The sequence below is a fragment of the Trachurus trachurus genome (assembly GCF_905171665.1).
Source record: "Trachurus trachurus genome assembly, chromosome: 14".
NCBI lineage: Eukaryota > Metazoa > Chordata > Actinopteri > Carangiformes > Carangidae > Trachurus > Trachurus trachurus.
Window position 1 is genome coordinate 15,086,441 of NC_139903.1, and position 143,552 is coordinate 15,229,992.

General features: G+C 41.0%; 9 protein-coding genes across 13 annotated transcripts in view; 6 read left to right on the forward strand and 3 right to left on the reverse strand.

Annotated features, from left to right (window-relative positions):
- Positions 1–173, reverse strand: part of LOC310996704 (transmembrane protein 47-like) — a 6,497-nt gene extending 6,324 nt beyond the window's left edge. The window contains exon 1 of the mRNA XM_083986158.1: positions 1–173. This exon is cut by the window's left edge and continues 146 nt beyond it. Within this exon, the coding sequence (XP_083842284.1) occupies positions 1–71 (71 nt within the window). The 5' untranslated portion in view covers positions 72–173.
- Positions 174–13,514: 13,341 nt separating this feature from the next.
- On the forward strand, positions 13,515–34,156 carry LOC310996705 (neuronal migration protein doublecortin-like; the record flags this gene model as incomplete). Its single annotated transcript, XM_083986159.1, has 6 exons — positions 13,515–13,893; positions 16,704–17,044; positions 26,457–26,559; positions 29,932–30,018; positions 33,884–33,981; positions 34,100–34,156. The coding sequence occupies exons 1-6, from the start codon at positions 13,530–13,532 to the stop codon at positions 34,154–34,156; spliced, it is 1,050 nt and encodes a 349-aa protein (XP_083842285.1). The 5' UTR covers positions 13,515–13,529.
- A 7,209-nt stretch (positions 34,157–41,365) lies between these two features.
- Positions 41,366–53,557, forward strand: LOC310996728 (calpain-5-like). Its single transcript, XM_083986184.1, has 13 exons — positions 41,366–41,489; positions 43,256–43,444; positions 43,608–43,739; positions 44,999–45,207; positions 46,282–46,474; positions 46,565–46,755; positions 49,136–49,213; positions 49,309–49,504; positions 49,596–49,718; positions 51,647–51,849; positions 52,378–52,499; positions 52,586–52,722; positions 53,227–53,557. The coding sequence occupies exons 2-13, from the start codon at positions 43,280–43,282 to the stop codon at positions 53,407–53,409; spliced, it is 1,932 nt and encodes a 643-aa protein (XP_083842310.1). The 5' UTR covers positions 41,366–41,489; positions 43,256–43,279; the 3' UTR covers positions 53,410–53,557.
- A 460-nt stretch (positions 53,558–54,017) lies between these two features.
- On the reverse strand, positions 54,018–92,800 carry LOC310997568 (serine/threonine-protein kinase PAK 3). 3 transcript variants are annotated; one of them, XM_083987309.1, is made up of 18 exons: positions 92,755–92,778; positions 92,564–92,655; positions 81,655–81,977; positions 68,976–69,169; positions 68,757–68,857; positions 67,380–67,533; positions 67,253–67,290; positions 64,003–64,065; positions 62,358–62,513; positions 62,091–62,265; positions 61,394–61,457; positions 60,111–60,159; positions 59,902–60,014; positions 58,930–59,047; positions 58,627–58,726; positions 58,307–58,503; positions 58,079–58,216; positions 54,018–57,668 (listed from the first exon to the last, which is right to left on the reverse strand). In XM_083987309.1, exons 4-18 carry the CDS (start codon positions 69,145–69,147, stop codon positions 57,579–57,581), a joined length of 1,728 nt encoding a protein of 575 aa, XP_083843435.1. In that variant the 5' UTR covers positions 69,148–69,169; positions 81,655–81,977; positions 92,564–92,655; positions 92,755–92,778; the 3' UTR covers positions 54,018–57,578. The 3 variants fall into 3 exon arrangements, with proteins under 3 accessions (XP_083843435.1, XP_083843436.1, XP_083843437.1); XM_083987310.1 differs by lacking the exon at positions 81,655–81,977 and having other exon boundaries at positions 92,755–92,800; XM_083987311.1 differs by lacking the exon at positions 64,003–64,065.
- Positions 92,801–95,167: 2,367 nt separating this feature from the next.
- Positions 95,168–105,374, forward strand: mepcea (methylphosphate capping enzyme a). Of its 3 annotated transcripts, none has more exons than XM_083987272.1 (5): positions 95,168–95,401; positions 96,712–98,625; positions 100,670–100,888; positions 100,981–101,104; positions 101,185–105,374. In XM_083987272.1, exons 2-5 carry the CDS (start codon positions 96,760–96,762, stop codon positions 101,217–101,219), a joined length of 2,244 nt encoding a protein of 747 aa, XP_083843398.1. In that variant the 5' UTR covers positions 95,168–95,401; positions 96,712–96,759; the 3' UTR covers positions 101,220–105,374. The 3 variants fall into 3 exon arrangements, with proteins under 3 accessions (XP_083843398.1, XP_083843397.1, XP_083843396.1); XM_083987271.1 differs by lacking the exon at positions 95,168–95,401 and adding an exon at positions 95,420–95,619; XM_083987270.1 differs by lacking the exon at positions 95,168–95,401 and adding an exon at positions 95,721–95,817.
- A 5,141-nt stretch (positions 105,375–110,515) lies between these two features.
- On the forward strand, positions 110,516–114,959 carry spag7 (sperm associated antigen 7). Its single transcript, XM_083986373.1, has 7 exons — positions 110,516–110,648; positions 111,790–111,857; positions 111,963–112,051; positions 112,144–112,228; positions 112,360–112,449; positions 113,483–113,636; positions 113,738–114,959. The coding sequence occupies exons 1-7, from the start codon at positions 110,564–110,566 to the stop codon at positions 113,851–113,853; spliced, it is 687 nt and encodes a 228-aa protein (XP_083842499.1). The 5' UTR covers positions 110,516–110,563; the 3' UTR covers positions 113,854–114,959.
- A 645-nt stretch (positions 114,960–115,604) lies between these two features.
- Positions 115,605–121,954, forward strand: chrdl2 (chordin-like 2). Its single transcript, XM_083986321.1, has 11 exons — positions 115,605–115,723; positions 116,173–116,285; positions 116,438–116,531; positions 116,647–116,792; positions 118,351–118,444; positions 118,879–118,940; positions 119,580–119,748; positions 119,871–120,059; positions 120,137–120,310; positions 120,699–120,791; positions 120,888–121,954. The coding sequence occupies exons 1-11, from the start codon at positions 115,657–115,659 to the stop codon at positions 121,019–121,021; spliced, it is 1,335 nt and encodes a 444-aa protein (XP_083842447.1). The 5' UTR covers positions 115,605–115,656; the 3' UTR covers positions 121,022–121,954.
- A 7,844-nt stretch (positions 121,955–129,798) lies between these two features.
- xrra1 (X-ray radiation resistance associated 1) lies at positions 129,799–135,845 on the reverse strand (the record flags this gene model as incomplete). The annotated part of the gene is made up of 16 exons (XM_083987051.1): positions 129,799–129,992; positions 130,075–130,180; positions 130,322–130,437; positions 130,560–130,719; positions 131,034–131,152; positions 131,256–131,349; positions 131,421–131,486; positions 131,615–131,667; positions 131,794–131,897; positions 132,233–132,337; positions 133,342–133,472; positions 133,969–134,066; positions 134,160–134,232; positions 134,318–134,389; positions 134,480–134,631; positions 135,752–135,845. The coding sequence occupies 16 exons, from the start codon at positions 135,843–135,845 to the stop codon at positions 129,799–129,801; spliced, it is 1,737 nt and encodes a 578-aa protein (XP_083843177.1).
- A 745-nt stretch (positions 135,846–136,590) lies between these two features.
- On the forward strand, positions 136,591–139,222 carry LOC310996729 (sialidase-3-like). The gene is made up of 3 exons (XM_083986185.1): positions 136,591–136,709; positions 136,883–137,122; positions 137,231–139,222. Exons 2-3 carry the CDS (start codon positions 136,898–136,900, stop codon positions 138,236–138,238), a joined length of 1,233 nt encoding a protein of 410 aa, XP_083842311.1. The 5' UTR covers positions 136,591–136,709; positions 136,883–136,897; the 3' UTR covers positions 138,239–139,222.
- The last annotated feature ends 4,330 nt before the right edge of the window (positions 139,223–143,552 follow it).

The window sequence follows — 143,552 nt, forward strand, 5'->3', positions numbered from 1 at the left end:
AGCGCGAGGAAGACGCACAGCAGCGCGATCAGCTTGAAGGGTCGGAACACGTACACCTCGTTCACAGACATGTCGTCGCTCAGAGGGAAACACCGCTGCAGGTCAGTCACCGTGAGATCAGCTCGCTGGAGGTCCGTGTGCGTCTTCTCCCACCATAGCCTTCTCTGCTTTTGTGTGTGTGTCCAGCTGGAAAAGTTTAACGGGGGACATCCGGTTAGGGTGGCTTTTCAAAATAATTATCGTGCACGGAAGAAGAAATTATGTCATTTGTTTACTTTTTAATTTACGATGTGGTTCCAATTTTCCAACATTATTAACTAAACCATATTATTTCATATTAGAATAAAAAACATTCTTTAGATTTTATATCATATTGGAAATATATTATTCTTTTGCGATTGTTATAGCCCAATAATGAACTATTATAGCCTTTATTGAATCTGTGTCCTTTATTCCCTAATTTCTAAATTTCTCTCGAAACAATCAATAAATTCTATCTATCTATCTATCGATCTTGTAATTGTATCTTTAATAGTTTAGTTTCCCTATCTTACAGCACAAACTCAAAATAGAAATAAATGTAAGACCAACAAACCAATTAATAAAAGGGGTGATAATAGCAAGAATAAAAATCAATAAATATTGATTCTTTAAACCCAGTCCCAAATTGTTTTTATTTGTTGGCTCTGATTTCAGAGCGACATAAAGAAGCTTACCTTCCTTCAGTGACTGATAAAAAAAAGCCTCTGGGTTCATCCTCACTTCATACAACAACAATGTTGCAAAACTGTTCAACCACGCCCCATAGCACCACAGTAGATATACTGTGGTGCTTTTATTTTGAAAGCCAAGTTAGGAAACACCTCTTTGAAACTATGTTTCTGTTTATAAAGGGTCAGAAAGTTAAATCAGTCCTCTCCCAAGTCCTCTGTCTCTCTCTCTCTCTCTCTCTCTCTCTCTCTCTCTCTCTCTCTCTCTGTCTATCACACACACAGTATAGCCCATTTTAGCCTATCGAGTTGGACAGGAGCAACAAGAAAATCCCATCTATGTATGCATTTAAAGTATCACAGAATATTAATTAATATGCTAAGAATTTTATAAAGATAAACACCTATTAGCTAATCATAAAATTACACCATGTATATTTTGCAATATTTGCTAAACAAATATATATTGTCAATATTAATATTGTTTGTGCTTTCAAATGAGGGAAATGATTCCTAATAAAAAAAAATGATGCACATAGCCTCTGCCAAAAACTACAGGGAAACAAAATAAATGTGCAAATACTGACTTCCACCATCTCAGGTAGAACTATAATGCAGTGCGGAATTAAAGGGCCAGTACATGTTTTGACATAAGATGGTAGTGTTACAGTAATGATTGGAGGAGTGGAGAGCTGCACATTGTGAACTATTGTAATGTGGTGATGATCCAGCAGATGGCAGCCATGCAACACTGTGGTCACTAATGTCCATAAAACCACATTATTTCCACCATCACTACTTATTCTCTTCATTACACCATGATTTGTGTAATTATCAGTAGTAGATGTGATTCACAGCAGGATCAGTAGCGGTATGTTCATATGAACAAACTGACCACAAAAGACATGAGAAATCCAGTGCTTGGTGAAAATTGATGTGACATTGTAACAGTGGGGCTCTTGGTCTTTTCTGTTAATCCTGTTCTGGCTTCTTCACACAGCCGGTGTGTAGGCCGAGCCCACTGATATTTTTACCTACTTTGGGAAATAACCCTTTCATCCATGCTCAAACACATGTTGGGTTTAATATCTCCTGTAAACAGCCACAGAAATTCATACACTTTATAAATCCCTTAAATGAAATGACAAGTATGAAATTAGACTAGATCTGACTACAATGTGGCCTGATGCTCCTGGGGGTTTTCTCTCAGTCCATTTGTCTCGTGAAATATTTCCATCTTCTGGTGAACCAAATAACTGCAAGAGCGAATATAGATAATCAGATGGATGTGGGACAATCCAAGAGGCCTTACTGAACCACTTCTGTTCACTCTCCATGTGTTTGACGATGCTTAATCATCAGCCTCTGTGTTTCTTTATTTAATTTTATTTCTTTATTTAATTTTGCCAGTCCATATGAACCACTTTAATGTTAAACCATGATCACTCTTCTCAGGCCATACAGTAGGGGTCACCATTCACGCTACACCTTCAGTTGTTTGCACATGACCTACCCACATGTCTTTAGTATTAAACTGACTTCTCAACATCATGCACATTTTTAAAGTTAGAAAAAATGTAAAAAATAGAAATAAATGTGTTTGAAAATGACACAAGACAGAAATTAGAGACTAAGACTAAATGTGCTCATTGTGCATACAAGTAAAAACAAACATCACATCTTAGTTGAGCCGTCAGACCCTGTCCTTCACACTTTTTTGGTTGAATGACTTACTGACCTGCGGCCATGCATCTGCCTCACAACAATTATAGCATAATGACGATAGAGACAACTAATTAATGTGTTTTTAGAATTTTTAGAATATCTGTTTTCGCTTTCCTTTGTTAAAGAAAAGAAACCACCATAAACCCCACCAGAAGTTACATTGCAGATGTAAAGAAATAATCTATAAGGGCCGAGTTCTTGATTTTTAAAATTATTATTGTGGTGACAAACACTGACGGTGTCACTGTCTGCTGCATTAAAGCAACTAGAAGAGACGGGATCGGAACATAGAAACTGGTTTATATGAAAACATAAATGACTGTTGCTGAAGTGATTCAGTAAATATTCGAGCACAGCATTTGGTCTCCAAATAAATCTTCTCCGTGCAAAGTACAAACAAAACTGATTGGAGTAGTTTGAATTACACCTCTGCTGCTTTCTTGCCCAGTTTGGTTTAATTCTACCCCTATCATTTGGTGCCTAGATTAGGGGTTTTCAGCGTATCTGACATAATGAGAGTTTCAGACTAATGCCACCCTTCTCAGTCCTAATGGTACCACCAAGCTGCCAGCAGGGTATCTGAGTAGGGGGGATCTAGTATTAGGGGTATCCATGGACAGAGCACTGCTCATTTCCTTTAAATGCCCCTCCTCCCCGACAGAGCACGCAGAGCGCTCTGTCATCCTCCTCCAAAAGCCCCTCATTAGAAAATCTGCCGAGCAGACAAAGCTACTTGAGATGGCACAATGGTGACTCCCCACATGGTGATTTAAAAGAGCATAAAGGAAATCCAGGTCATGTTTTACTTTTTTGGATCCTCTCTCCCTTATTCCAACTTATCCACTGAGCCATCCACCTACAGACCCGATTTACTTCATCCACCATGTTTTAGATACTCAGGTAGCCTAATGTTATTCAGTCTCCCACATACCAACACAGACTCTAACACGCCAGATGGTTAATACCTTTTCCTCATGATAGAGATAAAGCAAATAAAGCAAGGGAACAAAGATGCAAGGAGAATGGGATTATGGGAAAATTGAGGAAGGAGTAAAGCATTTAAAAAAAGTAAACACACATCATGATGACACACGTGTGATTCAGCCGATGTTTAATTAATAATTATGAAGGTTACTTAGTGTCTCTGAGGATGAAAAAAGATTCCTCACAAACTACACATCACATGACGTCACCCTCTGTTGCTCATCGTAGTCTTCCCAGGGAGGCTGCAGCTGATTAGGCTCAGAATAAGCCTCTCAAGGTTTTTCCGGCTATGAATAAGCTTCCATGGTAACTGATGAGGTCTTGTTTAATGATGCTGCCATTACTACAGAGGTCTGCCCTGCTCATCGTTCTCTTTTTACTGCAACGCCACCATCACACCATCATGAGTCATGCTGTAGGCAGACTGGGTGTAGCCTAAGTAATTAAAACAGTTTCACACGTTAAAACCCTCATGGATCAGAAATATTAACCCACACAGTCTCATTCATCCATTTATTCTTTAATACTGTTGAGGAATGTTACTAAGGGAACTAAGACAGAAAGAAAAAGGATATAATTTTTTATCTAATGTACAAATCTGAGTTTCAATTTCTTTGATTGCTACCTCCTTTACTTTCTTCTTGGAGTAAAACCAGGCAAAAGTCCACAGCCTTGTTTCTTTGTTGAAATAGAAGTGAATTGAGCTGAATGTTAGCATCAGCATGCTAACATGTTACAAAGAAAACACTAAAATTGATGTTTAGCAGGTGTAATGTGTATGCTAACATTTGCTAATTACTAAACATAAAGCACAACACAGAACGGTGATATAAAGAAGCAGCAGTGGAAAGTAACAAAACAGTTACCTTTGCATAATATTTACATTTTTGAGGTAGGCTACTTGTAGCCTACTTTACTTAGGTATATTTTCTGGTAGCCTGTTTTCCAACCTTTCATTGTGGGACATGTTGTAGGCTACTTGCAGAGTCAGAAAATACAATAGGCTATCAACAAAAAATCACAACTCCATGTGTTATGGTAAGAAAGACAAGCTCCTCCAGTTGCTGCAACATAAAAGTGATGTGCACTAGGCTACATAAATAATTACAGTGTATAATACTCTGCTATGACTTCTGGGGAGCATACATCAGTCCGACTGCCCAAAAATCCGACGGCTCATTTCTCCGACTACCCATTCTACAGTGTTAAGGTTAGGTTTAGGGTAAGGTTAAGGGTTAGGGCTACTTAAGTCGGAGAAGTGGGAGGTCGGACTAATGGACGCAAAAATAAAGAAATGTATGGTCGGAGAAATGGGTAGTCGGACAGACATCATGCGCCCATGACTTCTAACATTTGCCTTTTTCTTACTGCTGTGAGATCACATACATTCATCTTGAGATGGGCATTAATGCGTGTACAACATGTCATTGCAATCCATGAGACAGTTCACTATGAAGCAGACATGCAGACATGAGTGTGGCACTGCAAAATATGCAGGATTATAGGGAGTTGTTCAGGACCAAAGTGGGGACTAGACTGACAGTTAATCAGTCCATCTCAGCCATGATGGTGACATTGCTCTTGAGATGTCATCGCAACTGACCCATAACTTTCAAAACGTACTGTGTGAAAGCAGTTGTCACTGGGACGTGTTTGTTTTTTTGACATGCTACACACTAACAAGTCATCCACATTTTAATCCACTCGTTTCTAAACCAACAAATTAATCCATTCATTCATGGACTAACACACATGTTTTGGCTGTCTCCCCCGTAGTGGCCCATTAAGAGTCGCGCCAACAGACACACTGAGCTATTCATCCTCTCTGGACAGAGTCGCTAGTGTAGCTCATCACTGCCCCTCCCTCCATCATCACACTGATGCTGCTGTCTCCTGAACATCACAGCCATCAGGGCAGCATGGGGTTTGCTCCGACTCACCTTGAACCCTCCACCTGTTCAAATGTTATTTTCTCCTCTTCAGTGAGTATTTCTTTGTGTCCTACCAAGTCACTTCCATCTTACGAGTGCACCAGAGCAGCTGGTTTGAAGTGCCTTGCTCAAGGTCATGTTGACAGTTAGTGTTGAGGGAGGCGACAGCACGTCTCCTTCACTTCCTGCCCTCAGATTCACCAGCTTGCCAGGGGATTTAAACTGATGGCTTTCCAGTTTCAAGTCTGGACCCCCAGACTACTGCTGCTGCTGCTGCTGCTGCAGTGACTCTACAAAATGCTTAGTAAGTGGGTTAAGAGAGCAACAGTGATGAATGCTTCCTCAGTGCATCATCTGAGTCTCATAATCTTGTACAAAAATTGGAAGAGACAGAAGAGCAATTAGGATAATGAAGACATGTAAAATTCTGCGTTTGGTGCTTCCGTTTCATTTTATGCACTTAATTAATGTGTCAATACAACACAGAGCAAAAACCTTTGTTTTGATCCCACAATGATTACCTCAATCCCACTAACACATCCTAAAGATGCGGGGCCTCATTCATGTTAAGTTCACTAAATTATACGACGACAGATTTATTTATGAGACTCCAGTGCTTGTGTTCTCCATACAAAGCTCAGCTTGGCTTCACGGTCGCTCTGCAGTCCCACTGTGTTCCTGGATGTCCACCTGTCTCTCAGCGCCTCGACCACTTCGGGCCTGTCTGCCAGCTTGTGGACATCTGTTTACTTCCTCCTCCATCAGTCGTCATGGCTGCAAAACCCCCCCCTCTGCTACTGCCACCAGACCCCTCCCCGCCCCTCGCCGGCCGGCCTTCTCCACCCCTCTCTCGTGTTTCCCCCAGACACCAGCTGTGAACCACTTATGCTTATCCTGCAGTCCACCTAGTGCTGTCATATGGACAGCCAGCACAGCACTCTTTCTGAAACTGTCACTGTACTCGCTGTGTGGACCGGTTTGTTGATCCAGAGACATAAATACACTCACCGAAACTGGGTATTTTTACATTTACATAAAACAAATCAGGAGTGGATTTACATATGATTGAATGACATATTGAATATATGATATCATTATATGTTTTAAATTGATGACACAACAGGGGTAAAAAGAGATGTGGTACATTATTTATCTATTTGCCTGTTGCCTTGGAAACTCTGGCTGTCCTGACTTGAACCCATGCTATACAGTTTATATATGAGTTTTAAAATAAGAAGATTGAGAAATGTTAGTCAACAGCAACAGCAACAAGGACAATAGTGACTAATCTTGCTCACTAAACATTTACAGTAAATGACAGAGTTTAAATAGCTTGAAATGTTCTGTTATTATGGGGCTTTTTATTTGACGGTAATGATGCGTGAAAATGTGTTAAGGTCGTGTCAGTTTGTTCATCTTGAATGATTTCAGCAGAGTGGGACTTCTATTTACTGGAATACTTAAAACCTTACCTTACCTTACCTTCATATCATTTAAAGATACAAGGCAGAAAACCTGTGTGTATGTGTGCAGGCCTGGACTGGTTGCACCCATACGGACTTATATTACATTTTAGCCACATGATACAGTGCACTATGTTTTGTTTTATTTTGTGTTACCGAGAAATCTCCATTTCCACTCATTTTGTAGGCAAAACCTTGGTGAAACACGAGAAGGCCAAAAGGCAGAAGATATCAAATGTATTCAGTGTGATACACTTCCTCCTGAAAGTGCATGTCACATTACTCTTGGTTGGTTTAACTGTCTGTGAAACTGAACAATACATTATATGATATGAAGAGGCCTTTTTCCCTTCATCATATCCTAAGCCGAGCTGAGACACTCGTTTCATAGCTGAAAAAGTAATTATTGTATGTGACCAGATTTGGAAAGTCACTGACTACATGTTCACTTTTTGGCACGAAGCACGATGTGACACAGCACCCAACCGGGAGCCAAGTATCCAAATCTGCTCCTCCTCATCCCATATGCCCCCCTCACCCCTCCATCTCCTCCCACCCGAGTAACTGCCTCCTGTACTGACACTTTCTTCCCCCCTCCCCTCCGTCAGACTGCAGGCTGGGGACAGCAGCCCTTGGGGAGCTCACTGAGGGAGGTGTGGAGCAGCCAGTGATCAGAGTGAATTAGAGTTATGCTTGACATGCAAAGGAGAGGCTCCAGTATGTGACAACAGCTGAGTTTTTAAAGTGAGGCTTTTCTGCCTGAGGGGAGAGGAATAGACGACAAAGAGAGTGCAGCCCGCTGTGAAAAGAGTCAACTCCTTTTGTTGGCTCTTAAAAAACAGAGACCTGTTACCCATTGGCCCTCCCATCTAAACCTACTTATTGATGCATGCAGAGGCAAACTGGAGCAATTAATCAATCAACTTGTTTGCCAAAGTATAAATCATGTATTTTCTTAATTATTCATCTTCTTAAAATTAATTTCCCCCCTCAATCTCATATTTTCATTCTGTTATATATTTTGTAGAAGACTCATAAAGTCAGATTTAGTATACTTTCTTGCTATAGCTGCCTGATTAACATGGTCTACTGTAACATGGTTTTAATCTGATTCTCAATATGCAAGATCTCATTTGTGTAAAAAATGGTTTTTAACTTTCTGGCCACAAGATGCACTGAGAGATGAGGATGTTTGGGATAACTGGTTGTAAGTTGAGTTGTGTCGATGTGTATGAAGAAAGTATCCCAGAGCCAGTATCAGCAGAACTTCGACTTTAGAGGCATTAAAATCTGTGTCATCTGAAATTATCATTTCATTTTGCATTTTGAGACTGTGAGGAATAAATATTTTATATCAGAGTAGACTCGTGAAGTTAACTTTTTTTTAATACTGTATCTCACACAGTATACCTTATTCAGAGAAATGAATCAGTATCACAGACACTATCATCTTGTCTTTATCCTACAGTCAGTCCTGTTCAAGTAGTAGAAAGATTTAAATCTAAACCTAATGCAACCTTATACATGTGTGCTGCTGTGGCCCAGTTTTGAGGCCCGGTGGTCATTTCTGTCCAAGGAATTTGTTCATTTGTTTGGGGATGTTTGGGCTGATGTTACGTTTGTGTTTCTTTTGGCAGATTTCAGCCTGGTGGGAGGATCATGTGACACCTCTGAAGCTCTACATCTCACCTTTCCCCTATGTATGACGCAGCCCGCAGCAGGCCTGACAGAGCTTTCAGTGAAATCGATACAGCACTACAATAACTATAGCACACAGGCTTTTTCTTTTTCTCAAATCGCCTACAGAGTTGAGAAAAGTTTACATCCCTTTCTTGTAATTTGATATGACATCACTGTGGAGCAGTGACCAATGTTGGCTTTATACTGAGATGTTTTGGTTTCCTCAGCCCCTGCTTGTGTAAGACCTTTGAAATGACAAACTGCCTTATAAGTTCATGCAGAATCAACCACAGACATTTGTTCCCTCTGGGGCTGCAAATGTTAAAATTACTAGACCGAGTGCAACAACTTGCAATCGGCAGTATTTTCAGACTGCACTGTGATGTTCTGTCAAATGCAACAGTAAGAAAGCAAATTAAATGTGTCTCAGAGTATATAAGTGTACATGGGTGCTTGACAATGACACACTCCCCTTTTAGTGGAGGCAGAAAGGGAAGTCAAACACAAGCACTGAGGTTTTTAAAGCTTTAATCTTGGACCAACAAAGAGCTCCAACAGACCAAAAGCATCAAACTGTGGTTTGTCTCAAAGGGACACACTCGTGATGATTTGGACTTGGTTGACTGCATGAACACACACACAAACGGACAGGAAACCACAGCCTTGTAGGGTGATAAAAGAATTCAATAAGGATCTGAAATCAGACATATCAAGGAGTAAATGTACTTTCACCCCCTGAAAGAAAGTAGAAGTGCTTCACACAGTGGTGTCATGAGATCTCTCAAAGGCTCTTTCATCTCTCATCCATGACTGTAAATAATATCCTCATTTGATTCATGTCAGCTTTCATCATCTATCTACCTTTTGGTGAGACTGACTCCACCCCGGCAGCCACACTGACTGACCGGTACCTCCACTCTTCCCACTGTGGGCGGGTCCGCTCGTTGGCTTTAGGACCCAGTGGCTCCTCCAGTGAGGCAGGCAGCGGCTCGGCTCTCAGACTGAGGCAGACAGACAAAGGCGAGGGGGAGAGACGGCGTGCTTCTATCCTGCAGCATCGACTCACACACTCACATCCACTCCCCACACACATACACACTCACTCACGCACACACTCCCTTCACTCCGCAAGCAGCGACGCAGGTGAGTCCGCTACCGGCTGGGATTACACAGACTTTACTGATCACAAGGAATCATTAAATAGTAATGTATTTTTTTTTTACTCGGAGTGGGCAAGTCAGAGAATAGATGAGTGGAGAAAAGGATTTTTTTAAAGGGTTTTTCAGATTGTGCGTTTGAGCAGGTGGATTGAGAGAAGGTGTGCGCACAGCCCCGGCTCCCCCTCCACTCCCTCTTTTCTTTTTCCACCTGAAGAAAAACTTGCGTTTTAAGCCGCTGCTGTGCCATGTGGCCACACTCATCCACCATAAATGAGAAGTGTAGTGTCATGATGAAACTTTTTTTCCCCCTTTTGTGACTGTGTTGATTTAACTAACCAAGATTCAGCGTGTGATAGATGGATATTGTGCGTGGATCTGTTCAGATGAAGAAGACTGGAGAGTGTTAATGTGGTGCTGGTTTGTCAGGAGTGTGTAGTCATCGGGGTGTTGTGTGGGTGGCTCAGTCAGGAGCTCGGAACCAGCCAAAATATCAATGATACCACACAATGTTATACTGCAGTGCTGCTTCATGTTTGGGGGAGTGCATGCTGCTGCTGCTGCTGCTGCTGGCGATTTTCTTTCAGCTATTAATGAAAAAGTCTGCAGTGTATCAATCAACCATTTAGAGAGATAATCATTATGTAGAGTGTGTCATGTCATATAGCTTAATGCTTTTAAATCTGCCATGTTACTTGGGCCATGAGGGAAAATCCTCATTGAGCAGATATTACTTTATGGACTGGTGGTGGAGAATAAGCCGGCTGCTCCTCCAACAAGCAGCAGCAGCAGCAGCAGGAGCAGCAGCAGTGCCGGTGATGTCACTCTGAAGGCAGGCACCCTGTAGGAGACAATGGACTGTCCTAGTTGATGCTCCACTGGGGAAGGGTCACAGTGAGCTCTGCCCATTAGTGCAGCAGATGGGCCTGAAACCTGGCCTTTGTCAGCTGAGGAGCACCCATTCTGCAGGAGTCCCACCCTTGTTAGTTAGTGTGGCTGTCACAGCAGCAGCAGCAGCAGCACAGCCATGGGTTAGCTGAGGATCGGAGGGCCCCAGCACATGGATGGGTGGCGGCAGCATGTTTTCTCCTCTGTTTTAAAGGCCTATCAGTCTGATCATTGTGCAGCAGGTTACAGTATATGCATGAGTAACATAATATTGTTTTTTGTTTTTTTTTTATATAGAGGAGGATGAAGGAAATTTAGTGAGCAAAAGACAGCATTTCATTCTCTGGTTCGCATGCATGAAACTAAATGGTGAAAGAAGCATGAGAGGTTATTGACTGACTTTTTAATATGTTCATTGGAAGTAGGAGTGAGTACATGCTGCACATCAATATCACAGTGTAATATTAACGTGATGTTTGAAGCATTGATCCATTGATCTTACTGATTAGTCTGATTATTTCCTGACCAATGGGCTTGGCAATAGAATACTGTAGAACAAAAATTATGTATGTTGTTGTCTTCAACTGTTGAGTTTTGTCTCGGCAACAGACCTACTGTAAACCTACAGAGATTCAAGTTTCTGATTTTAAAAAAAGAGACAAAGATAAGACAAAATCCTCCAGACTTGATACCGTCATGATGCAGCTCCACTGATGACTGACAATAAGTGACTAAAAGCTTGGTAGAAAATTGTTATGGCAAAAATTTGTGAGTGAGAGAAGTTTTCTGACCTGAAACATCAAACTAATGCTGTGTAAAACAAGTCGTTAAAGCTTCCCATGTGACACTGTGTGTGTGTTGTTAATAAGCCATTTAGGGTTGGGTTGAGTTCAAGAGCTGTGACCTTCCAGTCGGTGTAGTCGAGTCCCGTAGTAGGCTAATCAAGTCCCAGAAGAGAAACAACTGACATGTGTCACATCTTTGCCTTATTCTGACATTTTTTTTCAGCTTTGAATACATTTGTAGAGACCAGTCTTGTTTTAAAGACACTGCATGATGAAGGAGATTTATGTCATCAGAGCAGGGCTTTAAACTGGGCACGGATAAGTCGCTCTTTTATGTGGGCATACTGTATGTGGGTGTTTTGTCATGGGTGTGTAACAGTTGGGTTCAATGAGTTTTTGTGTCCCTTTTTTTCAAGGACTGAGTTGTAGTCATCAGGTGGGGGGGTGGGGGGTGGCAGGAAAAGATCTGTCTTCAAATGGGAAAGCTGCTCCAGCCTTATGCCAGTCCATCTCATAGCATAAGTGGTTTATTGTTTAATGGCTGAGCAGGTGCATCATCTGCATAATTCAGCGGACAAAAAAAGACACGGGGTCAACCTTTTGACTCAAGTGATGAAAGACACAATTCAAATCCAATCCCACTGTAAAACATAGGCTACATGTCAGTAAATATTCACTCGTATCACTTACTCTAAACTCCCTCACTGTAACACTGTCTCCACTTAAATATTGAACACTACTCTGAGAATCCATTATTCTTAACGTTGGACATGTGCTACAGCCATGTTTGAGATTTTACACTCTAAAAATTACAATGTTTTAACAAGTTGTATTGGATGCGGACGTTAATTTTGCATCAAACCCGTACATTTCACATACATCATATGCCACTCAATGACACAGCAGTTTGTGAGCTACCTTTTAACCAAGCGATTTTAAATTTTAAACTTGCATTACTTATAAATTTATGAACATATTTATATTGAAATAACATCCTTCATGTGAGCTGTGAATGACGATCTATAGCACATTCCACTTTGCACTGAGATCTTATATGTTTGATCACTCTGTCTGGACACAATAGCAGCACAACTATTATCTCTTCTTCCGTGTGGTTTTGGGGCCTAATTGATTTTGAACATTCGAAACAGCAACCAACAAGTTACCAAACCTATGATCAAAGGATTGTTTCACAAATAGTGCCTTTGAACTTTATTAGCGGTCATGAGAGAGTCGGTGATTCATCTGGGCAAGTGAGACAACTGTTCACAGGTGTATGTGGGTGGATGACATAAGAAGAGACGGAAATGTATCATATGTGCTATATGGCTCACACAGCGGTTTAGTCAAAGCCAGTGAGACAATGCATTATCTTGCTTTTTATTCATGAATTGTATTTTTTGCTCTCCAGTCTTGTGAATCCAACTTATTTATTCATAGGCTATGTCCTGGGTAACAAATTTAACCCTTTTAACATATTAGCAGGATATGACTATACAGTACTTTTTATATTATATTCTTTCATCCCCCTCACATGACTGTGAATAATCTCCACCTTTTAATTCATGCAAGTTTTTTCTGCCCATACCCTGTCACCACTGTGGATGAGTCAACTATAAGACCCAGTGTTGACTCCAGTGACAAAATAGCAGAGGTGGGAATGTGGAGTCATCAAGTCATCTCCATGCCATGGATTTGTTCTGCTCAGTCACTGAACCAGGTGCATTCACTAATTAGCTTACCTTCCTGGCTGAAACCAGCTGATTGGACTCAGCTGGTTTAGTGCATGAGCAGAACAAATACATGGCATGGAGATGATGACTCCACAATTCCCACCTCTGCAAAATAGTAGTCTCAGTCATTGCCTGTGATGTCTATGCTGATGAAACCATTACCGTTGTGTCAAATTTTGGTTACCTGTATTTCAAGTTAAAACCACAGAGGTTTGGTGTCTCCTCTGCTTTTGATATGAAAATAAATGTCTGTTTTGTACTTGCGGTTAAAGGTAATAGTGGTGAGTGATTAAAGTCATCAGGGATGTAGAAAAGGGCACAAGAAAGTCAGAAAATAAAAAATTGCTATGTTGCACTGTACTATTTTACGTAATGACACATTATATACATTCTTCTCCCTCTTTCCCCTAGATTCTTCGGAGCTGGTCACCACCACCGCACATTTGTCACAACCATCACAACTCTCAGTCATCATGGAGCTAGACTTTGGACATTTTGACGAGCGAGACAAGTCATCCCGTGCCCAGCGGGGTGGGCGCATGAACGGACTCCCCAGCCCCACCCACAGCGCCCACTGCAGCTTCTACCGGACACGCACCCTGCAGGCCCTTACCAGTGAGAAGAAAGCCAAAAAGGTGCGCTTCTACCGCAACGGAGACCGCTACTTCAAGGGCATCGTGTACGCTGTGGCCAACGACCGGTTTCGCACCTTCGACTCCCTGCTGGCTGACCTCACGCGCTCGCTGTCTGACCACATCAACTTGCCACAGGGTGTACGCTTCATCTTCACTATCGATGGCACCCAGAAGATTTCAACCATGGATGAGCTAGAGGAAGGTAAGCAGCAGCACCCTCTGGACTCTTGGTATATATGTGTGTTAATGCATCTCCTTCCTGGGATGCTGCATCATTTAGATCAGTTTCTTTGTTCCCAAGCAGAGCAGCAGTAGTGAGATCAAACTGAGACTTTATAGGGCACTATGTTAGTCAGCTTCTGTACTGAGAAGATTTGGAAAATTTGACATTTCCCATTTACTGAGATTATAGGTTTTATCTCTTTGGTCTACACTCCTTTAATCTCTCATATTAATTTGTCCCTGCAGTGATCAGGCTTTAAATTACCTATGTTGAATGATTTGGTGAAACTGGATGTGTTTGTTGCCTTGGTATGCATGTTTGCTTCTATGTTTTTCACTACTTGCTGTGAAACGAATTGCCCCTAGGGGATAATAAAGACTCTTGAACCTTGAACCTATGATGTAGCAATTTCTAATCTGAGGGGTTTTGTTTGGGCCAGTTGAGCACACATGCTTCACTTTTATCAACTATTGGCATCTTACAAGTTATTTTAAAAATGATCTTTTTTCTTTAATATAAAGTTGACAGTGTTTGAAAAAGAAAACAGGTTGGTTTCATGGCTCTATGCCATGCTGCTCGTTTTAAATTGTATGTCACGGTTCAGTTCTTAAAGTTTCTCAGTCTACAAAGCTGAAGACAGGTCCTGTACTTTGGTTTTAATGAGGCTCAGTGGTCTCAGTTTGAGGATGTTTAACTCAGACTCAGCATGCTTCATACTGAGCTGTAAAGTCCGCTCTCTGCGGCTCAGCATGGGATGAAGAGTTCAATAACAGACGGCATTAGGATCTAATTCTTTAAAGAAACCTCCAGTCACAATCAGGGTGGGAGTTTTTATGAGTTTCTACTGTTCAGTGTCTCCGTTAGTGTCTGTGGTGACAATGGATGGAAATGAGAAAATATTCATAAGGTAGGGGGGAAAAGTACTGATTCAGCAGTCAAGGTATTTTACATCATAACATATTTCGTGCTATCACGGCTTGGGAAAGCTGATCATGAGCAGCTGCCATCGTGGCTGTCTGCGTCTGCTATACTCTACATTTGGCATCGGAGAGTTGATCAGAACAAGTGCAGATTTGTGTGTTTGCAGATTCTTGTTGTGCAAGTTGCCAAAGACGATTTGAAAAACTCTCCGGCGATTGAACGAAGGCTTTTCTTAGCACCCGACCGGCTTATCCTTGCATTGGTCTGAAGTTGTTGTGTAGTAGTTGTGAATATTTCTGGTGAATCCTTTATCATTTTGAACAATTATATGTAGATGTTTCTCAGGATTAATTTCATGCCCTAATAAATCAGCTAAACTGTAAATCCTGATGCACTCACCAGGGAACTGACTGTAAAGAAGTGATGGGCGGAGTCAGTTTGGGGGCAGAGTTGGAAGATGAACCGCAGCTTAATTTGTCCAAAATGAGGTGATCGTCTCTGCTACTTGAGCTGCTTAGGAGAGATAGGAGTGTGTGCTGTGCTGTGCTGTGCTGTGTGTGGGGCGGGTGCATGCAGGAAAGAAGGGGGCTGCACTGTAAGCACTGTTGGTGGTGGGGGGCATTTCATTGTGCTTCCTCTTGTGGGCTATAATTAATTGCTCAATCTCTTCTGCACAGTGTAATCCTGTTTTGTGTCTTTGTCTTTTCTGTAATTTCTCCACATTTGGCCTAATTGTTGCCTTCTGGATTCCCCTTATGCTAATATCGCTCTTTCTCTTTCTATCTCCTTCTCCCTGCTGCCTTTTGTCTTTACTTTAGCTCCTCTCCCTGTCTGAGCTAAAGCACAAACTGCTGTAAAAACTGGGAATCGATAAATGACAATGAAAATGGAGGATTATCTAGAGTTGGGTGATGGACAGGCAACATTAGGAAAATACATTTGAGACTGTGCAGTATTTTTTGTAAAATAATGTTTAGTGCTCACATGACTGGAGTCCTCTTTTAATGTCCAGTGAAGAAGTTGGTCAGGTTTCATCTGGGAGGATGGAGGTGGTTGTTGTAATGTCAGACTCATTGAGCCGAGGGATACACGCTTTAGACTCAAAACAGAATACATTTTTAAAGTGTTATTACTGTCAGTGTGTGCTATTAAACACAGGTATTGTTGGGACTGATCTCTGCTGTGGCCTCATGGGAGATCCTTGAAGGGTTGGCTTCTTATTTTTTCCTTCAACACCAGTAACTGTACTTGATAATTCATGTTCACACTGTATACTTCAGGTTTCATCTGTTTCATCATGGATCCATTAGATGAATTTAATTCCCTGGAAATGTGTCAGTGTTTCATATGAGACTACTTAAATGCTTAGATTTTGAGTATATAGATATTCCTATTGATCCCAGTATTATCTATCCAACCAGTTTAAGTTTTGAGGCCGGTGCATCCGACCCAGAACAAGCTGGATGAATGACATTTAGTTTGTAGTGCTCAAAGGATCATAAACAACATTTGAGAGAGAAAATCCTTGAGTGCAACGTATCTTTCCAGAATCTAATTACTCAGAGCATCAAAAAACCATGAACCATTTTTTCAGAGCTTTGTCAGCCAACAAAACTGACACCGTCTACAGTTTGTAGGCTACTAAATGGTTTTTAGATATTTGATCAATTCAGAGATGAAATCTGAGAGGGGGAAGTCTAGCGGTAACTTCTCCCACTGGTGTTCACATCTCACAGTTTGGCTTCCTTCCTGCAGGTTCAGATGTTTCACAGTGGACACCTCTGGGACTCTTAGGTGTCAGAGCTGAATAGCCGAATGTGTTACGACACACTAACCCATTTTTTTTTTTCCTTTTTTGCCCCTCACAGGGGAAAGCTACGTTTGTGCATCAGAGAACTTCTACAAGAAGGTCGACTACACAAAGAATGTCAACCCCAACTGGTCCGTGAATGTAAAAGCCTCAGCGAGCCAGAAGAACATGCAGTCCTTCGGTGCCAAGGCCGGGTTCGAGTCCAGAGATACCAAGGACTTTGTTCGACCCAAACTTGTAACCGTGATGCGCAGTGGTGTGAAGCCACGTAAAGCCGTGCGCGTCCTGCTCAACAAGAAAACGGCGCACTCCTTCGAGCAGGTCCTCACTGACATCACAGAGGCCATTAAACTGGAAAGCGGCGTGGTCAAGAGGATCTACACGCTTGACGGCAAGCAGGTAAGCCTGACTTTCAGCCGCTGACCTGAGCAACATCATACTCTTGGGTAAAAGACATGGGATCATAGCTGCAAACCTTTCTTAACTGGGTCATAATATGCATATGAAAAACTGTAACCATCTAAAAATTTAAATGAACCAAGCTGCTGGTGGATTTTACGCTGAACGCAGTGTTGCCTTCTGTTGTAGGATTAACAGGAATAAAGCCGGTACAGTATATCATTCAAACAAAGCTACCTGATAGTAAAATTTGTGGTGTGGCTTGAAGGTAGTTTGTCATTCATGTGCTACTTCCACCCACACCCAGGCAGGTAACATTTGGATTAAAGGAAAGTAGGAAACCAAATTATTTGTTTGCAAAAAAAAAAACAGCTGCTAGAGGACAGGACATTATTGTCTTGTCCAACCCTCCATGACACAGCAGGTGCATGCGAACCTTCAACATCCATGAGAACAACCTGTGTACACAGTGGCCTTCATTGTCTTCAGTCTTTATTCTGACTTTCAGTCTGACATAACGTATTCTCCTGTCTTGTGGTCCAGGTCATCTGTACCCAGCCCACTGGCCTTTTGTTGAGTGTTTAGTTTTTAGGCCACTGCCATTTTTGTGTCCATCTGTGATTGAAAAGCTCAAAAGTCCTGGGAAGTTCAGTCTTCCACCCTCTATGGACAAAGGGCCAAGCCCTGTATTGTTGGGTTTGATCATTTTGTCCCTTTTGTTACAGTACTTGGGATGTGGCCTGCTGGTATTTTAGTAAAACACTAAGAATAGGGGTTTTGAAACCCTTCGTGTTTCACCCTTCACACACATCAAAACCATTGTCAGCTTCACTTAATTTACTCGGGTAACTTGCAATCTATGACCTAAGAACACATCTGAAGTTGAGGTTTTGACAGAGGCATCAGCTTCTCGTCATCAATGTGTGATGATACTCTAGTTGTTGAGGTTTGAGACACAGACATGTCTGGTTCCCTGTAACAGAAACCCAAGAATAAAGTGTCCTGAGCAACCTTGACTGCTGTCTGGTGCTCAGTTGTAGGATCCTTTGGCTGTTGTAGGTCAAACAGAAATCAGGGCACGGGAAGCCCCATGAGAAGACCCTGCAGAGAAATGTTTCCAGTGGCTGGCTGTGGGCAGTGAATGACCTCAAAGCCCTGTTGTTGCATGAGATTAAAGATGATATGATTGATGCATACAGTAAGAATTGCATTTTGACCTTATTATCACACTGTATTTTACAGAGAATCTAAATCCTAAGGATGCATTTACTTTTATGGCTAATTTAATCTGCCCTAGTTGGCTAGATACAGTAGCAGACAGTGATACCTAATTCGCTTACCTGCCAAATTCAATTAGCACAATAGCCCATGTTTATACTGCCAACATAATTTCATATCTTTCACTCGGACTCTGATTTCTGTCCAGTTTTGGGGTAAATGGCCTCCAGTCAGTCTGGGCACACTTTCCTCCCAAGAAAATGCTTTCACATGTGTTGCTTTTAACACAGTTAAGAGCAGATTGGAAAGACTATGTTAGGCGGTTGTCTTGGCAACAGTTACAAAAAAGCTGTGCCTCAGTTCCACATTGCTGTTATCGCCTAATAAAACAGCCTACACTGATTTCTAGTATAGGCCTTTTCTCCAGTGCAGATAAGCAGAATATACTGTATATTTTACAGAAGTAATATGTTGAATGTAATTGGGATGCAAACATCAGACAGAACAAAGGCAGGAGGACGGTGGAAGCTAATCAAATAATCAGTATGAGCAGCACAACATGCTTCAACTTTGGCTAAAAGTCACTCCCAGGGGAAGACCATTGTTTTCTCTACACACGGGCTCAGCTAAAAGGACGTGATGTTTTATTCATGTTTGAGCTTTAGTGCAGAAATCTCGAGGAACAACCGCAGCCACCATGCAGCGTCACCACCTGGAAGGTTGTGCACAGGTCCGTTAGATGAACTGTCTGTTATCTCCGTTGTATCGCTGTGTGTGTGCCAATTTATAAAGTTGTAAAGAAAAGGAGCGGGCACGGTCCAATAAACAAGTCTGGATACGGGTGCAGTAGGAAGTGACCTTTTGACTACAAAGAATTCAGCAGCCATGATAAAGATATGTCTTACAGGTGAATTCAAATATGGATTTAATTATCTGAAGATAAATTAGAAACCCACACCTGTAATCTGTTGTGTAGGTCAAATACATGGTTTTTTTTCAGGACTATTGTGAACTGCAGTGCGGATGAGGAGTGTGTGTGGATATGCGTGTGGACATCTGTTCCTCAGTTCCCCTCTTTGATTCGGTTAAACATTCACTAATCCTTGTGCGGGGACCTTTTTTTTCTTGTATTATTCATTACAGATGGACAGAGGATCGAGCCCTGCTGAGCTCCTTTAGGTGTTGTTCCTCTTTTTTCCTCCTGTATTAATAAGGCCCAGCTCACATATGTCTTGGAGGAGGGGAGGTGCGCTGAAATGATAGATGGGGGAATTTGATTTTAATGCGCTCTCCCAGGGGTGCAGTCTGGCAGCCCCCGGGTCTTGCGCTGCTTTTCCTACACTTGCTAAGATATTTGAGTATTGTCATCACCTTATATATGCAGCTGTTGTTATATTTTTATGTATTTATCTTTGTGGTTTGGCTGCGGTTGGGTTTGATCACCAAGAATCTTCTGACATTGCTCTGCATTTTTAATGATGATGTCTTTCCATGAAATGAATGTAATAGCCTCCATATGGTAGCGATCCCAATCAGAGCATATTGATCCTGCTGTCGTCACTGCAGATATAGATTAATTACTTCACAAACGGCGTCCACTGATCTCTGGGACTCCCAGTTTTCATTGCAATGCACGGAAATGTGAGAGACGCTGCACACATTATTGCAGTGTCTTTGTGTGCAGAGGCACACTGCAGCTGCTCTGTGGTCGAGGTGATATGGTAGAAGCAATATTGATGCAGTGCCCGCCCCTCCCTGACTCTGCGCTGATCCTCCTCTTCCCATTCCATTGCGATAGCTGCTGGGACTGGTTGCTAGGAGACCACATCCCCGGCACAAAGAGAGCCCAGCTGGTGCGGACTGGTCTGTCAGATACCACATCCTGTAGTGGGTGTGAGAGTTTACCATCAATGCAAGCCTTTTTGGTTTTAAAAAATATCACACGTCAGGTTTTTTTCCTTATTCACCTGTGTACAATGTGTCACCGGGTTCGAATCGGAGACGTGATGGACTCCTGTAGTGTGTGTGTGTGTGTGTGTGTGTGTGTGTGTGTGAATAGCTCTGACAGATTCGTTTGTGATTGACTAAAAGGTGGTTCAGGTTGTGTTTCTAGCGTTTTTAAAATGGCCACTTCTCATGCTTGACGTTCCCCTCGGCGCGGTGCAGACTGTAAAGATGGGCTGCCCTCCTCTCTTTGTCACTGTTGTGAACAAAATCACTCCCATTTCCCCCTCAAACGCTGGTGCTTTTCACTTCAATCACGCAGGGTGGGGCCAGTGGATTCAGGAGTCATTTTCCATTCTTATAGCAAATTAGGATCATATTATTTTTGCTGATGGGGAGTAATTATTCCCCGTGCCTAACACACAAAAAAAAGTACATTTCTTGATTTGCCCTCCCTGCTTCTAAAGGCTACATTAAATCAGAGAGGGTTTAATTGCTGGCAGCCATTTTGTATTCAGTCCTCTTTGATAGGTGTCTGCATCGAAGAATAGTTCTGATTTGCATTAGAAAATCCACTCTGAATTTCACTCTGGGAAGGTTTTTCATCTAATTAGGAAGCAAAATCCGAAAATCATTTGTGAAATATATCTTACACTGTGCACACTGTGTTGCTGTGCACCGCACCATTCGTCCTCATGAATCACCTTGTCCTCCGGATTTCAGGGGGGGGCCCCATTATTTTGACCTGGTTAAGATTAAGGTTTTCATTTAAGTCCTCCTTTTAAAATTAAAAGATTTGTCAACAAAGAGCCGCAGAAGAAAAGAAACGGATGCTTCAGGCGTGCTCCAGGCACAAGGTCACACTGTTATTGTCAGAGAACAAAAGATTCCAGTTCGCTTTAAAAGTTAATAACTCGTGGTAAGAAATTATTCACTGAACAGGGGATGGATGCAGGCATGGGTTCAGGGCTTCTTAACGACTAAAATATATCCGCTAATAGGGAAGAAAAGCCTGCTTTCCCCTGGTTATCAGCGCTCTTGCAGTCTGCCTTCTTTGCCATGCTGCAGAAGCAGTTGTCATGGCAATAAGCTCCGCTGTGATGGATTCAGTTTGTGACAATGGCTGTAATACGCTGAGTGTGCTCTTTACGTCGGGTCTTACCTGCCTGCTCTCTGTTCTTCAGCCGTCAGCGCGGCTCACCACAGCCACATCTCATTCACACGTGCACGCCCACATGTTCATGCACAGCGTTTAGCAGAGGTACACGAGCAGGCGGATAGAGGGGTGTGGTCCCAGTGATGAAGCATGGCAGCCTGTCTGCATCTCTCTGCGCCTGGATCCCCACATACACACACGCACACGCACGCACACAGCCCCAGCGGTTCCTGCATGAGCACCACATCAACAAGTGAGCGCGACCCCGAGGGGGGTAAGAGGAGGAAGCGCAATTTAATAAAGCTAAGGCCACATCAGTCAGCCAAATGGAAAGCCTGCTTCCTCGGGGTTGGGGAGGGGTGGGGTTAAAACAACATCAGGCACCAGCTGGTCCCCATGACTGTGCAGACATCGCTATAACTGTCTCATCTGTGCTCCAAATGCATCCTGAGCACCTACAGTAGCACACAGGCTCTGCTCTGGTGCAACAAGGTCACAGACGGGTCAAAAAGGCAAATGGCTGTAAAGTCAGACTTCTATGAAGCTCTTCCTGATGATGCCCAAATATGGGCATTTGTTTTCTCTCTAGCAATTATACTAAATCCATATTTTTAAAAATGCATTGTGCAGTCTGTGAAACACCCGTCTGAATCAGACAAAATGGAGACGCTGTGTGTGTTTTTGGAGGAATATTCCACTCGGTGCAGAGGCGCTGATATTGATCAGGTCTCTGTGCCTACAGTGAAGGAAATGGTGTGGGAGTTTTCCCATGGGTTGCAAAGCAGGGTCGTACAGCATGTATCTGTTTTTATACTTTTATACTTTCCTCTCACATACTGTAGCTCACAGACACAATATGATATTTAATGAAAGCTCATTTTGCTCACTGTGAGATCACTTTTATTCAAGGTTTACTCCAGCTTTAGTTGAATGCTGTGCATGCAGCCTTAACACCTATCGTCATAAACCTCTGCTAACATAAAGGAAGAAGCACAGTAAAAAAAAACTGCTGCAGTGTGCACCAACGCTTAACACTTGCTTTTAAGAGAAAGACAGTACAATATCAGCTCCAGGTGACAGGTTTTTGGGGGTAGAAAGAAAACGCTCACAAACTGATCTGAAATCGTTCCTCTTTGTTGTTTTTCAGGGCAGAGCCGATATATTTGATTCTACTTACTGGCCATTAGCTGACTCATTGACACTGGTGGTGAATCTTTACCGTTCGTCAGATAAAAGGTGATGAGTCGCCTGCATGGGTGGGTCAGACGAGTGGGGATGTGAACGGCGTAATGCAACAGTGCATAGCTTTACTTCTGATCAGAGATCAACTAACATGTCGGTGTGTAGTGTGGAGTGTGGGACTCATCAGTCACTTGTGATGCTGAAAGGATGAGCTGAAGTAAAGACGAGACAAGACTCATGAGATTTGTCTGAAGATGCTGCTTCACACAAAAGCAGAAAAACTATTTAGTTGCATCTGAGACAATTGCTTTCAAAAGAAAATTGTGAGGTGTTGCTCAGCCCAGATTATAATAACAGTTATTTCTCAAACTGTGTAAAACTGTTAACTCTTCACATTAACTCTCCTCCAATAAAGGAGGAGGCTAACTGATATTTCTATTCCTATCCTATTTGTTACATGCAGCACAGAGACAAACTATAGAAACCGCTCAAACTTGTGACTCACTCTGTTCTCGTCTCGAGGAGCAGAATCACAGCTCAATTTCTATATTTACCGGGTGACCACCATCACCTAATGAATCGCCTGCAGCCTGTGGGTGAGTGGTCAGAGTGGGTCTAAAGGAACTCTAAATAATTCAGTCACTGTAGTTGGTGGATCCCTGCGTGGCTGCTGGTGGAGTTGGTGGTTTTTGGGGGGTCATGTGGTCCTGACAGCTGGTGAAGCTGAGATTAGGGATGGGCTTGTTGGTACAGAGGGCCGGGGGTGGGGGTGGGGGGCACCTGGAGTCTTGGAGGAGCCAGTTTTTTCAGAAAACCCCTCACGTCTTCTTCCAATAAACACATAAATAAATACATACACACTGACTCTAATGGATGCATTTGCATGTGCAGTATGTAAATATGCAATACACCAGGGCTTCTGGCAATCTTGAAGTCGAATGCCATCCTGTCATCTCATATTGTCCTTCTCCTGGATACTGTTGCCAGGTGGATCTGGTCGACGCAGCTGACTGACCTTTTCAAAATTGAGAGAGGATGCTCCTTAACCTATATCCAAATGTTCCCAAGCTGCTCTGCCCTTTCCTCACTTGCAGCCACGTTTCAAAGAGACTCTGACATTTTCTTTGCGACCTGATTGGCTGCAAAGCAAAGTGTTTTACCACAGTGTTTCCATCAACTCTTGACAGATGTTGAAATATGACAGGAAGTTACAGTACAGCAACCATTTATCTATGATTGGCATCCCACACGGGATGCGGCTGATATTGTTGTTAATTAGAAAGTTGTGCTCAGGTTTGGGTTATTGTTGGATTGTCTGTGGGACATTTGAAACATGCTGTATATGGAACTATTTGTAACTTAATGACGCAGAGAGGCCTGTAGAGATAATGTGGATCGGAAGCGATCCCTGTTGGGAGCTGGATTAGCAGGTTTCTAAATGGGATTCAGTGTTTTTGGGAAGGCCTCATGAGGTGGGCGGACGCCTTCTTACAAGGTTATTTTAATTACTGTGGCACCATGTTTAAAAGGTTTCTGAGATGTTGCATTGCACTGATATTCAGGAGCAATTAATATTAATATTTTGCTTTCCAATCCACTGAGCTGGACACACCTACTGTAAACTTGCAGCACAGTTTAGAGCGAGTTTTCCCTCTGATTCAAGACCAGATGTTAGAAAGAGAAAATATTCTGGAGTTTGAAAGCTTGTAGTTCCTTGAAATGAAATCCACATTTCTGATCATCTTTAATTTAAATGCCTCGAAACATAGAGGTTACACATCTCTTTTTTTGGACTATTTAAAATGAACCCCCTCTTACTGTAGGTCAAAGCTTAGACACCTTTATTGGGTTATAGTGGTGCTTCCTGTTTGTCGACCAGAAACCAACAGAGGAAACCAAATCTTCATTTCTAATGGCGACTCTGTTAAGAGAGATTAAGGTAGCCGTATGTTGGATAAACACTTGATCCCTTTAATCAGCTCTGTTCTTAAAGCTATTAAAACAGAGACTTGTCTCTACCCTCTCGCCCCATTTCCATCACCTCAACTCCACCCGCTGGCCATGGGGGAACGAGAGCTTCCTAATGCTTCCATCTTATGATTAACAGTCGGGTGCCTTTGTTGCCTCACAACAGTTTAACCTAATGAAAGTAACATGTATCTAATCTCTTGATAATGTACGCAGAAGAAACCCAAAAGTGCAGTCTGTGAATTAGCCCTGGCTTGAAAAACCAATTACATTTTGATCCCTGGAGTCAAACACCATCTCTGTATCTCAGCTGGGATCTGCCAGGCCTGTATCCAGGGAATCTTGTGGGACGCAGCGAGGGTACAGCTGTTGGATGCCACGCCACCGAGTCACCACCGCACGCTTTTAGCTCGTCTAGCAGGACAGAGAACCAACATGGCAGCTGCAGGGGTGCGGTGGTCCCAAATTATCTGCAGCTCATAGTTTGGATGTGTATCACAAAGGAAACCTTGATGCATCCTGACTATCCTGGCGGACGTCCCAACGTGGGATAATCTTTCAGGGCATGGGTCGCTCAGAGAAACTCTCAGTCATTGAGAGGTTGTGTTTTTAGAAAATAAAAAAAAAGAAAAGGGGAAAAAAGCCCAGAAATTATGCCTGTTGAAAGACAGAGCCAGTCATCTGTAGTTAACTTAATTCACAATTCTTGATCCAATAATTAAAGTGAGGGATGAGAGATTTTAACAGGTGCTGCACTGACAATTAGAGTGAGATGCTTTTTAACAAATCTCATCTGCACCAGGAAGGAAAGAAAAAAAAACACAGCCAAGTGGGAAACGCAGCTTTTAGCTTGAATGGCATTAATAGGCGTGCTTCAGCTGGTAACTGGGCCTGTATAATGGGGAGCAGAGGAGAAGGTGTGGCCCAAAGACATCTGTCCACTAAGTAGGCCATATTGTGTCAACAGCTGCTATAGAGTGAAACGTCCCGAGGGAAAGAAGTTGAATCATTTAAACATTACAGAAAAGGTGTAACATTGTCCCCTCTGTTTGTTCTTTTTTTGTGCTTTTTGTGTTGAGTTACATGCGCCTACTGTAGCTAAAGGCATGTTAACATGACAAGTAAGAGACAAAAGCTTCTGAACCCAAACCGCGACCGCCTTAAGCAGACTAAATCCTTTGGTTGGCAGATAACCACAACCTTACTGTAACTGTTTGTTTACAGAGTTCATCCTCTTTTCTTTTAAACTAAATGCATTTACTGTAGAGTTTAATACTTTGATTTTCTGTGAGTGCTTCCTCTGTGCAACTTGGCTTCTTCCCTTCACGCTGTAAATGTCCACATGGATATTATTTAATCAGTCTTAAATCAGTATTTCAAATGCACTTCATTAGATTATGAATAATAACAACATGTAATCAGATGGATGAGAACAAATAATTCCATCTTGGCAGCTACACTCTCTTGGTTTCTGTAACTCTCTGGGTGAAGAGTATATAGAGTGGCAGATTAGCAACTTGGCAACATTGACAGCCCTGCTGGCCTGATGGTCAGTCTGCTGTATTGGTTCAGACTGACCTATATCTATCATTTACTGGACTCTAACCGGCCATTACTGGTGGGCCACCAACGGCTCTGTTTATCCTCTCTGACTCCTTCCCTTGTGCCACAACATCCACAGTGTTACTGTTGCCAGGAACTTTCAATCCAGCACCATTATCAGGGCTAAACTTGGACTCATAATGCCTTCTCCCATCGGCCTCAGTGGTACTTTGAGTGTAGTGCTAATGTAAATGTCCTAATGCACCAAAAAAAAGGCGGAGGAAATGTTAAACTCTGTTGGCAGAGAGGTTGTGAACGTGCTGTTGTGGTGTAGACTTATTGTCTTGTTATGATGCCTGTTGATTTTAATGGTCTCAATAATTCTGTCCTCCGGCTTCACAGGTCACCTGCCTTCAAGATTTCTTTGGCGAAGACGACGTCTTCATCGCATGTGGACCAGAGAAATTCCGCTATGCCCAGGATGACTTCTCTCTGGATGAGAACGGTGAGCGATGCGGCTTTTTGTTTTACATCATGTAATACAACAATAAAAGCCTAGTGACAATATATTTCTGTAGTCATTGAGCATAAGATTCATAATAATCAATTATCCTGCAGCAGCAACAACCAAATGACAGTTTGTCATTATAGCAGTGAGAATATTAATAAAACATAAGAACAGATGACACTCACAAATGTCGTCATGATATCAGCAGGGCTTTGCACTGTTTATCTTTGCATAGCTATTTAAAAAAAAAGCCTATTAAGATGTAAATTATGTCAAACAGTCAACCATTTTATTGAACAGTAATCAGATGCAGTTAGTCAGTTAATGGGTGTAAATACTTGTGTTTCTGTCTGTGATTAAAGTTGACATTATTGTTGCTGTTAATAGGCCCCAGTCTGTGGAGTTTTAGTTTATGCTTTTATTTTATGTCACTGAAAATTCAATCTGAACTATACAGCAAATTACATTTATATATTGATGTCCTCATCGTATTTGCCATGAGATCTGTTGTACAGTCTTATTCGGAAATCCTCTCTTTATGCTATGAGATGAATGTGATAATTCCTTTTTTAGAAATGAGGTTTTTTTTCTGGCCCTGTGTTTCCAGCGCTATAGCACATAAAATGTATCATGTATGGTGCATATATAAAATGAAAATGCCTAGATACAGCAAAGTGTGAGCAAATGGTTCCTGGGCTGTCGTTTAATAAACCGGTGTCCCGTTGGGGACTCTTTAGAGATACTATAATGGACTTTTCTCTGTTAAAGATGTTCTGTCCACAAACATTATACTGTGTGCTTGTTCATAGAGAGGAGGAAAATGATGTTTGTGAGAGGGAGATCAACAAAGAGGGTGAGGCTGTTATCAGCAGCAGGCAGCAGGGAGAGGAAAAGGTAGAGAAGAAGAAGAGCCATTAATCTGTCCAGTGACAGGTTTAGGCCAGTGATCTGTTGGTGCTGATACTGCCGGGAAGTCGAGGGGGAGAAAATGTGAAACCAATCCTCTCACCGAGTCTCTCTGCTCCCCACAGACCTGAAACCTTATTTTTAACAACCCACTTCCACCTAATGTCCCACCTCGATACATTCAGTGTCTTGTAAATGTGTTTTAATCTTCACACAGCACTGATACAGTACAAGGCCTGATTTGTCGTCATGTTCCCCCTCGTCTCCTTCTTCCCCCCTCCTCCCTTCATTGTCAGATCATGGTAGGATGGCGATGCCAGGTCACTTATAATGATCTGAGTCCTTTTTTTTTTTTTTCTCTCTCAGCGTACTTCCCCCCGTGGAGCCAAAGCTAAATTGTTTCATTTAGTCTATAATAACCTTGGGGCAATGCTAAATAAAATGGCTGAGTCTGGAGCATTCAGACATCCCTGGGTTGGCCTCGGCGGAGTAGAGGAGGAGAAAGCCCTGTCTGTAACACATCACATCACATCATCCACATAGTCACAACGCTCATCACATGTCTGATGCTTTGGAAGGAAATTCAGATAATATGATGAAAGATAATCATTCAGATACTGTATATGCAAAAATTAGGATGGATGCGGTGAAATGTTTTGCTTTAGCAGAGGTAAACTTTGCATATGTGTTTCCTCTTTTCTTCTCCGCTGCGCTGAAGCTGCTTTTTAAGATCGGGCTTGGCAGAATTTATCAAAATAGCTTGAAATGCCCTGTGGTTATTTTTCACACTCCTCATGTTAAACACACAGCTATGCAGATGGACGTGCAGACATGTGTACCTGCAACTCTGCTCATGCAGCGACGGCATCAGTCGAGAGGGAGTCTGTGTAGATAGACTGGGGGCTGTTTTTTGAGACCACTGAGTAGACTAGACAAGCTGCCAGTCTGAAGTATTGTCAAAGGCGTGGTGGCACACCTTGCAAACAATAGCACATGAATGTACGTACGTCTCTATCCAGTAGTGTGTGAAGGTTAAGAGAGAGGAGACAGACGTGGTGCGATCCCAGGAGACGGAGGGAGGACAGATAGTATAATTAGCATCAAAAGTGGAAAAGAGGAGGGAGGGGGAGGAAAGAGAGAGTCTGACAGTACAAACAGAGAGGAAGATGCAGAAGGGAGGAGTAGCAGTGTCTGGAGTCTGTCTACTCTGATTAATGCAATGACCCAGAATATACTCCATGTACATGTACTGTATTTTTATGATATATGCAGTATACTGTATAGGTGCTCTCTGCTGTATGCACAGTACATGAATTTATAAGCAACAGAGATCACTCATGGACCCAGGAATATCAAGATCAAACTGTTTACTGGAAATTATTTCCACCACCTACAGTAATACTGTAGCTATATATTACAGTGATGATACTTACACTATGATGTGTTTTTTTATGAAACTATTTTAGGCAAACCCTTAAATGTTACATGTTGCCAGGATCATTCATACAAAGAATCAGAAATTTCCAGGATTTTGATTTAAACCAGGAGCTATGTGCTCAAAGTAAACATGATAATATCTGACGAGACATTAATGCCTCCCACTTCTCAGTTTATTTTGTTTCTTGGTGGTAGAGACGCATTTGTCAAAAAGCATGTGGAAGCTCCTAATTGTCTTGCCTCAGAGCAAATTGAACACTGCATCACTAAAATCTGTTGACTTATATTCTGCAGAAAAACGTTCTTTCATGTTCCTTCATATCCCTTCATGTTGTATTTGTGCAGTGTTATTTCTGACAGTTTGTGCCGTGGGGTCGCACAAAACTGGGTGTTTTTTTCACGCACTGCATATTCCTAGAACCCCAAAATACTAGAAAAGAACAACGCAACATTATACGGTTGTAATCAGAGTTAAATCTATTTATTGTTTATGAAAATGAATCAGATAATCTGCTAACTTTGGTAAAAAAAAAGGAAAAGGTGATCCCTTTCCTTTTAATATAATTTAATGTTTTTAAAAGATTGAAAGTAATATAAGAAAAGAATTGAACGTCATATCAACACAATTAAAGCTGTGATCAGATCAGTGCATTAGTTGTATTTCATTTTATTTCCACCAGTCAACATGACAAATCAATGAACAGTCATTTAGTTTGTGAAAACAAATTTTCTATTATTGCTGATACAAAAGATTTTATTCAGAAGAGTATTCACACAGCTTTCCAAACATTTTCCTGTCAGATTATATTATCGGGACAGTATCAGTTGAAATCAGTATTTGATTGGACAGTTAATCCTAAATACAGTACGAGCATCGACTTGTTTTGTTGTCAGATGTTGCCATTCAATTTAAACTCATGTTTTAGACTGAGATGCTCTAGAGAACAGGAGCAGGTGCCGCTCACTCGTTGGGCTTTGAAGATAAAAGTGATGATTTCTAACCTCCTTTGTTTTTTCTCTCTACAGAGTGCAGGGTGATGAAAGGACCCAAAACTCCACGTGCAATGAAGAGTCCTGGTGCGATCAAGCGCAGCAAGTCTCCTGCTGAATCGAGTGAGAGCCCATAATTACCTCACCTACACTGTAACGCTTCCTGTTTTAACTAGAGCAGAAACTGACCCCACCTTGTTCTCTGAATCAAAACAAAGTGCTGGTGGAAAATAGCAATAGGCTAATACAGAGGCAGGAGCTGAACTCAAACACGATATTTAAATATGGCAGCAGGTTGATGTAGTGAACAGCTCCTGAGCTTCTGGTTGAAGACACTGAATCCCAAACAGGTTTGGTGGTGCTGGTCTGAAGCTGACCTTGACCTCTGACCTCACACTGTACAGAATAATTGGCATAATGATGGATTTCTCCTTTATGATTGATTGTGTTTCAAATATCCATCATGTGACTTCCCAATAAAATAATTTCAACAGACACATTTCTGAGAGTAACAAGAGTCCCTCCATTAGAATCTCTCTTTTGAGATTATGGTGAAGGGAATTAGAAAAATAAATGCATTTAATTCAGTTTAGTTTATTAAGTGTAAAATCACCATGGTAGCAACATGGTCTCAATACACTTCACAAAATCGATTACAATAAACTCGATCAGGAGAAAGAGTAGACAAGCCAAATGAGCAAAAGAACTCACAAAAAGACAAAGGAAAAATCAGAGAGGGATATAACCATTTGTCAAATTTCTCCAAAACATTGGGTAAAAAGGTGTGTTTTTAAGAAGTGTTTTAAAAATTGCATTGGAGGTGGATTCTTATTATGTAGCATGAGGCTATTCCACTGAAGGACTGAGGGAATGACCAGAAGGTGAGAGTTCAGAGAGCGGAGAGGACGAGGTGGATTATAGGGTGTGAGTAGTTTGGATAGGTAGGATGGGGTCAGACCATTTAGTGCCTTATAGGTTAAAAGAAGGATCTTAAAATCAGCTCTGGCCTGGACAGGCAACCAGCGCAGAGACGCTAAAACATATGACTGTATTTACTGGTTCTGGTCAAAACTCTTATCAGCTGCGTTCTGCACAAGTTGAAGACTACAGTACGTAGCAGAGGCAAACCCTTTGCTACTCGTAAAAGTTTAGGCAGATAAAAGTGTGGTTGCTCTCTGTGTTGTCAGGCTGTGCCTAGAGAGCTTTAGTAGACAGTCCAAAAGACATCAGCGCCTTAATCTCACTACAGCACCCTGTAAAAACCCTCCATGAGAATGGGGGCACTAAAAATCCAGCCTTTGTTTATCGAGGGTAATCTGATGAGATTTAGTTTAATGTTGCCAGTGCAGATTCTTCTCCCTCTCTCTTTCTCTCTCTCTCTTTTTTTTTACATATAAAAACATGAATAAAACATGAAAAGTAAACAAAGACAGTGTAAACAGCTTTTGGCTGTTTGTTTCACAATCTAGGATTTTAACATTTAATAATATCCAGTGGGCAACAGAACACAATGGAGACACTGGTGCCTACCTAATGCTTGAACCTTTAATGTTAACAACAGCTTTTAACACTGGAAAACTGAGCTATACATCTCTGCTGTAGTGGTGTATGAGTTTATATAGTAGCTGCAGTGTTGTTAGCGGAGCAGTTGGTGCCATGAAATCTAATCCAGTGCAGGCATGGAAAAAACCAAAAACAAATGCTTGTTATGGCTGCGCAGCACCAAGGCACACCCACGTAGAGGTTCTGCTGCATGTTCTTAAAACCTGAGGGACAGTGACAGTGTCTCTCCAGCAGGTTTGCTGTTAAATCCCCTGTCAGGGAAATGCAGAGAGGCAGCGTGGCAGCAGCAGGTCGTCTTTGCTTCATGTTTCACGCCACTTTTTGTGATGAGAGGGAGGGAGGAAGGGAGCGAGGGGGGTGTGGTGGCCAGCTCTGCAGGTTCCCTCAGTCCTTCAGTGGTCTTGAATAGTTTATTGATCAGTGATGGGGGATGCTTGGCCTTTAAGACAGCAGATGGTTGACCAATGTGCTGGACAGGCAGTAAACTGTTGAGCATTAACCACCTCTGTCGGACCTGAGGGGTCAGCAGAGATAATGAGGTCGTAGCAAAGGAAACAAACTCTCTTTAGTGGGATTAGTACTGAAAAATTAAATTCCAGATATATTTTACTCATTTTATTGGTTTGTGTGAGGCTGAAATAAATCTTTTTGGATTATTAATTAAAACTTAGTTATCCACCTTTTTGCCTGCATGCAGAAATTCATCTCCAACCTACAGTACATGACAATCATCGGGTATGCCATACATCATATAATAAGAAAAAAACATTAGGTCTAAATAACACCAATTGCATGTAACATGTTAAAAAGCAAGGAACTGATTACAAAGATGAGTTTAAGATTAATTTAAGACAGATTTAAGGAGTGAGATGCCGCAGGGGAGATGATTCAGAGCAACACTGACACATCCATTGATTACACTAGTTTAGCTGATTTATTGATTTATGGTTGTGTTTTTTAATAGATATTTTTCTAGGTGAAAGTGATGATTCAGGGGACGATTTAAGCAGCTTCTTTGTCATAGTGATCCCTTAATATATGAATTAAAAGCCATAACACTTAAACAACCACATACCGAGTATCTTGGAATGTTTCCTAGCATGAATTTAATGATCGTCAATACCGGGCCTGCACAATGTGACAAAAAGTTTGATTATGTTGGTTAATATTGGGGTTGCTATTTAAAGAGATATACTTTAAATTATATTCTCTCTAGTTCACTGTAAAACTCTAATCAAACATGAGAAACTCTAAAGCACTGTATATTGCCATCTGTCTCTGGATGCTTCTCTTACTTCTAATTGGTTAACAGCTGCTATTGTTGAGCTGTAAGCTTTTTATTGGCCAACAGCTCAACAATAGGTGTCCGTGGCTCATGTTCTCCAGTGTACTTTTTTCAGTCCCAAACACACGTGTGAGAGTGCAGTTAACCTGCTTACCAGTGCTCTCTTCAGCGTCTGGCTCCTAAAACACAACTTGTCTGAGGGTACACCGAGTTTAATGACTTGAATGCACTGAAAGTGTGTTTGGCAGGGCCCTGGGATGAAAGCCCACAATGCAACACAGTGATGTTCACTCTAACGTCACCATGCTGGGATGCATTTGCATGAATAAATCTCTCAAATGTAAAAAAATCTAAAGAGAGGACCACCTAGACAGTGTGGACTACACTGCTGATACAGAGAAAAGGTTTGGTCTCTGAATAAGGCAGCTGCCCGCTCTGTTCGGTAAATGTGGGAGAGCTGCTAATGTTTAGATGTACTGATTTTAAGATCCTAAGATAATAAGATGTGTAATTCTTCCCTGTTTTTTTGCGTGTGTTTGTCCTTTAAAGTGTTCAAACCGCTTGTTACGGCTACATTTGTAAGTCTGTTTATCTGGCTGAGTGGTTAAATGAAGCCTGTGTCATTAAGTTGGTTGACAATAAAGCTTTATCCACATTTGAGTTCTCAACACTCATTGGCTCAAATTTACACCGGCCATCTGGCTCATAGTCCTTTTTTTGAAAAAAAAAAAAAAAGAAAAATCTTTTCATCTCTTGCAGACAAAAACTCTTTTTAAACCACTTTAAAACACACGGCGACATCACATCGCACCACTCTTAGATATAAACACAATGTTCCACACAGAGGGATCCTAGCAACGTGGCAGGACGCAGAGCGAGTGAATAAAATGTCATCAACAAACACGGGGCTTGTAGACAGCGTCTCTCTACGCCGCGGCCAAATGAGGCCACAGTTCAGGAATGACTTTTCTCCTCAGCCAAGGGAAAAGGTCCAGGCTTCTCTTACACACTTTCTAATCCACTACTCTGCTTACCTCTCCCTCTCTCCTCTTCCCTCCTCCTCCTCCTCCTCCTCCTCCTCCTCCTCCTCCTCCTCCCATTACTCCCTCTTTTCTTCTCTGTTCTGTGCGGCTCTCTCAGCCAATGGGACGGGCTCCAGCAGCCAGCTCTCCACCCCGATTTCCAAGCATTCCCCTACCTCCACCCCCAACAGTCCTGGCCTCAACACCAAGCAGAAGGTACCTGGGCATCTCTTCTCCTTCTCCTGCCCTTTTTTTTTTTTTTTTTATCTTGCCCTATTTTTCTCCAAGCCCTCTTTATGCTCCTAACCGTGACTCTGCTTTGCTGTGTTTCCAGGATCTCTACCTGCCCTTATCTCTGGATGATGACGATTCTCTCGGCGAATCCATGTAGACTCTCCCCCCTGCAGCCTGCCTCCTTTTTTTTGGCCTGAAACACAGAAGTTTTTATACCTCTGCTGCTTTCCACCTTCACTCACAGTGCCACCTGTTGTCTAGGAGAACCACTCTTTGTCTCTTTTTAAGGCCTTAGCCGCCAGGGCTATGACACCATTTGCTGCTTGAGAATAACACACACACATTTTTTTTAAATCAGTTTCAACCACTTTTCAACAACCAACTTACTGGTGTTCAGACATGTTTCTATGTGGAGGTTTTTTTTTTTTTTTTTTTCCAAAGATCACACAGTTCACTGACCCACAGATTTCATGGTGTAAAAGTTTCACTTTGGTCTCAGACATTTTGTTGAAGGATGCACTCTGACTTCAATGTTTCAGTCACACGATTCCAAGCAGCAAATGGGTATTTTTTCGGGGTGTTAGTCAGAACTGACTCAACTTTTGTATCACTTGTACTTGTGACGTTCCTCCATGTCCCTCTGTCCTCCTGCCCCACGGTTAATGGTGTGAAAGGTTAACGGTTCCTTGTTAGAGGAAGTCTGCGAAGCCAGAGAAGGTCTTTCTAACCCGCTGTAAATACTGTGTATAGCTATCCATCATAACATCTCTGCCCAATGTCCATTGCTGTGCTTCCATAATGTCACTACAATATCGTCTAACATTTGCTCAACATAATACAGGGTATGGTCAAAATAAAAGAAGCAACCAAAATGAAGTCCCACCACAGAGGGTGAAGATGTGTGGGAAGACGATTGTTGGTCAGAGGCCCGCCTCCTCAATGAGAACTCGTGATCGCATTTAGATTTACATTAAATATTAAAAAACCGTAATTGTCTAAAACGATGCAATTTAAATTAACTACAATGAATCAATGTGTTAATGCTGTAATTGGCGTTCATCTTGTCCAATCAGACACGAGTCGGAACAAAAGCTTCTCACATAGCCCTCAGGGGAAATCTTTATGTTGGTGTTTCCTCCATTTTGACCCTCTACATAGACAGTAGGCTATACATGGTATATATAATATATACCCTCTGTGTTTTAGATTTTCACAAACCGCAGTGCATGATATTGGTGAATGATTGTGAAACTTTGGGCATGTAAAAAGCTGATTTGAAGGACCTAACAGTGCATAAAACAACCAAAGGAAAAACAATTAGGCCCTTTAAAAAAAAAAAAGGAAAAAAAGAGAAGAAAACCAACATACATGCAGTAGCTATACAGTTTTATTGATCAAGTCTAATTAATTCCCTTTCCCTTCTTCATCACAAATCGTGGTGACACTTTATGATACAATGTGTGAAATTCAAAGATAAATAAAGGTCTCAAAGCCAAAGTATGATTTTAGATAAAGAATTATAGAAAGGGGAAAATATGTAATTTTATTAGTTGTAAAACTCTTTAGATATTCTGGAGGAAACACACCTGGAGATTTATGCATGTTACTTTTAACACATCAGAATAAGGTCAACATTAAATCATGCTCATCTGAGGCAATTGGTGTCGTCAGGGCTCTAAACTTTAGTGGGATTTCTCCCGTCTTGCATGGCTCAGCATAGTTCTCAGATACAGGGGAGATGAAAACATAACGGTTGTCTAAATCCATGTGTGAGTTTTAAATTTTATAAAGTTTATTAATTTATATTAAGGGTACTCGTCTCTGATTTCTTTTCTAGTTTGAACTTGCTCACATGAGCTCTAAACACTAGTACTTTTTTCAAGCCTCTGTGTGCAACTTTCTATCGCAATATTGTCTTTTTCTGTAGTCATCACTTGCATCATGTGTCTTTACAAAACTACTGTAAGGAGTTTTCTCAGAATTTGCAGGGAATCAAACCTGAGAATCTCTAAATTGGAAAACACTGAAGCACAAAGCAGGGAGCTACTTACTCATCACAACAACAGACACTTTACTGTGTACTCGCCAGCATTACAATGCGTGACCACAATTAATATCTCAATGCTTTTATGAAGTGATTAAAAAATGCTGCAGGTGTAGCATCTTTTAAATTAACATCTATGCATTCGGATTAAAGAATAGTTTAAAAAGTTGTTTTCATTTGTGTAGAGGATGGCCTTTTTATACCCAATATCATGATAAGAAATGAACTAAAACTCAAATTTCCATGCAGTTTTTCCTTTGTGATGACGTGACGGTCTGAAAGTTGTATGTCTGAGGAGAGAGCCAGTGTCCGCCCTCTGGATAAGCTTTGAATAGCTGTTTCCATCAGCCACTTAACACTCATGACACACTACTACAAAAATATCTGGTGCTGTGATTTACACCTTTCTCCTGCAGGGAGCGCTGTTACACCAGCACAACAGCTATTAACGTCAGCTAATCCAACAGCAGGGACACCTCACTTTACCCACCATTTTGTACAAACACCCCATTTGTTGTCATTTTTCCTCAAGATATCAGTTCTGTATTAACCTTACATGCTAATAATAATGGTCTTGTTTCCTTGATTTTTTCTACAGCTTATTACTGCGCTACCGCATATTAAACATAAACAGAAAGTGTTGGTTGTCTTGTGTAAACCGGCCGCCACCATGTAAGATGGATGGTGTGAATTCATCACCCTCAGTGGTGCCTTTTTTTTTTAAGATTACTGTTGTTTGATAAAAATAAATGAAATGGGACATCAAAGGCTTGTTCTTTGTTAACGGCTGTTTGTAAAACATTTTTAAATGTCTTGAATGGGGAAGCCTCCCAACACATCTTGTTTTGTAGACTTACAGGACACTTTATCATGGTGTAAATATGCTCCCTGTTCTTTCATATGTATGCCTTTCTGATCGAATGAATGACTTTACTTTCTTGGAAATTTACAATGTCCTTTTTTAGTGGTATTTTGCAATGTCACAGTGGCTTGTTTCTGTGCTTCATTCAATGTATTAACCGGTATCCTTTTGCAATTAAAACAGTTGTATTTCACCCCTCTGGTCTGGTCTTGAAGCTTGTTTCTTACAGTCCACAACCCATTCAGTATTTCATATGCAATTCAGGCTTGTGCTGGCAACAAATAAAGGAAGTTTTTATTTTTTTATTTAACCTTTATTAAATAAAAAAATAAAAACTTCCTTTATTTGTTGAAGTTGGTGAGCATGTATGTTACACTCAGTCAGCATGTGTTACAAATCTATTGAAATGCATAAATGGGTGAAAAATGTGTGTTTAAAAATAGTGTTTAAGAGCTCACTACATCTTCATCACCATGGGAACAGGAGATGTGCCTCTCATTTTATCAGCAGTGGCCACACATGTCAAACAATAACTGATACGTTAACGTTGCTCATTTTTGAATTGTAAAGCAGGAGTAAATAATCATGCAGCCAGGAATATGATGCGTCATGCTCCTTTGTCTCGATCAGGACTTGTAACTTCTGGTTTGCATAATTCAAATTATAACATTTCTAAGCCTGTTGTATAGACAGATACTTTAGAGATGTATGTAACCATGGTTTTATTCATCTTCCTTTAAAAAAAAAAAGGAAAAAAATTGATCAAATGTCTTATTGATTAATATAAAATGTCAGTACAGATAGTTGCAGAATATTACCAGAGTATAACTGCAATATATCTTAATTTTGGCAACCAGCCCCCTCATACTGCAGACATTGTTTACCTTCATTAGTTGTGCAGCCACCCAACAGCCCCCATATCTATTGTTTGTTATGACAAGGAACAGTTCAGACGATAAGAAATCATGATCCATGAATTCACTAATGACCACTGAAAACCATTAATCTCATGATAGAACATTGTTATACAATCTAATCCAACATTGGTTATATTGAATACGTAGCGTTTAGATTTGTTGTAGCACTTCCTCTCTGGACCATGACGACATGTTTTATTGTTGAGTGTTGCTGGAGAACGCCCCCTCCTCTTCTTACTGCTACAACATCATACTGACTCACTCCTGGAGTTTGTATTCAACCGTTTGGCTCTGGCGGCCCCTGCTGCAGGACCAAAGTGTGGACACGCTGATGTTGTTTCTGAGTAACACACACAAAGACACATTTTACCTTTATGAATGTCCTGCCACCTACTGGCTACTAATGTGTGTGTCCTATAATTTGGCATTTCCTCATAAGGGGTGGTCACGTCGGCAGAGGGAGGTGAAGGGGAGCGCTGCTAAAATAAACATCCTTAACTCCACAGAAATGAACTCTGGGATTCTGCCAAAATCAAATAAAGATAAACAGGAACTATAAAATGCTATTTTAAGTTACTATCTCTCACAATGTTAATTAACCTTAAAAAGACTGTAAATGTTTGTCATGTGACCTTACAATTAAATGTCTTTCCTTCCTGGCTGTTCTTCCTGTTCTGGGTCATATGAGGTCATTGGCCTGGTTTTTAAGATGTGTAATTTTTCTGTATTCCACAGAAGTGCAGATTACATGATGTGACACTGTCATGTGAGTTGTTATCATCTTAGATGTAACAAGAAATCAACTATCTTCTTTGGTCTTTTCTTCTCTGCGTTCGAACCCTGCAGCAGTGATTTATTTGAGTTAGGATGAAATAATAAACATCCCTCAAATCATGCATTTTTCAGACATGTGGTTTTGTGCTCAGTCTGAAACAAAATCTTAACAGCTTCAGTAACCAGGTGTTGACGAAATATTTGATTTAAGAATTCATATTTGTAATTGATAAGTGATATTCAGTGAAGTGCAGTATAACAAATCTGATCAATACACAGAAAATCCTGAGCAGCTCAAGGGCAGTGTGAAATTGTTCCTGCCCTTATATTTACTTTATGCCAGAGAATGTGCCTTCATCCCCAAATACTCCAAGTTCACCTCGCATTGTCTGGATCTGTTTCATAATTCACATCTTGACGGCATTAAAGGTTCAAGTCCATCTCCTTCTGCCTCTGAGAGAAATTGTTTCCCTGTCTGCAGCCTGATAGGACAGATATTTCCCTCTGACCTGTCCGATTCTTATCATATTCAAACACAAAATCTATTATAGATAACAAAAGTGTGTCTGTGGTGATGAGGTGAGATTTAGAAAGACGACAAGAAAATAATCTAACCATGTCATGTATGAGCGTGGGAGAGATCTCTGCTGTCAGCTGTTGCTTAACACAATTAATAGCGTAAATCTCTGTTCAGATCCTCCGAGGCTTTACTGTTCCTCGACACCACAGCACTGGTCTGAGTGTCAAACACAGTGAGACTGTAACTGTGCAAGTTATTGAGCCTTAGGTGGTTCATGTAATGTAATTTCTCTATTAGCATCATCATTCAGAGCTAATTTTATTTACGACTTTCATCAGTTTATGGAATATTTAGTGTATTAGTACATTTTTGGCTTTGACTATAAAGCTAAACCAATGCTCATGGGGTGTCCAAAAAAGTAACGGCTCTTCCTCAAGGGAGCATGAATTTAATCTGTTAATGTCACATTTCATTTTAATGTTTCTTGTGTGCAAACAGATTTTTTGGGGGTGAAAGGTCGAGATGTCAACAAAATGATCATCCTCAGGAGACTGTGAGTATCCACAGCAAATGTATTACAAAATCCAGCCAGCAGCGGATGAGTTATATTTCTTGGAACAAACTGAAGCACAGGAGACCAACTAACTGACTGCTATCATCAGACTTGTTTGTATTTCATGTCATTATTCACAACGGCACTGAGACTTCATGTCATGTTTTATTCCAGCTTTTATGGTGTCACTTATGTAGTGGTGTTGTCAGCTCTGACCACTTTCTCAACTCTCGGCCTCTTTTAAAGGACCAGTGCATAAGATTTAGCAGCATCTAGGGGTGAGATTGCAGATTATAACGAACTCAATACCTTTACAGAGCAAGTGTTTGATTTGTCCATTCTGGCCTACTAATAATCATTTCAATATACTGTACTGTCCCTAGTTTTTATATCCAATAAAAAATACATCATGCAATGAAATCACTGCTTTATAAATGAATCGCAAACTTAACAACCCCTGCAATTTGCTTTTACAAACCCCATTTCCAGAAAAAATGTGGACACTTTATAAAAATGCAATACAAACTAAGATCTGTAATTTGATAGTTTACTTGAACATTAACAGGCCAAAGAAACAAAGAAAAGATGTTCAGTGTTTTCATTGACATATGTAATTCTGTTTGTTAAACATAAACACATTTAGAAATTGATGCCTGCAAATATTTTTTTTATTTCTAAAATGTTTAATTTAGTTTCTGAAAATGAGATGAACATAGACTGATGCCAGCAGGCACAGAGGCTGAGGAGGACACACGGCGTACAGTATACATTTCCATAAGGGATAGACCATTTGACCTCAGTGACCCTATGAACTTTTCCCTGTAGCCACCATCAGGCTGCGCTTCGGCTGCTCTTTAATTAACCAACGCACTGACGACTGAGTGATATCAGAAGGATTTTGGTTACATCTTTTTAAATAGATTCCCGTCATACACATTGTGACTCGATGTTTCCCCTCCCCACTCCGAAAACACAACTTTCTCATGGACTTTTGCACATATATAAACCCTCCATTGTTTTTTTCTCATTTCACTTCTAATCCAAGTGATTTAGCTGCTTTTGTTTTAGAAATTGTCTTCAGTTTCTTCATCAGCCTGTTCTGTCTTAACTCGTGCATCAGTTTACCTTATTACTGTTGGCTTCCTGTGAGCATTTTTCCTCCAGCTGCCTCTTTTGCCCTCAGTTTAAAGCTGGAATTATACGGAAAGTTTTATATCCGTCTGAGGGAGTCAAACTGCTTCTTGTGCTGCTTAAAAAGTTGAGCCCATTCTTCTGAGTTCCTGCCAGTTTGTCTTATTACCACAGTTTGCTTACAGTCTGGGGATTGCACAGGGCTTATTAGTCATGTTTATTCAAATTGATAGACCTCTGGATAACTGGGATATGTTTAGGTACACAACAACTGATTCAATAAAGATAGATGTGACGGGTGTATACAATAGGGCAAATATATTGAGAGGTTTCTTTTGTTATTATAAGAGAACAAGACAAGTTTTTGCTTGTTTCTACCTTTGCTGGGTGGTGGTGGGAGGTAGAAGGTGTTCAGTTTCAGTCTTCCCCTCCCTCCTTCGTTTTAATCACTTTGCACAACACCTCCTGCTGCAGAGAGGTGCTTGTCAGACCAGTTTGCCGGCAGTGTTTGTTTGTTCTCACAGCCAGAGGTTGAAACTCAAGAAACTGGATTTGGGTTTTTAGAAAAGTGTCACAGACAGTCTGTTTTCATGTGACGGACCTTACGACAGAAATGTGTTGACTGATTTTAACACAACACACAGGAGCTTTACAGGACTGGACTGTAAGGACAAGACATCTCGGCACAGGTGAGTGCTGCTTATACTACAAGCTCTGTTATAACTCTCACGATACTATGCTTCTTCTTTATAGTTTAGTGGAATGGACTTTGTTTGATCGATTACAATCACTTTGCAACTTGTTTATGAGACAGTTTCTCTAACATTCTTGTCTCATAACATTATGCCTGTTACTGTGCACACACTCTTATGAATGCCTCTGCAGGACAAGCTCTACACTTCTCTGTGTTAAAAGTCAGTACTAACTCCACATTAGGGTACAAATCATTTCCATTGTTTCATCCAATCTGATGTTTGTTTTCGGGCTGTGACACCACTGAAAAGACCACAACACTTTTAACACGTCCACTCTGTCCTGTCATGCAGGATGGAAATGTGTGGAATGTGAGCTGCTGTCACTTTTACACACACATAATGGTGCTTACAAAACAAATAGTGTCATACTAAATAGCGTATGAACGTTTCTACTGTACAGGCCCGTTCTTATACACTCCTGGTCCACTAAAGACGGGCAAATAACCAACCAAAAATAACCCGTCTGAGCACATTAGCCAGGAACTCTCAAACAGATAACATTCACACACATGCACGTACAGGCTCACAACGCTGGGTCTCTAACCACAGACGCACAATGTTTCGCTTTCTCTGTCTGAAAACTGGACACTAGCATGACACAATGAAGGTGTGACACTCCTTCCTCCTCAACGTCACATACAGGAGTAAAAGAATGACAGGGCAGAAATCAAGTCCATTGTAAAATGGGACAAACAGTTTGGGTGTGGCTTTAACAATGCACAGGCATATAGAGGCCGCTGTGTGTGTGTGGGAGGGGCGATATAGACCTGGAAACTTCCTCAGTGTGGAGCAGTGTCTGAAAGGTGCATGCGGTGAGAATTTACTGTTTCTATTACACTTTAGTTTTCTTCTCCTCTCTGAATTATACACTGATTGTGCTAATGTTTCAACACGCTCTCACGGTTCCAGACATTTTATTACTTAACATTTGACTTCTGTGGCAACACTGGGAGCTTCTTATGAAGAAGAAACGTAATGTCCATTGAGAACTTCTGGAGTAAATTAAATTTGGTTCACTTTAATGGGTTATTCTTGGCAAAAATAGAGTATCAAGATGTATCCAAAACAATTGATTCAGATTAAACCATCTTGAAGGGTCAGTGTGGGTCGGACAAAGGGTTGAGGGTTAAAATATCATCATTCCCCTGAGAGTACAGCTGTGTTATCCATCGCTGACAGTCATGAATACGATAATCCTTCTGGCCTTGTTCTTGAAATACTTGACAGTTTAAGTTAATGAAGTGCACTCCCTTGTACATAGCAGCCTTTGTTGTCTGTTGTTAGCATACAATTAATGTAATTTATTTATTTTTTCCATCTGTCAGGATGGATTAAAGGTCTGTCTAGTGAGATTCTTCTATTAATTTAGGTTTGAGTCTTCGGGTTCGTTCTATAGAAACTCTGTTCACACCCTCATGTTGACCTAAGTTTAATGCCTCTTTTTGTGTGTTTTTTGTTGTAAAAAAACAAAACATTTTATATCTTACACTGTAGGCTCATCAGTAAACCCAGACTGTCCACAGGGACTCTCAGGGTCAAAGGGCAGTCTGCTGGTGATGTGGGAATGAAGTAGTGCAGAGATTTATAGAAAGTATTGCAACAGACTTTGCCCAGAAATGCTCACTGACAGAGGTCACTGCTATCAAACACTACTGTATATAAAGTCTGGAAACCGTCTGGTGTGTGTCATTGATCTGCAGCTGTGAATCTTTACCATCTGGACCATGTTCTCCTCCGCTGCCCCGTACAAGAACCAGCACTACGCCGAGCTGAGGAGGAGCTGCATCCAGGACAAGAAGCTGTTTGAGGACCCAGAATTTCCAGCCACTGATGCATCGCTGTTTTTTCGGAAACCGCCCCCAGGTGTAGTGGTGTGGAAACGCCCCGGGGTGAGTGATTCATCTGTGGTAGCAATCCATCACTTGCATCCATACAGGAATGCATATTGCTGAATTGTAAAAACGGATACATCCTGAAACACTGCTCTATTGGCTTGTTTTTGTCTTACTTGTCTTCATATCTTTAAGAATATACTTCACCCTTCTCTTGCAGGAGATCACAGATGAGCCCCATCTGTTTGTGGAGGGCATCAGCTCCCATGACCTGAACCAGGGAGTTGTGGGGAACTGCTGGTTTGTTGCTGCCTGCTCCTGTCTGGCTTTGAAGCCAAACCTCTGGAAGAAGGTGAATTAACTTTATTTATTTACTCTACTGTGAGTAAATTGGCTTGTTTGCTGTTGGATACCAAATAAAAGGTTAGAGCTGCTGTAACGCTGATCCAAACAGGTCAAACTGCAGCTATAGAGCAGGAGTGTGGTGAAGGATTTTGGGCTTCAAACATTTTACCAGCTGATACACAACTCAAATCTGTATGTTTCAAGAATTCACCTCGGGGGTTTAACTCCTGATTTAGAGCAAAAACACATTCCTCTGACCAAATAACTCAAAACTATGTGTCAAATAATTATCTTTTATTGTATAAATTGTGACAAGTCATTTCTGTTAGTTGACTATAAAGGTGAATAATATTATGCCAACAGTGTGTGAAATTTGAGGAAGAGAAACTAGAGAACCGACCACTGAAGAATTAAATGTCAGCCGCAGGTTTTTTCCCTTCTGTTCAGGGGCCTGATCAAGCAGATTGTAACTGTTAGAGCCAGACTGAGTCATTGGAAACTGTCCACATATTTGTGGTGTTTTGATCCTTTTGGTTAAAAGTTCCTAAAGTGGCTTATTAACTAGAAGAAATAAACTTAAGCATCCAGTACTTGTTTACGGTACGATGAACTTTATGCAAGAAGGCCATCAACACAAAGTTGCTAAAGCCACAAATACCTTCAACTGATGACTGGATTAATATTCCATATTCTGGAAAGATTTGTGTTCCTTCACCCTACTATTTGACCGCCTGTCAAATATTTTTATGGTTTTCTGTCAAATTATTGCCTGAAAATAGGATTGATGCCTCCTAAACTACACATAACTATTTTAACAGAAATCCTGATTGAAATTTTAGATGTTTTTATGTAAATTAGACCATAAAAGTCCAAAATAAAGTGTAAAAGTTGATTGAAAAAGGTGTAATGTAATTTTATACCTAATGTTTTGTAAAGGCTCGAGCCAGTTTTGACCTTTTAGGCCAGGTTGCAATGGCCGACAGGAAGACAACGCAAAGGTTACATAACAGGGCATTTGTAAAATCATGAGAAAAAATATAACATACATCTCTTTCCCTGATAATAATAATATATTATTATTATTATAATTGTAAAGATTATTATTATTATCATTATTATAACATAACGTACAGAATGTCTCAGTGGATTAATGTTGCTGCTGTCAGTGACTAAACATCCGGAGACATGTGTCATTTCATTTACAGTAACTTCCATTGAAAATGACTCATACTGATGATATTTGTTGCATTGTGTTTGTGACTCCAGGTCATTCCTGACTGGACGGACCAGGAGTGGGATCCCAAACACCCGGAGAGCTACGCGGGAATCTTTCACTTTCAGTTCTGGATCTTTGGAGAGTGGATAGACGTGGTGGTGGACGACCGGCTGCCTACGATCAACGGAGAACTCATCTACTGTCACTCAAAACACAACAATGAATTCTGGAGCGCCCTGTTGGAGAAGGCCTACGCTAAGTTAGTGCACTTAGACCAGCTTGTTCCCCATTCAGATATTGTTTTCTATCTCCTTTCACATACTTAACCCTCTATGGTACGCACTATGATGCCAGTGGGGAAAAAAATGTTTGGAGTGTTTTTATGTCTCAAAATAGACTAAATAAACATAATCTAAAGAAATTTTTAAAAATTATTTATTTTTGGAAGTTTTTGGGGTTTGTTGCTTGTAGGCAACATTGTACTATTACGGTTCGTCATATACTGTATTAGAAACAGCAGTCTCTGTAGACTTTCACCTTCACTGGCCTCATCCTCATCCCAATTCTCATTCTCATCTTCCTCATCATCATCATAATAGCCTGATGTTTACATTACTGCATTCAAAATAAAATTTATTAAGGATAAAAAACTAAATTATGATGAATTATATGTTTTTGAACATTATATTTACACCTAAACACACACTACCATAGTCTCATAATGCAATATTGATTCCATAATGGTCCAGTGTTGCCTCAAGGCAACGTTGCAATTTTCTATAATGGTACGTTGTTGCTTTCGGGCAACAGGTGCATTTTAACAAGTTTCTATTATTTAATAAGTAAATAAATTGCATGGAACTATTAAAAATTAAACTTTACTAATCTATTAGTGTAAATATATTTTTTTCCAGATGAAAAAGGGCCAGGAAGTTATGTTTTCAGACCGTTTTAGTGGAGCAAAATGTCAAACCTGTTTCCTTTGAAAAGGTCTGCAAAAAAGGGTTTCAGTATGGCTTCTTGAAAGTCATGTGATAAATTAAAGCATTGTTATTGGTTCTCTAAGGTCTCCTCTCTTTTTTAAAGTATTACAGCATTAAATGGGATGAATTGTGGAGATGTGACAGGCCAAAAAGTGGTATGTTGCCTGAGGGCAACAAGGTACCATAGAGGGTTAACTCCACAACACTGATAACAACAGTACATTTGCAATACATAATGAATGAAACTTTTTTTTTTTTTTTGATATGTCAGTTTTCTTAAGGATTATACACTTTTTATTTTCATATCTCTGTAACAAATTCAACCTGTGACTAAACTTGGGATTGTCCAGGCTGTCTGGCTGCTACGAGTCCCTGGAGGGGGGAAACACTGGCGACGCTGTGGTGGATTTCAGTGGAGCTGTGGCTGAAGCCATCAACCTGGAAGTCGGGGCCTTCCATGCAGACCAGAAAAAGCAAGACCAGCTGTTTGAGGATCTACTAAAAGTCTATGACCGTGGAGGGATCATAAGCTGCTCCATTAAGGTTTGTTCTGTTCCCGACTGTTCACGTCTGTGTCTCTTTACTTAAGAATACTTGGCTGATGCAAACTACTTGTTTTTACAATTTCTTCAGGCACAGCCCCATGAAATTGAGAACAGAATGGCAAACGGGCTGGTGAAAGGCCATGCATACTCTGTGACTGCAGTGAAGAAAGTGCGCCTTGGTCACGGGCTGCTGGCCTACTTCAAGAACGAAACCATCCCTCTGATCCGCATGAGGAACCCCTGGGGCAAGATCGAGTGGAAAGGAGCGTGGAGTGACAGGTGAGAGGTCGTTATGGTTCATTTGTTAGGCTTGTTTTTGTTTTGTTTATATTGCAGTTGATAAAATTGCAAAAATAGGTTCTGACCAAAGGAAGAAGTGATGAAGTCACCTTGGTAGTGCATGATAAGTTAGATTTATCTCACCATATTTTAGTGAAATATACTGAGCATATTAAGGGGCAGCAGAAATGTGGACACTGCTTGTGAAGTTGTATTCTTTCGAGTGACCAACATTGACTGCGTTTACATGCACTTCAGTACCCCGATTTCAATCGGGTTTTTTAAGTACCCCGATTATTGATCAAATTCGGGGTATGGTGTTTACATGAAGTTAGAGAACCCCGGTTATTCAGTATCCCTGTTTACATGATAAATACAGTATCCCGGTTTCTGATTACTGCGTCTTACGTGCGTATGTGTGTTTCATTCATGTTTATTATTTACAACAGGAAGCGCAACTACTAGGAAATATGTAGGTCCGAAAATTTACAAATTAAAAATGCTGCCATAACTTAATAAAAGAAAGGTAAATTCAATGCAGACTGATCGGTCCATTGTAAAACATGCATTTATTGATGTAAAAGTGGTGATTTCTGTACACACGTTAGGCGACAGAGCCTGCAGGCAGCACTGCTCCTCCAATACACACATCATGAAGCTTCACTTTTCATTCAAACAAACTAAGGCAACTGCCACAATTATTAGATTTCATCAATGAAACCAGCATTTATCTCCTAAAAATAATATAATCAGCCGGCAGTAAACATCTAAAAACCTACGGGTAAGTTAATTAACGACCGTCTTCTCCGCCGGGGTGACGGAGTAGTCTGGCCGGCTGAGCACGTCAGGAGACGGGGTTGCTGCCTCTGTGATGTCCCGGTCACAGCTCACACACGGGGAGCTTCACTCCTCCGAAAAACGTCGTAGCAAACTTGTAAACAGCCGTCGTTTGGATAAACCGGCCGCACATTGGGATCTAAACAGTTACTTTCTCGCATGAAAAAAACTAACAAAAAAACTTAATAGTCTCCTCATCGCTCCAAAATGCGCTCTTGTTGTCGCCGCCATTTTGTTACGTAACGTATCTATGGTAACGGTTACGTCAGCTGGCTGAGCAGCTTTCAGATATCGGGGTACTGTGTTTACATGCTCCAGTAGCCTGATTTCTTTCGGAGTTCTCCGGGCAGCAAAATCGGGTTTCTCAAAATCGGGATATGAGCTTATCCCGATTTCTGGAATCGGGAAATGGTGTTTACATGCGCAAACACAAATTCGGGGTACTTAAAAAACCCGATTGAAATCGGGGTACTGAAGTGCATGTAAACGCAGTCAATGTGGTTTTTGTTTGGATTCAAACACATAGACTGTAAAAAGAATGGACGTAGCGTCCGTGATGTCACCCATTGGTTTGGGGGAGTCTGTTTTGTGCCGCTACTACGGGGGTTTGAGCCGCGCCATGTTGGATTCTACTTGCCATATTTGGAGCGGTGCGGCCGTTGGCCGGCCGAGAGCCCGCCCACTGGCCTCGTAGCAGCGGTCGCCGGACCTGTCACTCAACGGTTCTGCGCCCTGATTGGCCAGAACTTTAACCCTAATAATAGTAAAACGGTAGAGTTTAAAAAAAATTCACCCCCCTCAGAGTGTGTGCGGGGGTAGAAACTATCGATTGAGACCAAAAAAATAAAATGTACCAGGCTGTAAATATGTTTTTTTAAGCTGTAAAATCGGCTATTTTAACATGGGGCTCGATTGGAGTTGCTCCCTTCTGGAGCCAGCCCCCAGCGACAGCCGAGGGGATTGCAGCTTTTTGAATGCGGAAGTGGGCTTCACTTCTCAGACCGACAACTGCCCCCTTGTTCAAACATTGAAAGTACTTATTTGTATCCAGGGGCGTTTCATACTGCATGTGCATTAAACATTTTCTCTGCTTTATAAAAGGCAGGTGATCAAGAAGGCCACTTCCATTCAGGAGTGCGTAGATCACCCCCTTCAGACCGAGTTTAAACTGTTACCTTCAGGTCGGAGGTTAAGGGTGCCTTCTATCAGGACAAATAGATATAGGTCTTCATTTGTTCCTTCTGCTATCATAATGTTGAACAGTGTTAAACAGTGAGATAATTGACCACACAGTCTGTTCTATCTCACCTCGTTTGAATGCACTTGAATGCACTTTGTCTCGGAATGCACTTGAAAATGAATTACTCTGCCCACTATGTGTTGTTATATGTGCTGTTTTTCTTAACAGAGGTTGATTGTTCTGTGTGTGTTTTATGTGTATTTATGGGTATTGGATGTTTATATGTGTTTTGGACCTCCTGGCTGCAAATCAATTTCCCAACAGGGACAATAAAGAACTTTGAACTTTGCTGTTGTTTGTTAGCTCCGAGGAATGGTCAAAGGTTGGTGATATGGAGAGAGGAAACCTCGGCATCGTAGTGGAGGACGATGGAGAGTTCTGGTGAGTGACTAAGTTTCCTGGATTTGAATGGTCCACCTGTGGAGTTTATCTCCTCCTCGATAGTGTAATCACACGTGTCCTGTTTGCATCCGCAGGATGTCGTTCACAGACTGGTGCAAGTTCTTCACAGATGCAGATGTTTGCCGTCTTATCAACACTTCCCACATCAGTATCCACAAGACCTGGAGCGAGGTCGTGCACTTCGGGAGCTGGACCAAAAATGCAGAGCCGATGTTGAACCGCTGCGGAGGCTGTGCTAACCACAAGCAAACATTCCTGCAGAACCCACAGGTGCAGCACCCTCCTCACATCACCTGTGCTCATGCACACACGCACACGCACACACACCTGTATATTCACTCCTTTTCCACCTCTTTTGCAGTATTTGTTCGACGTTACAAAGGAGGTTGATGAAGTCCTGATCTCCCTGCAACAGAGAGACATGAAGATCCACAGAAAAGTTGGTCAAGGAGAGAATCTAACCATCGGGTTCGGTGTCTTCAAGGTAACATAAAACTTTCACTGCGCTGTATTGATCAAATGAACAGTTAATGAGTGAATAACTGCATAATACTGTAAGCACCAAAAGACCAAATGAGAGGTTCAGACAGACAGTATTGGAAGGGTCTGTGAAACATTGCACAAAGTTCAGGGTGAGACAGAGTGTGATGCTGAGTTCATCACAGAGGAAACGCTGTTTGTCTGGGATGAGGTCGTTAGTCAAAAGTTAGTTTATTTTGGGGGAATATGGGGTCATTTCATCACATTTTGGCTTTCACTTGACTTCTCCGCTCCCTCGTTGAGCCAACACTGAAGACTTTGGTGTTTCTTATGACAGGCAGACATTACTCGATCGGTTTATCTGAACCAAAACAGACCATTTAGCAAGTGGTGAAATCATACATGATTAAACACAAAGAATGCACATACTTCAGCTAAATGTTACAAGCTGAGAACAAATACATTTGGGACTCTTTTTTCTTTTTTCTGAGCTTTCCGTAAGGTGCAGACTGTTCAGCAGCCTGTGCTGATTAGTGCTTGTGCAGCCAAAATAAAAATGTCATGTAATTTGGTGGTTGCCGGAGATTTAAAAAAAAAAAAAAAAAAAGCCATTCATTTACATTCCTTCTGAGTTTAAATACTGAAGATCTATGAAACAACAACCTCAATTAAAGATTAAAAAAGCACAACATGTTTATAGGTAGGATCAGGTCAAGTACAACAGAGAACAACACTCATGAAGGCTCGTTAAATCAGATGTTTTCAGAGGAGGTTTTAACTGATTATTTAACTACACAGGTAATTCAGACCTTGAAACAGCAGTGAAATATGCCAAACTAGATTTTATCATGTACAGGGATTAGATTGCTGCATTCACATGAGGCCATGTCACTGTAAGCTGCAAAACTGACATCACATTTCCCGTATTTGCTACAGTAGATCTGGCAAAGTTCACTCTCTACACTGTTTTATCTTGGCGACAGAAGTTCTGCCAGAGGGATAAATACCAGGCAGCAAAAAACGCCGGTGCCACAAGACACAGGGACAGTGATTATAAATAGTGCTGAGTGCAAGCAGCCTGTTGACCGGCTGTGAGCTTGAAACCTTAACCTGAATTTAACCCTTGTCATCTATGGTCATTGTTGAAGAGATGCATCCTCCTCCTTTATGTGATGGAGCCCAGACAACTCTGTTTTATGTTGCCGTCCACGACTCATTGTGTCCCCTGTAAAAAAGAAGTCTTATAATCATTAATGGTTATTTATCAAATTACAAATTCAAAGACAAAATAAATGTGTCAGAGAATCTCTTAACGTGCCCCTGCAACCTTTTAATGCCTTGAGGAGGAGGATTATTATGTTCATACAGTACTGCATGAAGAATGTGCAGTTTAACCCTGAAGCTTGTCCAGTCACTGCCACCTTGATCACTAATTTTACCAGTAAAATAACCCAATCACTCTAAAACGTATAGAAACACTGAAATAATATATTAAATATGTTAAATATAGAAACATAAATTAAACTTCCATTCATTATTTTTCCACCAGGGGGCAGAAGAAACAGTGAAGGCAGAAAACAGCAACTTATGAATCCACTATAGATGCTATTAAAACCCTTTAACTGTGATATTGTGTATATGTGTGTGCTGTGTGCCATAAACAGCATTTTGAGGAGAGTTGATTTCAGATTTCATTTTGAGTAACAGTCAAAAATTAACCTTTGTATCAGCACTCACGGCCTGAACTGGTCTGACCACAATGGTTGTGTGTTTATATCAAATATGAATTATCCCAATGAACCAGAGTTTACATTGGCAACACATAACCAGGATACAGTAACACATAAGAAAAAACCTGATTTTCAACCTGATGAGTGAGGAAGATGAACTCTTTGAACACCAAATAAAGTTCAGACTGTTTCCCTCTTCCAGGTGGAGCTTAACAGAAAATACCGGATGCATGACATCCTTACTCAACCGTGTGTGGCCACATCCACCTACATCAATGCCCGGACAGTGTTTATGAGAAGCATGCTGCCGCAGGGCCGCTACGTCATCATCCCCACCACCTTCAAGCCCCAGACGCTGGGGGACTACATGCTTCGGGTTTTCACTGATGTGGACTCGGGGTGCAGGTACGTAGGCCTACGAATGTGGTGACGCTGTGCAGCTGAGTCAGTGTGAATCAGCAGTGTGGCCGTGCTTCATGTTGCCAGACAGAAATGTAATGTTGTGAGTGTTGTTTTACAATTATCAGGTCTTAGGAGACACTTCTGGGAAAGTGGGAACATGCTGTTTATTTCAGACATGGATCATTTCCATGAAAAGCACACAAACAAATGGTTTGGGAGTGCAGACTATAAAATGTACCCGTAATGGATGTCAGTCTATAAACATTACTCTCCCACTGTTTTTACTGGCTAAAGTTTCTACATTAACTATTTTTCCTTTGTCTCTGACACTCTTGTTGGCAAATCTTAACGCAGGATCATCATGATTGCTCATAAACAAGGCCGTCCAAACTGTCAAGTCCAACTAGTGTTGTGTCTGTGAAACAGGACATGATGTCACAGTGTTTTCCAGTCTTTCCGTGTGATTTTCCAACTGCATTCTCTAAGAGGGAGTGTCAAACTCGGTCCTTTTATTCTCCTCGATTCTCACAGGGAGCTGACGCAGGACAAACCAAAAGTGAGATGCTGGAGTTCGTTCCTGGGATACCCACAAGTGGTGACTCACATCTACGTCCATGGAGCAGAGCAGCTGCAGAACCAGGACAGCACAGGAGGTTAACGGATGTCCATAAAGCTAGAAATGTCCTTATTCCAGCAGTGTGTGGTCCACTGAAACAAATCTTCATATATTTCCATACAGGTGCAGACCCCTACGTGATCATATACTGTGAGGGCCGTTCGGTCAGGTCCCCCATTAAGGCCGACACCTTGGAGCCAGAATTTGCAGTCAGCGGCATTTTCTACAGGAAGAAGCCCAGAAAGCCCATAACTGTGGAGGTAAGAAGGCACATGTCTGGTCCTGAGGACTGGACGATGAGCAAAATACCCTGTAATCCAGTGATGAAGTTTCCCAGATGTTTTACACTGAGACCCTGATGAAATCTGGACTGGATATGTTCACGGCTTTCGTAAGAAAAAATATTTTTTAAAAATCCCCAGATCATTGCAGGGACCTTAAAAGGATATGACTGGATTCTTGGGGTTTTGGCAACAGTGTGAGAGGTTGTTAGTCATTTTCCTGTGGAACCCATGTATCCCCAAAATGGAAAATTTACTCTTAGAAAAACAACTTAATTTAAGTTACTGTAAATAAGACTTTGTTTTTGATTACTTTCCCTAATATGCTTATTTTTTTATATTTGATCATTATATTTTGATATTTATAATGGCTGTTATTATTTGGCTGTATTTGAGAGCACAGGATCATCATGTTCGCCACATGATCACAACCCTTTGACAACTGTATCATCCTGATAATCAAACCTGACTGGTCGTCCTCAGGTGTGGAACAGTAACGCTGTGAAGGACGAGTTCATGGGCCAGATAGTGCTGTCCGGGCTGGTGAAGGACTCCACTGACCCACAGAGGCTTCAGCTGAGGAAGCAAGGTCGGCAAATGGCTGACGAGATGCCAGGGAGCATCGGCGTGAGGATCATCACTGCCACTCAGCTGACGGCCATGTGACCTCCCCAGTGACCCCAGAGACAGCTGAGTCATTGTCAGTGCTGAACTGTGTGTTGTGAACTTACTCGACACCGAAGCACTAAAACCACCAGAAGTACGACCTGTTTTAGGACACTATTGGACAGACTGAATGTCACTTCCTGATTGTTTTTTCTTATCAAATGCCTCATCTTTTCTTGTATCAATTTTAAAATTTACTTTTGTATAACTTATACAACTTTTTATATTGATGTTTTTGGCAATTTGCTTATGAAGAAATTATTCACCTTATTTTTTTACACTACAGATAACATGACAGTAAATTGTCATTTAAGTCTTATATTATTATACAATGATCATATCCATAGCCTTTATATGATTCATGATTATCTAGACAATATAGTATATCCATACTGTATATGTATTCAAATTATTCACCATCTGTCTCTGTAATTCCTTACTTCATATCATTCTCATCCAAGTTGCAATAAATTCAACCTAAAACTCATTTTAGTCAACAAACATTGTCACAACTCTGGTTTTCTTCCTCTTTTTATTTCAGTCCAGTTCCCAAACTGCAATATTTTGTTTTTTTGTTGTTTTTTTTTACACTCAAGACACAGCCATGCACAATTCAAAGTTCAAAAAGTCTATTGCTTCAACCACAATTAAAAATAGTTTATCCAAAACCTCATTTCCCCGTCAATCATTTGTCCTTTTTCAAAGATGGGGAAGGGCCTGCTGAGGTATGCCAGATGGATCAGCAGTTTTACAAAGCTAGACAATAATAAGAGTAATAATAATAATAATAATAATGATAATAATTTAAAAAGTAACATTTTTTGTCTTTGTTCCATTCTCTTGATACACATTAATAGAGGAATTTTCACACCACGTGTACAGGTTTACACATTCAGAAGATAGGAATGTACAGGCGCAACCACAGAAAAGGGGCACGTCAGCGGTGTCTCTTGTCCCGAAATTCACCTTTGTGCTCATAGTTCAGACCTGTACATGGGGCAGAGGCCAAACGTCCCAGGGCCGACGAAGCTTCCTGACAGGCCACCCACACCTACCGCACACACACATACATGTACTAACACTCAGCAGTGGTACTCAGGACAGACTGTGTGGGCCCGCACACAGAGTGCTGCATTCATCGGCTCTCTGTCCAGATGAAGGAGTGTCCGATAAAAGCCCAAACAGGAGAGCTGGACCCAGGAGTGCAGAGACGGCGTGTGTTGTTTGTTTTTCTCTTTTTGATTTCCAGGGCGCAGAACATTTATTGATACATACCATAGAGCAACCTGAATATTGTCATTTTAAGTTACATAATTCTGAAAAAAGGGTGGTTTTCCCGTCATATTTACATACATACATACATATCCTAACAATCTTAACCTATTTGAAGATGAGATACAGTGTATAGTTTGTTTTACATGCATGAGTTCTGTTGCATCCTCCTGTCTAACATGACTCCTTCATCTTCTGTACATTTGCTGTACAATGGAGGTACAATGTGACTAAGCAGCTACCCTGCACCTCAAAGTCAAGGTGGACAACACGAGTGAGGCATCTTCTAGTGCAGATTGAGGTAGCCCCCTAACACACACACATGCACACACACAAGCACACACACACACACTCACACACACGGGGATGCTACATGGGAAATGCCTGACAAAGCTACCAGATACCGACACAAAGTAGATAACCTCTGTACAGGAATGAGTTTAAACGCTAAACCAGGTATGGAGGGAATGTGAGGAAACGATATGAACCTCTACCACAGTTTCTGTTTTCAGTGCTCAAGGTACAATCATGAAATGGCACTCACTACTTTGCTCAGTGGAAAAACATTCCCCCTCTCTAATCTGCCACACATCCAAAAAAAAAGTCACCACAAACATGTAGATCACATGAGAAAAGTCACATAAGACACCATTTAAAAGACAAAAGGACACTGAAGCATGAATGAGCAGCACTGAAATACCAAAGGAGGGAGGGGGGGGAACAGGTGGTTGAGGAGGAGGACGGCTGGTGTCCTGTACCTTATTTGACATGAATGCTGTTGAACATTTAGCGTGTTCACCTGGAAAGGGAAAGATAAGGCCAGGATTTGTTCTGGCACAGTCACAGTCTAAGATCACGAGATGTACTAATGCCCCATGCTACTCAGCAACAACTGAAACAACCTCTTATACTGTATTTCTGCTCATAGATGTCTCTTCAGTCGGTGGACAAATTTCCATGTCTTGTTGCAGACCATTGTGGACTGAACCCATTTATATACAGCGTATTTTATATTTGCAGTGTTTTTCATTAAAGGGCATCTTGTTACTTCCTGCCTAAGTTTAAAAGGACACAAGGATGCTTGGGACACTGTGGGAAACTGTAATGAATGTGGCACTGGACGTCCATCTCACTGTAGCTAAATGATTACACAACCTTCTGCCACTGTCACACAAAAAAGAGCTCATCTGAAATTTGGGGTTTTTAGTATTACACACTGTCTACTGTGTGTCAGCACTTAAAAAAGAAAATCCATCGTCAGATACAAATATTTAAATGGAAACATTTATATCTTTGTTCAGTCAAGTATTTGTCTTTCCTTCTATTTCACATTTAACCATCAGAAGAAGAAAGAAAAAAAAGAAGGCCTGAACTTTAAGTAAGATAATTGTGAAATGTCTACCTAATTCTGATTTATTTACAACATGGTACAATATCAAAAGAAAAAGACAACCACAAATACTAATATGGATAATCCCATTGGAGATGCTTGTACACGTTGAATGCCGTAGTAAGTGGACATGCATTTTTAATTGATCTGACTCAATAGCAGATAAAGGAAACTGACTGTGTAGATGCACTATTATAACCTGTAGTTATACTAAACATTTGTGTCCCATGGATACACAGAGGTTATGATGTGAAATGTTGATTTAAGTATGTGACAGGTGATCTTTCAGTCAGTGTAATCACAAGTCTGTCACTACATTACAAACATGAATTGAATATGTAACACTTTCATCCTGAAAATGATAAGAAATGATGTACTGTATATCTAAAATGTTGTATTTGCATGTGTGATGTGTTAATTTTTTGTAGGGAAACTCGGCACCAAGAGTTTTTCAGTATTTGAAACAGTCAGAGCATTAAACCTGATAGCATGTAACCAGTTTTGGAAAGAGCAGAAATCAGTTAATGAAGTGCAGGTAACCTTCATGACAGATTTCTATGACAGAGACCGTCTGAACTGAGTCAGCTCAAATGAAAAAGAGACCCGTATCTCTTCACTGACATGAAGCAGATTACTGAAGGATGTTTAAAGCTGGCATAGGTCATGTGAAATTATTCCTGACTTTTTTTCCCCTGTAGCTGCACCCCTACACACACCCATACACACACACACACACACACACGCACACACACACACACGCACACACACATACACAAATCCACCACCTTGAGACATGAAGATCTGCAGACGAGCAGCAGTGTTTCTGCACAGAGCCATGGTCATGCAGGCAAAGGTTGGGTCCAGGGTCACTCTCTCACATCAGCTGGTCACTGCAGGTGCAGATGTGGCCTGATCGAGCTCCGTGGAGGGAGTAGAGGAAAGAAAACCAAGCCTAGAGCTGGCCAGGGAAGGAATCAGGGAGGGGCTCCTCAGTTTTGTTAGTTCCTCCTCTTCACCACTGAAGTTTCTTCTCAAACTGACCACACGCTTTCTTTCTTTTCGATTTTTTTCCACCCTATTTTTTGAGGTGTGTTTGGGGAGTGACTGTCTCCCAAACATAGACATATGACACAAAGAGATGTGCACAGTTTGCACACACGCACATACACGCGCCCAGACATACACACACACACACACACACACACACACACACACACACACACACTTGTGATGGACTGCTCTACATGTACAGAGTGCTGGAGAAGTAAACGAAGAGGCAAGGTCTTTTCAGCAGCATGGGCCGAGAGGCTGCAAGGCCAGATGTCCGTCCTACATATGAGGCCTGGGGGTCTTTTGTCCTTGTGCTGTCACTGTAAGTCACATAAACCCCCCTCCTTGTGCTGTCACTGTCACGTCACCCACCAAACCATACACCCAAGTCCCTGCCCCCACGAACGCACACAACACAGGCAGGGCTCCAGCCTCGGGTGCGGACAGAGGGCACTCCCTAGCGACTGCTGTTCTTTATGGCTTCCTTAGCGGCTACAATCAGAGGCGTCAGGCTGGATAGAGGCTTCGCCAGCTTGAGGAAGGAATGCTGCAGAGGACAAAGAGGAGATGCAGAGAGACAGATTTAGAGCTAGAAAAAAGTTAACGTTTTGAGCAGATGTTGCTGAATCATGATGACAGCATGAGATGGTAAACATCTGAGGTAAAATCTCATGAGCCATCTTTTCCAATATCAACTAGCAATCCCAGGAACAGAAGTAACATAAGTTAACAGTGGTTGTGCATTTGCTGTGTGATGTATTATGTATTGTATCAGGTAAGATTAGGAAAGGCTGCCCCACAACACCTATGCCCTTTGGTATATTCATCCAAACCATCTAAATCAACTATTTATCAGTGTCTAATGCAACCTGGCTGATGCCATACCACCGACAAGGTGCAGGACTAGCCAGTGCATCAAAAACTGCATGTACATCCATGCACGAGTCTCAGTCTCACCTGTAGCAGCTCCTTGGCAGAGCCTCTGCGGTCCACATCCATCTCCAGACAGCGGTTGAGGAAGTCTCTGAACACAGACGACAGCCTCTCTGGGTTCTGCAGCTCTGGAGTCCCGTTGGTAGCGATCAGGTACAACGCCTGGAAAAGATGGATGTGGTCAGATTATCAAATAAAGGGGGGCACTATAGAAAAGAAAAATCTCAATCTGAGCTCAAGTTTGTGTTTTACCCTGAGTGGATTCTCATTCAGGTAGGGCGGTTCTCCCTCCACCATCTCTATCGCCATTATTCCCAGAGACCAGATATCCACTTTTGGGCCATAAGCCTTCCGAGTCACCACCTCCGGTGCCATCCAGTAGGGCGTTCCCACCATCGTGCTGCGCTTATTCTGCTCTGGAGTTATCTGGGCACAGAAGCCAAAGTCGGCTGCAGAGGGAGAGAGGTGCAGTGGTGTGTTAAACATTTGAATCCGAGCCACTTGTTTCTCATTTACTTTAATACTTCCAAATTAAAACCAATCCAGAAACGTCAGAAAGAGTGAGCGCTTACTAAGCTTGACGGATCCGTCCATTCCCAACAGGATGTTGTCACTTTTTATATCTCTGTGGATCACCTGGTTGGAGTGTAGGAAGTCTAGAGCTTGAAGACACTACGAAGAGAGAGGGAAAAAAAGCTAAAAATACATCTTTACACCCATACACACAAAGGGAAGACTGTACTGAGCTTAGTCTTTTTCTCTAGGCTCATGTTCACATGCTCTTTTTTTTTTACGTACCCACCTGATTGTAAGGTCAGCTTGTCATAGCTACAGAAGTAGTGAGCAGTATTGCTGATAAAAACTTGGCTTCTTACCTCTCTGCAGACTGCAGCGATCTGGCCCTCGTCCATGCAGGTCTCAGTTACTACATCTGTCAACGAGCCTCCAGCCAAATACTCCATCACCACCCATAGCTCATCTCCAACCAAGTAACTATACGCAGGGAAAAGAGAGGAGAATAATGATGTAGTTTTCTGGCTGTTGTTTTGATAACTGAATAAATGTAAATCACTTGATGACCCAGAGTTAATCACATACATGCTGGAAACAAGGTGTATTGTAAAAGGTTCTCAAATGTTACTGCTACAGTAGATGTAGAAACAGGATAACAGGATAAAAGGATCAGTTCAGGGATCAGAGCTGGGTGAAACAAAACCAGACAGAAACCAGATTTTGGTTTTTTGACACTGAATTCTCATTTGAGTGTTAAAACAGCAGGGGGCAGTAATGCACCTATAGATGAATGCTGACTACCATGAAGAGGGGAAAAGAAGATAAAGAAGAAGACAGATATGAGGAAGAAGGAAAAAGACCTGAGATCCCTCAATGTCATTATGTATCAACACGCACTGACCTCAATACAGTCCTGACTCTAAATCAGTGAGTTACTGTATAATGCCATGTTAGTTGTGTTTCACCTTCTTTGAAAATAAAAAATGCTGAAATTACTTTACATGTGCTTAAGAAACTATACTTAAGACTTGCTAATGTCTGGTCTGGGTATTATAAAATCTTTGTATCTGTGTTGCACTTCCTGAATGAGGTGTGAATGTGTAAAGACACAAGTGCTAAATCAAATTGTCAGTTAAATTACAAGAAAATTAATTAACAATTAATGGGATTTGGTAAATTAAAAATATTTGCTGGTCTCAGTGTCACAAATGACAAACTTTTACTTTTCTATGTTGATATATGAAATTAAACTGAAGACCTTTGAACTGTTGGTTGGGCATCACTTTGTGCTCCAGGAAAATCACTTCTCATTTGATGAGAAATCTAAAACTGACCTGTCCAAGTAGTTGACTATGTTGGAGTTTTTGTTTTCCCTCATCACCAAGATCTCATTGATGATCAGCTCTTTCTTGGGCTGCTGCTGCAGGTTCATCTGCTTGATGGCCACCTGAGAAAACAGACAAGGAATTTGCAGGTCAGAACAAATGTGAGCCCGATGGCTTTGTGTGAAAAAGGAATAATATACAGTATGAGAGAGTTTTACCTCTTGGCCAGTTGCTATGTCGATGGCAGTGTACACGGTGCCAGATGCTCTGTACAAACACACAAGTAACCTCAGTGATACAGCAGTGCAAGTGAAGACACTGATAATGGTTAAGAAGTGTTTTCAAATCCAACAAATCAACAGTTCAGCAGCTTTATTCTTTGACTACATCTGGATGATGTCACTGTATAATTATTGTTTTGTCTAAACACTGTAAGGAAACTCTGAAAGTTAAGTCATTTAATAAAAAGTTTCTATATAATTATGTTAATCACTTCATCATCACTCTGTGCTGCTATTACAGGAACACTGCTAATTAGTCTCAGTATGATCCACTTACATTTCTATTTTCTGCAGATTAATATAGAGAAAGAACATTTTTAGTTTTTCCAAGAACAATTTATTACATTACATGCATCAGATGTACAAGTTCAGATCACAGATATGCTGGCCTGATTTAACGCAATCAAACTGAGAGGAAGAGTTAGCATGGTGGCTAAACACCTCAGTTCCTCTGATATTAGATATCATTAGCTAAATTTAAGTGCTCATGATCTTATAATTACCACAGGGTTAAATGGCCTGCACTTGATGCCAGAGGCTACACAAGTTGTACGTGTGCACCATGGGAACTTTACTTACACTGAATTACCTTAGCAGAGATGAGCATGTAGGCTACAGTGAATGCACAAAGAATTTATGGTTTCCAATAGCCGGTCAAAGGAATGGTATGCAGCCATTCTGGCCTTATTTGGAAGTGTAACTCAGGACAGTAAAAACCTTCACCTAGGCCTCTAGTCTTTCCACTTTCTCTGTTTGTCTTGCTGTCAGCTGCACCTGTGTACCTTCACAGGCAATGAATAATGAAGCACAGTTCCCGGTACTAATAAGCTAGAGATAACCTGGTGGAGAGTAAATAGACAGTTATCTATTGTTTAAGATAAAAGCTTCCTGATCGAATGTGGAAAGAGTGAGCACATTATAACAGATAAGAGCCATTTTTATCTGTGCAGCTGTGTAGGTAACAGGGAGCGAGCCCTAAAACAGAGAGAGAAGGAGGGAGAGAGAGAGAGCTGGCTGAGCTAATCTGGCCCTTGGCCATTTCAGGATACAGTTCTCATTTCCTCTCGACTTATTTTTCTCCCAGTCATTCAACCTAACCCTCCCTCTGCCTCTATGAAGTGGTCACTGTAGCTCCATCTCTCCTGGTGAGAGTGACTGCTCCTGAAATTGCTCCATTTCAATTACTCTGACGACTGGTTGAAGATCACGGGCGGACTTACCCTTGTCCTATTTTCTCAAAGCGTGTGTACTTCTTTTTGGGATCCCCCACGCTCACAATACTCCCTGAGTCAGAGAGAGAACAGATATATAATGTTTGAGCTTGTGTGGGCGCACACCGTCATGACAGCCTTCACACAAACACACAAATATACAAGAGACATCACTGCAGAACCTTTCCAACCTTTTCTATTTCCTGCCTCATAGTGCAGCTAGTCCTGGTACACACATCTCTGTGCACGAGGAACAATGTGACGAAGGCCACAATTAATGAAAAAAAAAAAGCACTTCTGTGCTCCTGTCCTTTTTCTTTTATTATCCTTCTTCTAAAAACACAGCATTACTGTACTGGAAGTAATACGTGGAAAACCTCGGCTGGAAACTAGATATTCAGCCTGTCTTCTGAATTACCACACAGTGAATTATTCAATACAGCCACACACATAACCACAAATCGACAAGCACACACAGACACACATCAGGGACACTGAGGTCATGTCCTCAGTACTGTTTTTGGACATGTGTGTGGATTTTAACCTTGGGGGAGTTTTCACTCTATATATAATATATGAATGATTGTGATCATTTGAAAGCTATAGAAATAAACCAAGAGATTTAGGATTTCTCTAAAAACAATTCCTCCTGAAGATAAAACAAACAATTAAACGAATGAATAAAATTGAACTTAGAGACACATACTGAGTCTCTCCAGGATCTCCTCATCTGTCATTTTGGACTTCTTTCTCTGGCGGTCAGTGTGGCGGTACATTGTGTTGGACGTGTTCTCTGGCTGCACTTGAGACTCCGGTGGAGTCAAAACTTCTTTCACGGGGGTTGGAGGCTTTGGTGGATCCATGACAGAGCGTGTGTAGATCTGCAAGAGCACGAAAGAGTCACACAAATGCAGTGGGGGGTGAAATGCAGTCGCAGCAGAATAATTTCACCAGTCGCGCTTTATTAACTCACAGATTTGGTGTGCTCGGGCCGGGGCGCGATGACTGGGGGCAATTCGTCGTCATCGTCCTCTTCTTCCTCCTCCTCCTCCTCCTCTTCTTCCTCCTCGTCCTCCTCCTCTGAGACAGGTGGAGCAATCGGGGGCTCTGACGATGATGTTTTGGCACCCTGGAGGGGTTGAGATGGGAATAAGTACAGATGCATGCGCCACGCAGCAGCATGGAGTGAAAAGAGAAATTGCAGATCCTGTAATTGTTCCCCATGTTATTAACAAAATGATTCTTTTCTCTGTGATGAGTTGGCACCACAGTGAAGAGCCTGCAAACCCTAAACAGCCAGGTACAGAGTCTGAGTTCTGGCCAGCTGAGGTTAAACAGGACTTTGTCTGTCATACAAGCTCCTTAATTTAGAAAATTGTGTCAATCACACAGTGACAGGTTCAAACTATTGTAGATTTAAAATAGCATCACTAACAAGCAGCTGGAAAAGGGAGCACAGTGATCAAAATGAACATCATACAGTTAATTTGTTGTGATACTCTGCGCTGGAACAGTGCGTCTGATATTTTATGCAAAAAAACAAAAACAACAAGAGTGAATCAGGTTAAATTCTGTTAATCATGGAGGAAAGCATTATGAGTCAAGTGAGAGCTAAAGAGACAGGTGCAAAAAGAGTGAGGTGCCATTTAGTGCAGTTTATCTGAGGGTTTCTAAGTTGAAGGGTCAGGAACGGCCATGAACCAGTGATGAGAATGATTTTTTTTTGCATAGGAACAAACTTTTCTACATCTACAGTAACTGTGCTACAGGAGAAAACATGCTGCAACACAGCAGTAATGTGCAATATGGCGATGAAGTGTAGACATCCTCTTGATGTGGAAGATACCCATTTACAAGCATGATAAATGTGCCACAGACATATTTATTATGTCTATTGCTCAGCCTTTGTTTCTCCCATCCAAAACTCTGCTAGCCTTGGATCGTCTCCCTCTTATGGAATGGAAACATTTCATCCATTTTCCAGTGTTTTCATGCATACATGAATCAGTGCAGCTTAGCTGTAGTGATTAAAGGGGAAGGGTCTGACTGAGGGAAAGTCCCAGTCCTTCATTCAGACATACTGGGCCTCAGACCTGCTCCAACGAGGCCTGAGCCAGGACTGCAGTGCAGAAAGGAGTGTCTAACTAACTGTAAGCAGAGCCATGTGTGTGTGTTTTTTTTTTTCAAATTTACTGAGCCATGCGGTAATGTCTACAATGGTGATGAAGTTACAGGCACATTATTGGCATGTGGATCACATATTAAGGAATATGAGCTCATACATGCAGTTTGATCAGTCATCACAACCCTCTGTGGCATGCGCCCCTGCCCTGCCATTTCAGACATGGTCCTTTTTCAAAAAAAAAGAAGGAAAAAAAGAAAGAAAAGCTAAGAGGTGCTCTTGTGGCAGATAGAAAATACATTTAAAACTAACAGATCCAATCATACCCCCCATGATATTTTGAATACAGAGAGTGATGATGCCTCTAAAATCAAATAGTTGTATGAATTTGCATTAGCCAGTTGGCATGGTTAAAATTAGGAGATCAAATAGTGGAATTTAGCTTCAAAGCCAATGCAGAGATACATCATGTGGAGAAGTAATGTGGAGGAGTTACCTTTTCAAATAATGCGCTGCAGGTTCTAAGGCTGACAGGAGGCCCAGATGACAGCAGTCGGTTCTGAATGTGAAGGTTGAAAATGGGAGGATTTACTCAAAACAAACCCACACAATGTTTAAGAGTAATTGGACTTAAAGGGAGGGAGAGAGAGAAGGGGGGAGGGCAGGGGTCTGCTACTGAGGGTGAGGGATGGACAATGAGTCCACAAGTTGTCCCCCTAACACACAGCATGAGGAGAGGACATGATAGAGACAAATCATGCCGCGTGAGGACTCTCCTCGGACAAGGCTGGAACATGTTTCCCTCCTCACTTTACAGTCTCATTGGTGGATGTCTTTTATTTGGATGCTACAGAAAGGACCTGGTTTCTAATCTTCTCATTGGACGGCAAAGATACAATCCAAAAACTATGAGATTACACCTCAGTTACTGTTTAGCGTTGTCATAGCACACACACACACACACACACACACACACACACACACACACACACACACACACACACACACACACACACACACACACACACACACACACACACACACACACACACACACACACACACACACACACACACACAGATTAGTGTTTCAGTCCAAAACTTTCCTTTAAAACTCACTGAGTTTGACCTCTGTAATTATCGAGGCAGGATTCCAGTGTTTGTTGTGTTTTATGTTGTTTGGATGTTTCAGATGCTTCAGCATTACAGGAAAATTGTTTCGCTGTTGATGTCGGCAGCAGCAACAGACTGGCTGCTTTCATTGATCTGAATGGATTCATGCTGTTTTCCATTATACCATAAAATAGACACACCACATTGCATGACAACTTTTACTTTACTTTACCCTAGTGTAGCTTAAACCTGTCCTCACTGTTGCTTTTTACATTAGGGATCTTTTGAACTTAAAGACTCATAAATAAGATTACACTATTTTAGACTTTAAAACACTGACTGGCACTGTTTCAGAGTTACTTACTATATCAGAACCAGAAGGCTCCTAGACCTGACCAAACTATCTGATATTTCAAATGACAAATCACACCAAGCTGCTAAAGTATATAAACATCAATACGGACCTAATGTGACAATATTTAATTGTTGTGGATACGTTTTATATCAGCACTGATCTGTTGCTCTGTTTACAGAGGCCTACAGGTATTATGAGCCTCAATTAACTGGTTGGTGACAGTTTCCCAACTGTAGCCTCCATGCACCAACCACACTGGATTTTAAGGTTTTGGTGAAGCGGAAATTTTTAACCACAAGAGAAACATCGAGTGCAACATCAGTGCTGTGAATGTAGTTGTATAAACAGTTGTCGAGCCGTCTTTGTTCGGTGGCAGATGACCAGTGAGGTTTAACAAACAGAATCACTTGAAGCAGCAATTTTATCCTCATTTCTGTTTATAAAAACTCCAAAAGAAAAACATCTCCATGTTGAATGTATTGTGTCACAGAGGCAGACACTGAGAACAGGATTTTGAGATCTAGAGAAGGAATCAGGCACACAAGGTGAAGTTCAGACTTTCTTATTCCTTACTGCAGTCCCTGAGTCTATAACTCAGCTGTGACTTTATAATCACCTGGATCGGGATGTGACAGTGTCTCTATTCACACTTACTAGTGCACATCGAGCTAAGGTCAAGATGGAGCACTCGGTCGACCTAAAACAAAAATGATTAGCTCAAATTGATTCTCAAAAATGTTAAATCTAAGCAGGGGTTTCAGAACGGGGCCAGTAGATATCATTTTTTCCACCATACTGATGCATTATGGAAAAATGGCTGTGTAATTTCTCTAAGTGTGGGATGACAAGACAGAACAGCAGCAGGACAGATGTGGACTGTAGCTGCTGGTAAGTAGCCCACAGAAATGAATGTGTTGAATGTGAATGAGTTGTTTGCAGTAAATAAAACACTGGATCTCTCTTTTCTAACTGTATTGCAGGTTTGCAGGAGCTGATGTTGAGAATATTCTGTATCTTACGAGACTGTTTGCCTCTATAGACCAGTTACTGGCACCTCTCCCGTAGCCCTGCTGGTCTCAGACAGAGCGGCCCAATCTGTGGCACCGTAGCCAGTAGCTGAGTCACCTCTGCAGCTGTGGACCACTGTGACAGTCCAAGGCTGAGATGCTCTCAAATACCCTCACTGGGCTCGTACAACCTCTTAGACTCACTGCCACACCCGCATGCCCTTCGCTGGCAAAGAGCTCTTTTCAAGCAATACCCCCTTTATGAAGTGATCCCAGTGTAGTTCGCCTGGGGCAGCGAATCCCACTGAACAGACTTGGATTCCACTTCTTCACTTCTTCCCGGCTGAGCGTGTGCAGGCCGAGGCATTCAAAGCATAGATTACTCTGGTCAAAGCCAGGAATGAGGTCAGCACAGCGGGAGTCCTTCGAGATGCAGTTGAGCCTCCAGTGAAGCCTGTCTATGGGTATTTCAAAATCTGGTTAAGTAGATTGGAAAAATAAACAATGTGCAGGGCAGCAGTGGCTCACGCAGCGGTCATCGTTTCTCTGCACAAGCTGCAAAACTGAGAGGCACTTATGCAAAATTTAAGGATTGTGCAGCAAAGTCAGAGCAGTCTGCCTCCTAAAAAAGCAAAAAAACACAAATATTTTTCCTATTAAAGTCTGAGGTCCGAGTGAGATGAGTGTGTTTGAGAGTAAAACAGCCCATCCCAGAAATCCCCACACAGTTAGATTAAAGTGAGAAAGATTTACTGTTGTGTAGTCACTGTGGAATTTATTTCTCAGAGGTTCAAGACGACGAAATGAAGCCACATATTGCTGCAACTTACCTGTTAAATTGTGACAGTTATATAAATCCTAAAAAATAAACTTCTCTCTCGATAAATTACTTTGAGAGATTTTCCAAAAGCAATGAAGTATGGCAGGGGTGGTGCATGGCTAAGAACCAAGGACTGGGTTGATTTGTAATTGTAATTTTTTTTTCTCATAATAACCAGACAGTCTAGAGAGGACAAGATACACAGTGCAGCAATAAAACCCATAAAAAAAATCATAAAAACAGGCAGAGGAGCCATCTCCTACATCATAATTATTTAAAAATTGAGCATTAAATTGTATTAACCAGGATTAACTGGCATTATTATTGTCAGACGGTCATTTTACAGTTAGGTTTATTTTGAAAAATATTTGTAAAAATCGTAAAAATGTATTATTTTGGCTTAGCAAATAACGAGCACAAGGAAAAATAAGGTTGGACATAAAACAACTCACCAAAGTGTTTGCTGCTATGTAGCCATGTGCCGACTTGTCTGCAACAAGAAAGAAAAGTTTGTTACAGAGCTGATCTTTGGATTCAGACATAAAAATTAATATGGAAACATCTCATTTTCATTTTTACCTCCAGAGGTGAAGCTCATGTATTTCTGGTTGTTGACGGTCTCTTTGGAGTCGTAGAACTTTAAGACATCCAACACGGCCTGTGGGTTCTTCTTCTGCTCCAGCTTGGTGATGTTAGAGGTCTGTAGGAGCCGCGCCCACTGCTCCGGTATACCCTGTGGAAAACAGGCAGAGATCAAGTGTTTAAAAAAGTGAATTGTAACACTGAAACTAAGATATGCAAGATCAGTCTTGAGGAATAGTGGGTGCAGGTCTGTCAGTCAGTCATGGCCAGAAGCTGCTGTCCTCTTTATAAACTTGGTGGCTATTCTCATCCCTAAAGCAAAACTCAGTGTGCTGACTACGTAAGTCCACTGTGGCATTATGGGTTCTGAGAGAGATGAGGCTTTGAGTGGGTTCAGTTCAGGGAGCAAATCAACAGAGAGGCCTGATTTAAAACTGTCTCAACAGGGCTCTATGTGTCACAGGCACACAGCTAATCAAATGAACAAGGAAGTGTGTGTCACCGATGTCATGGACTGGGTGCTGTGGATTTGGAAGTCAAATTGATCGGCCTACATATTCCTCAGTGTAAAGCTGGTTTTAGAGGCAAATGATGATAAGTCTTTAAGAGCTTGTTTTGGTTATTTTTTTTACTATCAAGTTAAATCCACAGTGCAGAGCATGAAAATATATTTATGTCTTTTCATTATTTATTACAAATGATCTCAGGGGTGTGAAAACAATATCATGAGCATGCATCTACCCTGCAACAAACATTTAAGTACAGTGCATCATTATAGTCTAGTAAGATAACTTGCGCCGACTAAAATACAATGAACTATCACTACTGACTATGGGGCTTCAAATAAAAAACATTAAATATGAAAACAGATATTGAGCTTTTATTTCTCCCTAATACACTGTAGTAGTGCATCTGGTTATTGAGGCTGATGGTTGGAACTGCTATAAAGAATAAAAGATAAAGTTTAAATATGTCCAGATCCTCTCTATGAATAACTGAAACAAAAACGACCGGATCAAATCTAATGTGAAGAACATCATACGCAGAAAATAATGTCATGGTGTTGTTATCCAGGCTTTTGCAAGAAAAAAAACATCTGCTGAAAACTGAAAACTGCAGCTAAGATGTAATTTACCGCAACGCTAAAGGCTTCCAGACAGTGCAGGTTGGACTTGATAGGAGAGAGTGATTGTCATTCGCGGCACATGTATTACCGACGTTATGTGCAGGGAAATATTTCATTATTCAACTCTCTCAGCTCAGGGAATTGTGGTTTTAGAAGTGTGTGCCTGGGTCTCTGCCTTTGGAGGAGAAATGTAGAGGCACATCAGTCCCTGTTTATATCCCTGATTGTCAGGTGAAAGAGAAACTCACCGTAAATTCTCCTGTTACCGCATCAAAGCCAACATGAATGGTGTGTTCAAAGTCTGAGGGTAGGGATATCTCAGGACGTTCCTTCTCCTTCTTCTTGTTTGCTACAGAGGACAAACAACACCTGATTACAGACTGAATTTTTTTCCCACACAAAGCGAATCAGAAAATTAAAGGTGAATGAATCCAAGTGTAACAAACGAGATGGCGATGGACACTCACTCTTGTCTCCCCCGGGGAAGATGGAGCGCAGGCGGACCTTCTTGTTTTTCTCTTCAGGAGCCATTGGAAGTGGTTTAGAGGCGTGATTCACTGATGAAGAGTCTCGGGAACTACTGTTCATTCTCAAGGGGGGGGCTGGTGGTTTCTCTTCAATATCGACACTATCAGACATCTTTAGTGGCACTCACAATGTCCTGTGGGGGAGAAAGAGAGACATGGAGAGATTCAGAGTTAAAAAGCCTGATTATGGAGCAGCAGGGACGGTGACAGGGGAGGAAGGTTACGAAATACCTCTGAACGCATTGAACATAACAACCTTGAAGTCTGATGAGTACTTAAGTGTTCAAAATACAATAATATCAAGGGACCAGATGGAGAATTACACGTTTGTTTGTGTTTTAGCAGTAACAAGCTTTTTGTCTATTTGCTTGTCTATTTGTAAGCACAGTTACACAAAAATACTGAACCGGTTTGCACCAAATGTGGTGGTGGTGGACCAGGGAGGAACCCATTAAATCTTGGTATTGATCTGGTTAAATCATTATTTTTTTATCACTGACATATTTATGGGTTTGAGATCTATGACTTTGTACAGTTTAGTGCAGATCCAGATTCCAATCCAGTACCTCAATATGGGCTCTACTCAGTTAAATTCTAGTTTTTAAAATGTTTTTCTCAACATCAACAACAGCTGCAAGTAAAATGCCTGTTCTATAACTGTAAGATAATGTATAACAGGTTTGAAAACAGTGTAAAATTGGAAACTGAATTCCCCATTGTCCAATGTAATGTTTTCAAATTGCTTGTTTTCCATGACCAACAGTGGAAAACAGTACAATATTGAATCTTCAGTGCGGAAAAACTGTTTTTAGTTTGTTTGATTAGTTTTTGACTCAATAAAATGTGTTATTTACAAAAAGTGAGACATTAACTACTGAGGAAGGCAGGCGGAGAATGAGGTGAATCTCTTTGCTCTGCGGTTGGTCTCTGAAGCAGCAGAACTGGAGTAAGTTCAATGTGCCAGAGACAAATCAAAAGTTGATCGCTGCAGTCAGACAGATCAAACACTACTGCTTACAGTCTCAAAGTGCTGTACTTTCAGAGCTTTGGCCTATTTTCACATGAGGAATCCTGTTAGAGCGACACTGCAGGTTTGAAAAAGTCATGAATTTATATTTATAGATCTCTGCTACCACATCTGATACTTTGCATTGCAGATTCGATAACACTCGGATTTAGAAGAAGACAACCCCCGAAATTCATCATTGTGTTGTTTAAAATGTATCTTTATATGAAAAGAGCTTTCTCTTGCTATTTTAATGGCGGTTATTTGAGACGGTGGAGGTGGAGTCTGAGGTCCAGCGGGTCTGTTCATCTGCAAAAACACGAACCAGGAGCTGATTCTAAAAGAAACTGGCAAGAGTAAACGTTCCCATCACTCATCCCCTCATCTTCCGTGTCCCCATCTCACTAACATCTTAGACTCCTTCACTGCCTCACCCCGAGGCCAAGCCCATCATGTGATGTGCAGCACAACCGTCCCAGAAAGCGGGCCATCCAGGCCGCCCCCTTAGTGTAGACCTACATTAGCAAACAAAGGGCCTTCCTCGGCTCTTACGCGGTGCACACTGCCTCCGACAAATTACACATATGCCTTCACAGTGGCCTTTACCATTTTACATAACCACTGCCTGCACAAGATCTGCACAGAAAATCTGGTTGGTTACACCCTACTCTTTGTTAACTTCCCAAAAGAACTGGTTTTGAATGAAGGAATTAGATTAGGAGGAAGATGTAACATGATAAGAAGCCATGATTTAATCAGATACGTCCACAGTAACAGCATTATTACACAAGAGCTCAGTGCTTTCCCCTCTGCTGCCTCAAATCTTGAAGAGGATCTTTGTCAATGCTTTGGTCAAACATGTTTGTCAGTGCTGTGTAATTTCCTCATGAACCTGTATGAACAGATCCGACACAGAGAACCGATTCATTATCTTAACAACGTTATGACGGCAGAGCTTGATGTCTAATGAAAACTGATTAGCCAACACAAAACAACACAATTATTAACTCATGCACATTTTTAATTACTAACCTAATATTTTTCCTTAATCTGTAGATACCTCCTGGATAACTACAGGTATATGCACACAATGAATTTAACATGAAGTCCTCATATTTCAACTACCTCTCCAAAACAGTTCCATATAAATATTTTTTTTTTCCCATTTGATCATACTAATGATATGAAGTACGTGCAATAAGACTGTGTTTAGGGTCATATCTATATAAACCAAACAAAAATATTAGACAAACACTGGTCTAAGATAAATCACTACTCAAATAATCTAATGAGTCAAATAAACTATAAGATATATATTATGTATAGCAGCACATTGCTGACCTGCTGTATCAGAGTTTGCAGTGTTGTCTTATCTAAGTCAAGATGGTGGATACTGTACAAGTTACACACTGAACAAGGGGGGTTAAATAAAGATATAAAAATTACATCATGAGAAACTGCAGATTTGACCCTCCTAAGGCTGATTCATGAAGAGATGACTCACTCCTATCAGTTAACTATACTAATCAAATGCGACTTATTCCATTTTAGCCGGGGGGAAGGGGGGGGGCACAGTTACACAGAAAACACGTCATGACCTAAACGCACTGCTACACTTTAAAGATTATTTTGCTGGTATGTTTCCAGGACCTCCTGGGACATGCTGGGGGTGGGGGTGGGGGTGAGCCTGCTGGCAGTTTCTGTCGTGCTGGGTGAGTTCCAGGTGAGAGTCCAGACAACTGCAGCAAACAGGTTCTCTTAAGTTGGAGGTTAGGTGTGTCAGAGGCAACAAAAACCTTGTTAACTCTGCTGTTTACGGAGGAATGTCACAATGTTGACATGCTGAAGCAACAGGCAGCAGCTGACAACATGGTTAACAACACAACACCTGAGAGAGGGAAAGAAAATAATAGCAGGAAGTCGCAGAGGGAAGACCTCATGTGAAGCCTTTCAGTGTCTGCACCTCGACAAAATGGGCCCAAATTTAGTAAGGGATTATTTTTGGTGTATGGTTTAAGCACCACCAGGGCTAAATCAGAAAATTTCAACCCCCTGAGCAAGAGCTGAGCTTTCAATTGTCACCATGCTGGCAAGAAATGGCTTTAAAATGCTGTTGGGGGGGTTGATTTAAAATGCCAGGTGTGGACCGAGGCTACGTGCTCAACAAAATAAACCAATTGAACTTTTATTAGGCAACACAATTTAGCTCACAGCATATCAAATCTGGAAAACAATATGAACTTTGCACATTTGTCTTTGTCTTTTATACATACAAAATACATCTGATCCCACAGATATCACAGCAGATTATTCACTGAGAGAAAGACAATCACTGTAACTCCTGCAGCTTTTTAACCACATTAAAAAAAGCATTCAAATACTCTGCATAATCCCTTACATATATCCACCTTGTCTGGAGTCCATTGTCTAGAGACTAATGCAGCTGTGACTGATGCCTCTGCTAATCCATTAACATAATCTTATGAACACATTGTTGCCAGCTACTGTTCGTCATGCAGCTGTCAGCTTTTTAGCAGTTGTGCACAGAAGTAGCTTCAACAGCATGTGCGCATGGCACAAGTAAAACCCGACAACATTAACTGGGATCTGATCAATCAGGTCACTATCTGATCAGCAGATACAGCGCGAACCAAAATCAATGGCTGCAACATGACGAGCTCACAGAAGGGGTGAATCCTTTAAAAAAGTAAAATGGATACATTCTTAAGTTTCCTGCTTTGTTTCGTCCTGTACTCCTTTACGTCATCGATTCCCATGTCCTCCTTGGGACCATGCCACACAGAGCACACTTATATAAAGCAGTGGAGGTAAAGTGAATGCTCATAAATATGATAATTTCAGGCACCGAGGGGCAGTGTGGCTGAAAAATGTTGCTGAAGAAACTTCTCAATGTCTTATCGGTCAAAACAGCGAGGATCTGTTCTACTATCTGAAAAATACAACAGGAAACCACAAGGAACTGAATGATTTTGTATTTTACAAATCTCCGACTGCTGTGCAGCTGTTTGGCTAATCACCTGACACGCCGGCTGCCGAGTGGTCAGACGCTTAAAGATGGCAGATTCATGGAGGCCCAGACATCACTGATTCTTCTACACATAAAACACTGACCTATTTACTGTGCAGACTGACAGGCAGGGAAGCAGTCAGTGAGAGCACTGTCCTTGAAACAAGCAGCGCCTATATCTGAAATCACACATGGGCGAGTCTTTCAACATCATAAATCAACTCTACGTCTGTCTTTTGCCTGATACTGAAGATATTCTTATATGAGGCTCCTCTATACCAGCAGACTAGGGGGGGGAAAGAGGGAATTTTGGTAAATGTAAACCAGGAAAAGCGCAGCTGTAACATCAATCCACGAGATGTTAATTTATTGGAAATGAAGGCCTCAAACTCCACACTGCTTGTCTTGGTTGGATGTGACGTTTTGACAATGATACGAGGCTGCTCAAGTGTCGCAAAAAACACACTGGAACCACCACAGACACAGCAGCTGAACTCAGATATTACTGGGGATGTTTTCACATTTCTCTTCCATAAAATATTAATCTATCCACGAAGAGCAGGCATTTTCTCTACTCTTTCAAACATTAATGCTGAATTTGAATGGCTAACACAGGAAGAGACTCTAATCTTGAGCCCATGGCGGCCCAGTAATGGCCCCCGCAGTGGGGGGAGGGCTCCATAAGCCTGGCTCTTCATGCCCCTGATTAGGACACGCTCTCTGTTTGACTTGGCTGTAGCTTTGGTTGTGCTTCTTTGAAGGATGCTGATTACTTGGATGGGACAGACAGTTAGAGGACATTCAAAGGATAAGGAGGTAGGAGGGGGGGGACTCCGCAGCCACAGTTTACTATTGTTATCTTCTTTATCTCGGTGTGCAGTGACCACCGCAGAGTGTTTTCAAAGACGCTGAGACAGAAAGACGAGAGCAGTTCACTTGAAAACCATAAAAGACGCACGAATGCAAAACCTGGAGAAAAGAAATTCAAAAAAAAAAAACACAACAAAACAAAAGGCAGACACTTCACCCAGACGCTCAAGCACTGGAGGCCAGCGACACACAGATGTCAACATGTAACTGTGCAAACACTCCTCTCTCACATGGCTGGCCTGTCAAGGTCAGAATAAAACACTCACACAGCCACAGTGTAGATGCCATGCAGTGCCATCCCCCTTCAATTTCAAATGGAGGCAGAGGGAGGAGGAGGATGTTCAATTCTGTTAAAAAGGGACTTTGAAAAGGGGGCATGAGCAGAATTAATGGTCACAAGATCAAAACCTCATGTGGTCGAACATGCCACAGAGGCATCCTCGAGGAAATGACCTCATCTCATCTCCTCTTCGCTTTTTTGTTTTGTTTTTTTTTGTTCATAGAAATGTAAAATTAAATATAAGGTAAAAGGATCTCATGCTGTAATATCATCCGACTTCACACTGACACCCGATGGTTATTATATTATTGTTAAAGCAGAACCATCATTTTTTATATACCTTCTTACTGATAGCTGAGATGAAGAGATTGATACCAGATGCATAAAAGCACATCTGTAGGTCACTAATTAACACATTAGATCATTGTTTTAATCTCTCCTCTCAGCTTTTGCACTGATGAAGTCAACAGAAAATGTCGGTATTACATCTTAAAAAAGGCACTGGAGCTTATACATATTGATTCCATAAACGTGACTGACGCTTAAATTACACATTGGACTGAACCTGGGATTTCCAAAACCTCCAAATCCTGGTCAACTGTAGCTCCATATAACGAACGACTCTGACTGTGGTTTCTGTGCTATAAAAATTTCTACTTTAGAGGCTTTTGTCTGACAAGGCTCCACCTCTTCAGTTTGGTCCCCCTCCTGCAAAACTAGTAACTCTGCTTTGCATACAGCTGCCTCTGTTTTGGGTCATGAAAGGAACAAGTCACAACTACCTTATGTGTTTCCTTCTAACAGGTGGCAGGTGAAACAGAGGTGCGTTAGTTTATTCCCTTACACAGGTTGCTGCTTTAAAATCTGAATTTTTAAAGCAAAACGCTAATGTTTTTTTTTTTTATCAAACACGTATACAGAGTGACTGTGAATATACACATGCTTGAACATGAGTTTGATAACAGCTTCACTACACGTTCATAAATAGTTGTAAACATTGATCCAGTAGCCGTCACCTTTAATAAAGTGCAGAATAATTTCTTTCATGGCTCGTTCATTGCCTCACAGCAGTGGGAATCATGTGTTTCATTACTAAACAAAAAAATTCAAAGTCAAACTTTTTCTTTCAACTTCTATTTTTAGCTAATACGCACGCCTTGGGGGAGAGCCATGAAAATGTTGAACATGAACATCTTTTAATCGTGTTGGTATAAAAGGCTTATACCCGTTCATAATATGCCAACTAGAGCATGATTACACAATATCAAAGGCAAACCTAAATGGACCCAATAGCAGCTCTTCCACGTTAAATGTCCATTCACACTGAGAGCTCAGAGATCTGACAAACTATCAGATATTATATTTTCCTAGATTATTTCTACTAAGGCAAACCCTGACAACAAACACTTGCGTTCATCCAGCCCTATTTTACACACAGCTCAGTGCATAAACGCCTCTAATCAGTAACCAGTGATCTATTATTAGCCACCACCCAGATGTCTGTGTCTGATCTTATTTCTCTTCTGTTACTTTTTTTTCTGGATTGTCTGGAGAACTCTAGATAACCCACTGTTATTATAGCTCAAGTATACTGGTGACTGTCTTTTCTTTTCTTTTCTTTTTTTTACCCTGTATGCTTATCATACTGATATTATTTGCTGCTCTTTTTCTTTGCAAATCACTGAAGGATTACAATGCAATGAAACTGGGTCGTATTACAAAAAAACTGAACATGTAAAGATAGGATATAATGATGAAAGACAAACTGAGGTCCTGCCCTCCACAGAACTAAATCCACCACATATCTCAGGTTGAGCAGTTTGAGTTGACATGTAATCCGCTTTGAAATTACACAGTGTTTTCTGATCCAATCCTCACCTTAATCTGAATTAGATCACTGCAATGCACCTTTGTTTGGCTGTAAAAAATTCTGCATTGATCGTATCCAATGCTAATCAGCAATGAAACCCAATGAGACTGAAAACGAATGGTGATAAGAACCTGCCTTTTTTTTTTTTTTTTTTACTCATCTTATACTTGCTCTAATTACTCTCTCAGATCCAGAGGATTCACTGGTCCCACCACACAACATCTCCCTGGGTGACTTACTTACTACGAAGGAAAAACCTCTGCTCACAGGGTGTGTGATAAAGTTCCTCATATTCAAAACAAACCGGAGAAAGGGCAGAGTACAGGCCACACTCAAGACCCGTTTATTCCCCTCAGACTACGATCCACCATGACTCTCATTTTACCAGGCATCATCCTTTCCCAAACTCCCCCGCCGCGGAGGCCTGAGAACTCACTCTGTCATTTAATATTTAGCTCTAGTGAACCTGCCTCAGTGCTGCTCTCTCATATCAGACAACCCCCCCCCCCCCCCCCCCCCCTTTTTTTCCCCCCTCATGTCTTAAACCTGGCACGTTATTTTTCTCATTTTCAACAGATTTTTGCACCAAAGTCTCAAAATAATAGTTCCAGTAAGTGGTTTCCTGCATCTGAAATTGATAATGACATGCCAGCTGCAAGAGTATACAATATTAAATTAAAAGACAGAAAATAACACTATAGAGCAGACACAGCTGACAGAGCTGCCGTGCGCCGTCTTCTGACAGTTTGATCTATACCAGAGGAATAAACGTGCTTCAAACTACTTTAAACTATTTATACTGTCAGGTGGGGAATTTCTATCAAACCAGGCTACCAGTAATATTAATCTGCTTAAAAATATAGCAGCTCAAAGTGGATAAAAGCTACTGATAAAATTAGAAGCGTTTTTTAAAGCAGTTTATGCGGCGGTTGTCTGTTTCTAGACCTCGTCTAACTGGTGGTTTATTCTGATGGTTATTTCTTGCCTGACAGAGCCGATGTATTATACGAGTTTACCTGTCCCTCCTGCCAGAATGAGATGACCTTTTTAGAGGAACATCTTAAAATATGACGCATTTTGATTAAGGTTCTGCTCTTGTGCTTGCTTTCAATATTTCCGATGTTGTAATGATGAATTGGGTGTAAAAGAGACACAAGATGGAAAGTTTATGGTTGTTTTTGGCTTTGATCAACTGAACAGCTTGATTTTTTATGGTATTTTGCAAGTTTTCCTTTGACGGCTGGTAGTAAAGACCTCCAGGAAAGAGAAGGACATCGCAATTACAAATTAAGTACCAAGGCCTCAGCGATGTCCAAAACCTCAAACATGTCTGACACTTCTGCTTTTCCAAAAAAAAAAACACATAATTACGGCCTGTGTTGCTGACTGTAAACTTTGATGAATGGAATCAATACACTTTAAGTAACAAGCTGGAAAATATATGTGTTTGTATCTGCAATTCCTCGAAGTTGCTTTGCACAAGTACTTCTCAGAAATCAGAAGGCCCTGGTTTTAATTTCACTTTACCTGTAGAACCAAACTACACTTCAATTGCTTATTCCATACAAGTTGCTTCTGATGGGATGTGAGCACCAAGCACAAGCACAGGTAAGGCCGCACATCTCGTATTATCCGCTCTCTTTTGCATTAGTGTAGCATGGGTGGGTGTGTTTGAGTGCCAGCTGGAGGCAGAGAGGGGAGTGGATTCCCTCCTGCCATGCCAGCTGGTGCACCTTCTCTGAGTCAAGTTGAAAGGGTTAAAACAACACCCTTTGTGAGAGAAGACGGCAGATCAGCGCGGGTTTATGTCCACGATCTCACGTATGATGTTTCTCTGCAGCAGATCCTGTTGACTTATGACCTCTGAGTATATAAACCAGAATAGAGAACCACCACAAGAGTGAGGAAATGTGAATTCATACCAGCTAAAGCAATTATTTCTATACCATAGATGAAACAGTCACCTTGTTCATAACATCTGAGGTCATGTCTATCTTTTCACTCTCTGACAACTCTTCCTATAGCCTCCAACATCTTACTGTACATTCTGCGTTTTGAACGTCTTCAACCAAACGCAGGTCCACATGCCCTCCTGCAACTCTCTGCAAACTCTCGACCCAGTGAAACTTGCTAATCTCTTAAACCCCCGTGAACCCTTTCCTCCTCTGCAACATTTCATCCTTTTATTCTCCACAGTCTCTATCCATCTGGAACGTCTTCATCCATTGCATCATCTTACTGTAAAGACTTTAACACCTCTTACTTTCTGGAGTCTTGAATCCTCCCAACACGTTTTTTTCTCTTGACTGTCTCTTGACACCACATTTTGTGCTTTGAGTTTGATACTTCGGAAACAGAACAAGTCACACAAGGACCATCTATATTTGTAGTGCACACTATGAGATGGCAGATAAACGCACACACAGACATACAGACTGCAACCCTATTCTAAGTAGCAACAGACATCAAGTAGGGAGATTACGGAGGGAGCTGTGTCAATGTGTCAGTGTGTGAGTTTTTCCTCTGTCTCTCTCTCTCTCTCTCTCTCTCTCTCCCTGTCTCTCTCCATCTATCTCTCTCACTTACTCCCCCTCCTCTTTCTGAGACAAAATGGCCAGATGGCTTCCAATCCTACATGCTAATCCACAACACACAGACTGTAGCTCTGACACACCTACCAGAAGACTACAGCTCCACTCTAGACGGCTGTGCCCTTAAAACACACACATACTACACACACACACACACACACACACACACATTCACAGTCACACACACGCTCACACGAGCCCACTACACATTCATAAACTGTCAACAGCGGTCCTAAACTATAACCCCACTTAACAATAGCAACACAACTTACCCAGAGTAAGTGCTCAACAGATGGAGGCCTACTTGTATGTGTTGTGTGTGTCCTACTATCATATTTCAGCCAGCGACGTTAGCAGGCTACAGGCCAAGATGAGGTCTTGTGTCTCCTGCTTTTGTTAGCTGAGGTGAGGTAAGAGAAGCTGTGTGTGTTGGGTTACACGGGCCAGTGGAAAACATGGGGAAGCCCAGAATGGCACGATAATACACAGAGAGACACACAGGCAGACACACTGAAAAAAGAAATGTTTTACATTGTTTCAGTGCACGAATGAAGCGCTGCCTTTATCATTTGTCCTCTATGAACACGTTAAATAAAGGAACATGACATGAGGTGGCAGATTAGATATTGACGGTTTCATTTTGGTCACTCAGGTCTGGGCAGATGATCATATTGAAAACATAAATAGAAAAGCAGCATTACATATTTTTCATGTGGTTTGGTTATAATGATGTCCAGGTTAGCTCCTCAACAGTAGCTCTTCTAGCAGCTTCTTTAAGAATAATGAAGAGGGAAACGTCACATTGTTGTTTATCAAAATGAAAAGACATTTTTTAAATTCTTTTCTTTGATGATTAAGTGAATTATTTTATTTTCCATGTTAAGACTGGTAAAAATCTCCTATCTTATGCTGGTTGTTCACTAAAATTACAGTAAAAAAAATAAATAAAATAAAGGTAATGGTCTTGGTTGGTTAGGGTCAGTTATGGAAACATTAGCATCAAAGCTAAACCACAATAAACATGGGTTTTGCCTGCAGAAAATGTGTTTACACTGTCAATTGTATGCAGTATTGAGAGCTGCTGGTTTTCTTTTATCTTTAGGAATACAGAATGCATCATCACGTGTTGACTAGCAACAGCTTCTTCTGTGCCTGTGTTTCGTCTTTGCACATTATGAAATTTTTATGAGGTGCATGCAACCTATGCAGAGAGACAATAGCCTATACAGGTGCATGGATGCTTGCAAATGATGGTGAGCTGCCCTGCACCACCTGAGGTATAGGCATACAGAATACAGAGCTTTTAACTGAAAAATAAAGGTGCGATAAATATATCATGAAAGTGGCATGTGGATCATAGCATCTACAGTCCAGAGAGCACACCAATTATCCAGGGACAGTGTCACAGCCCTTCTGTTTGATTGTCTCTGTTCCTTCTGATTGTGAAGCTGCATGAAGCTCTTTTTCAGTGCTGTGTAGTAATGTGCTGGGCTAGCACAAACTATCTAATGCACTGACACAATTTTCTATGAGTTAATTGATCAAATGATGTGCTTGAAAATGCAGAAGGAGTGGCCATGGTGATGGTAGCTATGGACAGTTTAGGTTGAAGCCACTTCATACTTCAATGCATAAATACAGGGGAAGACACAGCACAAATCCTTGGATGAACACAGTGAAAGGAGAACAGAGTGCAGTCATGGTGTAGGATGTCCGGACAGACAGATTAGTGGTGAACGGAAGGGCATGTATCCATATCAATATAACAGGCCAATGTTCAAAGGGAGTAGCACCTTCAGTATCCCATCCCCCAATTCCCCTCCACAATCATCTCACCCTCCCTCGATCACTGACATGACTCTCTAATATCCCCTTTTCACACGACAGCCAGACAACAGGTCTCCCATCAGGCCCTGCTCCTCGCAAACCGGAGGATGACTGCGCTTCCTGGGAGAGGGATCTCTCACTCCCTCTGTGTTGGCTCTGACACCACAATCTAAATGAGCAGCGGTGATGGGGAGACACAGATTCAGCTTGTACTGTAGCCAGTGTTTCCATCCTCCTCCTCCTCCTCCTCCTCCTTCTCCTCCTCCTCCTCCTCCTTCTTCACCACCACCACCAACCGATCACTGTGGAAGAATCCGTGGAAAAATAGCTCAGCTTTCACAGGACCGGCCCCCACCCCCACCCCGATCCCCAATGAAGTCAGGTGACCAGATGTTGTATATCTCCCTGTCACTACAGCCGCCATGAAACTGCTACACACATCCATGTTGAAGACAGGAGACAGAGGCATGTCTCTGCTGTGTGTGTGTGTGTGTGTGTGTGATCACAAAGAGACAGAAATGGAGAGAAAAGCCATTTCTTCGTGAAACCCTCCCTAGAAAGACTATAAGTGAAGCAGTGCAGAGATAACAAAAGAGCATCCATCAGCATATTAACCATCCATCACCCCCACCCCATCCACAGCATGTACAGCTCAGATCCATCCGTCAGCCTCGGGTCTACAGACCCAAAATAGCATTGCTTCTTTTTTGTTCCAGTGTTGCCACTGCAGCTGCTGCATTTCTCCAGAGCTCTCTCACACACACACACACACACATGCACACACACATACAAGGCCTGTACAAACGCCACCATTGATTCTAACACCTCCCCATCAATAAAGATGCTATTTGTGAGGCACAAGGGAGTACATACAGAGATGATGTGATGCAGAGGGGGGGTACATGATCATACAGAAAATGTCCAGCCCATCTGATGCAGGCATCCATTTCCATCTCGCCCTCACGGACAGACTGCTGATGAAACAGCTGCCTCCTTAACAGGGCAGAATGCAGAATGGAAGAAGGAGAAAAAAAAAGGCTACAAAGCACCCCTACATACACAGCCTCCCCCTCCTCCTCCTCTCTTCTCCTCCCTCCTCTGCCTCCCCCCTCCACATCCCCTATTGCATACACAGAGAGGGAATTACCTGAAATATGTCTTCACATTCTCTTGCTCAGTCTTTCGCCTTTGGGCCCGGAGCTGTGGTAGATTCATAGTCAACCGTACAGTCCTATTGACAGTTTAAAGGCAGGATTGCCATTCTCTTGTCAGACCAGTTCCTGACCCTAAAAGCAAGCTTGTTCGGCAGGCTGGATGCTTCACTGGCTGCTCACTGTTCCCTAGCCCATGATGTCATCCACCCAGCTCTGCCCATTGGCTGAGAGGCTGAATATTAATGCAGGCAGCAGGTCTGGGGGAGGAGGCAGCCAACGGCCAGACAGAGTTGGTTTTCTGTTTGACAGACCAAACCTGCTGAGTGAGATGGAAAGGAGGGAAGAATTATTACTCCTGATCAGAAGATTTTCTTTCCAGGATTTCTGAGGCAGGAGTCCATGTTACTTTAGTTCTTAGTACTTAAGGGAGTAAGGGTAAATCAGCAAATGTAAGGCTTTATGTTCAGAGAAGCTGTGTTATTTGTACTAGTCCCTGACAACTATATCTAGACTACATTAAAGAGAACAGTAAAATGTATTGAGATATGCAATTTTTCCCAAGTAAAATAATCAGTAAACAGTTGAAATATGATTATTCCTTAATTTAAATTCAAATTCCCCTTTTCTTTTTTTTATTAGGTAATCACTGCTGATGAGACTCAACAAAGTGCCTTTTTTTTTTTTTTTTTTGCAATTTTGCAATTTTGCAATTTTGCAAACCATAGACTCAAACATAACTTCTTGATAACACTGAAACAAATTTAAAATGGAACATAAAAGAATATGTACTTTCATTTAAAAAAAACTTGTATGTAGGTAATGGTATATCAATCACATACTGATATCAAAGATTCTATATTACTGTAATGTAATCTATTAAATATAGCTTCATGTATGTCAGCTACTGTATGTCACCTTTAGCAAAACCATGTACTTTAATAGCATCTTATGCTTATTTAACAGTAACAATCAGAGGTGGTTTTTCTCATATGAGATTCAATGATACCATTTCTTTTAAGAAAGAAAGAAAAGAAAGAAAACAGAAATCTTTTCCTGAACTTTATGATTTATCTTACACGAACAATTTTTTTTCTTTTAGAGCATAAAAATTAATGTATGTGTATAAAAGGTTCAAATGCAGGCGGAGACGACAACCAAAATGCTCACTGTATTTGCCCCAATTTGCCTATGATGTCATCTTTTTCCTCTATCTCACCTGTGATTGGCTGACTGTCACAGCATCTGCTCAGTCTCATGGCTAGTGCTTCTAGCCCAAGGTAGAGGCCTATCTGAGGCTCTGTGAATCATGGCTGGTTGTCCTGACAACCCCTGTAATGTCGATTCCTTGTCGGAGAGTAATATGGCTGTTCTGTGACAGTGTTCACTCAAATGGAGAACCTGATGATCACAGCAAGACAATGTTCCTTATAAGCCTTTGTTTACATCGGAGAGTGCCCTTTGTGATGTTTTACATAAGAAATGAGGCTTTGAAAAAATTTGAAGAGCTGTGTTGCTTAATTGAATTTGTAGTATTTAGATGTAATTTTCATTCTTATAACACTCGTGTGAAACTTCCTAATGTCTTGGGGATTTAAAATACATAAAAAATCAGAAATAATCCCATGCACATCTTTTTTTGACACTTTTTTTTCCAGCTTTACAGGCTTTATAGCTAGACCAGATTAAACCCCTCTGCCAACATAGACAAGAGGAATAAAACGCAAATGTAAATTTAGTTCAGCAGGGCTGCAAAAACATTTTAAAGCAGAGAGGAGGTTTTGCTCTGGCTTCTGACAGCAGACACTGAGGATCACTGTACACTTACACAGAGGCAGTGAGGCAAAGTTAATTCAGAAAAATGTCAAAATGCTCCTGGATCTGAGACAACACAACTACTGCATGACAAACCTTGAAAACATGAAAAACTGTGTTTGTGTAAAAATATGAGTCACAATATTATAATTTCTGAGCATCTATATTACATCAAAGGCTCCTTTCTTCATTTGCCAATCCAGTCATCTCATGAGTTTAAAACAGCAGCAACCTCAGCTCCATTCATTTCCTTTGCTTATGACTTAACCATGTGACTGTAATTGTGAATAATAAGCATCACACTGGGGCTGCTAAGCAGCAGGCGTTTGGCTGATGGAGAGGAAATACTGTAGACAGGTCAGCTGTCCCTCACAGGTCCAACACATGGACAGACAAACTGTTACTGTAAACATGTGACTATATTAGAGTCATTGTTAATCCAACCCAAAGGCCTTTGGATTGAAGGGAAACCCATAAACACAGAAACATTCAAACTCCAGCAAGAGGAACTCAACCCAAGAGGTGACAGTGCTTCTGCGTCTGGAACCAGGATCGATCAATTTATGTGATATCAAAGGTTCAGCTTTGCAAATACAACTTTGTACTTTTGGCCAACTGTATTTCTGACAATGTCATGGCATAAAGTGTTTCTTCCTTTCCACGGCTGTCAATTCACTAAGCGATCCTGTGCACACTTCATGTCAGGTGCCCTTCAGTCATTCAACAGAGCCGGCCTTAACATTTATGTGGCCCTGTCCAGAATGAGGACCCATCACTTGACAAAGAAAAATAAACAAATAACCAATTCCTCACATTCTTCTTTAACCTTAAAAGAACAAAAGATTATACTCCGACCTGGATTTACATGCTCCAACAGAGGAGCAGGTGTTTTGTACTCTGAAAGAGATAAACTGGGTCGGCAACAATGATTAGAAAGGTCACAGACTACTACTACAGCCAGTGTGTGTCCCCTAACAGCCCCGTCGAACTACTGAACCTTTATAACTGCTCCCTCACTGTAGGACACCAGAGACAGCATAAATTATTTTAATTAAAGACTATCACAACAGGTAGCTGCTTCCCTATTACCTTGTGTCTCAAACTGTATCAGTTCCAGCAGCTATATATTGACGTAATAGGTTTCTCATCCCACATCCTGTTAAAAATGTGGCAATTACTTGTGAATGTTGTGCATTAAACACTAATACTCAAGGCAGATCGTCTCCCAAAGCTTGACGGTGTGAGCTCAGATCAGGAGCTGTCAGCACAACCTGCAGCTGCAGTGAGGAGGAGCATGATTTAGTAATATCCATATAGGCTGCTGTCAGTGATCAGGTTTATATAATGAATCCTATAAATATCCTCTGAGGCAGAGCACATCTACGTGGTGACTTTTTGTTATAAACCCTGTCTGGAATTTATGTGGTGTGGACAGAGTCTGAATAAAATCCCCTTTCCAAGTGAAATCCTTCCTTGTTTAACTGTACAACCTACACATATCCTGACTAATCGTATCTGCAGCAAAATATTTATCCCCTCAGGGAAATGATACACAACAATAGTTCAATAGACCAGGCCCACTTTCTTTGACTGAGGTGTTGTACAGTCTAATGGCAGTGAGATAACTGATCTCCTCAATGTCTCAGTCCTGTAGTGCAGTGAGACAAGACGCTGCTGCTGCTGCTGCAGCTGCTTCTCCTGCAGCTGCTTCTCTGCCATATTGTGGACATGGGTTGGTGTTTTCTAAGATGGCTACATCTTCCAATACAACCGTCTCTCAACAACAGTGCTGAGTGAATGCAGACCACTGCAAAGAAAATGTCCAGCTTGTCCATTGCCTTTGTTCACGTCCTCCAGAGGACAAAGAGCTGCCTCTTCCCCCTCCAGTGCAGGTTCAAGGACCAGTCCAGTTAACTGTCCAGGTGCACACCTAGGTGTTTATAGGTGTGTAACCACCTCAATGTCCTTCCTTAGGTTGACCAACTGAAGGGTGCAGGGACTAGACCTCCTCAACCCTGGAGGTGTTCAAAAGGAGGTAGTTCTTGTTGCTAACCATTGGTCCACCCGCTGCCTGCAGGTGTGTCATCCAAGTATTTGTGGATGTAACAAGACGCAGAGTTGTATTTAAAGACCCCCTCCCATGAAATTTTTTTTTTTCGTGCTTTTCACATGTTCCTGTGGCATTTTTCTTGTGTTAGGACATATCAGCAGAAAAGGAAGTGCAAATTTGCATTTCTGAGTTTTTCTGCCTTCAAATTGCTGTGAACCAATGGCAGACGCAAACTGGCAGTTTCAGGGAGACTGGGGTTGACGTGTCACAACCCCAGGGGAGGGCACTAGTGCTACAAGCTCCCGCCCCGCTCTGCATCTGGCTCAGAGGTGAAAGGCTTGACAGCTCGGCGTAGCTGTCAAGGTATAACAGGTATAGCTCACCTGGTAGAGCAGCTTGCACCATGAGCAAGGACTATATTCCAGTCTGGGGTCGAATCCCAGTGTGGAGTTTTATGCTAAACGCACTGAATCGGTAATTGTACAATGTCCAGCTGTCAGCGAGGGGGTGGCTGGGCGGGTGCAGAGCAGCGCAGTCTCCGCCCACCCTCCAGAGGTGCAGTGCTAATGAGCTGCTGGTGCTGTGCAGAAGGAGAGCCCTGGGAAATGGCACAGGTTTTGTGATTTTGGCTAAAAAACTTCATATTCACAATTTAAAGACCACAGAGAATGTTTTAAAATAACCAAAAAGGGTCACGGGAGGGGGACTTTAAAGTCTGTAGTGAAGAAGGGTGAACAGGAGACCCAGTGCTGCTCCACACCATCCCTGAGGCACAGTCAGGTAATTCACAATCGAGAACATGAAGGAGGGATCTGCTCCCTGTCCTTCAAGATGCCCATTAGCTTCAAATACCTACAAAACTATAATGGCATTCCCATCAGCCTCAGCTGTGCTTTGCGTAAAGGTTATAATACTAAAATGCCAACTCAGAGCGTGAACATTTCACCTCCTCTCATCAGCAGGTGTGAGTCTACTGTGAGCATGTTAACATGCTGAGGTTCCCATTTAGCATAAATCATCACTGTGCATTACTACAGCTTCACTGAGCTGCTATAATATGGCTGCACCCTCCTAGTCTTGTATTTCTCTAGTATTTATTTTGTATTTTATGTATATAGCAGGAGTGATCCAGAGATTTGTGCACTTTTTATTGGTTCTTTGAAAATGTTTGCCTTCTGGGAAACAGGAAATATCACGCATTGTTGCAATGTGCAAAGTAAGTTTTCTCTTTTTATGGCAATGAAGCTTTGCAATCCAGTTGAATCTATTTCATCTGCTCAAGAATCCCTTGGTTTACCAACTTGGCAAGGCCAGCCATAAATTCCATTGACAGACACAGCATACATTTTTTGTTTGCAATATGAATGTGAAATTTCATCACTGCTTCTGTGCAACAGTATTTCCCGATGATCCTCCTCCATTGGTTCAAGGAAAATGTTTCATTCTGCGAAATGAAAGGAAGAAATCTGAGGAGAAAGGTCCTTTGGTCTAGAATCAAATAATAATATAGCTCTGGTCAATCACTGCTGTGTAAACCATATCAAATTATGGTTTAGATTATCATATTATGGTAGAGCTCACTGTGCCTTGGGAGCAGAGGTAGAGGGAAGCTTCAGAGAGACTCACAAGCCTCGAAGGATATTATGATATATGAGAGGAGATGAGGTGCGTGCATTCAACTGAACTTCACTCTCCATGGGCATCAATAAAATCTCTCACTTCTCACTTCTCACCTGGACACATACAGCCTGTGATAGCAATGGAGCTATTTCCTTAATACTGACATCTATCTAAATCTAAATTAATCTGTTCTGCTGGTTTCATGTGTCCAAACCTGTGCTATACTCTTTCAGTAGCAAGAGTATACAGTGGTTTACTGTGATGAGGCAGTTTTAAAAACACATCACATCAGTCAGTTACATATTTATATACTGCAGCCTATAAAAAAAACAATCATTTCAAGTAATATTGTTTTGTAACAGTGAGTGGACATTAATATTCACAATCTCATGCATATTTAAATCAAGCGCCATTCACCACATAACTGGATGATTGTAACTTTTGAAACAACTTCATCTGTGCTAAGATAGGCTACTTGGCAGCTGTTTCAGTTCATTCAACGATTTATCAATATATTGCACTCACAAAACGCATGTACAACAGCACTGTGCGGTATCTGTCTGAGTCTGCTGTTGGTTGTGAATAAAACAGAAGAGAGAGAGCTGGTATGAACAGTGTATTAAATGCTCTTCATTTTACCACATCAGATTAACTTCTGTAAGCCCTACACTGGTAACTTGGCATGTAAAAGATAATGGGTCACGCTCACTCATGCAACGACTACATTACAAACAGAAAAAAATAAATAAATGTTTTTTGCGTGTCAGCACCACAGAGATTACTCCAAAAGGCATATAATTGAGGTTAGTAGGCCTCCATCCTGCTGATTATGGGTAACCTATCAATAGGTTTTCACATGTTCGTTCAGGAGCTCATTAAGTCCATTTCCCATTTTTCAGAATGAATAACGCTCTGCAGTAATGTAAGCGCTGTCAGCCAAGCACAGTAATTACAGATTACAGTGCGGTTTAATGTTGTGCACTTAACACCTTGGTTGTTTTGCCAAGATTTTAAATGCAGGCTATGTTACATGTTCCAACCTGTTTTCACTCTGAGAGGACACAGAAGCTAAGTGGGAGCGTTTGATCCGACTCCTGCTACCGTATGTTTGGGATCATGAATATTAGTTCATGTCATCAAATGCAACTCCTCTGTGACCACACTGCAAATCTGTGGTGACCCACAACAGGGGTGGTGTAGAGGGGCGTCTTATTGATATTTTTGCATAATCTGCTCTGCTCTGATGACCGTGAGGCTGATGTGTGTTTAATGTGAACTGGATACATGAGTTTCCCTGTTCATCTAACAATTAATGGCCTGTGATGATAAATCAATTTGCTACATTTCTACTGATAAAATACAATGGCATCAAAACTACTTTATTCACACATCTATCCACACAGTTTTCATGGCAAATGATTCAAGCTAAACTGCAAAGTTATAGATGGATAACAGATGGATAACAAACATAATATTTCATAATTTCTTTATCTTTATTCTAAAAACAGTTACAGTCTCATCCTGGTCTAAACCAGCTGGATAGTGTTTTGGCCATTACAATACAACTTTTACTACGCAACATGCTATAACCTCTGGATTGTAACACAGTCTGGTAAATCCGCTCTTAAGAGGGATTTGTTTTTTTTTATCATGACATTTTGTGTGATAGTGTACAAATCCATATCACAATTAAATAATCATCAACTTTAGAATAAGGCAACTGTTTGTTGTTATTGTGGTATCAGAAAAAAGTGATGAGTGTTGTAACAAACATCTAAAACAGCAATTGTGTCAGCAAGTAACCATGCAGATCGAATATAATCTATAGTCATTCATTTAAAAATGTGTTAGAAAAAGGTTGTCTAAATTTAGCTGTGTTAGGTTTATATGTGAATAAACAATGTAACTCTGGTTCTATATTATTTTAAAGTTCGTCTAGCATAAAAACGCAGGTATATTATTCAGAGTAGTGTGAAATCACACATATACATTCTTTCTTTCTCTTACTTTTCAAAACAGTGTTTCATATTAAACATTGAGCGACATCAGCTCTGATGCTGCTAACAAGATGCTCAGAGACACACCTCTGAATGTAAAACAGGTGTGGGGAGGCAAATGAGCCGCCTCTGGGGATTAAAGTGAGACGTTTGCGTATAAAGATCAGTTATTATTCAGTTGTCGTACAAGTAAAGATTATTGGGGGAAAAAAACGGAAAGGCTGCTACAAATATCCTCACATTATCCAGTATGTATCTCCAAACACTCAGCACAAGTCAAAAAATGTTTTCTTATTAAAAACTTTATCACTTTATCGTATATCTCCACATATTACTTCCTCTCATGGTTATTCCCGAACCGCAGAGTTTGCATATTCATTTAACCTTTGCTGACATTTCTGTGTTGGGCACACATTGTTTTAACACTGCTCACTTGCCTGTCCTCAATCAGGCCTTGTGTCAGTATCAATCTGTGGATGGGAGCCTCGCACAGGAGCACCTATCAGCTCTCAGAGGGCAACTCCACAACAAAAGTACTATCCATGACAACACTGGTCCGCACACAGGCCCCGCCCACTGACAGCTGGCTTATTGTGCGCTGTGCCTCTGAAGCGGCCTTGTTTCCCTGTGTTTGGACAGTTCAATAACTAATCTCAATGCAGCCAGCAGCATGAAGCTTTGAAAATGAGGAGGGCAGGCTCGATGGAAAAGTCATAAGCTACTTGTCATTGTTGTTGGGGGACTGGACGGTTACCTAGTCCTAGCCAGTTCACATGAGGATTCATGGTGGGGTCAGAAATGGCGCACACCACTTGAACACACGATACCAAACACCAAAAATATGATGGACGGTTTTGTGATGCAATAACTTAATCATCTTTTTTCTTTCAGTATTTTTAGAATATTTTGGTTTAGCTTAAAATTAATCATATCAAAGGTTATCATGGCACGTTTTGCAATTGTTATTCCCAAGTCTCTAAATGACATTTTGATCCGTCATGTTATCCACCCCCCCCCCCCCCCCCCCGCAATAATGAAATCGAGAAAGGGCAACTAGAGTTTGGTCTCTAACCTTCAGTTGATTCATCCATCTGTCACATATCAGACACCCAATGTTCACTAAGCTCAATGGGTATGATTCATGTAAACAAAGCTATACTAATTAGCTCAAGGAAGGAAATGGGTATCAGCAAAATCTGATTAATGTTTTTACCGTTTTTATGATTTATGTATTTAATTAATCTTTAACATGCTATTTGCTTAATTTTTCATGTGAACAGTAATAGTAACTGGAAAAAATGTGTGACGAATGTGCTTATAATAGCACGTTGACCTGTCGATTCACCCCTCAGCCAACGGTTGCTTACAGTGACATCACACATTAAGTCTGAACTCGGCTCGCGGCAGAACAAACGCTGGATCGCCCTGATGTTGCTGCACACAGGGGCACGCGAGCTCTGTCACATGTAGGCTAATGAACAGCAGGCTCGTGCTCTTGATGGAGGAGCCTTTTGGGCCACAAGAACCATGTGTACTCACCACTTTCTGCTTGGACACACACAAACAATGGGACACGTCTGGAGTGCTTGGGGCCCAAACCCTGAGGAAGGGCAGATGGTGTCCGGGATTGAGGACCGCACCCCCATTAACATGAGAAAAGAGAGGGACAGAGGCGGGGGAACAGGTACCCTCTCTCCTATTTTCCCCTTCTATAGAGATTAGAGAGGGGGTGACTCATTTACCCGACGCAGTCTGTGGCACTGATTTGGAGTCCAATTAGGAGCATGCTGTCAACTCAACAGCAGAAAATATGGAGTACGTGGATCCCGTTTGGATAAAAGTCCCATCTACAGTTGCATAAAAAATGCAGTTTTTCCTATGCATATTTATTAAGAGTTTCATGTCATCTTTTATTTAAGAAATCTCATTTGGAAAGTGCCATATTAGCCTCCAAGAATAACTAACTCAAGAAGTATCATTTGAGTACAACATCATGGGAGAGGGCAAAATATTTGGGAATCTATTTTCTTTCTAAAAGTGTGTTTTGGTGCGTTGGGTGTCCTATTGAGTTGTTAAAAAGTTTAAATGTAAAGATTTGTATTGCCATTTTTGTGTGAATAAGAGGTCCTATGTTTTTATGAATATCATAAGATTAATAAAATGATGATTAGCACCATCATCTTACTAATCTCATAATTAAGTGCCATGTTTAAATCTTAGAAAACACTAAACAGTTAAAGCTGATAAAGGGCTTATTATTTCTATTTGGTAAGAAATAGATTTGTTAAAAAAACCAAGAATATGTTACAGGAACAACCTGAACCTCCAGCCCATTTGGTCACTAAAGAAACTACAGAAAAATATCTTGCAGATTCCATTAGCTTTTTAAAACAAAAACCCTGCCAGATTCCTTGAGGGTTGGTAGTGTTTTCCTTTCTTTTCGCAGGAGGCATCTTTTACCTAAAAACATAAACATTGCTGTTGCCACAGCTGCAGATTTCTGGGACTGGAGCCCCTCTCTGGGTGGAAAGAGGCCTCTCTGTTGTTTTCACGCATAAATCACACCAACCACGATGTGAGAATTTCTCATGACCACAACATTAAAATAAGTGTATTTCTTCAACAACAACATTTTAAGGTTCAGTTTTCAGTGATGCCACAATAAATGTATCATGACAAGAACTAGACAACATGAATGAAAAGAAGAGACTAGAGAGACAGAGAGGGGAATGGAAATCCTGTCGAAGCGTATAGTACTCTCCATGCAGCCTGTGGTGTGCTGCATGTTATTAAACTCGTTTTTGTCTCCCCCTAGTGGCTTTTTGGGAGACTGCTAAAATCTCTAATAAATGCAGATACCCTGACCATGTTCAACACAGTATCTCATTACATAATAGCAGTGTCCCACACTGACTGAAGACCATTTACAAATCTCAGTTAATAGATAGATAGATTATATATAGATTAGGTGACCTAGTTTTATACAACTTGATGGAAGCATCTAGGACTTATTAAACAATGTTGTTTGCACAGACTCAAATACAGTGATGTTTGCTTAACGGTGATACCTGTGCCCCTTCGGTACAGTATAAGATTGTAAAATAACATGTGACATTTTAAAAGAAAACAAAGAGTCACATTTAATTGAAGTACCTTAATGATTTAGGCCTATATCTTAATGTTGAAAAACTTTCACTCCTTACCATCGGGATATCAAGATTCAGAGACAGAGACATGTGATGATACAATAATAGTGAATTTGTTTGGCTCTAGCAGCAGTGCATCACACATCTTCCAGTGGGTTTAAAGTGTCCCGGCTGCCCCTCTACCTCAGCAAAGGTTTTCTCTTAGTTCACATCCAGAGCTCTAATTTCAGGTTTATAAATACTGGTCAGGGAGCAATGATTGGATTAACATGCCTACCTTGTAGTTTGTGGCCTTGAGGTTGACTGTGAAGGTGCCATTTAACCAAACCACCAATACTTGGTTTGTGGATTTGAGCCACTGCTGCAATGCTGTAAGGAAAAAGATAACAAATACGTATTTGAGTTCATTACTGACATACGTACACAGCAACATCCAAAATTCTGTGATCATTTTGTGAGCAAACATACCATGGGCTTGAAGTTGAATATTCAGATTCACCCAGATCACTCCATCTGTGAAAAGACAGTGTGGAAACACATAAATGCTGAGATTTAGTCTCTTTAATATAAACTGCAAGAAGCTGAACTCATTCTGTTTGACTGTGGCTGTTCAAAATACTGAAAAATAGACTTATGCACGTTGCTTTTGTTAAGACGGGCTAGAAATGAAATCCTGTGAATGAAATTTGATTTGTGAGTCATCTTGTTTTTGTAATTCATATCAGTATGAAAATCTATGTGGCTCTGAGGACCTGGCTGCACACTAAGTCTTTTTGAAAACTGTAAGAATGAAAATGGTAATGGTATAATGCAACCAGAGCTGAAGTGTTTTACAGGCCTAAAACTATTCTTTACTCTTGTGATTTGTTGACAGATTGCCTCATATTGAACTTATTGTTAACTACTTTGATTGTTGATGTTATCTATCATGGAAACATAGACATTTATCAGATTTCAGTGTCTGGAAATGTGAGTATTTGCAGCTTTTTTTCTCTGCCTCATATGATTGTAGCCTAGGTTGTGGAGTTTTGTATTGGGAATCCAAAATTATTAATCTTATCAATACTTTGACTTATTAATCAGTAAAGAAAACAATCAGTAGGCTAGTTGGGATTTCGTCTCCTTAAACTCCAGATCCTAAAATCATTTGGTTTCACTGTGAATGTTGAAAATGCTGAAACATTGGAGTCTATGCCTTTTCTGCACATTGCTTATATTAATAAATCCCTCCTGTTTTTTTAATCTATGTGTGAAAATCTGTTTGGCTCTGAGGACCTGGCTGCTTAAGAATGAAAATGTTAATGGTTATATCAGTGCTGACACTATAAAGTGTTTTACAGGCCTAACATTACTCTCTCTCTCTCTTGATAAAATGCTGTATCAAATGTACTCTACTTTGAGTACTGATGTTATCTATCATGGAAACACTGATATTCACCAAATATGAATATGTAGTTTTGTTCTCTGCCTTATAATATGATTGTAGCCTAAGTGCAAATGAACAACTGACTGATTAATTTTATCGATACTTTGACTTGTCAATCCAACAATCAGTAGTTGGGATATAGTCTACTTAATAGTATAACCTGCAAGAACAATTGGCTGTAAAATCCTGAAACATTGAAGTCTTTGCCTTTTCTGCACATTGCTTTTATTAGAAAATAGTATGAAATTCTGTATTGATTTATGGTCCTTTGTTTTGTGTGTGTATTTTTTCAGTAGGCCTATGTGAAAATCTGTTTGGCTCCGAGGACCTGGCTACACATAGGGTCTTTCTGCAAAATAGTATTAAAATGTTAATGGTTATGTACTAGTGTTGACACTACAATAAAGTGTTTTACACAGGCCTAACATTACGCTGTAATCTCTCTCTTTGTAGCTACAACGCCTCATATCAAATGTGTTCTACTTTGATTAATGATGTTATCTATCTTGAAAATACAGATATTCACCAGATTCACCAGTGTCTGGAAATATAGGCCTACAGTATAGTTTTGTTCTCTATATGATTGTAGCCTAAATTGTGGACTTTTGTATTGGGAATCAGACCAATCAATCCAAATGAACAACTGACTGATTAATCTTATCAATACTTTGATTTAGTAGGCTATTAATCCGTAAGGATCAGTTGTTGGGATTAAGTCTCCATAAACTACAAGATCCTAAAATCATTTGGTTTCACTGTGGCTGTTGTACCTTTTCTGTATATTGCGTATATTAATAAACAGTAGATATGAAACTTGATTAGTGGTTTATCGTTTTGGTTTTGTTTTCTAATCTAGGCCTATATCACTATATGAAAATCTGTTTGGCTCTGAGGACCTGGCTGTAGGCTATGCTGGGCCTTTTTGCAAGGTTGAAAATGTTAATGGTTTGTGCTAGTGTTGACACTACAAAAGTGTTTTACAGGCCTAACATTAATCTTTACTCTCTCTTTGTTGATAAAACTCGTTATTATCCACTTTGATTACTGTTATCTACCATGATAACACTGAAATTCACCAGTGTCTGGAAATATTAGGACCTATGTAGTTTTGCTCTCTAGCCTAAATTGTTGACTTTTGTATTGGGAATCATCTGATCTATCAATCCATGTGAGCAACTGGGCGATTCATCTAATCAATAATCGATAAGTAGTTGTAGTAGCCCTCATGCTAACCGGCGGCATGAGGCTCATTATAATATCCCAGTATGAGGCCAGTCCTCCTCACCACCTTGCGGGCAGCAGTCACAGATCTCCGCCCCAGTCATCATCATCATCTTGGGCTACAGCTCGGAGCCCGGATGCGCCGCCGCCGCCATGCCGACGACTCTGCCTGTCTGTCTGTCAGCGAGCGGAATAATTTAATATTTTATCCACCAACCTGCCTGACACACCGGAGAGGGAGCGAGAGCGACTAGGAGTTGACTGAAGAAGTCGTCAAGAGAGTTTGGGGAGGGGGTGGAGGTGGAGGAGTGGAGGAGCCGTCGAGGGCGGGCGGACAACCAGAGCACAGCGGCGGCGGCTCGGAGCAGCAGCAGCCCGCGGCGGCGCAGTGTTTCCCTGCCTGGTGGTGGTGCTGGTTGTGCAGCGGCAGCGACGGCAGCAGCAGCTTGGCACCGCGGTTGTATCGATGTAGGGTCACTCACTTACTTGTGTTGTGTTGTGTTGTGCATGTGTGTGTGTGCATGTGTATGTATGTATGTGTGTGTGTGTGTTAGCAGCTAGGCTAACGTTAGCTCGAGCTGAGAGGAGGGAGAGTGCGTGCCGTGCCGTGCCGTGCCGTGCCGTGCGGGGTGTTGTAGTGACAGTCCGCCCGGCCGGAGGCGGAGAGAGAGAGCTGCGAGGAGGAGGTGAGACTGTTATTTTGATGGTGACTTACACTGTTGACTGTTTGGGGAGGAGGGAGGAGGGAGGTGGGGGGTGTATGTGGCCATCTGGAGGGGTGAGTAGTATCACTTTCATAAACGCGGCGGCGGCTCACAACACGGGAGGGTCGCAGACGGTCCAAGGCAGCATTAGGAGGAGGGTATCTGTCCATCGAGGTGGTGGTGGGTACTTGAGTGTTTGTCTAATGAAATGTCTAATGGAGCTGAGCTGAACGTTTACTCGACGTTTCAGTCTCCTCCTGGCCCGCGACAGAGGAGCTAAGAGCTAGCATGCTAACTGGAGGATAACTAACTAACTAACTGTCCAACACTGAGAGAGACCCCCCCCCCCCCCCCCCCCAAACTTTTTTTTTTTTTTTTTTTTGTAGGTCAGTAACCTCTGAGCAGACACGTTTCAGATCCTCACAGTGATAATAATGGTGTAATCACGGATCCCTTTAAATGTTAGTGCAACTCTATGTTGCTCTAATGTTGAGCATGAGAGTGGAAAGTAAATGGTTATCTTGTACCTACATCCCCTTCAAAGTAATTGATCATGACGTGAACTTAAACTGACCCTTTTTTTTTTTAGTTTGCCCCCTGGAGGGCGCAGGTATTAAAGTGTTTTTTACAGGCCTAACATCAGACATTACTATCTCTCTCGCTTTTTGTGGATAAAACGCTGCATAAACGTGTTGTGTTGTCATCTACTTTGATTAATGATGTTGTCTATCTTGGAAACGCAGAAATTCACCAGAGTAGGGCCAATGTAGTTTTGTTCTCTATATGATTGTAGCCTAAGTTGTGGACTGTTGTATTGGGAATCATCTGATCTATCAATCCATATGAACAACTGATCGATTAATCTCATCAATACTTATTAATCAGGGGTGCAGGTAGGTTTGAGGATCCCAGAAGTGTAACATAGTGGTAAATTTAACTTACAAGTGATTTTTAGCTTTGCAAGTGAGTGAGATTGCAGCAGCCCTCTTTTTTTATGTAATATTATTCTCCGTGCCTGAAATGGTTTGTGCTTGTCAGCATTTTATTTAACTGATGTTCTCTGGGACTTTTTAGATCGAGGAAAAACTTCCATGTCTGGATCGGCTCTGCAAACCAAAAGAGATGTCTGTCGATGAGGATACTGTAAAGACTGGCAGTCCGCAGGCCAGCTCCACTTCATCTCTGCAGCTCTCCGACTGCACTGGAGGCTACGGCAAAATATCTGTAATGGTGGAGGGTACGGCAGCCACCCCTGACTTTGCAGCTGCGTGTCCTGTCCCGGGCACTGCAGCCTCGCCGAAGCACACCAGCGCGACTGACACGCTTACCCACTCGGACGATGCAGGCCAAAGAGCCGAAGGAGGGAACGAGAACAACATCAATCGCAGGAACAGCTTCCATCATTCCAAGCAGCAGCAGCAGCAGCAGCAGCAAACAAAACTAACAAAACGGCGCAACACGGCGAACTCCAGCTTCAAACATCCGACGTCCGGCAAGAGGAGACGAAGGGCCAACTCCGAGAGCGACTCCGTCCTGCCCACCAACTTCCTTCTGGGTGGGAACATTTTTGACCCGCTGAATCTCAACAGTCTGCTGGACGAGGAGGTCAACAAGGCGCTGAACGCAGAGACGCCCAAGTCCTCCCCTCTGCCGGCGAAGAGCCGCGACCCCGTGGAGATCCTCATCCCCAGGGACATCACGGACCCGTTGAACCTGAACAGCGGGATAGCGGACAGCAGCTTCTTGGTGTCTCCCTTCAAGAGTGGCGGCAGGAAGAGGCACCGCAACAGACACCATGGAGGAGGAGGAGGAGGAAGCAGCGGAGGAGGAGGTGTTGGTGTTGGTGTTGGTGGTGGTGGTGGGATTTCAACTTCACAGACCAACCTCTCAGAATTAGGAAGAAGTGAGGTCAAAACTGGAACCTCCACACCACTTCCAGGCGTGTTGGCCTCGTCCTCCGCTCTAGATGTCTCCAAAGAGTCCAACAGTTTCTCCAGCGTCACGGGGGATTCCCTGGAGCAGTCGGCGGACAACTCGGCCAGCTGCAAGGAGGAGACGACGACTGTGCTGTCCGTGTCGGTGGAGGAGTCCACCGCCTCCACGTTGGGAGGACCGAACCAGCACACGAGCAGCAGACGAAAGCGCAGGCGCAATTCTGGCAAAATGGAGACTCCTGTGACCCATTCTACCCCGATTGGGAAGTCAGGCTCTGCAGAGAGGAGCTGCAGCGGCACACAGGGACAGAGACATTCTCAGTCTTTCCACACACCAAGAAGCGGACCGCCAACGGGCTCGGGAGGCCGTCAGTACCAACAGTCCCAGGCGAAGGAGCAACGGATGAAGTTCCAGTATGGGAACTACAATAAGTATTATGGCTACCGCAACCCAGGTGCCGGTGAAGACCCACGGATGTGTGTGCTTCGTCCAGAATGGTTTGAGGGTAAAGAGGTACTGGATCTGGGGTGCAACGCAGGTCACCTAACACTGTATATTGCCAAAACGCTTAAACCCGCCCGCATATTGGGCCTGGATATTGACAGTGGACTGATACATGCAGCAAGAAAGAATATCAGACATTATCTCTCCGAGCTGCAGACCCAAGAGGCCAGGCGTGCAATGCAGGCGAAAAAGAGCACTAAACAGGAGGAGAGCAATGGAAACGAGAGTCACACAGGCGCGGAAGAAAAGCACAATGAAGCCGAGAGCAGGGATGAAAATGGGAAGCCGGTGAAAGGAGAAAGTGGCCCCGCAGACGCTGTAAATGACAATGACTCCTGTCACACAGAGGAGGCAGGGACCCAGAGGCAGGACAACAAAACAGAGGAAATGGAGCAGGGAGATTGTGATTCAACCCCCGCTGATCAGCCTGTGAGCTGCTCTTTTCCGATGTCCCTCCAGATCTCCAGGGGACCCATCGCTGCGCCTCCACTGACGGAGACACCCACCACACAGCCTGGGGAGTTCCCCTCAAACGTGTCCTTCCTCAAGGTAAGATGGCGTTTTATGTGCGAACATCTGGTGCAGTGTTGGTTGCTATGTAATTGCATCTTGGGGGCTCAGATGAAAGGCTGTGCTCCACAGTGAGGTGCTGCCTGCGTTATGTCTGCATCACACAGTACGCACTCATTCAAATAAGGGAAACTATTAAACAGACCTGTTAAGAAGAAGGAGAAATGTTCGTGGAACGTCTCTGAGCTCTGACTCACTTCACCAGAGGACTTGATATAATCTCTGTGCCCACTCATTTTCCCTCGAACTTGATGGTGATAATTGTCTTCTTTCTAAATTAGGGGTAGCGCTGTCACAGCACAGTCGTCTTCATTACGGCATGCGCTCTCAACCATGCAGCAAACCTAGAGAATACAAACATCTTCCATTAACTTGCCAGGAAAACGAAAGTTTATCGATTCATCAAGGTCTTTTATAAATAATATTTTAAATGCTTGTCATTAGGTCTCAGTTGTAGTAGTTGTAGGCTTTCAGAAATGGATAGTCACGTAGGACTTTCAGGCGTTTATCAAAGATTTTGTTAAAAGATACCTAGCACTCACTCTCCTCTTGTGGGTTAATAATAATATTGAAAGTAAACGCATCACATCTCAGTTACATCCTCTAATAAGGAAGCATCTGCACTTCTTTCATTTCCTGCGTCACTTTATTTATACCAATCTTCAATTGCTCTACACTATCTCAAACCGTGAGTAAGGAGGGAATTACCACAGGTTTGCAATGCTTACATCTTGTGTCTTGCATGACTTTGTGTGTATGTTTTGTTTCCTGCAGTAGAGGCTTCCTAATCTGTGACACTACTGGTGATTTTGGGAAGTGAGAGACAGAAGCAGCAAAGAGTCAGCAGTCTGCCCTATTCACCAGATTGATGTTGATTCTGATTCAGCTTTCCTCTTGCCAGCCTTCTTTGAGAATCTGACAAATACTCTGACGGCTTTTCTTCAACTTCGCTTCAACGTTTCTCAGGGTTTTATTATCCTGGTTTCTGTGGAAGTTACTTTTCTTCACTGGCCTTGTGCCTTCGGGTTGTATATAGGCAGTTGCATGAATTGGTTAGATGCAGAAGCTGTAGTGTCTGTGAATGAAATCGATAACTGCCCCCCCTCCCCACCTCTCTCTGCTATGTGCATTGGAGATAATGGCAGCATAGCTCAGAGCTTATTGTGTAAATCAGTGAAAGGCCGCAAGATGAAGGCCTGAGCCCCCTCAGTCTGCTCAATACAAGATGGATTTGAAAGAAATGTCAGTCTGTGTAGTAGCCTATTTGTTTGACAAACCTTCCTTGGTATCAAGTGCAGGAAGCTGAAGAGAAACATCTCATTTAACGCAGCAGCTGTTTTTTCTCTTATCAACCCCCAAATGATAAAATTACAAGCACAGTTTCAGTGATTAGAAAGAAAATCTTGATCCTTTATCATCCAACTTGAATGAGTGGCAAATCGAACCAGAGCTAATTAGTCTACGTCAGTGCTCTCCCTGATATGGCATTTCAAAATGTCTTCCATGAAAAAGGGCTGCTCAGACTATCGAGTTCCTCAGACTTTGTTCTCTGTCGAAGTCTATTTAAAGGAAGATCAGAATCAAGTAACTCATTGTTTCTGCTCAGCTCTGCTGCTCTGTTTTCTGTTTTTCTTATTCAGCATCAATCATGTATCTCAGTCCTTTCCAGTGTCTTACTGCTCTTCATTATACAATAAGCAACATCTGTGTATTGTAACCCAGGTTGATGCTGTCCTGTCACTCATTGATTCTACATAAAAAATAAATTATTGACTTTTTTTCTCTCTCAAATAATCATTTATTATTCTGTAAAATGTCATAAAATAAATACCCATTGTAAGCTTCCAAATATCCATTAGACATTCAGTTTTCTTGTTTAGTTTGGACAACCATGATTTTATTTGCAAAGATACAAAACATAGAAAATCAGGGAGCAATGTCAAGTTCAATTTTGTCACTTGATAAAGGGCCAATTAACCCCAAAATGTGTTTTTCTCACCACCCCTTTTGTTTTTCCTTTTAGGCCAATTACGTTCTTGAGAATGATAACCTGCTTGTGACTCAGCGGCCAGAGTACGATGTGATCCTGTGCCTGAGCGTTACCAAGTGGGTTCACCTGAACTGGGGAGACGGTGGCCTCAAGCGGCTTTTCAAGAGAGTCTACAGACATCTCCGTCCTGGAGGGATGTTCATCCTGGAGCCACAGCCGTGGGAGTCCTACGTGAGGAGGAGGAAGCTGACTGTAAGAAACTGAGATGACTGGTTCACATCATGAGTTCTGTTACAAAGCAAATGTACCTGTCTTTATAATGTGCCTGTTTTTTCTTTTGACAGGATAATATCAACAGGAATTACCACAGCATCCACCTCAGACCTGAACAGTTTTCATCCTACCTTACAAGTGAGGTGGGCTTCACCAGTTTCGAGTACTTAGGGGCCCCCAAATGTTCAATAAGAGGTAAGTTGATGAGTCAGTCCTACTTGTTATTCATTGTTGTAGATATCTGCCATGTTCAACTTTTCTTTCCGTTTTGACAGGTTTTCAAAGGCCAATGTACTTATTTCACAAGTGACCGCTCCTGCCTTGAAGATCTTTGAATGTGAGTAGCCTGATCCACCATCATACATACAAGCCAGCCAGCTGCCCTGGACTGCAAGGAGTCATTGTGAATCCTTAACAGTTACTCCAGCTCTTCAGACGCTGAAGGTGAAATTCAGAAAGGAGGAATGGGACCAAAAGTGGAATTTATTTTGTAAAGACAGGGTCTGTGGAGAAGAGGCACCTCTCGGTGCTTTCTGTGACTACAAATACTTAAAAGTATGGAGTGAACTCAGACGGGAGTCGACAATGTGTAACCTGGAGCCAGACATCACAGTGTGGCCGGACTGTGAAAGATGTGCTCATCTGATGAGCTCCTCGGACTGTCCAAGTGCTAATGACGCCCCGGTTTGATGCAAGGCCATAACACATGTTTGAAAACCTTTGGCCATATACCTTTACTTTCATTACTTGGTTCTGTGCCACCACATCATCATACATTATACATGTAAGGGTTGGGAGATAAAAGGGCAGACTTTCCTAATTGGCCACCATTAGCTGGCAGGAGCTGATGCATTCTCCATATTAGCTCATTGCGAAACTGCAACACATCACCACATTAGAAAGGCACTGAACAGATCCTACACCGGCGTGATGTCTCTTTCACAGCCACACTGGAGTGCAGACACACAACACTGTGCCGGCTCCATTACAACTACTCATGACATCCTAAAAACACTCTTAAATTTGCATTATGTTTGAAGCCTTGAATCCTGTTGCAGCAAAACATTTCAATTCACATATTTTGAAACAGCTGAAGTTCCTCAGCCAAAGAGACAGTGTAATAGCTGATGTGTCTGTCCCCATCTCCCAACCTTACTATGTAGCTTGATTTTTCATTATTTTTGCAAAATGGGCCTACAATGCTGAATGAACTTGAATATGTTGCAGAGCTGTCAAAATGTTTAACTCCATATTTTTGAAATCCAAAAAGCTCCAAAATTGCACAAGTTGGAGACCTGTGAGAGGTCGTGTGACTAAGTGATAAAAGATGATGATGCATAATGAGAAAGGTGCACTCAAAACAATTAAGATCCTGTGAAATGCTGAATGTTAATGCAGTCACTGTTGTAAAAGTGCTGTCTTTTTTTCAGCAAAATGCCCACACAGTGACATTTGTTGTGCAGTTTAAGTGAAAAGGAATTGTATGAAGGTAACAATGGGCAAATTGGTGAGTCATCATCGGCCACAGTGACAAGCAAAAACAACCCTTAGATCTCGAGGAGACACCAGTTCACAAAGTCTGGCTATTATTGGGAATATTTGGACGGCATCACAGAATTGAAATCAGCTCCAATGTTAGGATCCCAGGTGCTAGCGGAACATTTTCATTTCCATGTTTCAAGAAAAAACATTTGTACTGTTTTAGTGCACCTTTCTCATGGTGCATTATCATCTCTTAAAGCTTAGATCTTAATCACTTCTACCACTGAAGGAGCAACAGGTCGCTTCATGGGCTCTGCAGCCTTTTTGATGCTCCATCCTAATGGTAGGGGGCACATTTGAGCTGTGATGACACGCAGGTGTTGGCCTCAGCTCAGGATAGTTCACCACAGGGACCATTTTGCAAAATAGATGAGTAGCATGCAGTGATCTGTTTTCTATTTCTTTTTTTCAATGACAGTTAAGCCATAGACCTATGTTACATGTTGTTTGCAGTGTCCTTCATGAGGTGCCGACTGAGAATCAAATTAAAGGCAGAGGCCTAGTAGATGAAATGCTACAGCTTCATCAGTGCTGTATAAATCTGGCACATGCACAGTTTTGTGTGGTCTGATCATCGCAACTGGACAGGCATTAATTCAAACAGCATCTGAACCACTTAAAATGCTCCTTGGTTTTACATTTTTGCATTACAAGTTAGATTTGTAGAAAATGGAATATAAACACGTGACTTTGTACCAAATTTGAATATAAATATGCTGTTTGTATTGAAGCGCTGCCAAAAAATGTTATGGGTCATTTGCCCTTAAATTTGACAAAATATTTCATCATTATCTGAGTCTTTGACCTAATGAGGACGGTTATGAGTTACAGGTAGTCAGTCATTGTGATTGTATCTTTATTGGTGTGCACTGAGCATCGCTCATCTACAACCTTTCATTTGAAGTGGCTGGGACAGAAAATCTTCCGTATTTTTGTGACTGACTCAGTCTCAGCGTTTGGATCACGAGGGTAGAAGATGGATGATGTGCGTTTCTATTTTAGTATGTGATCGGTGTAAATAAGTTTGCAAATTTTGATTCGCTGTTGTCGATATTAAGTTCATATCTGCTTTTTGTCATTTTCCGGTGGATTTGCTTTTGTCTTGTTTTTCAAATGTTTGCTGCCAATTTGCGGGTGAGTCACAGGTCAGAGTTTTCGTCCTAAAACGGATCGCTAATCCGGCTCTGTAACAACAAGTGAAAATGTACATTGCAAAGTTCTGATGTGTTTGCTTTTTCTCTGTCCTGGCAGGCACATGGATTGTTAGATTAGCTCTTTATTTTTTTTATAAACTGTTTGAAAGGAGTGTTCGCGTTAACACACTCTCATTTCGCTTCATTTGACATGCTATAGGCATTTTAAAACGATTCAAAATCGATAAAGATTTGAATACTTTTTCCATCAGACTTTTTATAACAAGTTGTGGAACACTGATTAAACCTATTAAATGAAGCTTCAGGTTACATTTTGAATTGAAAATGAATTGGCCTCGACCTCAGTTGGCCCAACAGACACAAAGCACCAAATCACACCTTCCTCCTAAGCTAAGACAATCGGATTCTCAGGCTTGGATCAGCCCACTGCTGTAATTTCAAGGGCATTTTGCTTCTTGTATTATTAACAAACAATTTCATTCTTGCAGGTCTAATAATAAGCATTTTATTTGAAAAGAAAAATGTTTAAAGCTAATTTGTGTTAAAGATTGCACCTTACTGTGTCAGCAGTGGTATTTTACAGATTTTAACCCAAGAGGTCTGACTTGTAATTCCAGGTATTCAAGCTAAAGCATGTCTTTGCTGGAGATGTGAAATTATATGTTGTTAATTATAGTGCTGTTAAAAAAAAGCCTTTGTACTTCCCTTGAGGTTTTGCACAAAGTTGTGCAAAGTCATGAATGGAAAACAGGGTGTAAATGTAACAGGGTGTGGTGTCAGTGAGAAATATTACTATTTCAAAACCTACGGTGGTAAAATCTCATATTCAGGTTATAGTTTACAGCACAGTTCTGTGCAATATTTGCTCTTCAAAATTGTGATTCTGGCTTTTCAGCCTGCAAAAACTGGTTCCAATGTAGGATGGGTTGAAGTTAAAGAAACCAGCATAGTGTTGAATATGAAAGGTTTAGCGTCTTCATGTTACAAACACAACAAAAGGTTAATATGACAAGATACATGCAACTGAAAGCACAACCTGTTGTATTATTTTTTAAATTTATCATAATGTATATGCCTTGTTTTGTATTTGCAGCTTGAAGTACATTTTTGTTATCTGGCATTTTGTTGAGAGAAAGAGCTGTTGTGGCCTTTATTTAACAACATTTTGCTGGTGATTGATGATCGTGCTTTGTGCAGCAGATCTTCAAATGCCAAGGAAGAAAACCTCATATTCAACACCATGCTTACATTTTCTCATGTCAAGTCATCCTTTAATCTGAAATCATATCAATTGTTTAACAGCAGAGCAAATAACAGTGGAAACATATTTTTAAAACCTGTAGCTACAACCTGATTATAATATTTGAGCAGCAATCCCAATATATTTCTCCAACACAATAATTATTAGCAGATTTGGAACATGAATTTGTTCTGAAACTATAATAATAGAGTCTGGATGTCTTAAAAACAAACATGTTTGTCTCTTTGGAGCACAACAAATGCATAAATTCAAGGGGTGTATGATTTTTTTTTATGGCACTAAAATTCACCTCTTCCTGTTAAATTTGCACTGATAATGACTTGAGGGAATTAAACTACCGGTAGTTGAGTACATTTTTATTTTTGCAGTTTCAGTTGATGTTTTACATGTAGCCTGACGTTCCTAGAATCAGGTTTATGGACAAACTGTTTGGAATAAAATATGCCCTCTGTCAGGAAAGCTTTTTAATTTTCATGCCTCTGAACAACAAGATATATCTGAATGTCTCTCTGTGTAACATTTTAATTGATTAAAAGTGGTTCCAGATCTGGTGGTTCAGGTTTTCTTTCTGGTGGAAGTACAGTATGTACAGACATTAAGGTATTGACTACTCTCTGAATTTTTATTTTATTTTTTTTATAAGAAACAACCTGTGATGTGGCTTGTAAAGCTGCTGTCTTATTAGTCATGCCACATTTTGCTACGACTCACATGACCTGCCTTCAAAAGCTGCTCTGATAGGCAAGAAGTAGTGAGGAATATTTGTGGCCTGCGAATAGCTGTTCTTATTGAGGTGATCGTCACAGCTTCTATAAAAAAGGTTAGTAACCTACTTTTGAAGGAAGTAGTAAGTTAAAAGCAAATCCATCCCCAACATCAGGAAACGGGTCAAGGTCAAATGAAGTCACCAGGAGGAGTTGTTTTCAGCTACGTATGTAGGAAGTAAAACCCTGTGACCTTGCATGTGATCTGGCTGCTGCTGTATACAGTTAATTCATGCCGTTTATTTCTCTCTGTAACAGCCGATGTGATAATTAAAGACAAAGGCCCAGAGTCCAAAGTTTGGTTGGAACAATGTGTTGGACTGCAATACCTGCCAGTGCAACAACATCTTAATCAGTGTGTCTATTGCAGGGCTTTTCAGCGAATTGTGTGGCACAAAGGCCGTCTTTAAAGGTTCAATCATGTTAATATCTTTTGTTTTTCTACTGTATTTCAAATGTATTATTATTTAGTCAGTGTATGCACATAGTATTTGCTCATTTACTGAAATCAGTGCATGATTTCAGACCAGATGCTGCGATGCTTCAAACTGCATTTCATTTCATCCTAACAATTTCTCTTCAAATGTCCTTCAGCAAATTGTATGAAAGAGGAAGCAGTTTAAGATTAATGTCAGAGCAAAAACCAAACCATGAAAAGGAATATGCTCTAAATGTAGTGAGAAACAAGACTCAAGGAAAGTGTGGATACATTTGAAGTGATAAAAGACCTAATTGTCAACTCCTAACAGAGCTGCAGAGATGTCCTTCAGTCACTAACACCACAAGGACTAACTTGTGTGCAGTGCTTTACGGTTGTAAAAGTAAAAGGCTTATGACTCTACATGGAGCTTGTGTCGTGGTATTTAATGGAGCTCCTTCCACAGGAGTTTAACTCGAGCCTGAATGTCAAGGACTACTTCAAATGAAGGTCAGGCATTGTTGCCCACCTGGATAATCCCTCTGGTGGTGCCAGTATCCTGAGAGGAGCTTCTATAGCACAGGGTGTGTGAGACTGGTCTGGTGTGAAGGGACAGTGGATGGAGGAAAATGTATATATTTTTAAGGGTCCGTTATACAGACGGCACAAAATATTCAACCATTTGTTTTCACCTAACATCATGATTAAAAGTAACCTCTCTACCACTTAACCAGAGGAGAGTGTTGCCACTGTTGGAAGTGGAAGATTTTTTTCACACACTGCCATCTAGTGAGGTAGAGGCCATTTTATTTTACCAACTTACTGACAGTAAAAATCAACTGAGTCTTAGAGGTTGCTCTAAAAGCACACATGGAAACGTTCCTACCTGACAGGATTATATTCATTAATTCTCAGGTGGTACATTTGTACACACCAATTGTGCTTTTTATAATGGAGACAGGTCAGAGGCCGAATCATCCTCAATGCTTTTCAGTGCGGCCCTGTTTTTAATGTTTAGTGAAAACAATCAATTTTGGACCCGTGTTTCTATCAGATAGACATTCAGTACATTCACATAGACTTCACAGTAAGTCTATCTCCATTTTATTTTGAGAAGTTAATCAGGTTTGAGCAACCGCACAAGAATAATACAAACCCAGAGTCAAATTACTTGGGCTGCAGTGTTAAACGTCATAGTTTCCATCTACAGTAGGTTATGTTTATGTGATCACACCATGTCCATGTCCCGATTTCCCCTCATCTATACAGTCACTATTCAAAAATGCATTCATTATCCAATTCATCTGTTTTAAGCTGTTGCTTTCTGTCAGCTTTGTGAAGACAGACAGCCTTGTGTAAACAGGTTTGCGGGGTTTTACCCCTTTGTAGTTTGGTCACGCTGCGCTGTCTGAATAGTACAAAGATTCAACCCAGATGACAATGCGGGGCACAATACAGTGGCTCCTGTTTACAAATAGCATCCATGCCTTTAACACCTAGTAGCCCGGGCCAGTCACCAACCATCTTCAGATCCTGGGTCAGTTAACTCTGGTACTACAGCTAGTTATGAGATGGATAATAAAACATTTGAATCATGCACCTGAGTTGGTTTCTGTATGTCTGCAATTAATAATTTTGTTTAAAAAAAGTATTATGTAGCCTCAAACTGAGATGAGTGTATTTGTTTTCAGCCTACAATTGTGTTGCCTCATAAACAGGCATAATAAAAGCACAGAGCCAAAGTTCATCAGCACAGACATTTGACCCTGTGATGATCTGAGATCTGCAGACATTAAGACAATGAATGTGCTTTGCAATCGTGACTGATGCATTGTGACGTTGTCCGTCTGTTCCAGACAGACAGAATGGTGAGATAACATAAACACAGACAAGAGACATAACACTTCATTCACAAAAGCCCTATTTCATCACAGTTATTTAGGTCAGTCACTTGACCATTATTGTCTCCTGTCAGTGCAGCGCTGAGCGACAGCATGCCAGACTCAACTCAGACTGCTTTCCATGCTGTTATTTCCCCAAGGTCAAGCCAAGTGGATAATGGGCTGCATATGTTTTTCAGTTTTAATGTGAATGCATCAGTTTGTATGATATTTAATCTTTATATTTATAGGCTATATATTTAAAGCTGATAGTGTCATCATCCTTACTAAACAGCAAAAAAAAAAAAACATCAGTGCATTTATTTTTTTAATGCATTTATTGGCAACACTGTATTTCAGAGAGCAGCACCCACTGTTCACACAGGCTTGGTTATGATCATCAAATGTGAGGTACAACATCAGTCACACCATGTTTCAGGGAACAATATGGGCAAAATGATTGCAGGGGCACACCTCATGAAAAGCATTCAATGTCAAATCCCACACCAATGAGCCCAAGAGGGACTGACTGAGGGAGAAGTTGTCAAATGGTTTGTCCAGGAAGATGCTGTGTCAGTTTCCAAGTTCCCCGGTACCTGAAGTGAAGGTGCTGGGATTTCTTGCAGGCATCAAATGACAACCGGTGCTAAGACCGCACAGCACAGCACCTGAAAATGAGCACAGTGCAACATAAAGGGAACCTCATAATCAGCAATATTTTGTTTTTGCCTTTTTTTTTAGAGTCCATGTGTATTTTCTGCTGAAACTCAAAAAGGATCATACAGTAACACAAGTTTTGGGCACCTCCACTTCATGATCTAAGCAGGTCTACCTGTATCTCCGAGGGCAACCGTGATGACCAACGATGTACTCCTGAGCATAGCAGAACCGTCTGCAGAGTCCTCTATACCCACATGTCCAGTACTGGGTTTCTGGATCATTTCCTATGGATAATTAGAAAAGAATCATAAATATGTTCCCATGTTTCTGATGAACATTTATAACATTTTTGTTATATTTTTGTAAACTATAATCGCAATAAATCCATGAACCTTATAAAAAAGTTAACACATTTTAAATTACTTTAAGACAGTCATGTTGTGATTTCATAATTGTTTGTTGCATATTTGTTTCACTACCTCAGAGTCACACAAACAGGCCCCATCGGAGTACAATGAAGTTTGAGAATTTGTCATATCATGATTCGCTTGATTTGATCTCACATAGTAAGAAAATGCGTGTATCCATTGCTTACCCTCCCCGACAGCGAGCATCAGGAGAAGCACAAGGAGAACCAAGCTCAGTCCCTTCATGTTTGGGTACCAATAAGCTTTCAGACACTGCTGTTGACAGGCTGATGCTGCATTTATACAGCATTTCAACCACGGGGGAGGAGTCCGTTGTGCTCTGTCCAAATCACAATAACAAAGTATCGCTGAATGATGGGAGTCTGAGGGCTGAGGGTCAGGACTATCAGCTCACATAGCTTGGTCAACAGCTGCACCTTCTTGAGAATATGAGGTTGCTTTTAGGTATTTATCAAAGAGCCATAGGCTGCGGTCATTTCCTGTCAATGTGGTTTAGAGATACAAATACTGTACTGTTGAACAACACAGACATCTGAATGAAAAGGGACAGTTCTTTGGTATTGTACTTACATACACCCCTGTGGCTGGACAGAGGAATAAACATAGACCACAAAGGACTCCAAAAATTATTATTACAGATGAAAAACGAACTAATCTGTTTTTTTTTTAGACACAGTGAGCAGCACAATTCTGTCCCACTGTGTTTTCAGGGCTGCCCTCTGTTCGTCCACTGCTCTGCCCACATCTGAATATGGCAGTAGTTCATGTGTTATTGCTGATGCTGTGAAACCACAATCAAACTGCACAAAACACACTGCTCCGGTGACGCAGGGGAGGATTGTTAACAAAACAATAACAACACAAGGCATGGACACATGGACATGTATTTGTATAGCATGCCCCCTAGTGCTTATGTAAAGATGTCTGTTTGCTTGTTTATTCTCTCCTAACACACACCGACATGTACAGATAAACCATGTGCAAGGAACAAATCATTATCCAGTCTGTGATACCTCAACCTGAGAGACACACCATCTATACACTTTGCTCAGAAGTGATATTCCTAAAGTAGTGTGTCCTTACAGGGGGCTTTGGAGGCTAACATTACTGTAAGATCCCTAAATATGTGGAAACTATGACGTAGCACATAGATAGGCCAAGAGGGACAAAAAAATAGTCCCCTAAAAAAAAGAAAAAGAAATGAAAATTAAACTTTGTTCCCCTTTTCACTGTAGATAGATAGATAGATAGATAGATAGATAGATAGATAGATAGATAGATAGATAGATAGATAGATAGATAGATAGATAGATAGATAGATAGATAGATAGATAGATAGATAGATAGATAGATAGATAGATAGATAGATAGATAGCACATTGTGGTTTCATTGTGTAATAACATTCCGGTACAGAAGGAGGCGACAAATGTTTTATTTGCACGTTTTCCCCACGCGAAGAGAAGCGTGGTCGTGGGCGCATGCGCAGTCGGTCCGGCTGCAGCCAACAACAACAACAGTCCGGACCGTCTGCCCTCTCACTTCCAAGATGGCGGACCTCCTGGGCTCGATCTTAAACTCGATGGAGAAGCCTCCGACTGTCGGAGACCAGGAGAGCCGACGAAAGGCTCGAGGTACATTCAGTTTAGCTGCTCTGATAAAACCTCATTGTGTGTTAGTTTGGAGCTGCGGATGTAGTGGCGGGGATATGAGACTGGGAAGTGTGTAAAAAATAAAACCGAAGAGACGGACAGGCGACGACGAGCGCTCCTCCGGTGCTGCTATTGGCTCGTTGAGCTTTCAAGTATAAACTCTGCTGCCGGTCGGTCAGTAGCGCTGCAGGATGAGAGGACAGAGTCTGGACTCTGGACCACAGGCAGCTGCTGTCGTTGTAACACAAACCTATCGCACCACTGTGTAAGCGGACAGTGCCGGTGTATGCGGTGCAGCCTCCTCCTCCTGGATGTGAGCTTGCAGGGGGAAGTTATTTCTGCGCACTCTCAGTGCTCTGCCCTTCAGATATCTGCCCTCATTATCCTCATGCTGCTTAGACTTAAACCATTTTACTCGCCATCAGCTCGGGGTATGGGGCCTAAAGAGAAATAGACTATTTGAGGTTAAATAAAAGTGAATCATGTACATAAATATGTGTACATGATGTCAAGCTTAATAGCCATCAATTCCACAGGCACATGGTCAACCCATAGCATCACATGCTACTGAAAGTTTCCACTAAACTCAATCAGCAGTAATGTAAACATTAACATTGGCTTAGTTTTTTTTTAAATATATATATAAATATAAAATGCAGCATCACAAAACATGTGAAACTGGGAATACTTAATAATTCATTCATGTCTGTTGATCTCAAACCTATAGCACTGTATCTAGGTGGAGTACAGTATTGTAACAAATAGCCTACAAAACATTATCCAAATTGCAGTCATTGTGAGCACATAGCTAAAACAAAGTGGTCAAATCAACTCTTACGTCATGGGTAGGCCCACCAATAAAACATCTGACGCCGTTTCCTCACAGTCACATGCAACAAATAATAAGCTCTGAGTCATTCTGAGCTCCAGCCCTGAACAATCTGGAAATGAGGCTCTGGGATTGCAGAAAGTTTGGCTTTAGAAATATAAGAAGGCTGGTTGAGTTAAGTCTGCATGATCTTATGTTGTTGACAATGGAAAGTTGAAACGCTATCAGACACAATACAAAATACAACAATACAAACAAATCCCCATGAAAACTTCCAACTTCTGTACTTTTAAGAGCAAGCAGCGAGACTCAAGAAGATGGAGGAGGATGAGAAAAGAAAGAAAGCACAGTTCAGGAAGAAGGTAAGACCCCCGAAATACCCACTGGATTTAGAAATGGCACAGAGCTTTTGTGACATGGACTATTCAAAATGACACAGACTTTGACTCCCTGCATCTTTTGTTTAGATGGAGAAAGAAGTGTCAGATTTCATCCAAGACAGTGCACAACAGAAACGAAAATACAACCCGATGGGGAAGATTGAGAGGAGTATATTGTAAGTATTCAGTATTTCACATAAGCAAAGTAAGAAACTGTTTTTTTTTGTCACATGTTCACAACTATGTGTCCTTTCTTTCTGTCTCGTAGACATGATGTTGCAGAAGTGGCTGGCCTGACTTCATTTTCTTTCGGAGAGGACGAAGAGAGTCGTTATGTTATGCTTTTCAAGAAGGTCTGAACTGAAAACTTTTTCATGTAGTCTTTCACATATTTAAAAAAAAAAAAACAACTTGCTAGGCACAGCCTGTGAGAAATGCAGTGAGGAGGAGTAATGTGGCTGTTTTCCACCTCATGCCGTGGCAGGAGTTTGCACCATCAGATGAGGAGCTGGAAGCCTATCGCAAAGGAGAGGAGTGGGACCCGAAACTGGCGGAGCAGCGGCGAAGACTAAAAGTAAGACTGGATGCTCTTTCTTTGCATTAGGCTAACTAAAGTTTTAGGTGGTGCATACCAGGGTTATTACAGTTGACTAAAACTAAAACTAGCAGTGAAACAATAATTTAGTAAACTGCAATAAAAATAACTAAATAAAAACTACAATGAACATTGCAAAACTAACTGAAAATAAACTGAATCAATATTGCAGATAATATTAGCTTAGTTTTCTTAGAGATGGCTAAAGTTGCAGGAAGAAAACGTTACAGCTCAATATGGGACGACTTTGAGTACGACCCACAGGTACATAATATAACTTGATGAGGACTGATGGGAACATTAATGGGATGCAACTAAAAGGGAAAAATCGCACAAATTTGGAAGTTCATCTTTCTCCTAATACCTAAAAAAAAACCTAAAACTGCTTAATCACTTGTGGAACTAACTAAAACTAAATAGAAATTTAAAACCATAATAACCTTGGTCCATACTACGTCTAGTGTTGTGTAACAATAAAATCAGCAACCTTTGGTTCCATGTTGTTGTTTGTCATCATGGCACATTTCTCTCATTCCTGTCAATTAGTAGCTGAATGTCAAACAAGCACCATGAAATAGTTGATCTCAGAATGAAAGTGAAAGCATTTCTCTGTAGAGCTGCCATCAAGAGTCAAACAGGTGAAAAATGTGACAAAGGAGACACCTGTTCCTTCAGTGGAGCATTAAGAAATACAATCAGATGACAAGCTGTGTGTTTCACAAACTGCTTTGACTTTTCAATGTCTGGGTTAGTAGTAGAGGTCACTTCTGTTTGTCTTTGATGTATTTTATATGCACATCACACAGTACCAGTGTAGCACAGTACAAGCCATGTTAATTAATTCACCTATTTGAAGCAGCTGCCTCTGAACATATGTTGTTGTTTTTTTCTTTAGTTTTTTTAAATATCATTGCCAGGTTAATCCCAAGAATATTTCTCCATGTATCTTAATATCTGACAGTGCAAAGACTTAGGGAGTGACGTCACCGTGCCTGACTTTGTGTCCCTACAGGAGCAGGCTGCACAGGAAATGTCCGAGTCCAGTCAGACAAAGAAGACAGAAGCTCCTAATTCAAACTACAGAGACAAGTACAGTCACCTGATTGGCACCTCAGCTGCTAAAGACGCAGCGCACACACTAGAGGCCAACAGTGCTTATGGCTGTGGTGAGTTAATGTTGCATATAGAAACACTGTTTTACTTTGGACCCCCACCCCCTCTGAACATGTGTGTTCACTGATGATGTTGTGAATGTTCATCCCCCCAGTGCCGGTGGCCAACAAGCGGGACACTCGCTCTATAGAGGAAGCCATGAATGAAATCAGAGCGAAGAAACGTCAGAAACGAGAGGACGACACAGGAGCTCACAGCAGCAGTTCTTGAGTCTCCAACTGTTTCTGCTCTATCTACTGTTGTGTGGGAATGTGCGTGTGTGTGTGTGTGTGTGTGTGTGTGTGTGTGTGTGTGTGTGTGTGTATATGTGTGCGGGCGTGTTAGTGTGTCTGTTTGAACACTCTTAATTCAATCTGTAATGCAATATCCTTTACTTCAATAACTTATATGACAGGCATTGAATCCTGTGTGTTTTCCTCTTCTTTGACCAAGTCTGTGCTGAAATCCTGTTCAGTGGAAGATGCTCAGGTGCGTCTGATCCAGGAGGTGGATTATTATACATGAATAACATTAGTCTGTGACCTTCTGTCAGTTATCAAGCTTCTCTCACACACGATTGGAAACTCAAGAGTATGAGAAACCTTTTTTTTATTGAAACAGGAAATGAGTGTCTCAGTGTTCAGCCACATAAAAACACCCGTTATCGTCATATATATAAATTTTTAAGGTTTTTTTTTTTGGCAGTGATTAATGTCTTTGATGCAGATATGGATTTATAGTCCTCAGTGACATTTTTATCATAATCAATATTTACAGTGTTCAGCTTCTGCCAGGCCGGATGATGATTTGAGAACAAGGTTTTTGGCGAAGCAAAGTCACAATGACAGCGTTCCAAGTATCCAGTGCAGTTTTTAAAAGGGAAACAGCGATGATGTCTCTCGACCAGCTTTTGGTTCGGTTTGGTGAATCCCCCCCCCCCCTCCCCCCTCCTAATGTCAACCTATATAAAAACTTTGTCAAGTTGGAAGCATGCCATTTCCTCCATCTTTAGAGGAACCCCGTTTTTTTAGTGTGTTTTAGACATTTGTGATTATGTCTACGTTTTTTTTTTGTTTCTATACATCTGCACTGACTGTGAATTAAACTGTTTTACTCATAGGTAAATGCTTTATTTTCAGGTCATGCAATGACTTTCAATAGGGATCATAGTAAGGAGCGGGAGGGCCAGTCTCCTCGTTGGGATATGGCTCATTAAGGTTTATTCTGTCTTTTTTCATGTCTTTAAGTAAAAGTTTCTTGACATCTTAATGTCTATTTTACCATGTTTGCACTGTTTTATCCTCCCCACCCTGTGTGTTAATAAATGGAGAACAGTATTAGACCTATGCCTGTATGTTGCCCTCATTTCTGCACAGACAATCTACTGTTGGCTGAATTAGAAACATAACAAGAACACTTAAGATTCAAGATTTAATGATTTTTACTGTCAATTCTCTGTATGACAAGACATACAGAAGAATTGAAAAGTTGCTTTTCTCTCACCAAAGATAAATATTCTAGATATAAATTAATGCTGTAGAAAATAATATATAAGATCACCTATGTAGTATAGGTGATCTTATATATTATATTATTAAGTAATGTTAAAGTCCAGGGGCAGGGGGCAGAGTTCAACCACCTCAAACATAATCATAGAGTTGACTTTGCAGTAGTATTATTCAGCTGAATCCCCACCAACACGTTATGTAATAGGAGACAGTGGCTCTAATGAAGTACACTGTACCTGTATAAAACAGTCTGACAGCCAGCAGACAAAAATGTTGTGTTGTGTGGGTTAATGTGGATTTGTGGGCTTTATTTGGCCACACTCTGTCTCATCTATTTTAAGGTCATGCGTTCACTCCGCCGTCATCCCTGCGGTTTATGAGGTTTCTGTCCTGAGGGAGGCGCCAGAGATTAACTAAGAAAATGTTGGATTTTTTTTCATCCCCGTTTCACACTGTCCTGTAGTTTCTGTCCTGCAGAAACATATTTATTGCGCGTTGAAGACTCAGTCACGCACATGTGAAAAAAATGAAGTCCATGCTTTTGCTCCTTTTCATCATTTGGTTTGCAGATGCAGAGCTAAAACCCCGGAAAGGTAAGACCAGACCCTGCTGATGCTTATTGTCCTAATCTGACGTGAAGGGGCTTAAAATAAGGAAAAGCGTGAAAATGTAACTCAAGTGAGGAAAACTTTGTCGGACTCAGCCAAAGCTGAACTCTTACTTTAATACCAACATCCTCTCTTGCTTTAAACACAACTTTGGTGTTTTGTGGTCTAAGTTATTCACCTCAGTCTGTCACAGAAGCCACAGAAAGTTCAATCTTCTTTTTGTCTGAATAGTTATGAGCTCAAGTGGGATCAGTGGCATCTGTAGTTTCCACTGTTTTCCTCTAGTGTGCATTACAGCTTGGAGCTGATTGTGGCTTTGACAAAGTGCCTTTGACTAATGTTTATTTTGGTTCACATGTTTGTTTTTTTCGTGCTAGTTTATCTGCGCCATATGAGTTTCTCAATGGATCATCTGTCTCATTTTTGACACCCAGGGTCCGGGGTGGTGTGTACTTTTAAAGACAAGACCTACAGCCCAGGAGACAGCTGGCATCCCTACCTGGAGCCCTTCGGCTTTATGTTCTGCATGCGATGTGTCTGCACAGAGGTAACCCACTGTTAATATCCTGCTAATCGTGTCACTCAAAAGGAATATTACACCAAAATTATCCAGCTGCCTCTACTCTGCTCTGACATGAGAGTGATGGGGATTTTGAAGGTGAGCTGTGCTTTTTAAACTTCCACTGCTTCTCTCTTTAGACGGGCCATGTGAAATGTAACACAATCAAGTGTCCGACTCTGCCATGTGAAAACCCTGTAGCTGAGCCTCAGCAGTGTTGTCCAAGATGCACAGGTAAGACCCTCTTGTCCCTAAACACCTCACCAGCTCTGAACCTTTTGACAGAATCCATTCTGGTTGTGACTTCAAAGCCCCCTGTCCTGTGTGATGTGCCCCCCCCCTCCCTCAGATGAGCCCAGGATCCCTGCAGGGCTGAGAGCCTCGGTGAAATCCTGCAGGTATAATGGAAGCATTTATCAGCCGGGGGAGACCTTCACTAAGCACGACCTCTTCCCATCCAAGCAAAGCAATCAGTGCGTTATGTGCACATGCTCTGTAAGTTACACATCATTTACTCCTTTTGTTTTCAGTCAGGGTGTGTTAGACTATCACATCCCAAATGCATTGAGAGTAAAAGGAATGTAAGATCTATAATTTTAGCCATACATGTGGTGAAAGTCACAAAAGGAAATTTATCATGTCCTTCAGAGCCAAGAAAATAAAATAGAAGGAAATGGAAAAGAATAACAGCAGAATTACATTTGAAAAACCTCAGTCTTTGCCAGAAGTAATGTTTTTAATTAGATGTTTTCCCACTTAATATTCATGAATTTCTCTCAGTACTCGTACTTTTGGGACAACTTATCCAAGCACAGTTTAAAGTGGGTGAATCAAAAGCTGCTTTTAATTACAAGGTGTGCATGAAATGAAAATCTTCAAACTACACAACACAGTTTCTTTTTGACAGCAAGGAAACTTGTGTTTATTCCCATCAGAGTCTTAAAATAGGCCTAATGAACGCTGCAGCTCTATCACCTGAATGCCACCTTTGCATTTAAAGAAATCTTCTTTGTTTTTTCTGCAATTCATTTTGTGTGTGTGTGTTTGTGTGTATTGGCATCGTTAATAATGTTACTGCATATGCATGAGGCGTATCTCTGCCCTCAAACTTCCCGCTGCTAATGATATGCAATCAAAGTGGAAATGCATCGTTGAATTTCATTTAATTCTAAATATGCTGGTGAAAGGATCTTGCTGCGGTTTGTGTGTTGGCTTAGCTTGTTTGTGATTGGCACAAGGGACTGGATGAAAGTTTTAATTTGGAAAACAAAAGGCAGATAATGGAGATGAAATGGGAAGTGAAGCCAACACTGAAATCACCCTGGCACTGTCATGATGTGAGAAATTCATTTTATGAGTTGTTAAGTGGAGTTCATTAACAGATGTTTTTAAGTCTCCAAGAACGCATAACAATAAACTCATAAAAATGATTCATGGTATACATTTTTGAACAGAACAAATTATGTTTATCTTAACACATTTCTTCATTTATCTCTTAGTCACTTGTAACTTGTTGCACTCACTGTTACAGCAGTTTCTGTTCAGGACCTGCTCACAGATTTGCTTTTTGCTGCGACACTGTTTAGCTTTCATTGTGAATTTTTCAAAATGCCCTGAGATGCAATGAGGCGGCTCTGGTAGTAGAGCTGGTTGTCCATTATTCATAGGGCTGCTGGTTCGAGTGTCCTTCAGCTCTTAATTGTTTCCATTAAGCAGGTCGACAGCACTGTAGCAGCTCTGCCAGTGCTGGTGCATGAGTGTGTCCATGTGTGGAGATGGAAAATGCAATTTACTCTGGACAAAAGCCAAATAAATGTTAGGTCTCATTGTGTTTTTGTGTTTATATTTCAAGAGGAGTAGCTCTCAAACAACATTATGATTATATTTTTGGACTTGTTCCAAGTCATATACTGTAAATGTGAGTCTATGTGAATGGTAAAGAGGTCCGACGAGGCCCACAGAAGCACCGGAGAACTTAAGGTCTCACTTTCTGGAGCACGTACTTGGAAATTAAAAAATAATAAGAAAGTTTTCCCTCCCTTTCTTTTCTCAGAATGGAAATATCTTCTGTGCTCTGAAAACATGCCAACCAATCATCTGTTCCTCACCACTTTCAGTTCCAGATACCTGCTGTTTGGTGTGTAAAGGTAGTCAAACTCCACACTCCAGAAACTGTCTTTGCTCTGTTTCTGACCTGGAATCTTTTTTTTTTTAGGAATTTAAATTGTAGATCAGGGCGGAGTGCACGGCTGATTATTAGGAATGTTTTTTTTTCTCTCTGACACAGATTTTACAATATGCAGATAGAAACAAATGAATACTTGATACTTAATGTAATGAATTTATTTTGTTTTAATATAATGCAATTAATTTGAGGTATTGGTTAAAAACAACACATTATCTGAATAAATGACTTGATTAAATGTGGAACAGTATTATTATCATATCCTTAGTTATAATACCAGGTCAGTATATTTTAGATTTGGCCCAGCAAAAATGTAAATGAACATAGAGTCCCAGTGTTCTGTGTTAATTACAATTACTTACTTACATACTTGGTCTTTGGATTTCTTTTCCTTAGATCATGGCACCAGCGGCTCCTCTTCAACTGAGGATGGAAACCAGCAGCTGAACAGAGGCGTTGTATGTCGTTTCTGATATATTGGGAAAATAACATATATTAGACATGGTTCTAACATGAAACGTGTCTGTGTTTTAAAACATACTTAAATGTAGTGAAATACAGCAAAGATAGCTGTAGTTGAGTATCTGCACTTTAATTAACCGGCCTGGATTCAAATCTCACAGGCAAGTGTCTGCTCGTATGAAGTGTCCTTGAACGTGACACACATTGTTGCAGCCTTCAGGGGAGCCGCTCCGTGGCTGAGCCCGACCATTGACCTCCCTCTGCAAGAGGACAAGCAAATCAATTATTTTCCCTTAAGGATCGCCAGGATAATTTGCTCAACTTGGCATCACATTATTCAGATTAGTACTGAAACATCCATCTTGCTATGATAATTGAAGACAAAGACTTTCCCTCTGGATTTATGGACCATTTGGCCTGACAATCAGACTGAGCTGCAATGTTGTTTTATTTAAATTACTGAAAAAATCAGAGTCGTGGGCAGTGACTCAGCGATCCGGAGCCAGACTGTGAACCTTTTTGATTTAGTACTACATATGATGCTGTTCAGCTATTACTGAGGGAAGATAGAAGCAAAGCCAAGAGCTGAGCTGATGAAAGATAACTGTGTTTTATTATATCTTTGTTTACAACAGAGGCATTCAGTCGACCAATGTCCTGGAGAGCCGAACAAGGCGCGGTCTGACCGTGCCACTCCACCCAAGGTCAGGACTTCTCCCAGAGGCCTGAGCCTGAGTAAACTTAACCTCAAAGGGGCTTCAGAGACCACTGTGAAGATTTTGTTGCAGAGGAAACACCAAAGAGGTGAGACTTTGACAAAACAGAAAGATCCTTTATAGGTGTTTGATTTTATGGACATCTTCCTCACAACTTTACGATCGTTTCCATATGTAGCACAAAGATCAGATGTTTTCCATTTTTCCCAGCCTGTTTATACAATGGCAAGACGTACTCTCATGGAGACATGTGGCACCCAGTTTTGGGGAAGGTCCTGGAATGCATCCTGTGCACTTGTACTGATGGTCTCCAGGACTGCAAACGCATCACGTGTCCCAGCCAGTATCCATGCCAGCATCCTATGAAATCAGCAGGAAAGTGCTGCAAGACTTGTCCAGGTATAGTCAACATTACTCATAACATAATGAAGCTTTTATTGTGATATGACATTAATGCTCTGTTTTTGTCTGTATAGAGAGTAAAGCTGAGAGTAACCAGACACAGTGTTATCTGGGATATAAAAATAGCCTCTTGGTGTATAAAGTGGAATCATCTTTGAGAGTTGACCCGCCCAACACAATGAGGATCATTGCTGTTGAAAGACAAAGCACTGCTGAGGTCGAAGTGCAAGTGTGGAAGACTGTAGAAGGTAACGCATCGACTGGTGGTGCCTGTATTAAAGGAATAGTGCAACATTTTAGAAATATCATTTTCTTGCACACAATAAGATGAGAAGATTGATGCATTTCTCTAAGCGAGCGAGAACAGTAGAAAGCAGCTAAATAACTAATTGTTTTTGTGAGCAAGTGGGCTGTTGCATGCTCATTATGGTGCTGATGTTTTCCTGTGTTTCTCGTCTTTATGCTAAGCTAAGCTAAGCTCCGGTATCCTGACCATAGTTATAGTGTGTATTTAGTGTGCAGACATCAGGGTGGTATCAATTTTCTAATTTAACCTATCAAGAAAGTAAATAAGAGTATTTTCAAAAAATATTTCCGAAATGTGTTTGATTGTCATTTGGGTTTTTCTTTATACAGGTGTTTTACAATTAATGGAAATTGGTGACGTTCAAAGAAAAGATATTATGGATCATCCAGAAAATTACACAATGCTTACAACACTTGATGAAGGTTTGTTTAAAATGATCTCATGATGAATGTATTTGTTATGTTTTACTTTATCTTATTTAATTGAGTATGTCGTGTGTATGAATTCATTTCTTTCAGAGACATGGAGGAAGTTTAAAGAGGAGGGAGACAATCTGAGTAAAGCTCCTCAGACCACAATTTGTGAAGACGGCATTCGGGAGGTGGTGACTTTCCTAAACCCCACGCAGATTGAAGGCCTGTGTTCACCCTAATAGTTTCTCTTTATATCGATACTCCCCCCAAACGTACATGGTTGACACACATACTTCAGTCACGCATGTTGCACTTGGGTGTCCTGCATCATTCCTGTCATAATTGTGGAATTTCTTGCTTGTTGTTGCTTATCAGTTAATTCATACCTCATCGTCCATCACCTTTTAATCATCACATCTTTTTATTTGTTCATTTTTGGGTTTAACAACACGGGCTATTAGCAGTGTGGTTGGCAACTGTCTCAAACTTGGACGATAGTTCTGCTGATTCAAACATGAGTAGGTGGATTTAGATTGAAGCTATATACAGAATTCAACAACGGTAATGTGGATGGGCATCATAGGTCTGGAGACAGTCTCAGTATCCAGCTCTGAGTCTGTGGGTCCAGACTTTGTAGACTCAGCTTCATTTGGGGACATTTTTGGATCAGTATCTCTAAAGCAAACCCTTTGCTTGAGTGTATGGATGCAGTGTGTATTGTTGAATATACTGGGCGACGGGCCATGCTCTTACTAGAATGTCAAGGGATTTTTTTAAGGGTGTTATATGATCAACATATTTATTGTAAATACAAATGGAGGTTTTGTCACCTTATTTAAAGTGTATTGGTTCTTGTTTGATTTGTGTATATACATTTGACTGTTTGAATGTTGTTGTTTTTGAATGACGTAGCAAAAGGCATTGAGTTAAATGCACAGCTTTTGTCAAAACTGTGTGTTTGTAAGTGAGAAAATAGCCTTTAAGATTTTTTCTTTCTGAATATAGACCTACTGTAGCTATTTTTATACAGCCGCAGGATTTGGTTTGTTATTATAGCCTAATGACATTTTACAACTCTACATACCAGAAATATTTGTATTTTAAAGTGGTCATTGTTGTGTAATGTAGCTTAATGCACTCTGTACCTCTTGCTCACGATTTTAACCCATAAAGTTTTCTCAGTGTTTTACACCAGCCAGAATCTTTTTGTCTGATTTGCTTCTAGATGCAGCTTTCATGCTTTAACGCTGTACGGCCTCACGGGTGTTGGAATAATTTGCATCAAGTCATTCGTAGTAAGACAGTGGGAATATGCGCTGGAGACGGACTTAGCATGGGAATCTGAGCTCATGGTTGTTTTTGAAGGCGTTGCTTGAAAACGTTTTTTGTTGATTCATCTACAGTCTGCATGCTGGCCACAGCAGAGCCGTCCTAACACCGACATTGCCTCAAGGCGTCCATTTAATAGAGCTCCGGAAGGCCGGATAAACTGTGTTCCCGCTGGAGATGAAATGTTATCAGAGACATGGAAATCAAAAGCAGAAGTTTAAACTCCCTTCACTGCCTCCCAACCTCCCTATCACACACACACACACACACATAATATTTCCCCAGAACCAGTATTCTCCTAAAAATAGCTATTTATTAACAATGTCACCTTGATGGGACCCTTGCCTGCCCCAGCCCCCTCCTCAAAATCAAAAAGGGTTAAACTGTCCTTAAACACTGTCCTTTAAATATTTATGTTGTATATCTATTCTTGTGAGAATCACATCTTATTTTACATGATTTATAGGAGCTGATGAAACAGCTTGTCTTGTATTGCAAACTGAAAACTTCACCTCCATGTGCACTTTCAAAGTTGCTCTCTTCCTCTTCTGTGCTGTAAAGGAATTTAAGTGATTCATTCAACTTGCACTTAATGTAATGTGCTGAATTAGTCGAGTTATTAATATCAATAATGATTTGCTGATGTACATAGTTTTTGTAGACTTCCCTTTTGTAGAGTTCCTCTCAGCTCTGTAGTGCCTCATCGTTAACCCTTAGCTTTACACTGTTTTGTTTCACTCCTTTGCAGTGGTGTGGTCCATGTGATAATCAAGTATATTCAGTATACCCACTGAAAAAGCATTAATATTTCAGTATACCCACTACAACAAAGCTATTTGTCTAGTCTATGTGATGCAGGTATGAGCAGTTTACCCACCTAAAAAGCAGTATACGCACTACAACAATTTAGACTACACCACAGCTGCTTTGATATCACAGTGTTTTTTCTATTAAGTCAAAAACAAAAACCTTAAAAAAAAAAATTAAAAAAACACTGTACTACACATTCAGCATCAAAGTGCAGAGACACATGTTAGCTACTAGCGTGCGAAGGGTGGTGGAGCCCATAGAAAGAGCTAAAAGAGAGAAAATAATATACTTTTATTCGGGTGTAATGAATGACAGTGTTGCTCTGTACCTGCTTGACATGGGAAAAGTAACTGTTTGCTACCCCTAATCAACTGAAAAGGTGATTATTTTGTTATTATGTTTCATACTTAACTTGTTTTTAGTGCCCCCAAGTGGCCAAAAGTGCATTTTAACAACATGCAATCTGTTGAAAAGTTGTAAAACCTTTAAGTGCAATTTAAAATAAGTGGCAAAACATAAATTCTTACATGACTACATACATAGGCCTGTTGTATCCATTATTTCCCCCATATTCCTGTTTTGGCCATTTGTAATGAAATTACCAGAGGAAAAAAATATCTTCAGTTAAAGGTTTTTGAATTTCTGTGTCATGGGGATTGCACTATTGGTAACATGTGGTGTAGGATTGTGTTGGCAGATCTAAATGTAGGCCAAGAAACGGAGGGACATCTGTATTTCCAAAACACTGAGCAAAGGAAGTAGCCTATAATACTGAATAATTAGTTCGGTTCCACCGAAAACACATTCAAACTTTGAATAACATTATTGTAGACAAGTTGCCCGGTCATGGAAAAAGGAGTTCTCTCTACAGCCCAGAAACAGTGGTTTGTTCGGCAGCACCGTGTGCAGTCTGTTCACCAGGCTGTTTGATCAACAGGTGTCAAATTATCACTGTGGTTCCCATGACTCAGTCAGTGTGCAACTGCAGATTTAGTAGACTGAGTGGGTGCTTCAGAATAATGTTGCTTCCCTTCTCTGTGAACTCCCGACATGCTCTCTCTGTCCCCTCCCCTTCCACAATGAGTCATTGTGTTTCTTTCACACTTTGCGCCAGACAGCTCTGTCCGTCTCTCACTGAAGGCATGAAACAATATTTTGAAACAAACGTTCTTCCCCTTGTGTGCCTTCATTACTCACACAAATATTTTTGTGTAAGCTGCTGGACCTGACAGTTTACAACAGTCTCTCCCCTTAGTCGTCCAAAGTGGCTGTTCCAGTCTGAAGGGTGAGAAAGGGGTGTTCTACTTTATTGCTGCCAACTTAAATTAGTAATTAACATTTGCACGTTGTCATTTTCCCATGCAGGTCATTAAAAGATAAGTGTTAATTGTTCAGGTTTAAAACCGTTCTTATGCGTCTGCCACTGCATGTTTCAATGTCCGTGTCACTCATTTTTGATAGAAATCCTATCTGTCCACATTTTGTGAATGTTTGAATTCGTCTCACGGGCCAATTCAGCTATGCATGCTTAATCTTGGCTCTGGCAATTGTAACAGCTGGGGGCAGTCAGTAGGTATAAATCATGCAGTTGGTCAGCTCTCTGTGTATGTGTACTCCGCCCTGCTGCCCATGTAGCCCAGATTCAGTGAGAAGTGAAGAAAATGTGAGACTCAGGGTTACGTCTCGGCTCAGGGTTGGAGGCACCTCTTTGACATTATTATATTGACAAATCTGTTTTTGCCTTTGTTCCATATGCCACTTCCTTTGTGACGCAGTCAGAGAGCAAAAAACAAATTCATGCGTGTTACAGAAGCGACTGTGAAAAGGTTGAAGTCAAAGTTCATGTGGATTTTTTACTCGCTTGCTGTAGCTCTGCATTAATCATGCAACCTTGTCGAGCTGAACTTGTTTCAGACGTCTGAATAAAGCATCCTCATGTGCAGCAGCAAGTCGCTCCTCGCAGATGTCTACAGTGTTTGTGAGGAACTGAAGCATTGCAAATCAATCAGGCAGTCTTTTGATTCAAAGGGAGCCAAACTGTGTTAAGTTAATTAAGTCTGATAGATGCGTTTGCTTTCATAGCTGATTAAGGTGCTCCACAGAACCCCTGAGTTTATACTTCATCAAAATACTTCCGAAATCTATCAAGGGCTCTGTTTTTTACACCCTTACCCTCTCGTTAATTAAGTTGGCCCTGATCATTTTAGCTGATGATTGGAGTCTGGCCAAGAAAACATGGACAATACTGGGATACATGTCATGAACACTTTGGTCTTCATCCGTTTATCCTGAGCGGCTCAGCTTAAAGGTCAAAATTTTAAACACATGCTAGTAATGACTGTAAACTATTAAAGACAGACCACAGTGAGATCTTTTGTTTCACAGAAGAAAGAGGACTGACAACAACTTTACGGTTATGATCTGTAATTAATAATGGCCTCTTTTCAGATGTCAGCCAGAGTATCCGAAGCCTTTCCAGGATAACATGATAATTGTGTTACAGTTCAATTGTCCATCAAAAGAAATAATGAATAGGTCCAGTCTGCAGTGAACTCATTTGGCACTTGAGTAATGAGGAGTGTTGATGAGGTATTCAGGCCTATTCTTTCTGAGCCAAATCTGGTGTCTGAGTCTCCACAGGGTTATCCACAAAGCTTAACTGTTGGCCCTCAATTTGAGAGTCAAACAAATCTTACCCAAACATTTCTCAGGCTTGATTGCCACAGCGACTGCTCCAGATGTGTAAATGTGCTGCCTTCAGATCTACAGAATAAAACATATAGATATATAAACACAAATCTGTCTAAGACACGGACGGGCGATGCCTTTCTCCACCATGTCTTTTGTTATTTTTGCTTTTGGACACAGCACCCGGCTCTCCTGCCAGAATCTGTTATATCACCAAGCGCATGGATAAAATGTGTTTTCAGTTAATAACTCACCTCATCAGTTTTTCATGGTAAGAGCAAAAGAGGTTACAGAGGAAAAGTAGAACTGAGCCTTTTTGTTTGTCCATTTACTCTTTGTTGATGTTAATATGAGGAGGACTCCAATAAAAATAAAAAAGACACACGAATTTCCATTCGCTTCACCCCACAACGCAAAGTGGATCTAACTTTGTGCTTATTAAAGCGAAAACCTCTGGAATAACTTTGCATAGTTATAGGAATTAAATTACAGACATATGTGGATCGTCTAATTATCTTCGGTCTTGAAGTGATTTGTCACATTATTAGACCATTTTCACTTCTTAAAACACGCATGCCTCCATGAGGTCAACAAGTGTAAATCACCAAAAGCAGGCCAGAGAGCAGAACGTGTTTGTAGTGAAGTTTGCACTGTCATCTGTTATAATCAATAGAAAAAATAGCCACTGACATACAGTTAGAAAACAGGATCAACTTATCAAAATATCATTCAACATCCCATATTTCACATTTTCTCTGAATTTTTTTCATCTACAGTAGTGCAGTTTTACAGCTCCTCCTCATTTCATGTCAGGCTTTGAGCCTCTCTGCTGATTGGCTGACCGTTTTCTGAGTGATGTGCAGCCAGGCCAACTGTAGTTAATAAATTATTGCCTTCTACTGTAACTTGGTAAAAGTTATCAAGAAATAGTCATAGTCATAATCAGTCAGTGCCGAAATAAACTGAACATGGGATAAAATATGGGTGTTGATTCATAATTTTCTATTGTCTCTGAATTTTTTTTTTTATCTGGTCTCTAATGTTATTATTCTTGGTAACTTCTTGTGCAGTGATTTATTGGCTTCCTGATGCCCAACTGTGCAGCATCTCTGTCTTCTAGCTTTCTAATAAGAGCTTATTGTTGTGTTTAATAAAAAAGTTAATAAAAGTTACAACAAACAACAACGCAAAAAGGAAAAATAGTCATAAGTCTGAATATGCCCTGCATGTGGGCGGTTTCTTCTTGGATAGTGATACTTTCACTTTCATAGCACCTGGAGCTGCTTTATAATAATAAAAACTATTGCACCAGTTTTACACATGAAGTTCACTTGTACTGTAGCTGTACAGTATAATCTCTGTTGTGTCTGGATGGAGGCCTCCACAGCCTGTAAAAAAAAAAAAAAAAGACGTCACAATGATGTCATGGGGTTATCCTGGCTCAGCCATAGACAATACAAGTTGTATCACAGGAAGCCCAGTAGCATTCACCGTTTTTTGGAAGTTACTCTGTATGGATTAAAAGTCACGATATCTCGGCCTCTGCTGTTTCAGCTCTGACCATTGTTTTTTGTGGTGTTTTTCTGACTTTATGAAAGTCCAAAACAAAATACTTTGCTCCGTTTGAAGGTTTTTCATAATGATGTTTCTATTTATTTCCTAATTTTGATGGTATATTTTTTGGCAATCCTGTAATTGTATTTTTGTGGCTATATACAGGAAATGAAAATCTTCTATCAATGTGAAGTTTAAATTGTGCTGACAGATTCAATCATGCCCTTTTATGAACTGACCAGGCTCATAATGTGTATCATTGTGTTTCTACACTACTGATGTTTCTCCTGATGTCACATTTGTTTTGTATTGAGCAGAAAAGTGGCAGAGAGGGTGTGAGACCTGGATCAATTTGATGCTTATAACAAACCAACAAAGCATGATCTGCTTTGCTGGTTTATAATAGCTGGTGCAAACACGAGAAGACAAGGAAAGAGTTTGTATTAATCCTAAAAATGATGACAGAAGCTGCAAAGTCAACAGTCATCCAAACACGTTGATATAATCTGCTCTGCATGGTTTATAGCAGCTGTTACTGATCATTGCCCGAAACTGTGGAAACTGACATGTATAAGGAAACTCTTACATAAAAGAATTCCAGCATGAAAACGCTGCACTTATGCAACAGTAGACGCTTGAAGTACCAATCATTATCACTTCAAAATTACTTCGTAACAGCTTTCTTGTCAGGCAAAATAAATTCATGGCAGGACTCACTGGCAGGAGAACAAACTCCAACAAGTTCCTCTAAGCAACAACAAATTCTCAACAGACCTTAACTTGAGTTGCACCAGAGTGTGGAGAGAGCAGTAAAACTACTTGTGGTTACCAAAAAATAAAAAAAAATACTGACGAGATTTAACACGGTTTTCTGGAAAATACACAATCACCTGGAAAACTGTTTCTTAGTCAGAACTACTTCAATTGGCAGTCTCCTCATTACCATCAAATATATCGCTGGGGATGAAAAACCCTCTGAAAAGCTTGATAGCACAGACCACAAAGTTCAGATCGTTCTCAGTATCTGAATTTATTTACCAGAACAAACACCCTCTTTATATGTTACAAAATCTTCTTTATTTTGGATTATTTGCAACCTGTCATTTTGGGTATTTTAATGTCAGCTTGTCAAAATCACATTACTAACCGCTCTCAACTGTGTTTGCATGACCTATTGTTTCATTTTGGTTGGTTAGGGTAAAAAGTCTTTCAGAAAATTATATTTGGTTTTAGGCGTCAATTATTCCGCCCCCCCCCATGATTTAGGGCTATAATAAACATTATAAGTAAATAAACAGCCTTACAACTATTCTGAAATATGATAGACTGTATTTCAAAAATATTAAGGTAATTACTGTGACAGTTGAAATGAAATGGGACAAAATGAAAATGCGAAACATGTCACTGAGTGACAGCATAAGTAGATATACAGAAAGCATTGTTTTCTCTATACGTAATCGTATTAACCATCCAATACATACAGAAGCAGGGGAATATCCGCAGATGAGTGTAATAATGTAGAAAATCTGCATGACACATCTTCAGAGTACCTATTGATTTATTCCACCTGGGCTGAACGTGCATTCCACATCTGCAAGCTACTCTGGAGAAAAATAATTGAAATCACATGAAGGACAAGACCGTGAAATCAAAAAGGGAATGAAAAACGAAAACAAAACATGACTAGAAATTTTAAAAAGCTTGACTTGATCATTTATGTGTTTAAGGATGTGGACTGTAAATCATGTCCAACTGCAGAGGTGGGTTCAACACTACAAACAACTACTGCTCAGCTAAGTACTGTTGCTCCTGCCTGATAGAAATGATCACAGCTAGCTTCACTGACGCTGTGCAAAACAGCCCAAAATCCAGAGATGTAATTGCCCAAAAACTTCAAACTGTGACCCTGTATATGATCAAATCTGGGCTGGACGCTCAGATCACAAGATTGTAAGATATCATATCAAAGAATCTCCAGATATGATCCAGATTCTTGCAAGAACCTGAAAAGGAGAATCTCCCTATTCTTGGCATTTTGGCCGATGTGAAACCTACAGAATAAAAGCAGATGCACTCAGACAGAAGAAGATATTTTCTTCTTCTGTATACAACCATGCATGTCCCTAGAGAATACCTGATCAATTCAAGTAACTGTAAACTCTAGTCTAGTCTAGTCTAGTCATTCAATCACTGTAACACTCAAAGCCACAAACTTACTGAGCTGCCAGGTGACATTAATCCAAGGTTTATAAAATCGCTAATGCTCAGTTTCCATTTCACGAAGATATTCCCCTAAATCTTAACAAACAACACCCATATTTTTAATTTAGCATGTTATTGTGATATTGAAGAAATCTACGCTGTTGTCTTTTTTCACTGGGCCCCCATAAACAGCTTGACTGAGGCCATTTCAGTAGACTCGAAGGATGAAAACCGGACCTGCCATCTTCCTCAATGATTTTCACATTTGACAGTTGTTCTATGGTGATTTCAACTGATACAAATGCAACACAACATTTGATGCGTGCTATGAATACTATGCGGTCGGTGCAGCTGCTCAAAACCACCACAATGTCCCAGGATTGACCAGACAGACTCACGTGTTCTCGTATTCACGCTAAACTTTAAATATGAATCACAGCATCTGCGCGGATGGAGGTTGAACTCCATCTAGGTTGGTGTTTCTATCAGACTCCGGCTGAAACATCTGGCTGGCTGCTTGTTCCATTGTTCTCTCATGGACCATCTTGTACTTTGTCTTCATATCCCTCAGCAGAGATAAAGCCTCTTTATGTTGCCTGTTCCCGCCTGTGCTCTTCAGGGCAGTGCCTGTACAGAAAACAAAGAAAGGTAATGTCATGAAAGGTCAAGTGGCTGAAAGCGATTGATATCATATCAGACATGTTCATACTCAAGGCGACTTCTCTCCTCGTCGTACTCCCTTTGATTTCCTTGATCATCTCGTCAACCCTTTCATTTGGCTGCTTTATTGGTTTCGGAGGTGGAAGTTCTTTAATCTGTGTACAGAAAGTTTTTAAGTCACAACATGAAGGTAAGATGCTATTCCTTGTTCTTTACGGTTCTTGTTGTGTTTGATGTAATTCGACGGCGACATTGAGTGCAAATGCAAATGAGTTTTGTGGAGCGACATATCAAACCCTTTTCTCTCTTTCTCTGTATGGCATCTGGATGCTATCAACTTTTGGTTTTGAGTCTCTGTAAACATTAAGATTCTTCAGTGTGTGTTCCAGCATCCGAACAGCTGTTTGAATTCCTGTTGGGAAAAAAAAGCATGAATATTCCTCTTCACTATGGGGCCATTGTATAGGCAAAGTCTTTAGGGCCTCGGGAACACGTACGAAAACAAACAGCTGCAGGTGAAACTAAAGTCCTCACCAATGGGCTCCACCGCTTCAGGGTTTGGTCTTGCATCCATCATCATCTTGGAACAGTTTAATTTTTCAGGAATGGTATCATCCTCGTTATTGTCATCATTTCCTACAGTGTTTTTCTCATCAGCTCGAAGATCAGACTCATATTCAGAGTCGTCTGCTGTCTGGAGATGAAATAACATCAAGACGGACAAATTCACTGGGTATTTCTGAAGAGCAAATGTTGTGCAAATGTTTCTCAGCCAATAGCAGCAATATGAAAACCACAGACACTGGACATGTACATATACCTGAGTAACAAAGAAGTGGTTTGTATTTTCTAGGGAAATGTCGTCCATGCTGTTTTGGGCCTCTTGAGTTTGTGAAGGACCAGGCAGATTTATCAGCATTTGCTTCTTGCAAAACAAAAAAAACACAGACCTTTTTAACTTTGGAGAATCATGATCAGACAATATTAATGATGCAGACCATGTCCAACCTGCCATTCTGAATTGATGGACATCTTCAGTGGGGGCTTCACAGCTTCCTGCGTCTTTTTACGTTTTATTGTTATCCCCCGTCTCTCATGGAGGTAATGGGTCAGTAAGGGGGGATCTCCTGTGTTCAAGCAAACACATGGAGGGGATTTCAGCAACCCAAAAAAAAGAAAAATCAGAACTGATCTTCAAAGACTTCTCCTTATTTTAAGAGAGGGGATTACCACTTCTCTGTGTGGTCAGAGGGTTGGAGTGAATATCAATTTCGCGAAGCATTGGGAGAAGAGCGACGGCCATCAGCGCTTCTTCCTCTGCAATCTGAAGACAAACCACCGATGAGAAACCTTCACTGACAAAGTTCACTTACTGATAGTAGACAAACAATATACCTTGTTGTCTGACAAATCTAGGAACTGCAGCTCTGGTAGTGGTAGACTGGATCCTTTGTCTTGCTCCTCCAAGTTGACCCAGAGAGAGAATGAGAATGACAGACCACACACACAAGATTATTTTACAAAATATGCGCTACAGAAAAAAAAAACTGTGATAAAATATGTCAAACACCAAATGCAGATTTACTTACCTCTGAGATTCTCTTGAAATCCTCATGATTTTCAGCATCTGGGTCAGTGTGGGCTGGTGTGAAGGGATAATAAGACTTGACTAAATCATATTTATTTGAAGGTTGCTGAGGTAACTCTTGCACACACATCCAGTGGTAAATTATTTGCAAATTACACTCAGCAGTTTCTTAGCATTTACCAGGTCTCTCTTCCTCAGAAGTCGGCACAGGTCTTGAACATCCCCCTTGTTGCAAATATGGTACTTCACGAATGTGGTTCTTCTGTAAGTTTAAATACTTCAGTCTGAAATTGAACAACAATTCAAAAAGAATAAGTGTTTCCGCAGCTTGTGTTTTCCAGTGATGGTCAGAATTAATGTGGCTGAGGCCAAAACATCTCATCTTTTAGTCCCTATTATGAGTTCATCTTCTAAAACAATGGACCCTACTCTTCCCATAATGCAACATGACAGCACCTCCCTGTGTGATAAATGTCCACATGTTCAAATCTCTGTTACCAATTTAAGCTGCAGCTACACAGACAACAAACACTTCACTTTACTTGAATTCAGTGTATGAATGATACTGAAGGAAAACGATTATGACGCTCAACTACAACATAGGAAACCACATCATGACCTGTTCAGGTTTGTCAGGCTGTTGAAGACTCCAGAGGTCAGTTTGTTGTCATCAAGCATCAGGACTTCAAGAGCTCTAAACTGTGTGTCTTCTTCTTCAGTCGGCCTGGACAAAAAAGGTACAACCAACTAACTTCATTCAATGCATAAAGTACATTTATGAATAGACAGTGGGTGTATTTTATAATGTAGTTAAAGTTGCATACACTCTATTGATATTATGTGCATACACCCTTTATATACCTGACTGTTGAGCAGGTGTATAGACTGTCATTACATTTCCTTCACCAGAATCAGGAGTGTAAATCAGGAACATTTGTGCACCCCCTTTTGGTCAATTTGAAAATGCATCTTGACTTTCTGTGTTATTAACTGTTCAACCAGAGATAAAACCTGATACAATATAAACAAGCTCAAGCATATGATTAGTTTGCAAGTCAAATGACTGGCCCAAATGGCTTGAAGCATCACTATTAAAGAATAAAATATTAGCATTATATGTTTCTATTCATGCCTCTGCTCCTCTCATAAAGTGAGGCAGCGTCCTTTGCACTGCCTGCTTAAGACAGTCTCTGCAGGAATAATTGACGGAGGCAGACTGGAGGCCATGTCAGGCTGTAGTTAGAGAATTAATTTGCATTTTGATGTGGAAAATATGCGTTGGAACAGATTAGTTGTCTTTCACTCTGCCAGCTTCTCTGTACCATTCTTTTTTCTTTCTTTTTTTCCTGTATTCAAAGTAGGATTTTTGCATCTGTCTCACTGGCAGATCAGTCATTACACACAGTAGTGCTTGATGCAACTGACCTGTGGGTGAAGTAAGAATAAAGAAAGAGCACGTCCGCTTATTGAACCAATTATCTACTTGTTCTTTTTTGGGAGGGCATGGATTTTTTTCCCGGAACAAATGAACAAACACTTTTAGAAGAAATCGAGTTGTTTTTTGATTTTTAGCATACATTTACACCAGAGCTGATAAATAAAATACTATTACAATACACTATACATACTATACAATTAGCTAATTATAGCACCAAGATGTCATGTTGTCTGATTATAAGTAAAGCCATAGATAAAATTGAAATTAAAAATCCATAACAAACACTGTACTTAGATGAGGAACCCATAGGAGGTAGATGATGAAGCTTATTTCCAGTCAGATGAAGGGCTTTTAGACGTGGCAGTCGACCGATGGAAACAATATCATCAGCTGACAAACTGTTATAGGATAAATCCAAAACCTGTGAAGATTTAAATTAAACATTTAGATAAACATAATCACGTCAAGAGGATGAAATAGAAAAAGAAGAGGAGAGGAGTGTGAGCCTGAGATTATGCAGTCTGAAATATTATAGATTTTACACAGATTAGCTACTGATCTGCCTTGTACTTGCATGAATTAATTATGGCACAAAAATTGAAATTCTATTTTTTTTAAAGGGCATGATGGCGGCATCAGTAAAGATTAAACTGGCTATACATGGTTTATTTGTTTTTCAGTGGATTACAGAAAAGCATGAAAGAACTAGAGATGTGAAAGAAGCTGAAAAAGGAAATGAAGGAGCAGCAGGAAGAAAAATGATGGAAATCAAAGACTTCAGAGTTCCTGTTTTGTTTGAGTCAGGTCAAGTTGTTTTAATGCTGTAATATGTTAGTAATCTGAATAAACAATGTTAAGCAAAAATAATAACAAAAGTGTATGTAATAAGAACCACATGGCAAAGTCAGTCATCTCACCTCAAGATGCGGGAAGTCAGATGCATCAAACGTCATGTTACAAATGCCGTTAACAGATAGATTGAGTTTTCTCAAAGACACAAAGCTGCTGAAAGAGCCTGGAGAAAAACAATGGACAGCTCAAACATGTGGAACTTCTTTACCGGAGAATATTTTCACTGAGGTTTTGCTTGATGTGTAAAAATAATCACCTAAAGAGAGGGAGTTAACAGAGGCATCGATGTAGGCTACATTATTAAACGCCTTAAGATCTTCTGGCTTCACCTGTGCACAGGTAGGAACAACTCTTCAGTCAGTCTCATCCACAAACTACCACGTGATTGTTAAAAGTGTTAAAAGTGACTCTTACAGAATTCAGTGTCTGTTCACTGACGTCAACAGAGCACAGCTGAGATGGTTTATCAACACAATGTAACTTGAGCTACAAAAGAACATTGAAAATTATTTGCAGACACCAAAAGACAAATTGTGTTGCTCACTTTTGTAAAATAAGACATTATTAGTAACTCACCAGGAAGGGCCCATCTAATGTATTACCAACAGGCACCAAGCTGCTCTCTTGCTTTTTAAGAGACTCTTTTAGAGACTCTTTTATTCTTCTTTGAACATTAGTGTGCTTCTTCTCCTCTGCCTCTCTGTAAGCCACAAGCCAATGACCAGTACCTGTAAGATTGAATAAGGTATGATCTGCAGTTACACTGTTTGCATTTGAAACAAGGCAGAAACTGACAATTCTTTTCATAATTGATTAATTTGCAGGTTATTTTCTTATTGTATATCCTGTTGTCTGTATAACACGATAAAATAGTGAAAAATAGCCATTAACATTTCTCAAGTCTAAAAACCCAAAGACTGTGAATTATCAGTGACATAAAACAGAAAAATATTCACATATTTGAGTGACTGGAACCAGAGAATATTTTGACACATTTGCTTGATTAGTGTCTCAAACCATGAACTGTTTATTAAAACATCTGCCATTTGACTAATATAATCAGTTATTGTAACACATTTGCAAAACATGTGGTGCTAATACAATTTGATAATATGTTATATTAAATGAAGTGTATAGGCCTATTTGCCAGAACAGAGAGCACTCATTATTTATCCAAGAGCATGTTGCTTTAACAGTCCGGCAGTGCTTAGCTTTCAGTCCCTCTCCTACAGGTGATAAATGGCTTTCTGTGCTGAACCATAGTGTATTAATTTCATATTTTAACTATTAACACATACAGATATTCATTCAGTCACATTAAAACTTATGGGGAAAATGTTATTACACAACTTCTACAGATGCCTAGAGCATTTTGCATCAAACCTAAAATGTATCCTCATTAAGGCAAATCAAACTGTCTTCTAGTAGTGGTGGTCTTTTGTTTTTAATTGTTTTGGACAGACATAATAAGAAACACAAACTGGCCTCTGATATAGTTTTGCTGATAATTTGTCCTGTTTTCTGGCATCACAAATGTAACTGTGACAAAAAAATAAGGATAGGCTAACTTAATTGTTAGATGAATAATAGGCTATAGTCTAAGTTAATTGTTATGGTGTCCCCCTTTTCTATAAATATAATAGCAGCCTAATAATTGTAAGCAGACAACCTGGGAACCCAAGGGTCATTGCATCAGGCCCTAAAGCTGCAGTTTATTAACCTTTAAAAATATTGCTTTACCATAAATTGTTTTCATTGTTGTTATAGTTGTAATGTCATTGTTTTTGATAACACTCGGTCATTATGTTAACTAGTTATTATCTTAGATAAATAATTTAAAGAACCCACCGTCCTTCTTTCGACGAAGTAGTGCTCGGGCTGGGAAACATTTGGTGGCATAATATCTCTGCCCGTCATCAAATTTATACCGTGCAGCAGTCATGTTGTTTGCTTGTGTAGTAAATCCATTTGTCACGAAAAAAAAAAAAAGAGAGAGGGGGGGGAGAGAGAGAGAGAAACTTTCTATGCAAATGTTAATTACACTTTTCACGGCCTGACCTGGCAAAACTAGTCTCTGCGGATCCACTGTAATGCTCTGTCTCCTAGCAACAGCACATGAGCCCTTGCCCCTCCCCCTCCCGTCCAGCAGGGGGCGGTGTCGTCTCAACCCTGGTGTTTTAATGGCGGAAGGGACCGGTGAGCCTAGCTTATCAAAGATATTATACATTTTTAAGATAATACACCGCCCAGAAGTGTTTGACATATATTAAACAGCTCTCATGCGCTATGCGACAGCTCTTCCGATCAATAACGTGAGGTATTTATTTGCAAATCAAGACGAATTTATTTACGTCCGACCGTTCGTGTAAACATTAGCTCCCTACTAGCTAATCTGATACATCCACACTGCGCAGGTGAACCGCACGATAACGTTATCACCGTGACTGAAATTGGCTGTTGTGTTTGATTACTCTTCTCTTGTAACTTAAGGGCTGTTGGCTAGCTTTTCTGTCACGTAACTGCTTTGTTAAAACAGTAAAGATAATTTAAAAAAAAAAAAAATACGGGGCAAAAGACGATAATTTTGGTGCCTCATCTCTAAACCGCCGACGTCTGGTTCAGTCAGTCAGGCGAATGCGGAAGTGCGCGACAGGGTTCCTCTCATTGAAGCGCCTCTTGTTTTCTGATGAACCTTCAGCATCAGTGTCGTGAACATCAGAGGTCCCTGGATCGGCGTGAAATTAGACTGTATAATGCCGAGCACGAGAAGATCAAAGGTGACGAATGGGAAGAGTGACAAGTGAAGGTACGTGCTTGTTGTTATGCATGCAGAGTAGGACTATACACGCCACAGACTATGTACCAATGCAATCATCTGTGGCTATTGGAGCTGCTGGAGTGTGAACTTGTCTGTGCTTTTTAAACATTGTTAACATAACAATGTACAGTCTTAACATTTGCAACGTTTTCCATCCACAGGAACTGCGATTCACCATGGGAAACACACCATCAAAAAGTGGCAGTGAAGAGGAACCAGTCAAAACAACTTTATTTGAAAAGGAGCCAAGTGGGATAACATACAGGATCCCTGCTCTGATTTATCTGCGGCACAGTCACACCTTCCTTGCTTTTGCAGAGAAGAGATCAACACCTTCTGACCATGATGCCAAAATACTTGTTATGAGAAGAGGAACGTTGAAAGATGATGGATCTGTTCAGGTTATTAGCTTTACTTTAACACCGAAGTCTGTTATCATTATCTGTGCTCATCTTATTCACATGTTGTCCTTTTCCGTGTGTTTTTTTTGTTTGTTTGTTTTTTTACAGTGGTCCTCCAGTCAGGAGCTGTCAACAGCATGCCTACCAAACCGCCGCACCATGAACCCTTGCCCTGTGTATGAAAAAAACAGCAAAACATTGTTTTTATTTTTCATCTGTGTCTGGGGAAACACCACAGAAATTAGGCAGATCATCACAGGTAAGAACAAGGCACGTCTTTGCTGTGTTAGCAGCAGTGACGACGGACAAACCTGGAGTCAAACAAGAGACTTAACAGAGAGTGTAATTGGCGAAACCATCCATAAATGGGCCACATTTGCTGTGGGCCCCGGCCACGGTGTTCAGATGGAGAACGGCAGATTGATCATTCCAGCGTACGCCTATTACATCCCTTACAGATGCTGTTCCTACCCCATCCCTTTTACAGTCTACCCACGTGCATTGTCTATTTATAGTGAAGACTTGGGGCAGACATGGCATATAGGTAAGATGCTCCGAAAAAAGTCATGTGAATGTGAAATGGCAGAGATCATAGACCACGAGGGCAGGAGTCACCTTTACTGTAATGCTCGTAATAGAGGAGGCCACAGATGTGAGGCCCTGAGTGAAAACAGTGGTGTGTATTTCGACAAGCCTCACATGGCTAAAGAGCTCATCGAGCCGCCTTATGGTTGTCAAGGCAGCGTCATTGGCTTCCCCGCCCCTGAATTTGTCCCAAATGATGATGCAGAAAGCAAAGCTTGTGGCACGTCGCTCTTGTCTCCAGACACACAAACCTGGCTCCTCTTCATGCATCCAACCAATAAGTCCAGCCGAAGGGACATGGGCGTATATTTGAACCGGTCACCCCTGCACTCTTCGGGCTGGGACAGGCCCCGGATCATCCACAGCGGACCCAGCGGCTACTCAGACCTGGCCTACAACGGCGACAAGGATCAGTTTTCGTGCCTCATAGAGTGCGGCAAAGAGAGTGAACTTGAGCAGATTGCCTTCATGTCGTTTACCCTTAATGATGTCATGCAGACGGGCAGTAAGAAAGAAAAAAAGTTACGCTGAATTGCGGTTGTTTTATTTGTGTGTTACTGAAGCTCTCTGACATCCTCCTGCAACCTAAAAGTCGAAGCAAAAGCCACTAAATATGCTGTGCAGTAACATCTGTCTGTGTTTACTGTTGTTCTACATTCTGGAGATGATAATGCATGAGTCGTGTGTCTTGTTGTCTCCTTGTTTACATGAAAGCGTATTTCAAGTCTTAATAGTATTAATATGCAACCAGCTGTACCAGAAGGAGACCGTTTTTTAAAAGTAGGGTGGTTGATTTTAAGCATGCTGTGCTGGACTGTCATTTTGTTTTGTTTTTAAACAGGCTTCGTGTGTAGCATGTTTGACGAGCACTTCATCCCCATTTCTGCATCTGATTAAACTCTCAGTATCTCTGAGCAGTGGAGAGAGTTTGCCTACCTCTTTTTATTTTCATACGAAGATTATAGCAGGCCTTGTAAAGTAGAGCGTAGAGTTTTCCTCCATGCTCAGTCTCTCCTTTACATTTAGTACTCTCTGATTCACATATGCCTTCTACTCCACTGTTCAAACTTAAGCCGTGCCACAGCCTGCCAGCGCACAATCTTTTCTCCAGGTCACAGCGAGTGCCACAAAGTCGACGAAAAAAGAAAATGGACAGAAAAGATTCAACCTTCACTTTTTACTTGCCAGCTAATCAAGGACGAGACCAACTAAACTGTACCAGCTAATGGATCAACGAAGATGAGCATTTGGATTACTTTGTACTTGACACTGATTTTTATTACCTTATATTGCATTTTCAAACGCTATATTCCACTTTGCTACATTTACTTATTTATTTCAAGTTTGTGATTTCCAGAACAGGCATCATTAATTAATTACATGCAGTACAACGACCAGGTACGATTGAAAGCATGATACAGCCGATGAAGATTAACTATTTATAAAGCTACTAGGAATTTGCACACACCTTGTACTGAGTGATTTTAACATCCCTCTTTGCCTAATGTTGTGAGGCAAAATGCCTCGAGGTGACTCTACACTAGTTTCATTGTGTTTTTGTTGACTGTTGTGAAAAGTGACAAAACCTGCATGAAACCTGTATTTTAGTAGAAAATAAAAGTAACGTGTGATCACCTGAGTTATCTTGTCTTCTACTTTGACCACTTTTTTTCTGATTAACTGCTGATTGTTGGGATACATTTACAAAGACCAGTTTAATTCTAATCATTTGCCAAACAGGGATAAGGGATAAAAGAATAGGACATGGATATGGTTTTAAAGCAGCTATGAGAAACGCCTCATCTGCTCTAAGGAGGATTTCGTTCCCTCAGCAGGCAAAAGAGACTAAAGGCTCCAGTGTGGAAATGATGTGAAGTACTTTTGTTGTAAAGCGGCCTGTGGGGATTTGAATGTGATTCAACAGATGTGCAGACAGCAGGGATGAAATCAGGACAGGGGGGAACATTTTAATAGTCGGTGGAATCTGTATATTCTATGATTGAACAAATGATATAATGTCTTTACTGTAAAGGTAATTACGATGTTGGTAAAACTGCAAAATGAAAACTAGCTACTTTGGTTTGTACCTGTTCTCTCATTGGTTTGTGGTCCTTTTCTGATTGGTTGGTTTGTATCTGCATTCTTATCTGATTCAGATGATTTCTGCTTGTTGTCACTGAGCTGCACTCGAGGGAAAAGTGCTTCTTTGTGTATTACTAAACACACAAATACAGGAGTGTCTTGTGTCTTATTAGTGAAACATGACGAACTAGAACAAATGAAACCGATAACATTTTGGTGGTCAAAGGTCAAGGTCATAGTGACTCTTCAAAACACGGATTTGTTTTGGCAAACGTACATTAAATCCTTAACTCTGGGCTAAAAAGTCCACACAGACTCCAGGAACTAATTAAATTTTTGTGGTCAGAGGTCACTTTAGCAACACAAAACACGTTTAAGCCGTTACAATAACAGACAGAAATCACAGAATTTCACACAAGTGGCTTATATTTTTATGTACTTGAAAAGCAAACGTGAAAAAGCAGATTAATGTGAGAACTAACTGAGCAAGTGTGGAGCCACTCAATGCACATTTCAGTTGCTCCCTGTGTCCTTGGGTACGTAGTTATACAGTAGCTCAAAGCTGTTGACCTGCCTGTCCTCATCATTATCACTGAACTGATAGAAATTCAACAACTGAGAAAGGTGTGAGGTGTGCTTTGTCGGATTTTCTGGCTTGTATATCTCAAATGTGCTTATTAACTATTGTGTGCTATTTTTTTCTGTTTTTTATCACCGTTGTCCAGCTTTTTTTCTTCACAGGAAGGATGACTCATGTGCTGAAACCTGTTTTTCTCTGACGGGGTTGGCGGTGAGGCATCCAACATTTTTCAGCACATATGATTATCTTTATCAGAGAGCGGCGCACTGTAGTATACGCACATGTGTCATCTGTCACTCTGATGGCGTTATGCAGTCTGGTGCAGGAGAAGTTGCAGATGTTTTCTGTTTGTGCTAAGTGTGTGGGAGATCCCAGTTGGCTCCTGCAGCACAGACAGCGCTGGACACTCGGCTGTGATATTTGCTCTTGTACCATCCATTTGAATGACCCTGGGGTCCATGGACGTGGCTGCCAGACATTTTTAGAGGGTGTAAGAATGACATTGAATGTCCATTTAGTTTCTGGTCTGACTTCTCTTTTGATTTTCTAAGAATTATAATGCACGGCTTGTTTGTTTGCAAGCATTTTGTTGTGAATTTGCACGATTTACAGAACACTAGATGCTTTTGATTCTACTTCTAACTACAGGAGCACAGACAAAATGATGGTATTAATGCCATGCTTTTCTATGCTGCTGCTGCCATTTTCTACACTGGCACAAATCTTCTCCTTTAACGCCATGAATCTTTTCTGTTATTGCAGCAGTGACACAAATGCACATCATGAGCCTCAGGGTCAAAGGTAGATTCAGTGTTTGTGAAGCTGTGGAGGCTTGCATCATGGTGTGAATGTTATCTACGGGTGTGGAGGTTTGTTAGTTTAATGGATTAACACTAACTACTTATTGAGAATATGCTGTGCTGCTGTGCACCCTGTGTGACAGTGGAGGTTGATTTTAAAATCCTACAGGTCATATAACATATTTTGGGACAGGGTGTTTGCGTGTATCTAATAAATTAATATCCCTGCACATATACTGAAACAAACAGTTTATTCCAAATGTTAACATGGAAGGTGAGCTGACGTTAATGTTCAACATAACAGCTATGATTGGCCTGTTCCAGCTAAGGTTATGATAAGGTTATGAATAGTCAATACAAAATCTTATATGACTTCCCATAAACAGGTGAGCACACTTTAGACTGGTGTTATTTATGCATGAAGCTTATGTCAATAACCTTTTTTCCCCCGAATTGCACATGTAAATGTTGCATGAGAGCTCTGCAGGCTTTTATGTAACAGGTTCAAAAACACAAAAAGAAAAACTACCTTGAAAGCATGTTATGTGCTTTGTCCCTTTAGGTTAGATAGGTTTGAGCAACAGACATGATACATTCAGTATGAGTTGTCTCTTCTCTCTTTTGGTTTCTCTTTGTTTGCAAGACAGTAAAATATAAGTTATGCAGGCAAAGTTTCATTTTCAAGGTTTGATTGAAGTGTCTATGTACACTGAAAGCTACACTCAGTCGAACTGTACATCGTCACAGAGTCACAGAGGGGAACAGCGTCTCGGCTGCTCCTTCAGGTATTCCCTTCATTCATAAATTGAACTTTTATCTCACTGTCAAACAGATAAACCTATTTACAGTACAATGTAACCTTGTGCCAGCTAAAACAACCTCATGTATCAAAACACACCCTGCCCTGGAGATTAGTGCTGTTTTCATGGGGAACCACAAAAGGAACAACCCCCCCACCCCCACCCCCCATAACAAAGTACTGAAATCAAACTAAAGGGAACAGAACATGGGTACACAGTATAAAATGAGCTGTGCATGTGTGCAAGAATCAAGGGAACAAATAGTACAGAGAGAGAACTCCCAGAGAAATGAGCAGAGAAGCTATATTTTTAGGCTTCCACACAAAAAAAATAAATAAATACATTTGCTAAATCTTACCCCAAGTGACCTGTGGCAAGAGTAATATCACATTTGATAAACTCAGACATATCATTTATGTCCTATCATTGGAAAACTACTAGTTCACCACAGTGTGTCCAGATCTTTGTGTCAGTCGCTCAGTGACCTTCCCATATAGTCCAACTGTCTCAAACCTCTGATTTAGGAACAATGATGCTCTTCACAAGAATGGCATCGTTGAAAGTGATGTGAACATCTTTTGATACAGTTTAGGACATTACAAAGATTATATGTCAGATGGACACACAGCCGTGTCTGCAGACTGCAGAGAGTCTTTTAAAGCAAAAGTGCCCACCAGTACGGATCCTGGATCAAACTGCCGGACCATTTAGAGTAAAAAATGGCTTACAAGGGCACTGCAAATCTACATAAGCCAAAAAGCCATGCCACATTTACACCCTGTTAGGGCTATTCTCTCTTAAAGGGACATGCGCACAGTTTACAAACAGAAGAGGCAAAAAGACTGCTGAGAAAGCAGCAGGGTTGGGAAAGTTACTTTAAAAATCTCACCCCCTATTGATTCTTGATTGACACTTTCAAATTGTAAAAACATAGTGCACTGATATTCTTTCATTTAAAAGCCAATCTAGCAATAAATACTTGCAATGTGATCCATTCATTTCGATTTAGATCAGGTAACGTGCCACAGTCGGTCACTATTTGAGTGTAAACTGTATAAGTGTCTGTTTGGTGGTTTAAATGAATGGGCCTATTTTTCTACAGCATGTGATCTGATCTTTTTTTCTTTTCCTTTTTTTTTTTAAAGTAATACCAGACAGGATTACGTTTTTTTTAAAAGTCAGATCACTGTAACGACTCTACAAGTAATCCATTGTTCCCAACCCTGTAAAGCAGTGAGCGTGGCAGACCAGTCACATGCACACTATGGGAGATGTTAGGCTAGACACATGAGTACTAACCTTTGGCTCTCTGGCTGCTGGGTACTAAACATCATACAGAATAACAGGCAGCTGCCAGGGGGGAGACTCCAATGAAAGCACCAGTCACGCAGTAAAGTTTCATTTTAGCACAGAGGTGTGTGTGTGTTTTGTTTGTTTTGTTTTTTTTCCACTACAGATCATTTCATCAACAAGAGTCAATTCAGTTGAATATCTTCCAAACCAGTCCTGGTGTCAGAGGTTTGCAAAAACCTATCACTCAAACCTGTTTTAGCCTCCCCCTCTGAAGAAATAATTAATCTGTG

Coding starts and splice junctions, on each gene's coding strand:
- LOC310996729 (XM_083986185.1), top strand. CDS start 136,898: ATGGGAAACACACCATCAAAAAGTGGCAGTGAAGAGGAACCAGTCAAA. Junction 137,123..137,230: donor AAGATGATGGATCTGTTCAG/GTTATTAGCTTT, acceptor GTTTTTTTACAG/TGGTCCTCCAGTCAGGAGCT.
- LOC310997568 (XM_083987310.1), bottom strand. CDS start 69,147: ATGTCTGATAGTGTCGATATTGAAGAGAAACCACCAGCCCCCCCCTTG. Junction 64,066..67,252: donor ACATAGCAGCAAACACTTTG/GTGAGTTGTTTT, acceptor CTTCACATTCAG/AACCGACTGCTGTCATCTGG. Junction 58,504..58,626: donor GGACGGATCCGTCAAGCTTA/GTAAGCGCTCAC, acceptor CTCCCTCTGCAG/CCGACTTTGGCTTCTGTGCC.
- LOC310996728 (XM_083986184.1), top strand. CDS start 43,280: ATGTTCTCCTCCGCTGCCCCGTACAAGAACCAGCACTACGCCGAGCTG. Junction 45,208..46,281: donor TTGGAGAAGGCCTACGCTAA/GTTAGTGCACTT, acceptor GGGATTGTCCAG/GCTGTCTGGCTGCTACGAGT. Junction 52,500..52,585: donor GAACCAGGACAGCACAGGAG/GTTAACGGATGT, acceptor ATTTCCATACAG/GTGCAGACCCCTACGTGATC.
- chrdl2 (XM_083986321.1), top strand. CDS start 115,657: ATGAAGTCCATGCTTTTGCTCCTTTTCATCATTTGGTTTGCAGATGCA. Junction 119,749..119,870: donor GCAGAGGAAACACCAAAGAG/GTGAGACTTTGA, acceptor CATTTTTCCCAG/CCTGTTTATACAATGGCAAG. Junction 120,060..120,136: donor GTGCTGCAAGACTTGTCCAG/GTATAGTCAACA, acceptor TTGTCTGTATAG/AGAGTAAAGCTGAGAGTAAC.
- mepcea (XM_083987272.1), top strand. CDS start 96,760: ATGTCTGTCGATGAGGATACTGTAAAGACTGGCAGTCCGCAGGCCAGC. Junction 98,626..100,669: donor CAAACGTGTCCTTCCTCAAG/GTAAGATGGCGT, acceptor TTTTCCTTTTAG/GCCAATTACGTTCTTGAGAA. Junction 100,889..100,980: donor TGAGGAGGAGGAAGCTGACT/GTAAGAAACTGA, acceptor TTCTTTTGACAG/GATAATATCAACAGGAATTA.
- spag7 (XM_083986373.1), top strand. CDS start 110,564: ATGGCGGACCTCCTGGGCTCGATCTTAAACTCGATGGAGAAGCCTCCG. Junction 112,052..112,143: donor AAGATTGAGAGGAGTATATT/GTAAGTATTCAG, acceptor TCTGTCTCGTAG/ACATGATGTTGCAGAAGTGG. Junction 112,229..112,359: donor ATGTTATGCTTTTCAAGAAG/GTCTGAACTGAA, acceptor ATGCCGTGGCAG/GAGTTTGCACCATCAGATGA.